Source organism: Scomber scombrus, chromosome 11 (assembly GCF_963691925.1).
Source record: "Scomber scombrus chromosome 11, fScoSco1.1, whole genome shotgun sequence".
NCBI classification, from domain to species: Eukaryota; Metazoa; Chordata; class Actinopteri; order Scombriformes; family Scombridae; genus Scomber; species Scomber scombrus.
In genome coordinates this window covers 18711504-18838775 of record NC_084980.1, presented here as the reverse complement: position 1 = coordinate 18838775, position 127272 = coordinate 18711504, and the positions used below count along the sequence as shown (strand labels likewise).

The window sequence follows — 127272 nt, the reverse complement described above, 5'->3', positions numbered from 1 at the left end:
CTATGCACTTCCTCATGTGACATCTTCTTAGGCCAGTAGATATTGCAAATGTTACATAAGCAGATATTGTGGAAAACATTGACCTTTCTCATGTTATTTTTTGTTACTCCCCAGCACTCAGAGCCATACAGAAGGAGGGCCTTGACATGAATGTTGCTGATCTTAGTTTTGAGGCTGTATTTCTTGTATTTCTTGGATTTCCAGATGTTGCAAAGTCAACTAAGAGCACCTCTGGCTTTGTTACAATGAGTGGGTGCTGTTCAAACCAATAAAATGGTCAAATATTATGTATGACAGCCAAAATGTAACTTTAAATTCACAAAAATGTTACATTTCACACATTTACAATACTCTTTAGCTAATATACTTGCTCTTTGCCACTTGTTTTTTAATTGAATAATGAGAGTAGTAGAGTGGTTAGTAAGCATTTCTTGATTTAACTAGGTTTATTGTTGACCATAAGGAATAATTTGACATTTTAGGAAATGTCCATGTGCACGTTCTTGCAGAGAGTTTGATGAAAAGATTAATATCACGCTCATATCAGTGTGTTTGGAGCTAAAGACAGATTAGCCTAGCTTAATTTAAAGGCTGGAAGCAGGGGTTAACAGCTAGCCTGGCTCTCTGTAAAGCGGAAACATTTGTTTACTCATCTAAATCTGCAATTTGTACAATTACAGTATATTGTTCGCTTAATCTGTTCACAAATAGAAAGGTAAACCCTCAAGGAAGTCACTGCTCCTGGCTTTTGTTCGCCTAGGTATGGTTAAAACACGCAACTCCCAGCAAAACAAAAATTAGTTTTTACTGTACATATTTATTTGTATATGGATTAAACAAATGAGATTTTAGGATTTTTTTTCTTTTGATCCCTGGCCAGGCTAGCCGTTTCCGTCTCATCTTTATGTTAAGCTAAGCTATAACCTCCTGGCTTTTGCTCTATACTTAAAGCAACATTAGTATTATTGTCTTTTCAAATATTGGCAAGAATGTTAATAAGCATATTTTTTATAAGTGTATACTTTGTCATTCGTAATCAATTGTAAAACATTTAATTCTGGCATTTCTATATTTTTTAATAAACACAGAAGTATGGGGGGAGAGGGGATGATGTGTACCACACTGTCATGTGTCCGAGGCTATTGGACCTACAATGCTCAAATTGTCCTTTAACTGGGGGGTATTTTGCTGCAGTACCAGTGAATATTTCTTAAAATACAGAGAACTACACTTCACACTACATTTCGCTTTGGTTGCATCTGTGTTTAAGAAGCTATTGATCTAGCAACTGTAGGTTCAGAGAGCTCTTTTGCTGTAGCCTCATGTGTCTCAAAGGTCCACAGCACCACTGTCAAGCTTTCAGTTAGACCTGTTGATGTGATGTAACATGGATTAATCAGAACACCTGAGATGCGTATGATGCTCCCATGTCAGTCTCCCCAAGCGGAGATTGATCAAGAGTAAGCTTCTTTTGATTTCCCATTCACTTTCAAATCCTTTGTAGCTTTTCAAGCACCCCTGTATTGTGCATGGCAAGTATTAAGCTTTGGCCATGTTTAATCCTTGAGAGCTATGTTGAAGAAACACTTCACATCAGGTTTACGTCACAGGTTTATTCTCGGGAGTGTAGTAGTAACAGACTTCCCTCTGACAGATGCACACCAGATAACAAGGTTTGCACACGCCTCACTCTCAAAAGGCTCCCTGTTTTGGGATCAGCCTATACAGTTTCTGTCCTCTGCAGCCTCAGAACGCTTATTACATTCCCCATTGAAACGCACTATGACACTGCACCCGACTCTTGACCACAGGTCAGGAGAGATGAGCTGAACTGGTGAGCTGTAAACAGAGGCTCAGCCTGGGAGGTCTGCAGGGTCAGAGTGCCACTTCTACATCAGCCCTGCTGTCCTCTCTCTGCTGCAGCACCATAGCATTGGCTTATTGAATGTGACGCTATCCTCCACAGCAGAATGTCCTCCATTGTGCGATTTAACAAAGGCTTGCTCTCTCCCATTGATGGACAGCTAATTTTTTTCTTGTGGAGGGGTGAGGGTGAGCTAGTCATGGCTTTTTTTTTTTTTTAAAGGAATACTATATATATTCTATGCTATGTATACTCATGCTTTCCTCTTAGGAACAGAAAGTGGAGGGTTATTTTTTTCCCTCTTTCATATTCTGACACTCTTAATGGGTAGCGTGGAGTAGTTCTGGTCTAATGTTTTATTAAAGAGAGAGCCATTGAATTTCTAAGCTCAGTTCATTTTGAATGGCTTTCACTAAAGGATGAGAGAATAAGCGTGGTAAATGTTTGTTCCAGCCACGCATTTATCATTGGTTGTTCAGCATAAAGCAGCGTCATTAGAATTAGATGAAAGGAAAAACTGAAAAATCCGATTTTCCAGGGACATATGGCGACATTATATGATTTATATTTTTTCTGCTGCAAATATATATAGGGAATTTGAAGGATGTGACTTTTCCAATTAAATTTCAAGTTATGTGACATGAACTAGACGGCAAGCTGTATTAGAGGGGAACTCCATATGTGAAAAAAGTTGTATGAAGCCTTTTGTAGTTTCAGAGGGAGCTGTGCAAAGAGATATCGGCAGCTTTGGTTGAAGACGACATGTTTGAACATTTAAAAAAATAACTGGAGGATGTAGAATTGGAAAGGAATGAGGTTACCAAACCCCTGCCCGCTACCTATTTCTGCTTGAGGTTAGCGGATTGAGGCTACATTATCCGCTAATAGCATAACACAACACATGAGAATTTCCGATCAAACTGTGGGTGGTTGAGTTGGATTGTGGGTAATGTAGGCGGCAGGCTTTGAAAAGGAAGAAGACTGCATGGAATAAACAACACAGTATCTGGTTCTGCTAAATTGATCTTTTATACTTTTTTTTTAAACCATCCATGGGTCCAACAATCTGTTCGCAATAAATTGGTCAAGTACTCTTTTAATGTACAATGTATGCACTTTAAATGACCACAGTACACACCCCTTTTATGTAAATAGAGCTAAAATGATTCATTGATTAATCTTGTAGTTGACTTACAGAAAAGTAATTGGCAGATATGTTGATAATCAAATTTTTCAACAGTTTTTAAGCAAAAACATTCCCCTTTTCACAGCATTTCAATTGTGAAAATGTGCTTATCTCCTTTGTCTTGAATGATTATAAACTGAATATCTTTAGGTTCTGTAGCATTTGTCATGATTAACAAGCAATTTGAAGATGTCACTTTTGGCTTGAGGAAATATTAATGGGCATTTTTTCTATTTTTTAACATCCTATTGAGTAAAAAAAAAAGAAAGTTAATCCAGAAAATAATTAGATTTTTAGATAAGTAGATTAATCAATAATGAAAGTGATAATTAATCGCATCTGTATATCAGCTTGTATTGTTTTGTGATATTTCTAATTCCCTTTTTAACATCTTGTTTTGTTTTAAGGCTGAGATAGTCAATTTAATTTTCCTTTATTTCAATGTGTGCATCAACCATATCCTATGGTGGAAGTGCTCATGTTTCCTGCCAGTGGGGTAGGGCTGGAAGCAGATGGCTGCTGACAGAGGAAGGGGTTTGGAAAGCAGTGAGTGTGCAACAGATGGAAAGGCGCATATGCCTCCAAGTCCCCTCAGCCTGCCAGCAGTCCCGTGACTAACTGTGGGAAGATTCTGGCCTCATCCAGGTTTGGGATGGATAGAGGATCATGGTGAAGAATGAAGTGTCCTTAGAATAGAAATGGTTATCTGAGACCAGTTTGTCTCTGGAAATTTTAACTGGGAAGATTCAGATTTCATTTAATTGGGGATGAATACCGAATTGTGGCAAAGAATCAACCTGGACCGCAGAGGCATTTTTATGTAGCACCATTTTAAAAGTGCTGATCTGTTAAGCAGTGATCTTGTTCTTTAGGGAAGAACGCTGTGTTGTCATTTTCTTTTTGAATACAAATATCATACTTTTTAGCCCTCAGGGAGCACATTTTCTTTACTGTAGAGAAAAATGACGGATAAAAGAAGTGGCCTATGTAAGGCCGCAATGCTGTAGAGTATAACACCATACAATATGTGAGTTATAGCTTTGGGGTTAGAAGTCAGATACTCCTGCTTCTGGAGAGCTTTGTAATTGAGAACACGCAGACTATTTAAAGGATGCATGGCTGTGGAAATTCATTGTAATTCCCTTAATAGTGCAGGGGCATGTCAGTGTTTCTGTGTCAGTCAATCTTCAAGGACATGCCTTGAGTTTGTTTATTTCCAAAAGCTTGACAATGGCTGGTGGCGTTATTCATGTAAGTCACTGCTCTGTTGTTTGAATGGATTCTGTTGAGCAAAGGGTTGAGGAGCTTTGTTGTTCCTAAGCTGGCAGTATTACTACCACCACAGCCTGACTGAGTGTACATTCCCCTCATAAAGGTCTCATCTTCTTAAACTTGTCAAATAAACTTGTTTTAGTGAGGATAAAATCAGTTCTCCAGTGCTTTTCTTATTGATTTAGCCACCTCAAAGGGTAGAATCATCTGGTGCATTTGTAGTAGTTAAGACTAGATGTGTAAGGCTAGATGCAGCAGTATGGCATTTGCATTCACACTTGGCTAAAATTACAATATCCTTCCTGTATGCATAATGTTACTTCTCAGTTTTTTTTCTTCAATGAACTGAAAATAGTTTTAATTGTGTCACCATAGCTTTTATGAGGTTAGCCCTCATGTCAGTACAGCTTGTTTAACATGTGTCAGCTGAGTGTTATCACCCAGGTCCGACATTCCTTTTGTAGATGTCACTGTTTTGATGGTGTTTCGACGTGTTCTCTGGCCTTGTGTTCGCTGCCTTCAAAGGATTAAACTCGGGCAACATGCCAGGTGTTGTTTTTTAGTTTATTTTTTAAGCTGATTGTGGAAATAAATGCCTTATTGTGTAAAATGCTTGATTACACAGTTGGTTTCAATAGAGTATAAGTTTGAATCTGAATTGTAGCATCTGTTACTCAGCTTAAGTCTGGATCAAACTGTGACATTTTAGTCACTAGTTTTGTGAATCATAACAAAACTCTGAGAAGGATTTGTTGTGAGGAGATGTTTTATTCTCTGGGAATCACTAGAGAGGAAGTGTAATGTGACCCCCATTACTGTTTATACCCCCGTTTCCTGCTTTCCCTGACTGGAATAACCTAAAGTTGTTCCACTGCTGAATCCCCCTGGCCATGACCCAGGACTCATGTCATGTGGTGGGGTATGTGAACTGCATGTACTACAACCCCTCCAGGAATACAATCATAGTCCCATTTTGGATGCAACAACTGAGCAGCTTTCACAATGTCCCCTATTATCACAGCTCAGAGATGTAAAGATTTACTTCCGGTGGCACTTTGTGGCTGAACTTCCACTCTTTATGTCTGCATTTGTATTTGTTTCCCTGCTGTGATTTTTCAACCATGGCTTTAACATTAAAGATTTAATGGACCCTATTGTTAGTGGTGCAGAGACTAGATGCTCCCCACAACTGATAACTGCAAGATTAAAGAGATTCCACTATACAACTGTGGAATATTAAAAGGATGAAAACATTTTTCTCTACTTTTCAAGAAAATAATGGCTTGTAGTGAGCAAAATAATAATATTAGTGCATTATACCCATGTGCTTTTTAGGGTGTAAGTTTGTCATTGCATGTTAAGCATTCATTTTCTAACTGTTCGAGAGGAAAAAATAGTTAATATCTCTCTGTTTGTCTGTTTTTTGAGTCTGAGAGAGAGCTTAATGACTTTGGTGCTGCAGTATTTTATATATATGCATAAATCACGAAAAAGAGTGTTGGGAGCGGTGCCCTTTGTTTAAAAGAAAGTAGAGCCTCTGGCACAAAAATGGAACAATTATCTCAGGGTTCAGCCAAAATTACAGTAGGCCGCAAAACATCACATCACAATAGGCCAACACCAAACATCAGAAGGCAAATGTGAATAAAATCTGAAAAAGTAATTTACAAGTGTCATATTCATAATGGCCTGCCACTGAGGAGCTATGTTACTATGGAGATTTGGAAGAGAAAGGTTACTAGAATGCTACAGTGTTTGACGAGAACTATTTGACCCTTTAAAAAAAAAAAAACTGCAGTGTTTCTGATTCGAGGCAGTGCTGTAAACGGAGTGACTGTGTTGTCCTCTGTGTGAACGGACACTCTGCAGTGCCCATTTGATATCAGCCATTGAGAGAGTCTTGCTCAGGGCTGTGTTAGTGCAGCTTCTCAACTGCGTTGGCTTGGATGATGAGATTTTCCTCATTGAGGAGTCTGGCGTGAAAAGTGCACTGTTCAGCAGCCTGACACTGCTCTCAGAAAATGAGCTCTCCCTTGGTTTTGTGTTTGCACACTGGATGGAACTACTGGCTAAGGACTACAAAAAAAATGTTTAGACCGAGAGATAACTCACATTACTAATGGTTGTGTAGGGCTTCTGTGAAGATATTCACACTACTAAATAGTGACTTTTCACATATTTGGCGTCAAGAGACCTTCAGCTTAAAAAAAAGGTATCTTTTGTTGTGTCAGAATGTGGTATGAAATCTGGCTTTGGCCTAAATAAAAATTGGCCGCTAATGTAGGCCCAAACTAATTCAAAGCTACATTTTGTCTGTTTACACTATAAAACAAATCTTCCTGTGGTCTCTTCATGCCAACAGGGCTTTTAGTAAATAGGACCCTACCTTTTAGTGTGCTGGCGAGTGAGAGCTTGGGCATGATTAGTGGTCCACTTTGAAAACAAATCCTTTGGCCACACTTACCCTCATGGATTGTCAGATGTCACGTTGGGAAAGGGCCATTTGACTGAAATCTCCGTTTTTCACCGTCAGGAGAGACACAGGTCGTTTAGCATCAGCCCCTTGTGTCAGCAGCCCTGAGGACCTGTCCTCTTTCAGTCAGGGAGATGGGGAAGTGAATTGTTATACTTTTGCAGTGTGAGAGCTCTGGTGATACATCTCAGTCGGTGGCTGAGTACAGTGCAAATCTGCTGGTGGATGGGTAGGCAGTGGCATGCGTTATGTAACACAAGTAGGTGGCTGGAGTAGCTCTGTCTGTGTGTGTGTGTGTGTGTGTGTGTGTGTGTGTGTGTGTGTGTGTGTGTGTGTGTGTGTGTGTGTGTGTGTGTGTGTGTGTGTGTGTGTGTGTGTGTGTGTGTGTGTGTGTGTGTGTGTGTGTGTGTGTGTGTGTGTGTGTGTGTGTGTGGTATTCTCTGAATGCGTGAATTTCCCCACACGCAGGCCTCTGCCCCTGAAGGGTGGGGGCATGCTGAAGGTATTGGAGCCGTTTCTTGTGGTGACGAAGGGTCAGGAATTGGGGTTGTGGGGGCAAGTGTGCTGTCTAGGAAACCTCTCAACACTGCTTGTCTGGCAGAATCAATCTATACCATTTATAACCACCTTTTTTTCCAGTCAGTATCTGTATTGCCTCAGTGCAGATAATTGCCCCCGTATTGCACTCACTGCTGGCTCAGATCCTTTTTTTTTTTGCAGCTGGTCCAGGGCTTGACATCTTTATTTCTGGCAAAGAAGGGATCAGATCTCATCAGATAGAGTGGCCTGAGGGTGGGTCAGCCTGAGGTTGTCTGAGCCTGAACTACTGGTTAGAGTGGATAATTCAGCACGCTATTATTCTCTAAAAACATCTAGTGGTTTGTTTGCAGCATTGAACTTTGTGCAGTCATACATGGGGAATGTTTTAACCTTTCAGTCACTTTCTATATCCATTTGGTCATGTGTAGTGTTACAGGGGGATAAACATATCCTAGCATGCACTGGGTGGGAAGCAGAGAAAGTAGATTGTAATGCATTATCTCACACTGACTACAGGGAATTTATGCATGTACATCTGCAGTTTTAACGACTGCTTAATTGGCTAATTATAAATTTGACTGAAAATTAATCAGCAACTATTTTGATAATCAGTTGTGCTTAACAACATTTTCTGATTTCAGTGTCTCTAATATGAGGATTTGCTGCATATCTTTTTCATATATAAAAGTAAAATATGTTTAACTTTGGAGCTGTGGGTCAGATCAAACAAGGAAACTAAGGATTCTACCTTTTGCTCTGGGATGTAATAATGGGAATTTTTTTGACATGTTATAGATAAAACGATCAATTCCAATACCTCATTTGTTTTTACTATTATTTCTATGTTTTGTTGCTTTTAATTTCACAGTACATGCTTTTTGTTGGACAAAGTGTTTTTAAAAATGCATTTACACGACTGGTGGAAGAACTGAGCAAGCTATTATATGATGCACTTTGTGAGATAGCTGGTATGCTGGTGACTCATTGAAAATTCTTCTGGTTGCATATGACCTTGCTGAGCAATGCAACACCTCAGCCCGCACTGACTTAAGAACAGGGATAGCAACTGTCCAAACTAAGCCAAACATGGAGTGGTTTTGGATGCCTATGAGTTATTGGACATACAGTGGAACCAAGAGGAACCTTTGCACACATTTATTTTCCCTCGAAATGGAAGCAGTTTGTTTGGTTGTTCCTACGGAGGGGCCTTACTTGAACACCCTGGATAGTTTTGTCCTCTTGTGTCCGTCTTGAGAAAAAAACACCCACTCTAACCAACATTTTTGCTGGATCTCTTGCTTATGAAGGCTTTTATGGAGGAGATTTCAAATGCTCTGTGTTCAGAATGTTATAAAATGCTAAAAACCTATTTATATGCTGACCAATATCTATCATATTCTGCATATGCATGCAGTAGAGAGGCATAGGTTCCTTTCTACGTGGGAAACTGAGCTGGTGCAACTGTTTAAATGAAGGTTGCAATGGATGTAATATTTACTCTGTCAGACATGGATGGCTCTGGATAGACAGACAATTACTATAAATACTGGGCAGTGACATAACGTCTCTTCTGAGTGGCATTTTTTTCTATCAGGTTTTTTTTTCTGTCAGATAAAATAGAGGCAGAAGAGAAGAAGGGCTAGGATAGATGGAATAGATGGAGAATCAGTTAACTTCATCAGCATCTGGGCGTCAGTAGACTTTTTGGACTGGAGATGGAACAGCACAACCAAAGATTATCTGAACTCCGTAAAGAATATCTTTGATGTCTGTGATTATTTTGATGTGATGTCACTGAACAGTAATGTCATTTGATATTAGATTTTGTCAAAAACATTAAGTTCTGGGTTTTAATGCAGTGCTGCTATTCAAAATTGACCCTGTGCCTCATAATGCCTATGCTGCTGCATTGAAAAAGGTTGCTGAAACACAGTATATCACTAAGCTTTGATGTCTGAAGTCGTAGTTATTTTTGACATATTACAAAAGTGTGGAAATGCCGACCATATGGGGTCTTGTCCTGGATATCTCTTTGTGGTGATTTCATTAATTATTCTATTAATATTTTGAAATACATTATTCACCTCAATTATTGAGTTACCTATGACAGATTGCAGTGTCATAGGTAGGGATGGAAAATACATCGTTACTATATCAACATTGTGATGTAAGACTAAATATCATCTTAAATTTTTGTAATTAGGGTGTGACCGATACTTGATTTTTGGGACAGATGCTGATAGTAGGGAGTAAAAAAATTCAGATAACAATATATTGACCAGTAATATTATATACAGTAAAGATACACAAACAACTATTTTTTGCAAAGATCTTTAAAATGTAGTTATCAAACACTGAACACAGAAACACAGAAAGATATTTAATGGAGGCCAGTTTCACAATAAACCTTATTGTATAAAATAACATCAGTGCTCTGATTGGTTAACTTTACTGGGAATTTAATCATAGGCAGAACAAAGAACATATGTATTGTGTATATATTACATTTGAATTAATCATATCGTTAATCATGAGTAACCCACTGCTAAACTGATTGAATTTCAATTTAACATTTATTGAATTAATTATTGATTTTCTTTTATTTCCTCTCCCCCATACTCTCCCTGCTATTGGCCCATCTTGATGAATTCCCACCATCATGCAACTCTGCAGGTAAGCCTTGCAAACCAGACCATTATGAACACACTCTCAAAAGCATATTGTTAGATGTCAGGATGTATAGTTAAAGCATAATGTTTGTTACATGATAAACCAGTGCAGGGTTAGCTAGCTTGCCATACTGGGCTGACCACAGTTTCACCTTCCTTCTGCTCTGTGGATCCTCAAGCAGACAAGGCCATGACTTCCTGCCCTCCCACCATCAGTACCTCTAACAGCCAGCTGTTAAATTGTACCTGCATATCAGTAAGGCGTTGCTTTGTGGTCACAGCCAACTGTGTGTGTCAGCAGGTACCCTGAGGGTCACAGGACTCAATAAGGGGAATATAAGAAATACCAAAATATTTGCTTTTCATGAGCACAAGAGCTCTACTTTCCGACTTCTGACCTTTTTTGTATCAACATGCAAGTAGCCCGTCTACCAATGAACCTTTTAATATGTTGACTTGGCTGATTTGGCTTTCAATTCTGTTGAAGAATCAAGTGCAAATAAGTGGGGCATGTTACTGAAGCTGCTGTTGTGAGTCCACAACAGCCTCCTCTTGGTTTCTCTACTGAATAGATTTTCAGCGTTATTATTTCTGACATATGCTCTGTGAGAGGATAGGAGCATACAGCCCAAGGCTGGGTATGAACAGGGCAATACTGATGATGTATTAAAAGGTCTTAAGAACAAGAGAATTTCTGGATCTTGTAGATTCTTCTGGAGCACAGGGATTGCTCATAGTCACAACCCCCAGAGAGGATCACAGATGGGGACGCCATCCTCTCAGCTGGCCTACTTCGCTGTCATTTGTAATGCATAGGAATTTGTCCAATCCGCCTGCTCCTCTTCTCTTGCTAAGCCAGCCATGTAATTATTGTGTATATTCTGGCCTTGCTGCAGTGGAAGACACTCTTCCCATGCAGAATTTCCATTCAGTTAGGACACTCATGCTGTACTGTCGGCACCTGTGGTCAGAGCCTGGCATGGCATGAGTGACGGGAATGTCACGGTAAAAGGTGTTGCTGACAGCGATGATGTTATCTGGCAGATGAAAGAAAAGAACACAGCAGTGGAAGAAAACTCCAAACCACAAGACTGATTTACCCAAGAGCACCAAAACTGAGCACTGTGAGCCTTTAAAAAAACATCAATTTCTCTCCAGTCACCTGCATGACAACAATGTTAAGCAAATCAATTTTCTCGATAGCGCAGCTTTGTTGATAACAGAGGCTGTCAAAAGCAAGACCTCAATATTGCAGGTCAGCTTGGGTATCTACTGCTGTGAGGATGCAGTTGAAATGATCACAGGTTGTCATGCTGTACTGAGGCAATGGAAATGGGGCAGTATTCAGTAGGAGTCATTTCACATGTGAAAAAGGAAGCCTCTGTGTGTTGCATTGACTGCAAGCTCATTATTTGAGTTTACTTATGAATAATTCAGCCACATGTCATACCTGATAACTGAAAACTCACCAGTACAAAGCCCACTCATATTTTACAGGGCTTCCCACAAGGATGTGGAATAGCTAGTCAGTGGGGAGAAAGTAGCCAGCTAAGGAGGGTCCGGGGGAAAGAAGTGCCCAAACTTGGTGGCCTCTGGCACATTCTGACTGATCACTTTTGTAATTATTATTTTTTTTACTACAAATATAAATGCACTGTTATTCAATAAATAATATTTAATTATGTTATTTTTAGGGGAGGAACATTGTTATAATCCCACGTTTTCTTTTGTCTAGCCTTTTTTTTCTGTAAACTTGAATTATTAAAACGTAAACCTATGCCCAAGATAACAAAAATAAAAAAAACAAGTGAATCACTTGGTTGAAATCATGTGACTTTACTGAATAAGCTCAACGTTTAGTCATCTTTGTCTTTATTTTCATCTTCATTATCATCCTGAGTGTGAGGCTCAAGCATAGCCTACATTTTCCTCACATGACACAGGCCTGTTACTTTGACAACATTGCCTGATTTAATGTGTGTTTGCAAGGCGTACATGGAAAGTGCAGAGCTTTCACAGGACCACTTACTTACTTCACATTAGCCAAGTTGCTGCCACCAGTGTTTTCTGAAGTAGCCTGTCTAATGAGGATGTCCCAATCAGTGCAATGTGTTTTGTCATCAGTTATTTTGCCGGTGTATGTCAAACACTGAAGATGCATATCAAATTGCAACTTAATTTAAAATTATTTTATTTAAATCAAAAATGAATATAAGAAAGTATCTGGCTGGACTTAAAAGCTTTTGATTAGATTGGTTGTTAGATCTTGTTTATAGCTCTGTTGTTTGGTATAGATAGTATAAAATATCTTATTATTATTTATTTATTTTTATATAGTTAGACCAGTGTGTAGGTTTTAGTTGGCATATAGTGGTGAGTTTGCAAATTGCAAGCCGGTGTTTGATTTGTCTGTTCTGGGGTACTGTGGAAACATGGCGGTCTCCGTATATTGCTCCCTATGTTGATATGAATTGCTCGTCCTAAGCTAACGAAAACACAACAGTTCTTATTTTCAGGTGTTAATACACCAATGAAAACATTTATGAATATTATATACAATTTCTGCCATTAGATCTCTCTAAGTTCTTCCACACTGCTCGTTTAATGGCTGAGTTTAAAATAGGCCAGGAGCTCAAGAATCCACTAGAGAGTTTAAAGTTTGGAACTAATTTTAGTTTCATGGCATAGATGTATGCTAACAGCAGGTTTTCTATGTGAAGTTTCTTATGTTTATTTATGAATATGAATGATTTAATTTACTGATAAATCGCCATTCATCACTACTCTTTTGCACTGGTCTCAGTATTTCATATGACGTATCAGTCAAACACAACACCTACATCCGTTTAGCTTACAGTACTGATTGATAAAGCCCCCCAGGCGCGTGTTGTAATAGGTGGTAAGAGTCTGTGGTTTTTGAAGCTGTCTGAAGCTCTGTTTGGCTCCTGATGTGGACTTTCTGTTTACTTCCCTCAATTACTTGCTTTTGACATATTGACATTGACAGTGTAGCAATAGGTGGCCACATAAACAACATCTAAAATTATGTGTGTAATAAAAAGAAAACTATTTACTGGGGCATGACTGACAAATTGGATAGTGCACGTGTTAGGCAATAAATGCTCATTCTGGTGCATAGCAGTAGATTTTTGAGGAATAACCAAACAAGCCAGTATTTTATGAAAAGTGGTCCCTTATTGAATCATGTTTGTTTTAATCACATATTCCATGTCTTACTCAAATCAAATCACAATGAAAGAGAAGATTTTACAACCTGGTTATACTTAACATTTCATTTTATGATTTCATTTTTGTGAATTCTGTGAGCACATCACAACACTGCCACCCTCAATTATTTTTTGTGAATCCTGCCACTTATAACTCATTTTGCTCCTGCTCTTTATAAAACTTGACAGTTTGTAATTGTGAAGGACAAAAGAAAAAAGCAACCAGAAGTAGAACTTGAGGCACTTTTCTTATGAGTGCGACTCATTGTCCTCTTCAGTTCCTTTGTTCTCTGAGCTTTGGTTACTCCACAGCCCTGGAAACATATGTAGCGCTAGTGGCTTTGCCCTTAGTTTTTAGATTAGGTTGCTGTTTCCCCAACCTACTCAGCCTCCCATTATTCAGTCCAAACACACACAGAGGAACCCACGCTTTTTGCTAACACACTTGCTGTGTAAGCAAGTTTTATTTTATGTACTCTTTGGTTCCCACTAACTCTGAGCAAGAATATGTATGCTTTTAGTTTCCTAGATGCTCAACTAGCCAGTGGCTAACTTGCTGTTTGGTGCTGGGAAAGTTATGTGCAGTTGGTTTATTGGAGCCTTTTGCTGGAAACAGCTGCTCACTGGAGTTGTTTTGAGTGACTGACAATGACCTCTACAGTACATGTGCAGCACAGTTAATGCAAAACAGTGAGCTTAAAGGGCAGAAGCTGCATACAGCCATAGAGTTGGTTGCTAATTCAAAGCCAGAGCTGCTTTTTTTTCTACATGCTAACATGCTGATGTGTAGCAGGTACAATTTTGAACAGGTCTACCATCCTGGTCAGCTAAAGGATGCTAACTTTTTATTATTAGAACTACACACAAAGTATAGTATGTGATCTAAAACTAAAGTACTGAACGAAGTGAAATTCTGATCTGATGACAGCACTAGACGGACAGTGAAAACAGAGGATTGACTAAGCTGATGGTTTTTGATTATTGCTTTGTGAGAAATCTTGTTTATGTTTACAACTCCACACCACCCTGCCTATAATCACATGACACATAATTCTGTTTTAGCCCTGAAAATGGCCTCATTTACTTAAATATACCCCACAATACTATGCTGTGTCAGATCAAAGGAGAAAATGTAAAAGTATGCTTTTAGGTGATTTTTGGATGCCTCTTGTAATATCAGATAGTGTATGTGTTGTAGTTGGCATGAAGAACTGATGCTTGACAACAAGCATCTGGTGATGGGAGGCTTTTGTGATCCAGGCAGCTCCAGTCTTTCTTTGCTTTCCAGTACTGTTTTCTGTAATGGCTGTAAAATCAAGAGATGTGACAAAGCAGCATGGGCGCAGGCGGCACAGGACTCATTCATTGCCACCCTGGTGGAGTGGCTCGTGGCTTCTCCGGTTGAATTGAGTTACATAAGATCTGGAGGCTCATACTTAAAGAGGAGAGTCATAAATCAACCTGCGCAGTCACAACAACACAGCAACTTTTGTCTGAGTTGTTCAGAGTGCTCCTCATCTCTTCCTTCTTGTTTTATTCTTCTTTTTCTTTCACTTCAATCTCTTTTTACACTCTCTTTATATAATCTGGAGGAGATGGAGATGACTGTGAAGGAGATGATGGCCACATTTTTATATGACTAGGTTTCGGTTATTCATAGCAGTTCTGTCTCAGAGTATGCATACTGTATGGATAATGATAGAAATTTGGCAAAAAATTAGTAAATTCATTCCACCAGTTTCCTCCACATTTCTTCACTGCAGTGTGCCTTGAGCCCATAATTTGTAGACACACAATCTTCTTTGAAAGACTTGCCACTTTTCCTTGTCTCATCAACTTTTCCGAACAAAGGGGGGAAGTCTCCGATTTGCTATTTCCCACTGTTTTCAAGCATTCTTTCAGCATCACATAGCGGGATTTTGGCGGGAGCATCTCTTGAAAGTCCTCCAAAACTTGGAGAAAATAGAAGCTGACGCAACTCTTTTCACGCTAGTTGAATTTAGCATTTTGGGCCAGGTGATTCGCTCTGCCAGTCTTGGAGTGTGAAATTTGCTGTGACGAGCTCTCGCGCTCTCTCTCTGTCTTTCTTTCACTCTCTCTCTCTCTAACGATCTCTTTATCTTTTTCCCCCATCTCTCATTCATTCTGCTTCTCAGCCTGCATCACATTTTCTCTTTCTCCCTATGTTTTCCTCTCACACACAGTTGCACACATTTTACTCAAGGTCCATAATCATTATTATGTTATTAGTTATTATTGTTAGTTTTTGCTTTGACAGTAATTATCTACAATGAGGCTTAAGTCCATTTTTTTTTAACTTTGATGTTGCAAAGAGGGAAATGTTTTTGTTAAGAAATAATTAGCATTCTATAAGATAGAACTGTTGCTCTTATATACTTTTGCTTTAATTGCAATTGTACAAGCTTAATGTCTGCTTTTACTTTTCTTATTTATCGAACAGAACATTGGCTGTGTAGAAGTAAACAAGCTATGACATGTCCTGTGCATTATATTACAGCACTGCAGTTTTTCCACTTTGGTCTGTTACTTAATGACTTTATTTGGTCTTTGTTAGTTGTTGTTTGTCTTGTGTATACATTACAATCTTACTATAGTATCGTGTCATGATCACTAATAAACAGCTTAACACCTCACCGAAGTACAAAGACAGGGGAGCATCCGGTCTCCGTGGCCTTGCCTGGCATATGACGGAAGGAGGAGAATGGGACTCAGCCACCGGATGTGTAGTCAGGAACCAGTCATCGCTCTCTTCCTAATCTCCCTGTTCACCCCCCTGTTCACCACCATCTGGAGAGGATGCCAGGGACTGGCCTGGTGGCAGAATTAGACTTGCAGGCTCGGAGCGTTGCCAGGCTGGAGAGGAAAATCCTGGAGGGAAAAGGCCTTTTTGCAGTTCACACTTGTCTGCCCTGCGTCCCTGCTCCGTGGAGTTGGACATCCGCCGGTAGTGCTGACGTTGGCTGACCTGCCTCTCAACAAGACAACATCTAGCTCATCTGGCATCCAAAACATGCCCATAAGAACAAATCCCCTGATCGGGGATTAGTTACAGGCTGCAGTGAAGCATCAGTGTACGGCGTATTGCAATCAAGCTGCACCCCAGATCAATGCAGTCATCCTGTTTTTCTTTTGTGTTCTTTGCTGTGCAGGGTTTCTTCAGCTGTATGAAAAGGCTTTTCTTTCTCCCTCTCCCCTCACCGGTAACCACCTAATTTAAAGCAGTTAAGGTCAAATTCAAGATAGAGGTGCCTGGTCTCTTCCTAAGCTATATTCCCCTAGAGAACACTGAACTGCAGAGTGCTGTATTTCTCTAAGTAATGAGAATGCGAGCCACCTAAAACCTGGCTGCAAAAATAATGAGCCCAAAAATGCACAGACCCGGTGTGCATGTGTCCATACTGTGCACTGTACTTTGCGTTGCCTGACATGTGCACACTCTTTATTAATAATTCTATTCTTGCTATGGATAATGGAGAGTGTGTAAGATGCTATTAGCTTTGACCCTCATGTCATTTTGTCATTCTTGTCATTAAATACAGTTTGGCTAATTGGTGTTGTGAAGAGAGATGGAGAGTGAAGTTATCCCCTCTCCATGGTTACCCAGGTTTTACACTTATTGCAAACTACAGTAAGGAACATTTTGTCTCAAACAGTGTGGTTGGTAAGCCAGATGGAATTCAGGCTGCATGGAGAAATCATTTTTGTACACTCAGTGGATCGCTGGTGCCAAAACATCTGATTATCTCTTTTCCGCATCTTTTCGCCTTCATAACTACCAGTCAAACTAGCTACAATAAACCAGTGGCCGCTGCTGTGCCTTCACCTTTCATATCCTGTCAGTTCAGTGGTCTGCAGGGAGAGGAGACGAGTACAGGAAGTTATAATAGGACGTTCGGGGGGGGGGATTCTCACCTTCATAATATGGGTCACGGTCAGAAGGGATCTACAGATAGTAACACAGATTAGTCAAGTCCGGTGTGATTCTCAGACTGGTGTATTTTTGCTATAACAGGCCTCCGCAATCACCATCTTAACATCTTAAGTTTTAAACAGCACAGGTTTTTAGGATGGAACATTGTTGGTGTTACGTAACACGGCTGCTGTTTTCTTTCCTCCGCTGCTTAATTATGAAAGCTGTGTGTCAGAAACAGTTTTCATTATTCTGCTGCAATATTCAGGACCTGAATTTGAATCTTGTCTAGACAGCAAAGTGGGAGTATATTTTTAAGGTAGGACTCCGTGTGTTGAGGTTTGTTCCTCCATAAAAATCAATGTCTGTCCTGAGGGATAAACAGTACCTGACTCGTCCAAATTGACTCCTCAAGTAAAACGAGTTATTTCATTAAAATTAAATTACCAGGAAAATTACTGATGTTCCCATTATATGAAGAACATAAACATAGCCTATCAGAGTACAGATTTAGAGTGCACATACTTCCTTTTGGCTCTATTCAGCCGTGCAGCTAGGACTATAGTAATCAAGGCCTGGCATGCTGCCTTCGATTTGTGCAATATGTGCGCGCATTGTTCGGTCGTGTAGTGGTTTGTAAGAAAAACAGCATGGAGCAATATGGTTTGTCCTCCCATAATGTATCGTTGGTCCCTCACTGTGAAAGCAAGGTTTTCTCTTCTACCTCCCTCCCACTCTCCCTCTCTTCCTCTCTCTTTCCTTTCTCTCGCACTCCGCAAGGGTGAACGTGGGCGGCTGTACCGAGCATGACAGCAGTGCTCTGTTGAATTTAGACTAGAAATCTGGAATAAAGAAAATACAACACCCATGGAAACACTGATGTAGTCAGGACAAAGGTGCTTGTTTGTCTTTAAAGTCGTGGACGTACAATGGTTGAGCTTATAGTTTCGTTGCACCACCATTTTGTGGTGGGTGTGTTTGTTTTTGTATTGTAGAAAAGGATGAGTTCGTGCTTTTTTTTTTGAAAAAGTGAAAGTCTTGTATTGGTGTTGATTTGTGTATACCAATCTTAAGTTTGATGGTCTTTCAGAAATGATTTTTTTATGACTTTTCTCTCTCATGCTGTATATTTTGCCTGTGTTCGTGCCAGGGGATGTTTGCATCCCAATAAAGCTTTTGTTTCTATGTTCGCCTTTATGTAAGCATCCTTTTCCTTCCATCGTCTGCATTCCTGCTGTGATTTGTGCAGTGAGGGGCTCGGCAGTAGTGACACTGATGAGCACAGCATCAGCCTCCAGCTGTGTGTGTGTGTGTGTGTGTGTGTATGTGTGTATGTATTTGTGGCTGTGTGTGCATGTGCTTCATAGTGAGTTTGCCTGTACGTGTCACGCCTCTCTTGTCAGAGCGCTGGCATTGATGAATGCAGCAGCAGCTGGGCTGAACTGAATGTTACTTGTGATTCTGTCTCTCTATTTCTGTTTTTTCCCCTTCTCTGACACAAAACCAAGCAGTAGACATTTTTCCAATTTCCAAACCCATGTTATTTTCTGATAGAAAGAGGAAATGGTGTTGGTTAGTTGGATGTCTGTGCAGCAGTCACACTGGCTGTGGATGTGAAGGCTGACATGACTTGCTGGGTGACAGTGCAAAAATCACAGTTGAGTGGATTAATATGTGAATGGTCCCTGAAAATAATTCAAAAAAGAATTGTGGGTACATTATCTTGATCTTTGAATTGATCTTGTCTTATCAAATTCAAGCAAATGTGTTACTTTGAATAATGCTGGGTTCATTGACAGATTGTATAGGTTTATGAAAAAGCGTTTCAATTTACTATGGACACTTGATTTTAGTGTATTTATCACTATTACCTAACAGGTAAGTTGCACAAGGAGACAGTCTCCCCCCAAAAAGCCTGCTCTTGTTACATAACTGGAATGATCCCATTTACTGATATCATGCTTAGTTGTTTTTGTTTGATAATTGTTTTTGATCTTGACCTTGCACACAGACACATCTAGATGTCACTTTGGTGGAGACGGCACACAGTAATTGGAATCCTCGATCAGGGCTATTTGAAGATGATCTCAATAATTTTTCCAGTGTTCGTGGCCTACTTTGTAGAGATAAAAGAAAAGAAGATTTTTATTAGTTTGACATAATCTAGAAGACTGATAAAAAGCACAGTCTGGAGTGTGTTTCTTCCCCAGTCTTATCTGGAAACTGTAGACTTAATACTTGAGCGTCAGGTCTGCTCACAGAAAGAGACAGGCAGATGTGGAAGTAAATTCATGAATGAATGGATGAATGAAAGACTAACTGTTGTGCAAGTAAAATGTAAAATGGAATTTGTCTTGACAATTAAACAGGCACAAGGGCTTTGAGGTTGCCTAGGCAACTGGTTGCCTGTGCAATGGATGGGCAAGTGGGTGTGGAGTCAACAGGGGTTTGTGGGCCGGTGAGAGCGGAGGCAGGCGATTGGCACAAAGCACATGCGCACGGGGGCTAACGCTGATGATCTGACAGCGATGTTGACCCTTCTCCATCTGCTGGGAAATGAGGAGGGTCACAACAATGTGACATGTGGGGAGTACACACACCCCTGCCTTTGTGCCATGCTGCCGCTGGAACCTGACAGCAGTTTGTGAAAACATCACAATGAGGGAACACCTGGTGGTGAAGGGTTTGTCTTTTGTTCAGATGCTGTCAATGTCCGGTGATGTGTCTACGGTCACATGTCACATGGTTTTTCATATCAGGCTCAGGCTTCACATCAATGTTTTCTATAACCCAAAATAACTAATAATAGTTTTTTTCGAACAGCAGTGCAAAACTCAGATATTCGGTTTATTGTTGTGTAATGATAATACAAAGCAAAATTAACTAAATTTTGGGCTGTTGGTTGACAAAGCAAGTCATTTGAAGATGTCACAGGGCTGTAGCATATGGTTGCTTTTTCACTATCTTCTGACATTCATAGACCAAAGGATTAACTGATCACTCGAAAAAATAATCTGCAGATTATTCAAAAATACCCCTTAAAATCTTCTACAAAATACTGTCTCTGTGCTTTAAAGGTTAAACTGTTTTGGCACACGGTGGCATTTACACATAAACAGCATACAGTTCTTTTTTAAGTCACTCTTAAACTCAGGCACACAAATAGATGGTAAGTGCTCTCAATACTATGAAATCTACTGTACAGGAAAAGTGCAGCCTCCCATTAAAGGTCAAGGATTTTGTGGTTTTTACATTAGTGGGCTCTCTAACCACAGTGAAGACCCCACTGACCACACTGCCATCTGTCTGTGTAAATGACACCCTTAACTATACAAGCCAGATAGCAGGTAAACATGGAAACAACAGAATTTTCCGCAGGTGTACGTTTATTATATGTGTTTTGCAGCAAGAGCCTAATTAGTATTGCTCCTCTATTGCATTTGATCTTGTGTGTATGGGGAACGTCAGCTGCAGTTTCTCCTGAATCTTACAGCAATCCAGTTCACTTGCACTGAGTAGCATCTCGTTAATGGCTAATTATTCACATACATTTGCAGCATCTCTGCTGCATTCCCCCTTCAGCAAGTCACCTCAGCCATTTTGTTCTTACTTTGAGTGAGAGGCCGAACAACAGTGAGAGATTCCACTGAGGATGCGGAGTGCGTGGGCCACTACCCCACTGATGAGCTTCTTATGTAATATCCGTCTTCCAACCTCTCAGTGCACACTGGTGGTGGATTGCCCACAGTGAGCACAAGCTGGTAGACCGTGCTCTTGTGTGGATTTAAAAAAAATAATAATAATACTGGTAGTTGAAATATCTGCATAAAAAAATAAACAGGATTTGTAAAAAGTCTGATATATTTTACATCTTTTGACAGGATTTTAGAGAAAATGAGCAAGTAGCATCTTGGGATGGTTACACTGAATGGTTGGCTTGGAAACACGCATGCAAAACAAAAATCCTGTTTTATCTGTCAGGGTTCATCTTTAGGATATATTTTGTTACATTTCCTTTCAGAGCAAGCAGCAAAAGAAGCATGTAGCTGCAAATATTTTTATGTTTGTCAGCCTAAATGTATTTAGCATTTTCATACAGCAACAGTGACCCCCTGTGGTGTTGTTCTGCCACAGCGTACACAAAAAGGAAGAGTTTTCTTTTTGATCTCAGATGTGAAACTTTGTTTGTCCATCAGTCAGCTGAAATGTATAAAGTAGGTAGAGAGATTACAACAGAGCCAGTGCAACAAATGGTATTATGCCGGATGCACAAATAGAGGGTGTTGTGTTGTGCCCGTCTCTACGCAGTACGTGGGCAGAGCTTATGTTGGGATTTAGACGAATCTCCTCCATTTATTGTGTCAAGGCGGTTCTCAGTTGTTGTCTAAAGTCAGATTAGCTATTTGTTTACTCTCTGCAGTTGTCCTTTCTCCATGGGCTGTGTGCCGGTGCTATTATGTTTCGGTTATTATCTGTGGATCTGGCAGCCTATCTGGAGTATCTGAGAAAGGCCAGCGTGTCAGAGTAATTGAGGGTGTCGTTTCTTTACATGGAGGATCCTGAGTTTTCCTCATTGGTGACGAAGTCTTGAAGGACAGGTTCACATCTTTTCAAGTCTGTCCTAAAACAACAGTCAGGTGCCCAAATGAACATTAATACATGTTTATCTTGCTGTAATCACTGCTGTTGTTCATACTGGCTACAAGAGATCACCTCATAATGTGCTTTCAATGTAAGTATTGGCAAACACAATCCACAGTCCCCTTCCTGTGCAAAAATATATGAAGCTTCAGCCATCCAAATTAGTCAAGTCAAGTTCCCTCTGTTTGTTACTATAGTTCTGCATCCACTGCAGCTGAACACACAAAGAGGGATATATCTCCCAAAAAGACTGTAAATGTGGAAGGTATCCACTGTGTTAACCTAATTCAGACAGCTGAAGCCTCATTATCTTCAGATTAACTTTTACATTTACTAAATGTATTTTACGTAATGTATTTTGTCCCCCATCTCTAACATTGTAAGCATACCTGGAGAAGATCTGTATGAAGATAAGAAGAATGATTACAGCGAGCAAAATCAATGTTCATATGGGACCTAGCTATTGTTTTGAGAAAGACTTTAAAATTGTGAACCTGTCCTTTAAATTTAAACAGCTGTGGTGTGACTTTGCCTACAGCTACATGTTTGATGACACAGATACTAGATGCTCATTGAGACACGATGAGAGGGCACGTAGCAAACAAATCGATTAAAACAACAGCCAGTGGAGCCAAATCTAAACATTCGCATTGTACCTCTGGTGGTTTTTTACATGAACCATATCAGCTTTGCAATATGTGATGATTTAATCTGTTAATAAGCCATAAAATAAGTAATAATTTCTAACTTTATAGTGCTAACATGCATAAAGACACCTGGTGACATTGCTCGCCTTATGAATACCTTGATAAATGGATTAATGTTTCTCTAGGCCTTAGATCTATTGCAGCATGAGTCATTGTTGGACCATTAGGATATACAGAGATATCAACAGCATTACAGAGGGCCGAGCAGCTATTTACACGTGAAGAGGATAATAAGCAATCCTTCTCCCACATATGTTTTGTCAGAATAGACATTAGGATAGTCATAAGTTTATTCACAGTCATTGACCAACAGGATCCTAGCTGTAGCTGCATGCATCTTTGGTGGTGTTTGTTTCATACCAAATGTGCATACGTGTCATGACTTTCGGTGTGTGTGCATGGTGCTTTCGGAGTCTACTTAGCACTGAGAACGTGAAAGCCAGCGCAAATCAGACTGAATCCCGAGAGCAGCTGCTTATCTGTCAAGTATTTCGCAAGCAAACATGTATTTACCTCCTTACACGGTTTACACGGGAAGTTAATTTGCCATTTGAGCAGCAGGAAATTACCATCGAGATCGTCGCTCTTTACAATCACTTGTTTCTTCTAAATATTTTTGATGCCATCGCTCGCCTCGCACACTTATCCTGCCAGGATTTCATTTATGATACACAGTGTCATCACAATAAAGTAATATTATACCTGTCCAAGTGAGTTGACTATACAATTATTGAATTGAATCACATTTATGAGGTGGAGATGATGATCCTTAAGATATTCACTCATCGTGACAGAAAGTTTGATGTGCTTTGTCTCTCAGCGCACATTAGGTGAGAGCTTATCACTTGACGTCAGTACAAGATTAAAGTGATGATGTCACCTGAATATTTGTACGAAGATGTTCAGCCGATGGTTAGTTGATAATGAACTATGCTGCAGCAGTCAGAGTGATTCGGAAGTAATCTGAATAAAATAACCATCTAATAGAGAGACGTTATCATTCTTCTCCTTTACACACAGTATAATTGATACGAAATACACAGTTTCAGCTGGTTTTCAATTCAAACTTCAGTGATTTTATTAGCTTTCAGAGACTTTAATCATCAGTTTGATCCTCTTTAATAGTACCTGATGCATTGGGTAGTCCACAGTGCTTCTAAATGCATTTCAATACAGAGGAGTAACATCAAAGGACATTTACTTGTTTGTTACACAGTCCTTGGGAAAACCTGTTTTGTTTTTTTAGTTTTTTTTTTTACTGCTGCTTATAATAATTTCAGTGGAGCCCATTCAGTTTTCATTATGTTTGTTTCCTGTTGCATCATTTCCCAAAATGTCCCAAAAGCCAGGATTGAATGCTTTTTATTTTGGCTGTGCATGTGTGGCAGACAGGGGTTTGCCACAAATATGCAAGAAGTCTTTTGTTATTTTTATTTCTACACTTATATTATCCTTATTTGTCACAGATTCTTTTTTGGGAGCTTGACCTTTATGCATTTGGTTGCATAAAGATTAAGTAACTGAAGCATTTATGCCTGTTAACACATGAAGGATCAGCTTAATGCTTAAAACAGTGTTCTGTGTATCAAATTTATTTTCCTGCTTGACATGACACACTTCTTGTGTTCAGGACTAAGTTGACATTCAGACAGCGTTAGGCTGAGATATTGGATTACTTTTGTGTTAATTGAAATACCCAAAAAGATTGTTGATGTCCAATATTAATAAAGACGATTCAGTTAACTACTACCTGGCCTTTTCTTTCGTCATTCATAATGTTCTTTTTCACTCCTCTGAATGTAGCAGACCTGTGTTTCATGAGGCTGGGATTGTGAAAAAAAGAAAACTGATGTCGACATAATGACGACCATCCTGCAGCTGTCACTACGCTGAGGCGCAAAACTGACACTGCTGCTGTGCTGATCTCATTAGCATGCAGCAGCAGTGGCCAGGCAGCCGGTTCAGGCTCAATACAGACAAAGGGCCCATCATTCAAATATAACAGTGAGCTGCACTAGCCTTTACCTTTTTGCTCCCCAAACGCTGACCTTGACTCCCAACTGTTTAAACTGAAACTGCCTCTGTAACACAAAGAGGTGAAACATCAGTGGGAGGGTTGGGATCCCAGTTATTTTTTTGCACCATGCTGTATCTTTCCACCATCAGCCCTGAGTGCAATAGCACCTTTAGGCAGGTTTTTCCCTTCACAAGAGCTCACACCTGTCTCTTCCTGCCAGAAGCCCATAAATAGTGCACTGCAGCAGTGTGGTTCTCCGAGGGGCGGGCAGCCATGTGACCTCAGAAACTATACCTATGGAGATGCCTGGGTAAAAATAGCAGAGCCGTCATCTTCTCCTAGTACTGTAGATCAGGCAGTGTGGGGGGGCTTCCCCTGAATTGCATTATTCTTGGATTGTCTGTGGTTATTTATCACCCAGGATTGCATAACAGAGCATCACATAATAGAATCACATCTTCCCTAAAGGTGGGGGTGCCGATGAAGCTGGTGCACCTTTGCGGTTTTTGAGTTGGCACTTATTTGTAATGGTGTAGTTAAAGAACAGGTCTCCCTTATCCTGGGGATGCTGCTGATGCAGTGCTCCGTAAGCATGGGGGGGCGGTGGAGGTTTGTGGGTGGATAGGATCGAGTTTAGGATGAAGAGATGCAGAAGGAGGGAGGAGGAGGAGGAGGAGGAGGAGAAGGAAAACCAGGAGATCACATTTTGTGTGTCATTTCTGCTGCTAGGGATTGTTTTCCAGTAGCCCATAGTTAAGTCTCAGCTCATTAGACTGCTTATTTCTCTTTGAATTACACAAGGGAAGATATGGTGTGTGTGTGTGTGTGTGTGTGTGTGTGTGTGTGTGTGTGTGTGTGTGTGTGTGTGTGTGTGTGTGTGTGTGTGTGTGTGTGTGTGTGTGTGTGTGTGTGTGTGTGTGTGTGTGTGTGTGTGTGTGTGTGTGTGTGAAATATAATCAACCTCAGTGGCTGGGGGAAAAAATCAATTGCTGAAAACTTGGCATGGACAGGAGGTGTAGGAGGTTATGACACTTCAAATCTCAATAAGGCAGTAATGTTGAATAATAATGTAGCCTGCACATGTTCAGCATACAAGATACTTGCCAGTAAGTGCATACAAGAGGCCTCTGCTAAATGAAATATATAAACTGGGGCACATCAGCATCTAAAGTGCAGCATATTTTGCTCTTACTCATTAAATGGCCATTTGTTGCAATTTAGATGCAATTTTCTTTGCTGACTGATTTGTTTCAGGTGGAAAGGCACTGGGGTTGTAGACATATTCCTCAGTTATTGAAATTGGTGCAGCCTAAGCCTACAATCAGCAGTGCTCTAGCTCTGTGATGCACAGAAATATGACATTTCATCTCTAAAAGTGTGCAGATGATGGCTGCATCATTCCCATGGATGTTTGCTCCAAGGTCTTAACTGTGCTTGTGTGGCAGCTGCCTGCTTGGACACTCTCCACAGAGCTGCAGAAGTTATTAAATAAATCTCCTTGGTACAGCTGATATGTGCCTCCATTAAATTGACTAGATTCTGACACTTCCCGAAGGGAGAACTCCCCCTTGTCTAATAAAGATGGCTTGTCAGCATTTGGAAGAATTCAATCATCCAGGCTGGATGTAAGTCTGAACAAGCTGAATTGATCTTCTGTGGCGATTCTCTGGAAAAAGAGTCGTGTTTAGATGAATATCAGTTAATATAAACTCCAAGTGCGTTTTATGTTTTCCCTTCAAGTTGAGTACAAACACTCATCTCCTCATATGATACCCGTATCTTGCTCTGGCTTTTTTCCTCATGTTTAAAGATTTGCATTTGCTGATTTGGTGTGATTATAAAAGGTGCTGTTTTGTGCCAGTTGGTCTGTGTAATGTTTTTACATCTTTCAGTTGTTCATGTCAAAACCTGACTCTGCGGCAAAAAAATCAGATGGAGAAACAGAAACTGTGTAATCAGCACACTGTGGTGCCCTGCGGAGAATTGGATCGTCTGATCAGCAGTTTAAAGTCGTGGAATGGAAAAATGACAATGATGAGCTTATGTTTCTGAGTTTGTGAGTATGTCTAGCTGTTTTGGGTCAATTTGTGTGTTTGTTTCTCGACATCGTAGCTCATTCATCTTGCAGGTACCATTTACACACTTAATTGACATTAGAATAAAAGCCCTCCAGCAGGCCTCGTTTCTCGAAAGGCAAATTGCACAAAATACTAGTTGGGCACCATCACTCATCATCTCCACCTCAGGTTTAATCATATTCAGGTTTTCTGGTTTACCTCGACCTGCTCATGCCCACACCGCACTGAACTGAAGGAATGAGCATGATGAAATGTTTCCTCCTCCAGTGTCCCCTGGCAGGGACAGGCTGATGTATAATTATGTTAAGGGCACCTAAAAATGCCATGAAGAGCATGTAATGTTACTGCTTCATACTGACTTTGACGTATTGAGCTGTCATAAAACTTCACCGATTAGGATACAGATGTTTGCTATGGCCTCTCCAGCCTCGATGTCTGTGTCATTCAGCCACTGTAGGTGCCGACTGAGCAACTGAGCTGGAACTAAGCCTCTGTGTCTGGCTGTCTGACTGAGGACGTGCTCTCATCCAGAATACTGATGGAAGTTCACAACATTTAGCATAAATTATTTAAAGTTATTCAATTTCATGCTAAACCCCCACTTTTTAAGCCTTGGGGCGATTTCAGGCCTCTGCATCCTGTAGTTGGAGAATCTGTATTAGTCAATGTGATGTTTTTAATATTGAGATATTTTAGTAAATTGTATATGGAGTGATTTTGAGATGTTTACTTAACTGTCTTCTCTTTTGTGCCAGTCAGTCGTAAACCATATTACCACGGTGCCCGTCCAACCGAGCACCGTTTAACTTGAACTGGTAGCGCGTAGCTTAATTGTCAGTCACCTGTGGAACTAAATCTCCCAAAGCTCTTTCACAGGCGGAGGATTTAAGATTTTCATCAGTCACAGATATGCTAGTTAAACAGACATAACAACAATTAATCCCACATTGAATACGGAATCGATGATGCGTCACTATCCTGGAGCCATTATCTGTTGATTGCATAACTGTTTCAGTAACTAAATGCCACGGTATCCTTTCACACTCCTTTCACACTAAGAGTTTTTTAAATGTTGTGTACAGGTTCATGAACTGTATGAGTTTGATATAAACAAATAAATATTCATAGATCAGTCAGCAGCTGCTCCATAAGTCTGCATGTTATTAGCTCTGGGGGGGGTACACGGGAAGGAATGATGGTATTCCTCCTGACTCCTTTGTAAAATGGTGTTGTCAGGTTTATAACGAAGCTCCCAGCTTATTGTCTCAGCATGCATGGGCGGCACAGGAAAGGAGACAAAAGGCGTGGGAAATTACATGGGAGCTTGTGCCCAAATGTTGTCGCTATATTTGGCCTTCTTTTGGAACAGCAAGGAAGGACAGACCTTGAAAGGCGTTAAAAGGAAAAGACTGAGCAGAATTAGACAATATACTGTAGATTTATCTCCTGTTTTATAGTTGGAAAACAACAGAAGACATGCACCTAAATCACAATATGAACCAATGATAAACCAGCAGCCTCAGATCATTATTATCACCTCATGAAATATGTAGAAATCAGAGCCAAAGTTAGGTCTACTTAATAGTTTACCATGTCATAGCGAGAGGGTGTCAGTTTGTGGTCGACTGATGTTATGATTGGCAGTTCCATTTATTTTAACAACTGCGGGATCGCTACAGCACGATGTTAGTGATATACATGAATGCAGCTGAAAGCCAGATGGTGCATGACAGAAGATATGTCGCTGTTAGTAGAATGAAAGATGGTGATCCAGGTGGCGTGATTGCTTAAAAGCTGCAGATATCGGTGAGCAAGTTAGTGAGATGAAGAAAACTAAGTGTGTGGAGCTGCAAATAGTTCTTTGAAAACTTAGAGCGCTTCTCATGAAATACATACATAAGCTTGATTGACCTTTCTCAGATAACGGTAGGCAGGCGCCTTGTAGAGATGTCACAAGTGCCCGATATATCTGTAAAAACTGTCAGTCATCTAGGTCATGGTTATCCAAGGAGAACTGAATTAAAGGCAACTGGACGTCTTGGTTGTACATACTTACAACCAAAAAATAAAGTTGCCCTCTATTCAACAAAAAAAACTAATTGATCGAATCGATAATGAACATAACCATTAGTCGCAGCCTTACAGGAAACTACACATCACTTCCTGTCTGTGACGAAATCATTTTGGACTTTCAGATCCAGAAAGTACTGCTCATGATTTTGGAGTAGATGAGACGTGACTCCAGTGTCTAACAGGGAGTAACAGCGGTCTATATTGCACAGGGGTTGGTGAAATCCTCAAACACGGCAGATTCTTCGACCCCTTGTGCAAACAGCTTGATCTATTCAACCCTTCATGGATTGCCCAATACTGTATATCGTTTAAGGGTTAAATCAAACATATCTCTTTGCTGCTTCCTGAAGATGATCTTTGAGGTTGCAAGAGGTGCAACTAACAGTTATTTAATTAATCTTCCAATTACTTTTTTGTTTAACTTATTGTTTTGGTCTATAAAACATAAGAAAACAATGGAAAATTTTACAATTTCCTGGAGTCAAAGGTCACGTCATTAAATACTTTGCTTTGTCGGACCAACAGTCCAAAACTCAAAGATATTCAAATGACTGTCATGTAAGACAAAGAAAAGTAGCATATTATCATATATGAGACAAGAACCATCAAGTGTTCAACCACTATGTTGTTCTGTAAAAATCCCAAAAATATTACTACTTTTGCTACTACTCCAACATTATCAAAAAACATTAAAGAATGCAAAACCAAATCAAAGCTGTTGCATAAAAGTGAGTTTGAAGGCAAGTTTTGAAAGATGACACCAGAAGCAAGCGGGGGTTTGCAAACTCATGTGTAGAGTAGGAGGAGTACTGGGAGCCACCAGCCCACACAAGCCTGCCTGTAAAAACAGTGCATCTCTTTGCAGCCTCCTCCTACATTCCCTCACTGGTCATTTTGTCATCTCCTGCAATCCAGTACATGCCTCCGTGTTTCCCTGCCCAGTTCTTTTTATTGAAATTCAGGCTGACCTTTTTCAGTTTGTGTTCAGTTTTTCACACAGTTAAATTTCTTCAGCCGACACAAATGAATGAACAAATGGTAACATATTGCCTGTCATGGTGGTTGTGATGAGTGCACTAATCAAAAGTCAAAAAGTCAAGACTCTTAGCTGTTCATTCGCCCCTTTTCAGTAAAACATGCAAATACTGATCCTTAGTACTTACTGTCTACTATTATTTTCTGTCAAAGGAAAATTAGCGGCGAGCATCTTGGATGTCAAACATATTAATAAGGAGGGCTTTATGTTGCTTACACAGCTTTGCGCAACAGATACACACTCTGTCACTGTCTCTCCCCCATTCAATTTCATGCATTCTCCGTCTCTGTCTTTCTCTCTCTCACACACACACACCATACAAACACACAAGCTCTCTCACAAAACCTGAATTTTAGATACAGAAGCGTCTGGAATTTTTTCACAGCCTCCCACAGACGTCCTCGAACCTATCATTTTCTCTGCAGTGGAGCAATGGTGACGTATGCTCGTTGCTAGTGCAGCTGAATTTTAAAAAGCTCTACACCCACGCTCAATACCACTACTGCAAGCATAATTATCATAAACTTTCCTTGCTGTCTGTAGCCCTTCTGTCTCTGTGTATGATTCTCCAGATTAATTCAGTGCTGGTGCAGAAAGGGGAGGGTGAAAGAGGGGTCTGGTAGATTTATGTCGTTTTGAAAATGGGCAGGTCATTGTGTAATCACCAGTGCTCTGTAATCACCTGGGTGTGGGGGAATCAAAAGCACATGTTTGCATATTTTCACTGTGTGTGTATTTGTGTATTCTGGTACAGTACATGAGTTGTTGCATGCACAGATGCACAGATTGGTTTCCCAAGCTGCAGTTTATTTATATTATGTCTGTGAGCAATTCTCATAGAGGTACCATTTGGGAATAAATACTGGTCAACATTAATTTTCTCTATCTACAGCATACTGTACAGCCTTCAGATGTTTCTTTGGGGATTTGCTGTTTGACAGACCTGTTTGTAATCTTTTTTGGAGGGAGCCACCGCAAGTGTTAATTGTGCCACAGAGAACAAAATAGTCACACCCAGAAAAACATCAAGGATCTTTAGAGAAACTCCCTCATGAGTGCCCAGATTTAAAATTAACAGTGGTAATTTATTCCACCTCTGTTTTTAAAAGATATTGTGACAAATTTTTAATTTGTTTTCTCTTTCCATAAAGTAGGGATGCCACAGTAGTGCCGTGATCAGTCAGATTAGACCCGGGGGTTATGAAACTTCATTATAATATAAATAAATTGCATAAACTTCAAAGTGAATCCATGCACCTAAGAAAACTTAATAATAACACTTGCAACATAATTACGCATTAGGAATGATTTTTCAGACAGCTACCATAATCCTCTTGTTGTATGCAAATTAATTCACACAACATGGCATGACTGAAAAGTACTGCTTCTATAATATTGCATTGATTGTTGCTTTTTAGATATGTTCAGTATTGATTACTGTTTTACTGTACATGCTGCGTATAATGCTAGAAGCCACTGAATTGATAATAAGTTGTAATCGCTGAAAGTGGTTTAATAATTGGGATGCTAAGGACCTTAAATATACAATTTAAGAAATAAAAATAACAATTCTAATGGTGTTACAGCAGAATAATGTACCAATACAGACATGCAAGGAGGTTAATGAGCTGTCCATACAACTACATATCAGCTTAAATGCTAATGCTCCCATTAATCATATTTACAACATGGTCTTTTGGCAGATTATTGAAATGCAAAATTGTAGTTATCAGGGACCAGTGATGATAGTTTAAAGGCAATAATTTTAACCTTTTTTATTGTAGTAATTGAGAAAAAGATGTTAAAGCAAAATGAGTTTAGGTCCTATAGACCACATCTTATGTCTACATATTTCTAGGACTGCTCTGTGAGACTTAATTTGTAATAAACATATTCTTTCCTTTGCCAAAAAAGGAGCACAGCTACATTTAGTGCTGGCATGTTGTGCTGGCAACCAGCTAAATTTAAAAGTCCGAAATATGGCATCAAGAGTCACTTAGTGTGATTGAAGGGTAGATTAGCAATACAGACCGTGTTTGTGTGTGTGTGTGACGCTAATCATGATTTCTGACTCTTTCTTTCTGAGACTTTTCAATCTCTTCAATCAAGGACATTTTCTGACAGCTCTGACTAATTTCCTCCACTTTGGAGGCTCCCCGTGCAAATACATTAATTTATATTCACATGAGATATATTTAAAGCATGACATCAATACCTATGAGAAGTCGTGAACATTTCTGTTCTCATTCCACTTTGTGAGTCACTGCCGCAAGCTTTGACACTGATTTGTCATGCAGAGCTTGCACTGAACGCTTCTGAATAATGCAGATGACATGATATTTGTACTTTCAGAAAGTAGATCACACCAAAGGTTTTGTCCTTCTACACAACGCTGAAGAATGATGGATGCCTGTCAGGTGTGAATATTGCTGTACCTTATTGACAAAAAATATCTTCGAATCTCAGCCTAATGTGGATTATCCTCCATCAGCTTTCGTCTACTCTTCCTGTTACCCTGATTGCCAGAGGAAACAAACTGTCTTCATGAAAGACTATACATATGTGAATAGCTGTCTTTCTCATGCTGACTCATGTTCTAATACTGACGAGGGGTTAGTAAGCTTTACTCATGAGGCTCAGATACATCATGCAATCTGCCAGACACCAGCGTTGGTCGCGCATAGTGTCTGTGTCCTCATATAAACACACCAGCACTGCCATGTCTTTCATGTCGGCTGTTCATAGCTTTCCTGTGGTTCCTGCTAATAGGTATTCAAAAGGTATCGCAACCCCTGAAATTGCTTAAGCCTTGAAAGTAATTGATGATGCTGTGAAAACCACTCCCAGCTTTTCAGCCACCTCCAGGCTTTCCAGTAGGTGACTGTAGCATGAGGACTTCCCTGTGGGGTTGTTTAATTTCAAAGGTTGCCCCAAACTTTGTCAGGAAGTTTCCTGAACAGGTGTTTTGCTTTAGGAAATGGTTTTCAGGATACAGTTTTGAGTGACGCGACTGACCCCCTCTGGAAGGGAGTATATTGTATCAGATTACCTCAACTGAAGATGCAAATAGTGTCATGTAACATTAGACGTAAATGAGTTCAATTAAAAATGTATGGACAAAATACAGACAATTTAATTAGGGACTGTGAAAGTATTTTCAAAAAAACCTTAAAATAATCTTATTCCCCATTGGTGACAAAAATACTACCCTATATTCTAATTTACTTCAGATATACTGTAGCAACAAAATGTAAATATACAATTCTGGAAAGGTAGTCCTTTGGGATAATGAACAAAGACAATTTTGGCAACTTTTTTAAAATCGCATTTCTAAAGAAATAGTACTGATATAGATGAGATCTGTTAATGGAAAAAGGACCAAGAAAATCTTTCCAATGGTAAGCACTTTTAATGTAGCCTAAGGAAAGTAAAGGACAATGTCAGGTCAGCGCCATGTTGACAAAATAAGAAAAACTGAAAAATGTTTGTCACAGTGATGCACAAAGATAAGATAAACGGTCAACACACAGAGTATGATATCTGCTCACAATCAGGCAGATGTGTACACACACAGACAGACACAAGCAGAGGAGGAGTGAACCTCAAAACATGCTAATCCAGTTTTTCTAGAAAACCCTCCCAGCTGCCATCAAGATACAGTTACAAGAGGGAGAAACATTTAGCTGTGGGACAGAGGAGGAGAGAGGGGCACACAAGTGAAGCTCTGTTTCCTGGTCAGCACGTTGAAATCCCAGGATTTACCACAGCGCAGGTTTCCTCTGGATCAAGCCACAACAAAGACAAGAGAACAGTGGATTAACTTCCTATCAGTGTTTCTTATGTAGGACCCTGCTAGAAAACACCTGCATTACAATTTACCAGGAGGAAATTACTCCTCAGTGAACTATGACACTTGGGCCAGTTCCTCAGACTGCCCAGCTGGAGGAAGGGTTTCCACTGGTAACCACATAACCAGGTCTGCATGGAAGGCACATCATGGCCACAGCACGATGCAACAGACCAAAGAGAGGTTTTTTTTGTTTGTTTTTGGAGCCATGCTGGAAAAAACTGTCATGCCGGAGCTGAGAATTGGACTGCAGGAATATTTTTACAGCAGTGCCTGGTAAAAAGACATGAAGACGAATGAAAAGATGACCAACAATTTGGACTGACCACCTGAAAGTTTTCTTTTTCCTTTTTTTTTCTGAACGGTTATATTATGAGTCATGGGATAATCCCATTGAAGTTATAGGTAGACTATGTTGCTGTGCTTCGGGGGACAAAGACGAAATCGAGACCACCAGATCCAATGGAGTGAAAAGGACTGTCTGCTTTATGATGAGCCTCAGATCATTACAAATCCCTGCTTCATAGACACAGGTAAAACCCAGAACAAGTTAGAGTTATACTCGTGAATTTCTCTGTCAAAGCATCTGGACATTTTATTGGTAAATTTAAAAACTTTCTACATTAAGACATCTCTGATTGTACATATGTACGTGTTATTACAGTACATGTTGGTTAGGGTTACATGTTGAAATGTAAAACTATGGGCTTCCTGGAGCAATACTTTAAATGTTTTCAATTGTTTTCATTCTTACACAACACAGCCTCCTGATAACAACACAAAGGAAAACATGTGTTAAGAAACACCTCCAATATCAGGAATTTACTCATACATAGATGGTATGAAAAGGCCATTGCCTTGATTTAGTCATTTTGGAGAATATTGTTCTTTTCAATATTGTGGTTTTATGAACTCTGTAAATCAACTCTTGGTGATAAATGAACTTTTGGCACAATGCTGCGGCTGTGTTTGGGGCTTCAACTTCTACCTAAATGGTTATACTGGATTTTCCTATTGTGATGCAGTCATGGTTGTTTTGGATTTCCCACAGTGACACACTCTGAGCACAGCCAGTCATTGTTGCTATATTGCTTTAGTTGTTCTGTGCCAAAACCTCTCATAAGCAGTAATACTAAATGCTAATCATTCACTTGCGTCAAAGGTTTATTTGTAATACGGGAAACATTGTGATGAAAGGTCTTTAATATAATATGACCCAATAGAGGGTTGTTTTGATCTTGTCATAAATTATTATTCTGGCAAATTATTACATTGTTGATGTTAAATAAATTAATATATTGTATACTCAGGAAGAATGTTCCTTTTTTTTGTTTCCTGTTTGCTACCAGCATTTTTCTCTTTTTGACCACAAAGGGGCAGTGTTCCAGCCCTAACCACACAGTAACTAGAGTGCATGCTGCAGAGATGAGCAGGTAAAATCTGGTTTGATTCAGATGTTGGTCTTTGTAGTACATGGCACTATGTATGATGGGCTCCATTTCAATTCACTAATGCATCATAAAGCACCACAGCAATGAACAAGAAGAAATGGAACAGGGTAACGTAAAAAGGCTCCTCTTCTCATGGCAGAGATCACATCAGGATTTTTCTCAGTGGCTGAATGCGCCAATTTTCTCAATGAAGTTAGTCTCCGCAGTAAATGTGTTATTGTGTCAAGATGCAGAAAATGCCATTTTATATAATGCCCATGTACCATTTTCTGCTAAAGTAAGTACCAGTGCTTTAAAGAGAATACAGTCTCCTCTACCATAAATAGTGTTCAGCCAATCTTGGAATTAAGCTTAAGCTCTCCCACGGTGTGTGGGCTCTGTAGTGGGAGCCACTGGGAGCGTGGTGTGTAGTTGTGTGGATACTCCATGTTACTAACACAGGTTACGTCTGCAATAGGTCATGTAGTGAGAGGCGAGTATCTTTATTATGTTAAAGTGTTTTACTATTAAAGATATCTGTACAACACAGGCAGTGTCTTTGTTAGATCCTTGAAATTAATATTTATGTGGTTACAAAAATGTGGGGAGAATAAGAACATGAGGTATATCAGACTATTCCCCATTAAACATGGGAAAGTATCCCCCCTTTTTTTGTTTCATAGTTAGAGGGGCAGTGAACACAAAGTGTCCATTCATGACTGTTTTTGTGGATTGTATTCTTTGTTGATTACAGTGTATATTCAGCCCAGTCTTCTCTCAATCTCATGTTCACTTCGGTCTGTTAATGTCTCTGGGGGCTACTAGCAACTCTAGAGAAATCAGGAGGGCGTGTTTAATGCCCGTGGGATCCACTCCTTGTTTTCCATGTGTCCCGGGGGTTGGAAGGCAGCTGAAAGTTCAAACAGAGACACACTCACCCATGCTCTGCATGGCAAGAGCTCAGAGATTAAGGGGTTTGTCTGCACTGCTAACAACAAGGATTGCTCATAGCTCGCAACTTGCCAAAGAGGAAGGATGATTACATTTTTTATTAGTTGCAACTTTTGCAGCTGTTACAGATATGACTTGGATAATTTGTACTTCTTTTGTCCATCTGCTTGTGCAAGACAGATAAAACAAAGTGTGGGGAAATGCCTGTGCGAGTCTGCTGAGTAAAGGAGCCAGAGGATGCAGGTGGCAGCGAGGCTTTGCTCTAACTTCTTTGAAGTTTTTTCCCATGTCAGAGGTGAAGGATTATGCCTGGCATAGGAATTTACTTTTCAAATGAAGGACTTTATGAGCAGAATCTCAACAGTTCCTGGGCAGAATGTGAGCATTGGCTTGTGCTATGCACTTGTTTTAGTGTGTTTGAATCAGGATGTGTGTGTGAATCAGTTTCAGTGAGTTGCCATGCTATTCCTCAGCAGTGGGACGGTGGATGCAACCCCAAGGAGTACAACTAGCCAACAGCAGCAGGGGAAAACTGTTTATCATATCTCTGTAATCCTGAAAGAAACACAGGGAGATGCACCAGAGTCAGAGCTAGGTATGGGCCGGGTCACCCACACCCTGGTGGACAATTACCAGCCAGGAGGAGAGACAATTAGTGTAATGCCAATGGAGAACAGCCCGAGGCTGGGCAGGGCACGACAGAACCTTGACAGGTGGCCCTCCCTGAGCTGCTCAAGCAGAGCTGGGAGGCAAAGAGATGAGGTAGTAGTGGAGGAAAATGAGGAGGAGTTGGAGGAGGTGGAAAAAATGAAGACTGACAGGTTTCTGAAACAACTTACTAACTCAGACAAATCCTCACAGCAACAAAGAGACGTGGCAGAGGTAGCTGCTCAGACAGGTACTCAAGAGAAACACATTCGGAGCACAACATTATGTTCTGTCAACGTCCATGCTAGAGGACTTGTCTTTGGGCATCATGGCACTGTTGCGGGACATAGTTCTCTCCCCCGGGCCGTGTTACGCAGGCCGCGTCTGGATGAAGCCTCATTCGGCAGGAGAACGGTGAGCATGTATGGGGACCCAATCAGGCAGCAAAAAGATTCTCAACCTGTACGGCTTCGGAGGCCCAGGAGTGTGTGCATGCTGGCAGGCCTTGGCCCAGTCCAGACAGAGACCCAGAACGAGCACCCCTCAAGACTGGAAGGCATTTCAGAGAGCAGCCAGCAGTACAGGAGCAGGAAGGCTGAATTGAGGGCTGTGGATGGCCTCAGTCATGTCGTTGCTCAGCGGCCTTCAGTCCTCACAGAGGTGACCCCAAGGATCCGCCAGAGAAGCTGGAAGCCCAGGCCTGTCAGTATGACAGTACTGGAGCTAAGGAAGAGGGGCTCTGATGATGAGATAGACAGCCAGAGGAGCTGCAACCACATAGGGAGCGATGGAGGAAGCTCTCTCAAAGGGAGTTTCCGTTGGAGGCTGTTTGGCAAAGCACCTCAAGATAAGAACAAGGAGAGGGAGGACACTAAATCTTCTCCGAAATTTTGTAAATCGGAGGCTCCAAAAGGCACACTGAGCTCATTGAGACGGAGCCTCAGTCTGCGCATCAGAAGGACTCGGCCACGGGACAAAGTTACCGTAGGGTCTGAGGGAGAGTCAAAGGCATGCTCTCAAACTAAAAACTCTGTTGAGGAGACAACAATGGCTCCACAGCCTTTTTCGTACCTCACAGGAAGAGCGCTTCCAACTTCCAGTGAGCAAATAGAGGATGGGGGCATGCAGTACATTCAGTACCACAGCAGAGGGAAGGTCAAGGTCATGGAGGTACCCCTGTGTCCAACAAAACTGTCTAAACCAGTTCAGGAAGAACCAAGCATATGGCAGCTCATAGCCAACCGTTTCAGAAGGAAAGAGCAGCCATGCAGTAGCAAATGTGAATCCCAGCAGTCCGAGTGCAAAGACACTGGCCAATATCCCCTGGACAGGAATAATAAGTCACAGCCAGTCTCCATAGAGACTCTTGCAGACACTGAGTCCCATAAAGGTCAAGGTAAGACCTACAAGATTGCTGAATTTATTTCTTTGCTCAGGTCTCCATTTGCAGCCCCTCATTCACTGCATAGACAGTTTCAGCTCCAGAGAGAGTCGGAAGTGCACTTTTTTTTTTTTTTTTTAGAAGGACAGGCAAATGAAAAACACATGGGGAATTGTGAGTTTGGATGGCATTCAAAAACGTCTGGTTCCAGAGAGTCCTTGTGGAATTTCTATTTTGGGGGATTTATTTCTCCAGTGTTTTTCATGTGTGAACTGCCTGTTTGTTTGTACTTACACAGCAATTACTTTGCCTTACATAAGATTTTTGAAGTTCAGTAAATGAATAGGTAAGTACAGTGAACTCAAATCAGCAGTCACTGATAAGACAACATCATAATGACTTGTTTTACAGTGGTGCAACTTTACTTCTGTCCCACTTCTGTTTCTGTGTTACCCAGACACAGGACATGGGGGTGTTGATAATGCTGTCTGTTGGCCTCACAGAGACACAGCTTAAAGCAGCAGCATTAGAGTAGTTAGTGGCTGTAATGGGGATGCTTTTGTCAGCCTAGCAGGGCTAAATTAAGAGGACTTACATGTTATAATGATGGGGAGAAGAGAAGACGACTTAAGCACTGTGTTTAAAGGTTAACTCTGACAGTGGAGTATGTTTGTCCAGTTTCCTGAAAGAGCAAGAGGAGAAAATATTTGTAACCATCCAAATTAATAGCCGTGATTTGCTATGTTTTTAGCGTCAAGCTCCAATCTTACACATTCACATGAGGAACTAATTAGTCACCTGTGACAACTCAATGACTTCTACTAATGTCTAGTTGCTCATATTCAGTATTCACCCTCATTAAGCCAACCTTTGAACCGGCAAAGGAGAGTCCTGAGGTTGGCTTTGTTGATATTCCAGTCTATTTGTATTCTCTGTGTTACCAAGGATACCTTTTACTTTGTTCTGAGGTGTCAAGTGGTAATAGTCCGTTTATTCCACTGTAGAGTCAAGTCAGTCAGGCATTAGGAATGTAGGTGTGCCGATCAGCCTCAGAAGTTAAGTGTTCAATGCCCTGGGCGGGACTGAATACCTGTTGCTACCTGCCTAAATCTTTGCTCCTAAATTAAATCCAGAAAGTTGAAGCCCAGTCCTCCTACAACTAAACACACACACACATATGTGCACGCTATTCTGTTAAAGTGCTTCCTGGTGATAATTTTTAAATCTTGTTTTAAATCAGCCACTGCCTTGTCAGAAAGGTTTGGGGGAACGGCGGTAAGAGGGTGAGGGGGTTGAGGTGTGCAGACTGTGTCCCCACCCCCACCCCCACCTGTGGGTGAACAAAGCCACTCTGTTGTACCCGTGGATGCATGAGTGATCAGTGAACCGTGTGCTGAGATGGGGGCTCTCTGTGGGGCTTTGGGTTAGAGGAGGGTGGCTGGTCATGAGGCCTAGGTGGCCAATAGTGCATTTATCTAGTGAAGGTTGAAATACTGGGAATTGGACTGTAGATAGAACATGTAATAAACCTCAGTATGAGGTGTCACTGGGATCCAGCAGATGGAAAAGTGCTCACTGATGCGTTTTTATTCTGACTAGACTTGACTTGCCCTTACCCATTGAGAATTTCAAGAGAGTCTCCTGTGTGTTTGATTCATTCTCTTTTATCTTGAATCTGATATGAAATGTATTCATGAAGATGGTATTGCCCCTTTCTGCCATGTCTCTTTTGATATCACTTCGGATGAATTCCTGTCAACAATATTTCGATAAACTGTACCTTGCTGTTGAAATCCGCTAGTCCACTTGAGAAATGTTCAAAGATTGAAAATTAATGCATTTGCTGTCTTGCAATCATACCAGCAAGTTTCGGTAAACCAATCTCCCAGCAGGTAATTACGTTCAAGACAAATAGAACCTTTCAAGGGAATTGGGACGAACAGCAACACTGTGATGATGCCCTCTCATCTCCTGCAGGAGAATTGAGGAGACTTAGAGATATTGAGAAATCATTGAGTGATACACAGTCTGTGCATGAGCAGAAAGAAATCTGTTAATAATGAATCAATTTAACTCATATTTGAGCATCTGCCACTGCAAATCTGAGCTAGGGTACATTTTGTTCCTCAGGATTGTGGTTCAATAGGTGAGCAGCGTCCTGCTGTTCTAGAAACACCAAGAAGTACTGTTGTTTGAGTGGGGGCCTGCATTTTGTATGTCTGTCATCACTTTGTATGCAGTTTTCTCTTTAATTCATCGTTCATTATTTCTATCAGTTTGCCTCATTCCAATGTTTTATGCCTACCGGAAAGACAAGTTAAATCTGACACTATTCTTCCCACAACTCTGCAAATTGAGCCAATCAACTTGGGCATTGTACTGCAAGACCTCTTGAAAAACCAATTTGCAAATCTCATGTCAAATGAGAATCCTGTTTTGAACCAGGATGTCCCATTTATTTTCACGGAAGTGATCAATGTCTGTTTGCAGACAACACGGCTTAAAGAGCTTTAAGTAGGCCAGGCCATCCAGACCGCATTAGACTGGCATCACATAAAGATTTTTACCTTGTTCTCCGCTGATTGTGTTTGTCACTTGCCTCCTTTGATAACAGTTTGGTGTTTGGGAGCCCAGCGGAACAGAGATAAGAGCTCTAACTGGGTTGCTCATTCTGTAAATGGCTTTTGAGAGCAGCATACAAAAGCAGTATGCTACAGGACCATTTTGTCAAGACGTGCACGATAAAAGTAGTTAGACAAGGAATGTGGGTTGGTCATGAGGTTTGCAAATGAAGGAAGCAGAAATACTAATTGCTAGCTAAATTCTCACCCTGTAATTTATGACAGTGGGAAAGCATGGTTGGAAAGTCAGTCAGAGAGCTATAGTGGAAATTTAGACCTCAAGGTTGTGCTCTCTCATTCCAAAAACCACTGCACATTCACTGCACGTAGAAAGGCGCGCATGCACATGCACTCAAACAACTCCATGCACAAGGTTTCTGCTCACATTGCATTTTCTTTTCTCGTGAAATGGAATAAGTGGGGGGCGATTGTGCTTCGCTACCCTCAGACAGAATGGTCATTTTTATCTGAGTAGACATGAGCAGTGAAGTGAAAAACCTGACAAACAAGCTGGCAACACAGTTTCCCTCTCTGAGACAAAGACACTGGTTTCCTCTCAAAGCATCACAAATGCTGGGGCTTTCTGTTTCCATAGGCATTCTAGGACACAGTAATATGGGGACGCTCATACTTAAAGAATGACGTAACATGGGGCACATGGATTCAATTAGGCTTTTTTCTTTTGTGGGCGACCAAAGTGGTTCTACTGGATTTGCTCCAAGGATGGCAAAAGTCGGACATCTTCCTCTATGTTAAGATTTGTTATGGGTGTGTTTGTGAGGGAAAATATAGCAGATCATTTTCTACAAAGACTTTAACGGGTGTTTGGTTCTGTCCAATTTTGTATAAAAGTTCCAGATTTCCTTTACCTCTCCTTTCCTGTGTCTTTATATCCTTGAAAGCATAAGTGGTGTTATTATGGTAGTAATAAGAGAATGGGCTTTTCTGGAGATGCAGGGACCAACAGCTCCATCTCTGTGTTAGCCTTTGATGACACTTAATTTCCCTGCATGGTTACCTATGGGTTGGCTTTGTTTGAATGTGTTACTCTTTGAAGATATGACAATGTGGACTGTGAGGGAAATGTTTCTGTGTCTGGCTGCTTTATTCAGTTTATTCTTAGATTTCTCTATTCAGTGACTCTGTGTAGGTATTATGGCAGTAGGTGTGACAGTAGGTGTTTTAAACTGGAATTACTAGTTGTGACCTTTTTATCAACCATCCCATTAGCTAGAAAAAACTTTAATATAAATAAAAATAATGTAATAGTAATATAAAGTACAGAGAATGCATGTGGAAATAATAGGACTGCACAAAATAACAGGAAATGCAATAAATTGAGGTAATGGCTTTATCTGATATTGACTCAGAGAGCTGTTAGCTGCATTCAGTTTCCTGCACTCAAAAAAAACCCAAAACAGAATCATATGGGTGTCTTCGTTCATGTTCTGACATGTCAAACCCACACTGAGAGGGCTTAACATGAGGCGTGCTGTTTAAACCTACTCTGCTCCACACAATGCACGGTGAAAAGCCTCTGTGTTAGGGACGTACTCTCCTCTCCCACAACAAGTGAGATATTCAGAGCAGCACGAGGCTGATTGTAAAAGGAGGTCAGAAATAAGTAATATTTTAGCTGAGGTTTTATTTTTATACCTTAATTGTAGTAAGTAAAGAGATTTTGGCAAAGGTCTTTTTTAAAAGAAAAAATAGAAATGTGTTCTTTAGTGACGGTGGTTGGTTGCCTCAGTGTTTATGCTGTCATTCTTTTCATAATAGCATTGCCCGGGGCACAGAGGGAAACCACTATTACTGCAACAAACAGGCTTACTGCAATGACGGCTCCCTGTTTTTTTATGTTAACGCTTTAATTGTTATGTTTTAGACGTGGGGAGGGAGTAGGGGGTTTCACCTGGTATTATGCATCTTGTTGCCCGGAGACATGGAGTCTACACTCCTGTACTGGTGATGATCTTCTTGGGGGGTTTAGATGGTGAGAAAGCCATGACTCAAAGTAAAGTAAATTTTATTTATGTAGCGCCAAATCACAACAGAAGTTATCTCAGGGTACTTTTCACATAGAGTGAGTCTAGACCATGCTCTTTAATTTACAGACCCAACATTTGCCCATGAGCAACCACTTGGTGGCAAGTAAAAGCAGGAAGGTGGTCTTTGTCCTAAATGTTGTTATGACACATAGTTTTGTACTCCATCTCTGTGGGAAACAGGCACAGCTTATGCCATTTCTGTTTAGCTCTCAGAGTTTTGTGTTGTTCCTTTTTAGTGCTCTTTCCCCCTCCCCCCTTTTTTCAAAGTGTGATTATCTAGTCAAAACTCTCCAAATGTCACTGGAAAACCAAATAAGCTGAATCAAGCCTGATAGGGTCTGTCTTTCAAAATGGATTAGCCTAATCCCCCTCACATATTGCACTGCATTGAAACCTTTATATCGAAATAGCCTGTGTAGAATGTACTCGCTGTAGGTGTTTCACAAGTTTAAAAACCACTGAGCTGTCTTTTGTTTACATAGATACAGATGCATAAACATAACTGGATATGACACAATTAGTCATGTAGATTGAGAAATCATTACTGTCTGGTTGTGTCGTCTTTGAATGTGTTTTACAGCTGCTTGTTATTGATTAATGTTCTTATTACATTTTTTTGATTTATCGTATATTCTCTAAAATGTCAGAAAATAATAAAAAATGCCCATCCCAATAGCCCAAGTTTACTTATATTCAGTTTACTTTCATAAAAAGCTAAGAATGACAGCCAATATTAACATTTCAAACTTAAACCAGTTCATTTTTGGCCCTTGTACCCCCCCCAAATTACCAAAAAATAATAATATTAAAAATATAATAAAAATATCTGAAAAAAATAGTTTGTCTTGGAGTATAGACTTACTCTATAATAATAACTGTAGAAGATATGGCACAAATAAAATGTCAAAGGTCACCAGTTTGAAAGGTCATATCATCCAGTTAGTATAGCTCTGAGACACAATCCCACTGGTTAATCCTAAAGTTTTGTGTTTAAGCAATAAGAGATGAGCATGTTTCTTACTATAACAGTAAGGATTACCGTTTGTTATTAGTGTATTTTTGAGAAGGAGTCTATCATATGATTTCCTAAAAAATGTTCCCAGAGTCCAAATGTAATAAATGCCTGACTTGACTGATAATACCCTTTGTCATATCTATATGACAGATGCAGCATTCATCATAAAACCTGTTGCACACACTATAAATAGCCTAGAGACTTTTTTTAACAGCTTCAAAATTGCTTTGCCATTATCCAGTGGAAAACACTGTTATTGCCATATGACCTGAAGCTGGGGTCAAAAGACCCATAAACAGATGGTTTACCTTTCAATGCCATTTGACTCATTTTTTTTTTGTCTTTTCAGACTCTTTCGTCAACAGCCAGGAATGGACATTGAGTCGGTCAGTGCCAGAGCTGAAAGTGGTGAGTAACTTCCTAAAATCCCTCACAGACCCTCTGTCGACTCACCCTCGGGTGAGTCCACCGGGTTTCATCATACTGATAGATTTAAATGTCTGTGGGAATGCATGTTCTGTTCATGTAACACTGGTTTTGCATTTTACATGAGAGGGAACAGTTGAGAAATTGGCTGGACTTTTCCCTGGCAAGTAGTGGGTGATTTTTAATGAGATGCGTTGGCATGGAGATGCAGGGTGGCTTGCAGCAGGACGCGAGATGAGTGACAGTTTTGGGCTAGACTAGTGACACATCCTGGGTCTGATCCCACCCGCCAGTGAAGCGCACACAGCCACTGCCAAATGCACAACTAACATCCTCACATGATTTAATGCCTTAAAGACTAGCAGCCTTGAAAACTGCACTCCGCCTTTCTGCCAGTTGATGTAATATTTCCGTGTTAGGTGCATTCATTGTTGCAGCACCTTGCAAAAGAGAAAACTTCAATGAAACAGAGAGAGGGGGGAATTCACAAGGAGCTCAAAGACAAACTTACTCAGTTTTTTTTTCTTCAAACACATTTAAATGCGTCTGTTTCTTTTTATGTTTCTAAGGTGTTAATTGGCAGCTTCCACACAGGGGTTTGTTAAATGGACCTGGACAGAATTAAGTATCGAAAAAGAGCCAACATTTCTTTCGAAACTCTCAAATAGATGCTGCTCAGAGGGAAGGACATACTGAAAAGAAGCTGGTCATATATCTCCAACTATTTTTAATATCTTAATATATTATCTTCTCATGTTATGATAACAAAATGTCGGAAGTGGGATCAAAACTGCAGATTAGTTAAAATGATGATCATAAAAGCGTGAGAGAAGCTCTAAAACATCTGCTACACTGAGCTTCACCATGGTATTGTAGTTTCGTGACAACGAAACGAGCAACTTATCTGTGGTCAAACCTTGTTTTATTACCATCTTTTGATCATCACATCCACGCTCTTTAAAATGCCGAGATCAGATCTAAACATCTATAATGAAAAGAAAAGCGCTGTACTGGAATAGTGCTGATACAGCATTTTGATTTCAGTGAAGGCTATATACCAGCAGGTCACAAAGTCTAATAGTTAAAACAGCGGGAACACTGGTGCTGTGGTGCACTCAAAGTCAGATTTTGTTGACTCATTGCTTTCAGGCCACACGGCCCACAGCTTTTGTTAACTTTAAGCTTATTCATAGTTTATGCTGTACCTCATTGTATATACTTCAATTACAGAGAGGATAGGCTTGAAAAGGCCTAAAACAGACCTTTGCTTTTGCGCCCAAAACTTCCATATAATTAGAACCATACCTGACTTTAACACCCACTAATGATCTGAAGAAGAGGAGGGCTATGGTGGGCAGAGTAGGAGGAGGAGAGGGAGGAGATGAGGCATGTTGCAAGCCTTTGTTCTTCCCAGACATGCTGGCATCATCAGCCCACCCTCCACCATGCATCACCCTGAAGGCGCTGTAGTTAGGTCTGGTCTAGACACCAGGGAGAGGAAGCGGGGGAAAGATAGCAACCAAACCGGTGTATGGTAACTGACTTTCTTCATAATGATTCAACATTACACGGCCTGCATAAAGAGCCAAACGGTGGCTTTCAGTGTACTTTCCATTACTGCACACTGTTCTCTGAGCTTACCATACAATTTAAGATAGATTTTTGGACCTTCCAGGCAGCCATTGGATTCACTTTGTGCCGGTACGGAATACAAATCTACTTGCAGATAGTTAAGCAATCCATCACAGTGAAAACTGAATCCAGTTTATATTTTTGTTAAAGTTTGCTTGGTAATTTAGAGCTCAACATTTTTATTAAGTTTGTTATTCAAAGAACTGTTACCAAGACATGTACTGAGAGGGACATTTTAGAGTTGAAAAATAAATTTCACTGATTTTATTAGGGACAACTTTTCCAAAATAACCCCAAAATATAAAAAAAAAACTTCTGCTTCTTTGTACAACAATTTCTTACTCAGACTCTTATATTTATATATGTGTGTGTGTATATATATGTGAATGCAGCTACATCTGTGAAAAGCTAATATCAGCTGATTTATCAGTTGGTATCAATGGTAATGCTGCTGTGAACTGGAACTGTTGTCACATGACACTTCTGTGGTTGTGCACTCAGAGAAACATGTTGATATGACCAAGATTTGAGAGTTGACAGACAAGGAGCACATACTGTTCATTTATTTTCCCCATAATATACTGTGGCTCTTAATGCATTTTCTTTTTATTGGCAGTGATGTAAATACAACTTATAGATTATAGGCTTAAATCTATACAAAACCACTATGATTTTAATTTGAAGTAAAATCCGCTTTAACAGTTTTTTGTAATCATGGTCCTTTAAATCAACATATGCTTATTGTTTGTCATGTTATGCTTATCATTATGTTTCTGGTCTTGCAGGGCATTGTGGGAAATCTGTCCAGTGGCAAGTCAGCCTTGGTCCACCGGTACTTGACAGGCACATATGTGCAGGAGGAGTCTCCTGAAGGTAAGAGCACTGCAGGTCTGCTGTTGGAGGTATGGGTCAGGAGTGGATTATGAACATCAAAGATGCTCAAACACGAAGGTTTAGACTCATGAAGCATGTTTCCTGTGGCTCTCGTGGCCTTAATGTCACACTGCTAATTCATCTCACAACTCAGCTTATAAAAAAGATTGTTGTTAATGGGTGAACACCTTGTACTTTCAAAATGCTTGTTGACAATACATTTCAAGGGTTTGGTGAGTCAAATTATGAAGGAACCTGCGGTGTGGTGCATCATTTTTCTTCTGTTTTACACAAGAACAATGTTTGGCTCTGAATGCTACTCTGTACAAAAGGATATTCATATTAGGATTGGTGTTTAAGGAGATTTTCATGAAGTATGGTGCTGGTTTGCCTCATGAGAGTATTTTTTTCTAATTAGTTCAAATTAGTTTAAAATACTGTGCGTTGGATTGTATCAGGCTTTCGGATGCGACGATCGATAATTGGCTTAGTTCAGTTTATAAACTCCTTTTTTAGTTCTTTGCCAAAGCAGCGAGATAATGATAGAGTGTAACGTTTCCAGTAAATTATGTCTGTAAAGATTACTCATTGTTAAAATGTATCCCATTAAACCCCATCATTTCCCTGGGACTGTAAATTAAAGTTGTTTTTTTATCATAAACCTGGATTTCCTGATGGTGAATGAGCTAGTTATAACATGTTTAGGAGGTCCTGCCATCCTGTTTGATTCACTGAGGTTTGAAAATGAGATTTTCTTGAATATATCAGCAAGATCATAATGAGAATGCCCCCTTCTGGCCTGAATAGTAAGTCCTCCTCTCAGAAATCCACAAAGATGTTGGCAAACCCAGAGTTTACTGATGATCTTTGAGGGGTTTGCAGTGTTTCATTTTAGTGTAATTATAGTGAGGATGAGACATGAAGCACATAATCAGTTTCTGGCATTTTGCTGCACTAAGGGAGAAAAATCCTCATAGCTTAATTAGTCCTTGAGAAATCAATGGTGGAAAATGCTAGAGAAAACGAACAAGCATTGCTTCCGTAATCAAGGAAACCTGTCTGCTTGGATGTGCATGCCTGTCTCTTTACATTTCTGCTAGTTGCTGTGACACAACATACCTGTCTCGTGATTAGCAGCTGCTTGAGCCCTTTGGGTTTTTTTTCATGTGGTTCTAACACTGGCATTGTTCCAGATTAGGAAAAAGTATTTACATTGCAGAAGCCCAGCAGAGGAAGGTCCAGCAGTGGCTGTGCCTGGGCTTTTGCTATGATATCAGAAGGAAAAAAAGGTACTGGGGTGTGTTGCCATGGCAACACCCGATGGAGCTCCGTTGGATTGTGGCTCTGTGTCAAGGTCTAAGCCTCCATGTAAGCAGAGTATGCTTACTGCATGTTAACCATGCCTACCAACTTAACCGTCTCTCTGTAGGCTGTCTGCAAGGTTATTAGTCACCTCTTTTTAATGTGTGGTTGAGCAACACATTTAAATAATTCATAATTTAAAGAGTTTTGTAGAGTATGATCTGCCTAATTTATTCACAGCACAGGTTTTTTTCTGTATTTGGATGCATTGTATTGGCTCAGCTCTAAATAAAGACATCAGCATCCTGGATGATTATGTAACTGAAATGTTGACTTCAAATTCCATCCATGTTTTCACCCGAGCCGTATGCATTCATTGCAGATACTCATTTCAGAGACTCTCTCCATAATCTGTTTTGGCATATGAAGGTGCAGCCAGGGTTCATAAAAACTCTGTATTCTGATAAATCTTTTGCTATCTGTGTTGTTTTGATCCAGTCTTCCTCACTTTGTAATGAGATCCTCCTCATCCTTTTCCCCCCTTTTTAAACAGGATTCGGAGACATAGAGACACATACTGTAGTTTCTGAGTCCTTTGTTTGAATCTCTAAAGCTCTGTGACTTCAGTAAGAAGAAAAAAAAGCTGGCTGGTGGTACGTGAATCTCTGTTACACAACCAGCATCCAGCAGGGCTTGAGAGCCTGTGCAAAAGGCTGGAGAATCCCCTATTTGCCAAGCGGGCTAAAGTGGACTTAACAGGGTGGAAGTGTGGCTCAAGTGGATATGTATTGCTTGCTGAGACAGGAATAATGTCCACCTATTAAAAATGACAGGCCCCGACCACTCTATGGCCCTTACAACTCCTCTGTGATGTGAGATCTATAGTTCTTTATGTGCTCCTTTTAACAGCATGATCTCCAACACTCTATCTTAAAACGTGACATAAGATGTTAGACCTTGGCTAACATAATGAAAAAAATCTGATGATTAGGGATGCTCGATATTGGTTTTTCTGCCGATATCCGATATTGTCCAAATTTTAATTTATGATACCGATATCACCCGATACCGATATATGCAGGCTTTTTACACCAAAACTGTTAGGTAACAACATAATATATCTCCTATTGTGGAATTAACACATTATGCCTAATTTTATTGTGATGCCCCACTGGATGCATACATAAATGCAACAAGGCTTTCCAAATTTAAACACTGTCTGTGCAAAATAAGAGAACAACTTCAACTTAAGTTATGGAAAAAAGTGCCAATATGGCACTGCCGTATTTATTATTTTTTAGAGTGCATTATTTTGAACATTTTGCCTCAAACAACACTACAGCTAGGGCAAGTTTGACTTCTTCACAAATAGTAGACAATATCAAAACAAGGATGATGCATATCTTCAGTCCAGAGTAGTTAACAATAAACATAGTCCTCTTTTAGTCCAAGTTCAATGAATGAGCCTGACAACTGACTGGCTGTAACTAGCCATAACTTGGCAAATAATACAATCATTAATCGGTATGACACACTTGGAAATAATTCCAAACCACAGACATAACGTCATGCACCGGGGGGGCTTGTTAGCCACGGTTAGCGACCCACGAGTCTAGCGTGGTGTTGTAATACATCATCAAGTGCGCAACGGGAAACGTCCCATGCTGCATTCAAGCAGGCTAGGAAATGCTGAAACCTACAGAACAAACATCGGTTATAAAAACCTGATACCGATACTTCCCGATATTACATTTTTAAGTAAATATCGGCCGATTATCGGACATGCCGACTGATAATGGTAAAAGGTGCACTTTTTTCTGCCTTAACATATGCTGTCTCCAGCATAATTTCCTGATCATTCTTAGACCTTTTTAAGAGTGTGCATTATTCAATTTAGTCAAAATTGCTTTCAGCATATTTCCGCATTCACAAGGCAGTGTTTTCATACTCAGGGACATCTCTAGCCTCACAACTTTCTCATTTGAATGTTTTTAATCTCCACAGGATCACAAACCATTCAAATGATATGCAAAATCTAATTTACTGTATCTTTCTCCTATTGGTCTTTTCTTTATCTGCAGCCAGCTTCGCTAGCGGCAAGGAATATGCATTTATATTCGAGAAGAAGTGAGGAAAAGGGAAAAAAAACCTCAAGGCTGCATGGAGGTTTTAGTGTTAGCTCTGCACTACTGTCCTGTGGACATGGTGTGACATGAAGCACTCCAGTTCAGACAGATTTTTTTTTTCTTTAGATGTTATCCCCCCTTCCTTCCTTCCTTCCTTCCTTCCTTCCTTCCTTCTCTTTTACTTTTGTTGGTTGGTTTTCTTATTCTCCTACCATTTCATTGAAAAGTGTTGAACACACTGTAGCTCATGCAGTGAAGTGATGGAGACTGAACATGCGGCCACATAATGTTGGTGAGGGGAAAGTTGAGCCTTTCCAGGACTTGTGGCAGTGACAGTGGGGCTGAACTTGTTGCCTTAGCAGCTGGGCATTAGACACGCTAAATGGCAATTTCTCGCCCACATAATTGGCTCCAGATAGACCTGGTTTCCTGTCGGCATATGATTGTAACAGCAACACATTCAGGAGATCTAAATTGAGAAAGTGCACTTAAAATCGTACACATCTCACCAAACTTTTATGAGCCTTGTCAAGCTGCGTTTTGATATTGAATTTGGTTTATCTGGTGCATCCACATCGTTTTTATGCTTAATGGGTGTGAAATGTGTCTGTCAGTGCCAGTGAATCCCCTGGCGGTTTCTAATTATGTCCTAAAAAAGATAGTTATACAGTATCATCTTGTACCAGCACTGGCCCAGACTGAACATTCTTTCAGAATTACCTTGAAATTAACTCTTGGAACAAATGTCTCCTCCTCAGGTGGACGGTTCAAGAAAGAAATAGTTGTGGATGGACAGAGCTACCTTCTTCTGATCAGAGATGAAGGAGGGCCTCCAGAATTGCAGGTAAGATTGTCTATCCTTAAAAACATAGTATCTTTTGTCTCTAAAATGTCTCTTAACTTTTCAAACTGCAGACAGGAACTGTTTAGAGACAGACCATTACTTGCAGCAGTGTGAGAGCACTCTGTGGTTGTTCTACCAAAAGCACTTAAAGGGGAGTGACAGATCAATGAGCGAGCCCGGCCAAAATCATTTTTGTGGTCAGAGGGACAACGCAGCACTTAATCGTCTTATTAGTGTATAAAATATAAAGAATAATGGAGCCACTGTTTCATCCAAAGTGGGCTTTGCCAAGTCTCCGTAAGAGAAAAAGCTATTGATATTCTGCTGACACTATCTTCTACTTTTTCACAGGGGGTATATTTAGGAAATGCTTCCTTAATCTAGCCTCGTGTAATGACAGAGCAGCCATCAGACTCTTTACCTCAGTTATACTTAAAGACATGTTTTCATGTTTTTCTTGAGGATGTTGTGTCTTGTCCCTCATTAACATTTTTTGACTTAAATAGGCTTCGCATTGGGTGTTTGTGTTTTTGGATACATCAGCCAGCCTAGGCTTTATGAAGTTGAAGAGTGAATCTTAACATTCACTTTTACAGTATTTCACAGAGTCTCAAACATCCTGCTTTTAAGTTGCTAGAAATAAGTCACTAGGTCTAAATACATGCATTGTCGAAACACCCAGTGGTGGAAGAAGTACACAAATCCATGCAGGACTGAAAAAGAAGAAATACAAGAAAAAACAAAATTTAAAAGTGCAGAAGCATTATCAGCAAAATGTGCCTGGAGTATAAGGTATAAGTATAAAGGTTCTCTTTGTGGTGTTTCTGTAATATTATGTATTATATTACTGGATTATAATCATTCATGCATTTACATGTCAGCAGCATTTTCATGTTGTACCTGGTTGAGGTGGAACCACTTACTTTATACTGGTGGTTTAATCTGCACCAATGAATCATGTTTTATTTGTTAATCATTTCAATTTTAATTTCTTATCATTCATTGGTTTGCATGATAAAAACATAATCTTAAAACATTTAATGATTTGACAAATACACAAAACCTTCACTGCATTGCAAACACTGAAAAGTATCAGTGATGTTCTGATACTTTAATCTGAAATGATGCGTCCAGAGGATGCAACCTGTTTTTTCCCTAATAATGCTACATTGTGAACAACACATTCATGTTGAAATCATAGAAATAAACAAAAGAAACCACACTGTCAACTAACCCTTTTCTCACTGACTGCACATATATCTCTCAGCACAAAACGGGTTAACAGTGTTATGAGTCTGTGTTTAATTTAGCGTGTATCTGATCTGCCAACCAACACTTATTTTAGTGAAATGGTTCACCTCTCATTCACACGGTTTTCTCCCACTAAAGTAGCGCAGCTAATAAACAGAGGCTGGTAATGAGTTGAGGCGATAAAATCCAAAATATACAGTTTGCACCGAAATATAGCTTAACATTAAGGATTACATTGATGCCGAATTGACGAAGAAGAGTGTCACTTATTGTGTCATATTTCTTAAAGGAAGTTTGGCGTAATATTTTCCCCACAAAGCAGAGGGAGCTTAATTTCAGTTTAATTCAAACTGCTAATATGTATATTACTTAACATTCATCACCAATACAGAAGCACCAGGTAACTGCTAAAGTATGATAAGGTTATCTGACATTGACTGCTGTTAGTTATAGGTTTGATTAATGTTTTAATAATGTGTATTTTTTATTGATTACTGATGGTGGCTGATCAGGCTAATCATCAGCTAATTATAATACATTTTTAAGGGCAGTATGCAGTAAAGGGTTTCCCTTTGTGTGCAAGTCGTTAAACTACTTTCCTAATTAAACATGATGTGCTTGATGGTGTTATTAATGACTCCTATTGAAACTTGAAAGCTCAGTGTTCTCGTTGCCCTTTAGCTTCCCTTTTTATAAGCCACATCAACAGGAAAAGCTTATATTTCTCTGTGTAATATGATCTCTTTCTTTCAGCTGCTGTGTGTCTGCAGTGTATTTATAGATTTGGGATTTTATTTGTTTAAATTTCAATTAAAGATTCATACATTTTCAACATATATATGAATATACAGTAACCATAATTTTAACCATCTACCATTAAACACAAGTTTAGCACTACAATTTGTCAAAAAAAACAAAAAAACAATTGTATTGGGGGCCCACCCAAATGGCCACCTGTGGATCCCAGGGACTCACTACATTAAACCCTGTCAACATCACTGAAAGTGGCCTATAGTTCTTAGGTTGCTTGCGAAATACCTGGATTTGATTTCACACAAAAAACGATGTCTTATCCAGTCTTTTGTCTTAGTAATTTAAGTACCCTTAAGTAATTTACAATACCCTTATTTACTTAGTAAAAAGGAAATATGTCAGATAAAATACATGGCAAGAATTGAGTGAATATAGAAATGCCAGTCTTTGAAAAGTTCTTAAATAGGAAGTTATGTGTAATTTCTTGCTTAAAGGTGTTGAAAGCTAAGTCTGAATATGTTCCATAAGGGATTCAAAAGGATTCAGATTTAATTAGCAGATTCTATCAAACGCTGGCTCCAGAGAGTGCATAGAGGCTTGCTTGTCATTCACAAGATTCATCGTTTCTGGTCACATACCGCATAAGCTCAGTGAGAATTTACCATGCAGTTTTATTAGCAGCTACTGATACCTGGCAAGGCAGAGCTCAGATTTACGCTTGCTTTACGCTCTGTGAGATCGGGGAATATAAATGAGTTCGGCTCAGCTGTATAATTAGTGGCATAATTAAAGGCCTGCATTATGTTCCCACTCACAGGAGGCTGAGCAGAGTTGTGGCTTGGAGGCTTGATTTGCCATTCATTCCCTATGGGGGTCTGGGTGAGATGTGAAAGCTGAATGAAGAAGAGGGCAATACGGTGGAATAGTTATCACTTCACTGTCACTGTTAGTGTTACTCTGGGTTCTGCTTAGCCTCTTTGATAGAATGGAGGATGATTAGGATTGATTTCCTCCACTCAAGGGAAACCTCTCTCTGCTGTTTGATTGTAAGCTACACAGAGATTATGACTGTGTATGACGCGTCAAATACAAAGATTCCTAGATTATGATAGCAGTGGGAATAACAAGGAGAAAATAGATAAAGCTTCAGTTGTGGAGTTTAATCTTTCAATGTCACTCCACCCAGTAGTGGTACCCTGCCATAGAGTGACATATTCAAAGTACTATAGCTCAGAGCCGTACTATAGCTGTTGCTACACTGCCCCCTTCTGTCTGTATGTATGAACTTCAGTCAAAACACAGCCTGCAACACTTAACAAATCATTAGTGATGTCTGCATGCCAATAACAACAATATTTGTTTGCTTGACGCATTACAAGAAAAAAAAAGGAATACAGTCTTTTAAGCACATATGGAAATACTCTGGAAAAATAATTTGTGTTAGGTATGTTTTCCATAAAAAAGTTCAAATACATGCACCTTGTTAAAAATTCTAAAATGTATATCTACTCCTTCTTTCTCATTTCAGTAAATCAGAATATAATAATATGTTATATAATAACATTTTTAATTTAAAAAGTTTTACTAGTTGATACAAGATGTCCCAGTGTATTTGAACTTACACACTTGTGGGAGCCAGCCTGCTTCAGCCTTGTTTTTATATCAAAAATCATGCATGTAGTTTCACAGGAATTTACTTTATTTCACTGGATAATCTCTGCATGATTTACAGTTCAGAAAGCTCCTTATATATCTGTTATTGGTCCTTTATGCTTCGTCTCAGTTCAGCCTCTGTATGAAACAGGCAGTTTTAGCTCCTGTCTCTTTAAGGCCTACTGATGACCCCACTCTGTTCTGATTAGAGGCCATGTAAACAACCTAAACAAGCAATAGTTGTAGGATTTACTTATTTTCTTGTTCTTTATTCAAAATGTCAACTTCTCAAATACATCTGTACATGCTCAAGCCTGAATCTGATCCAAAATATGCAAGTAACAAAGGCAACGGCAACAAAGGCTACACAACAGACATTTGGGCATGCACCGACAATCTGATGTCCTAAACATGCAAAACACATTTTTAGTAGAGGGGGACTTGAAGTTCCAGTGTTTAGCTGCAGTGGAAGCAGTGTCTCTGAAGCGAATAAAATCTGTTTTGTGAATGTTGTTCTTGCGTGATGATGAGGCAGCTTATGTTTCAATGTGCCACCTCTGCTTTGTCCTCAGTTTGCTGCCTGGGTGGATGCAGTGGTTTTCGTCTTTAGCCTGGAGGATGAGATCAGCTTCCAGACAGTCTACAATTATTTTCTGCGCCTATCCAGCTACAGGAACACAGCTGAGGTCCCAATGGTCCTCGTTGGAACACAAGGTGTTTGCCCTACATCTGATATAAAGTTTTGCCAAGAAATTGCTTCCTCCAGAGAGGAGCTACATAATCTTTACACAGGAAATACTGTCTGATTAAAGGATAACTCTGGTGATATTCAATATTGTTTTATTGCCTTTCATTACATTGAACATCGGCACTGTAGTTTATTTTGAGTTGATCTCATATTGTCCAACCTACCTCCATAAATACTCACTAGCACACCAAATCTTCAACAAATACGCTTTTTTTGGACAATTAATTTAATAATGTTTCTCAATGAAACCATGTATTCATTACCCATTTTTAAAGGATAATGTCTCCAGTAGGAACAAGTGAGCTTGGATCTCAGAGCCACAGATATGTTGGCTTTTTGTGAAATTTACTGACAATTAAGAAAACATGGAATATCACCAACCTTGTACTTCAACTGTAATGTTTGAGTAATATTTTTTTCTTACCCGGTTCTCTTAGATGCCATCAGTGCTGCCAACCCCAGAGTGATTGATGACTCGCGGGCCAGAAAGTTGTCAAATGACCTAAAGCGTTGCACATACTATGAGACCTGCTCTACCTATGGCCTGAACGTGGAGAGAGTCTTCCAGGACGGTGAGAAGGGTGTCAAAAATGAGCGGACATGGGTTAGACAGATGCACATTACATGTTACCTCCTTTGACACGTAATACACTTTTTCAGGGGTATTACAGTTTGAGAGGCAGTGCATGAGATAATTATTTTAAACTGTGTTCTTTCTTTCTGCGAGTCAGATCTGTTCAAATTAATCTGCCATACCAGTGTCTTAACTTGTCATATTTAGAGATAAGCAATTCCTTAATGACTATTAAGCTTGTTTTGGAAAGACTTCTACTAAGATACGTTGACAGTTTCCTGGATTAAACGTCAAAAGTTGCAGCTTTTAATGAGCAGTATCGTGTGACAACAGTGTAAGATGCAGGGTCTTTTCATCTGTTTTCCTATTTCGAGTAAAGTGATCAAATCAGATCTAACTGAGGTAAGTGCAGAGCTATTGAGCCAGTTATGCCCTCTGTAATCTTCTTTCATTATTTTTCTTCTCAACTTTTTTAAACATGAACAAATTTGTTTTAAAGTTTAATAACTATGATGCTAAGGAGTCTAATTGTAAAGTTCTTCATACAGTTCATGAGTTCCTGCTAGAAACAAGCAACTGCCTGTGCATGCTTGAGTCACATGGAGGGGTATATATATAGACATAGATATTAATCCTTATGCTGTGTTCTCAGTGGGTAAAATTAACAGGCACACTTTAATTGATAATAATACAGGCATTCTGTATTAAATTAAGTTTTAATTATGGAACGTAAAATCAGGATTATGACATAAAAATGTAGCGCTCTAAGCTAGGAACCAGCTGAAATGTAGTTGTATATCAATGGTGAAATACCCTTGCAATATCTCATAAATGCATGAAGTATCTGAAAACTTTTCTCTGAATCCATAATTGAAGTCAGGAAACTGTCATTTGGGAACTAGGCTGCTTCAACTCTGGCACATTATCCCCCTAAGGCTGCAGCTCCTTTGAAAGCCTGTCACCCTTTCACAAAACATCTGAATATGTAACACAACGTTCACTTTGCATTTCATTGACTGTTGATGCACAGGCACGTCGTCTTCCCTCCCTGCCTTAATTGCTTCCTGAAGCCCAATTTCAAATAATTAAAAGAGATGAAGGAGTGTTGGCTGTCTGGAGAACTTGCTCTGATATCACTCTTGCCTTCTTCCTGTATTTGCCATTCTGCAGCAGGCAGTCAGGCCTTCTGGTCCCAGCTGTCAGTGCAGCTTCAAATCATCTCTCTTCCCCCTCAGTGCTAATTCACGTCTCGCAGCCGTGAAGTCCCCTCCCTCTTGCTCCACCCAGTCTCTCACTCAAGTGTGCCCTGAATTAAATGAGTTACACCAAGTGCATGGCAAATCAGGTTGTTCAGATGTTGTAACTGCTCTCATTTGGCCAACATCACACTGTAGAGCTCAGAGAGTGACAGAAAAAATGTGCAAGTATCATTTTGTATGATTACTTTCTTTAGTAATGGAGGTAGCTTGTTCGTTTCCCCTGGAGATATTTATAAGCCACCTTACAGCATGTTACTTAATAACTGACTGTAAAACAAATATCCTGAGGTGGTTTAGATAGTGTGTTCATATGGTATTCTGTCTGGCTGGAATTAGCTTTGCTCTATTTGTTGGTAACCATAGTTGTGACAATGTTCTTTATTAAAAAACTGAAATCTTTTTTTCTTTGTTTGTAGCACATTTTGGAGACAGAAAATGTTATCAAAATAGTTGGCAGTTAATTTTCTGTTGATCAGCAGTTAATCGAATAATCGCTGCAGCTCTATTGGTTAACTTTGCAGCTGCTACAACTTCTTGCATTCTCACTTTCAAGGTTTTACAAGCTGCCCACATTCACTCAACAAAGTGATTTTAATATCAGAATGGAGCAACATAACACGTGTGAATGGATTAGCAAACAATCTGTTTATGTCTCTTTGCCACTTTGTCTTCCAGTTGCCCAGAAGGTTGTGGCCATGAGGAAAAAGCAGCAGCTCTCTATTGGTCCGTGCAAATCTCTCCCTAACTCTCCCAGCCACTCATCAGTCCCCGCTGCATCCATCCCCTCTGTTCACATTAACCAGGTAAGATCAAAACCTTCACACTCTGTCAGTGTTTTACTTACTGATTATGTAACTCTAATTAAGAGAAATACTGTGTGTAAAGAAGCCTAAACAGTCTCAACACACTCAGTTTACATAATAATTCCTACAAGTATCAGTGCAGAAAAATGAATACAAAGTCCATTATTATAAAGATTTTGTCCATGTCAAGTTATTCCTAAGTTGACGTGCTTGCTCATTGTTTTTATTTTCTCCTCCTTTCTGACTACTTTCTATCTCTCTTTTTCTATATTCCTCCCTCCCTTCTTCTGATTCTGTCGGTTCCTCTTAATCTCTCTCGCTCCCCAGGCGGCCAATGGTGGGGGTGCATTCAGCGACTACTCCTCCTCTGTTCCCTCCACCCCCAGCATAAGTCAGCGGGAGATGCGCATTGAGACCATTGCTGCCTCCAACACGCCCACGCCCATCCGCAAGCAGTCAAAGCGCCGCTCCAACATTTTCACAGTAAGTATGCGACAGCTGATGCAAAGCAACACCCACTCACACTACTAGAAGGCATGTTGCCAAGCTCACTTTATCCACCAGAGGGAGACAGGTAGCTCGAAATGCATCAAAGCCTCTCCTGCCTCCGATGCAGGCAAAGAATGCGTCTTGCTCACACAGCACAATGGGCAAAAGGTGAAAAAGATTAAAACAGAAATTATATTAGATCCCCAAAATGCTCCCAAAAACCTTCTGTGAAAGCAAATATCAAAGATAAGCACTGTGGAAAAAACGTGAACTCATTTCATGTCGTTTTTTTTCCTAATTGGATGTAGTAAGTGCACATGGATTAAGTTTCTCATCTCACCCATAACAAACTACGCCCTCTGCGCTGTCTAAATCTTTGAACTCCCTCCCCCCACCCCTCTTATTTTTACTAGATCCTTTCTTTGCAGTGACTTCCCTTATGGGAAGAGACGGCAGCAACACTAACGCCGCTTCTCCTGCCCGACCAAGCTAAACTAAGAGTCCCAGCCAGCCTATGGCGTGTTCACACGCTGCTATCAATGCATGCCCCAACACCTCAACTTTAGATAGCCTTGCTCCAACTGCCCTCCCAGCTACTAAACATCTAGCTAGATAACTCCCCTGTCCTCACCCACTTTATGTTCTGGCCCAAATTTGATCTCAACCACCAAGATCCCAACCCCTGCCTGCCTGCTCTTTACCCCATGTCCTGTCATATTTGCCCTTTGCTCTAACCAATAGCATATGTGTGCACTAACCACTCTAATTTCCTTAGCTGTCCTAAGCTTGTCTTTTTACTTGTAGCCTCTGCCCTTTTCTTCTACCCAGCCTGCACCTCCTTTTTCTCCGCTCTCTTCCCTCCTACACCAGCCCTCTTTGCTGCTAAGCCTTTCCTAATCTTGCGTAGCCAGACCTCTGTCTCTTCAGGCTCAGGGATGTCTGTCAAAATTCTGCCAAAAACAGTTTTCTCTACAGAGAACTTGTTTGTGCTCAAAAAGAAAAACCAACGGTGCGTTTCCACAATGTCAACTAACAGAATGGCTGAATCAGGATTTCCGAAGTTCCACTTCAATTTTTTCCAAGTTTTCATGTTTTTTTCTCCAAAACATTTTGAGCTTTATGGGATGGAGATCTGGCTACATGAGATTACTCCTTTCCTAACTCTTCCCTTGTACATCTAACCCTTCCATGCCTATGATATCCTTTCTCTTCCACCTGTCTTCACCTCTTTCCTCTTTTGCTCTCCTCCTATGATTCCCCCTGACCCCTGTCTCCAACCTCCTGCCTTTCTCTCTCCCTTTCTCTCTTTCTAACTAACTCCCTCTCTAACCTTCCCTAACCTCTCCCCCTCCTCTATTTCTCCCACCGCCTTCACCCTATTACCCCAGCTGCTGTGGGAGCCGCAGGATTGTGGCATCCGAGCAGTACAGGCTGTGTGCTAGCTCCCCTTGTTGTCTCCCTTCCACCCCTGCTAGGTAGTGACTAACCATGTCCACCAGAGAAATGAGCCTCTCCCCGTCCGCGTCATGGAGATGCCGAAGCACGCCACCTACCCAGTGTGGGTGCCGGAGTGGCAAGCCGAGCGGGAGTTTCAGCTCATGACCTTCTGAGGAGCAGCGAGCGGAGGGTGGGAGGAGGGAGGGTGAGGGAGTAAAGGAGGAGGAGGAGGAAGCAGAGGAGGAGATGGAGGAGGAGGGGACGGAAAGTTAACGGGGCGATGTCGACATTTCTTCAGTGACACTTGAAGAGTGCGATGGGCTATGGAGAGGAAGACTTGCAGTGCCATTTTACAAAACAACAGAAAGAGAAAATATTTCATCAACCCAACAAATCTCATGGATGTCCCTTTCCTAGCTTTGTCCGTTTTTAAAAATAAATTGGCTTCTGTGTTTTAAAAAGTACAGATTCTTTCAAAGCCCTGCTGGTCACTGATAGATAGCAGGCTGCCATTCATGTTTTCTAGCCACACTCTTGTAAGTAGTTCATTCTATGTTGATCTTGGGAGATGTACTCAATGGAAGAAAATATGCCTTAACGTCATCAGAAGAAAAGCTCTGACAGACTTCAAAAGATCAAACTCACTTCAGTCATTCCATACCAGGTATTTTGTACTGAAAGTACAGATGGGAAAATTGCTGCAAGAAATGTATCCCATCCAGTTGTAATCAGATATAGAATATATAATATTTGTCACATTCATGGCACTGGCATTGGGACTCTTGAAAGAAGCATCCTTTGCAATGTGCAGTTTAACAGTGTTGGAGAGTAAGAATCAAATAACTTTGTGGCCTAAAATTAATGTAACTGCAATCCAAGAAAGTATAATTTATCTAAAAAAAGTCCCTCGAATTAGTGAATGAACATGTGAATTCATTTTGATAATGCAGTGGATTAACTTTTTTTAAGTATGTGATTTAAAACTCAAAGCTTTACTGTAGAATATCGTATCACTCTGTCTTTTCACCGTGCTCACAAATCAATTTCACCAACCACAACCATTTCAAGCCAGTTTCTCCCATAACTCTCCTTGGCCACTAGGTGTCAGCACAGTACACATTATTCTTTCCTAGTGCTTCCATGGTCAATAACTCTAAAGATCTGTTTTGTAATGTGTCTGTGGTCCCCTGATGTCTTCAGGCTGTCTGTCCCTTTTGTGTTGAAAAGCACATTGTTTAGGAATGTAGATGAATATTAGAGCATTTTTTATACTTAAAAATTCAATCCAATCCTTCATCCGTATTCATTAAATCCATTTATTAATGTCTGCCATTTGATGTTTCCCATTTCATATTTTTTAATCCCTTGATTTGTTACTGGATCTCCACGTATTAAACAAAAAAAACACACAAAAAAAACCATTTGACACTGTTTTTCAATATTTGCAGATTTGTGCTTCTGTTTCCAACCTTTCTTCAACAAAAAGGGCTTTCCAACTCCTTCCGAATTAGAAGAGCATGATGGTTTTAAAAATAAAAGAGTCCCCCTGCTTTGCCAGCCCTGATAGAGAGGAGATTATTGATTGAGGACTTACAGCTTGTTGCTGCTTTACCCTCTGTGCTTTATTGCATATAGGGTAATGCATAGAACTTACACTATACTGAAACCATAAGACTTTGCGTCTAAAGCAAAAAGAAAAAAAACTTGATTCCATTTGAGTGTTTGTGCACACTCAAAGTAGACCATCAGATATCATGAAGTGAGACAGACTGTAGGGACTCTTCTGGAAATGCCCCGTCCACCCCCCACCCCCACCCCCCCTTCAAACCCCTGGCCCCCTAACCCCCCCATGCCCTCATTCAGACATCCCGGTATAAAAACACGCTGTACAGTCAAGTCACTCTTGGAACTGTTATCCAGCCACCCAAAGGACACAACCTTTCCTTACATGACATCACACTGCCTTTTGCCATAAATGAGGACTCAAGGACTAGAGGTGCCAAGTTGTTTTTTTGTTCTTCCTTATAGATTTTCCTACATTCTTTTGGTCCGTTTTTTATTTGGATTCCTTCTTATTTTACAGGGAGTATTGAAGTATTGAATGGAACTGAAAATGTGGTATATATGTACGATCTTAGAGGTATTTTAGATTAGAGTAACTTTGGGTAATTTTATGAAGGCCTTCATAAAAATCAGGTAGTGTGTCAGGGTGTTACCGAGCGATATTGAACTGAAAGTTGCCAACAAATGAAACTGGGTTGCACCGACTTGTATGAATGTAGTTAAACTTAACATTTGTTTTCCTTTTATTTATTTTAAGTTATTTATTTATTTTTTGCACATTCAATTATTCTTTTCTTTCATTCATTTATTTATTTAAATTTTTTTTCTCAGTTTAGGTTTGGTACAGAGATTATGAACTCTTGCATAATCGCTTTTCTATCATGAACGGATTGACGAAAATATAGACTGCTGTATATCTTGTATTGTATTTTATTTACAATGGTACTCTATAAAAAGTACATATATATAAGGAATATATGAAATAATGCCTTTATTGTCCATCCTATATTTTGTGGGAACTGCGATGTTTGGCTCAATCTGTTGAATATTTTGAAGTGAATTTGTGACTTGCTTTGTATGGTGTCTGTATAGAAGCTAAACAAGTCATCATTAAAAAAAATAAAATGTTGGAAAAAATATAAAGCAGAGTTGGTTTACTTGAACTCAGACTCTACCTCTCTCCATTGGTGACTGGACATTTCTCATGTTGAGAGTGAGACCATACACACTCATGTCTGTCCCTACCTGTACCTCATCTCTTTATTTGTGTTTGGGTGGGAAGGTTTTTTTCAAATGATTTATTACCATGTGAGGTTCTATTTACTGTTTAACCATCTTTACCTTCCACAGGCAAGACCAGAAACTTGAAATGTTTATGTATTTTGATTTTTTTTGGCATTTGAATTGTCTAACATGTTTGCAGGATGATTACATGTCCTCCTAGGTTTTGCAGGTCAAAGGTCGGAGGAAGCTACTTGTACTGAAGTCTGCTGTAAAATAACCATTTTCCCTTCTCTCCTTTAACCTGTTTTGAACTCTAACTTATTTAACGTGTTGCAAAAGCTTGTATCAGTGCAACAGTGCTAAAGGCACAGCTGATCCTACACTTGGTATAGCAGCAGTTGTTCTGCAGGTCCACTAAGGGCCCGCTCTGGGTCTCACACAGAGGGAAGGATCCCCCAAAGGGTTTCAGGGCTGAGTCATGACTCAATGTGTGGTCGTCCTTGGTCTCCTCTGTGTTGAGATGTGTCTATTGTGGTCTTGGTTTGGTCTCTTTTTTAATTTTCTTTTTGAACTTGCACGTCGGTGTTACTGCTGTTTGTTCCGCTGGTCTGCTTGTCTGTTAATTTCGAGCTTCTTTTTGAGACTTTTCTTTTGCAACGTCGAGTTTCTCCACAAATACTGCAAATGCTCAAACACAAACCCTCACCTTTCCCCCCCTCATCTCTGACCCCCAGTCTCTCTCTCTCCCTCCCTCACATGCACAAAAACCAACATACACACACCCAGCCTCACCTCCCCCCAACGACTTCCACTCTGCTCCTTCATCAGTGTGTCACTTCAGTTGTTGACTGACTTTCTTGTTTTCTTGCAGTCACGGAAAGCCAGTGAACAAGCAAAGAGCGTTGACAGTAAAACAGACAGCATAGGCAGTGGAAGGGCCATACCTATCAAACAGGTAAGCAGTTTTCCTAATCTTTTCCCTACACTTCCGATAGTTCCCTGGGTAAGTATGATCCTCTTTTTCTGACCTTGTCTGTTTGACGTTGATATTCTGTGTGTTACAGGTTTAATCACAGTGCTTCATCCATAGAGTTTGGGGGGAATTTTTGGGCAAAGTCATGTGTTACTGTAACCACTAGATGGCGACATAATACAACCTAACATAACTTCAATGCCAGCGCAAGCACAGACAACACAAGGCTGGTTTAAAGATAGCATCAGAAAGATATTAGTAAAATAAATACCCATTTTTATAAGTAACACACCTTTCCAATAAAGAAATATACATGTTTTGATATACAAAAGGCACAATTGTCCATTTGACCTTATAAATTACATATGTATAGTTTGTTTACACTGGGAATGTTTGTGAAGACAATTAAAACAGTCATGTTTTTTTAGTTTTTTTAATTAGGCTTGTTTTTATCGTATTCTACATTTTTCATTTCTACCATAGCATAATAAAACTATTATAATTTTATTATATTTAGTTCATGTGTAGTAGTTACCCATGTATTTAAAATCTTGTCAGTCAATTTTTTTGAGATGTTTCAAGTTTGGTAAACTCAAATTCAGTATAGTACTTGTTTATATTTTGATATTATTTTGTACTTTTCAATATAAGTCCAGTATGAATTGTCATTACTTATTAGTTATTATTGTTCATAATTGTGTGTGGATGTTATTTTTTTCATGAAGGTTTACTCATGCATATCCATATAATCAACTGTGACAGCCATCATTTGCTGAAACATTCATACTATATCTCACGAAATGTGAATTTTTTTACCCTGACATGGTGCTACATAATATACTACAAATTTAGTGACATCACAATGATTTCTATTTTAAAATAGTTACTATTTTATTTTCAAGTCAAAGAAACTGTTACAAATGTTTTAATAAGGATTTTCTGTACTATTTTATTTTATTTCTTGTGTATTTGTGTGTTGCTTTAAAGGAGCAGATAGGTAGCAGTGAGCACTGAATTAGACATCTGAGTAAGGATAATCTCCAAAGGTCCGACTGTAACCGTAGGAGAAGTAATTGACACATTGATTACTAATCACTCATGATTATATGAGGGCTTTTGAAAATGGGTCAGCGTCCTTATATTATCCTCTTTACCTGCAAATGATGGAAGATGATGTCCTTCTTTTATTATTTTTTTTTCTTGAAAACGTTGAGCCAGGCCTTCTCATTCTTTTTCAAAGAAAATTGCAGTGGCTATGGTCCAGCTGAAATAATGGCAGGGTGATGCTTCCAAGCCCTTAATCACAAAATAACGCTTTGGGGAAACGACCCTTCATCAGATGCAATATTTATCTGTCGATCTCGGTGTCAGTTATAGTAGATGCTTGTGTAATGGAGACAAGTATTTCACGATCATACTTAACACAAAATAATAACACAACAGAATTTTAAATCGCAGCTCCATTTGTGCATAGAATTGTTCAAAATAGTTCAAAATGCCCTCATCAAACAACATAGAAATTCAAAACTTGTTGTTGGCCATTCCACAAACATGATGTCTTATCTGCAGATCAGTGTAATTCCCTGAAGAAGCTGCTTATTCCAGGTGAACAGGAGTTTAACAGATTAGAAAGAATCCCCCTCTGAGCAATTCTTACTGTAAACTCCCATTCTTACCCAATTGATTATGTGGAACTCCACTTTAAAGTCCAGGGCCAAAATCCCTGAGTATCATGGCAACTTTTGACAAGATAAGCCATCTTCCTTTTTATCTACAAAGGTTTTGTTTGTACGGGGGAGTTTGGCTACAGTTGGGGAGGGATAAGGGAAGGGGGGGCAGTAGTGTGACTAGCTAGGCCAGTCAAATGCACAATCAAGGAGATCAAAGTGTCAATGTGAGCTTAATTACCACTCCCCTCACCCCATCGGGCCAAATTACACACCGCCTGCCCCCCACAGCCCCACCCCCACCTCTGCTCCCATCCCCCTCCCATCTATAAAAATAGTGAGTGAGGAAAACAATGCAGTCACTGCTGAGGAGGTGTTGACTGTGGCAGTGAGTGTGAGTGTATTCTTACACCCCACAGCCCCCCCACCACACAACACACACACACTTTATTTCCCCTTCTCCCTGGCCTGTCACAAAGAGGCAGCCTATCAGTCAGCCACAGTGGCGAGATGCAGCTTCTCTCCTGGTAGTCTGACAAAAGAAGGCAGCGTCACTATCTCCTCTGTGTAGATATGACAATTGTGTGGACACAGAGAGTGCGTCTGACAATCGGACTGTTTCCTCATGTCGCACAGGCTGAACACACTCATTTCTCTGTGCGTATGCGTGTGTATCAGTGTCGTAGGGAAGCACAGGACTCCACACATGTTGCCTTTTGAAGTGTCCACTGTCAAACTGTAATTTAGGGAGCACACTGCTCAATTCAGTGTGGCACACAACAGAACAATTTAATTGTCCCGAATCATTTGTCGAGGTTTCAATTACTGAAAGTGACGCAGTTTATAAAAGATACATCACAGCTATAATAGGCAGCTGTTTAGGTAAAACAAAAAATGTGTCAGCAGGTGTAAAGATTTTTACATTATTGTCTTTTGTATCTTTATTGATCTGGTTCATAGCACTGATTGCATGTATAGATTAATGTATGCTCCAGTAAGAGCACGAGATGAGCAACATATTTGCTTGTAAAACATACATTATAAAGTCGCCAGAGGCCCTGTGACTGGATCATTTACTTTGTATGATTAGAGAGCCATTTGAAAGTGTTTACACTTCTTTTATTGACTAAATTGAGGAGAGTGTGGGCAGTCAGCAACTATTGATTGAAGGACACAATGTTTCTTCCTGAAAAATCATCAGAAGTATCAATAAAAACAAGACTTGCATGAATATGAATACATTTAACTTCATTGCGTGTCTTTTTATTTTGTAATTATGAATCCGTTCTTCTGAGTTGTACTCATTCAGCATTTTAAAGTTAAATAAATCAAAAATTGTTACACTGCAGGAACATGGGTCAAAAATATTTTCTATTTTAGAATAAGATAACATTCAGTAAGCATTATTCTTAATGTCAACCTACATTCAAAATGTTGCTTAATGTTCCTCGACTTAGATGTTTGAGCTCCACTGTGCAGAATGATGTTTGTGCAGAGTTTGACACCTCATCTGCTGAAAGGGGAAAATGTCTCTATGTTCACCTTAAATCTGAGTTTAACGTGTGTACATACAAGCTACGAGTTTGGAAGCTAATCATCATCTCATGTGCAATTAAGTATGATGTAAAACGTGTAACCTCCAGTGCACAGAGAATACTTTGCATAGAATACAAACTGAGAATAGACTTTGCAGTAGGAAACATCTTGTGTGTTGTTGTTAAAAAACGTGCATTCATAGATCCTGGATTTATTCATATGGGTGAAGCAGTAGATGTGTTGTTAATAACATTTAGAATAAAAATGATTTTTCTTAATTTATATAGTCCCTTTCAACCAGGATTACAAAGTGCTTCACAAAGTGCAAACTAACTAGGTTATTGAACGTTTTATTAACTTTTTGTGGAAAAATACATCACAAAATTATTATTCAAAGCAAAGTATTTTTAATTTGGAGAGGATCTTTGAACATTTCCAAAGTTTTATTTTTGAGCCATATTTGAAACCCCCATCCAGTAAGAAGATATAAACCGACAGGCATATTGATAAGATATGAAAAAGCTCAAACTCTTCTGTCCCAGCATGCAGCCAAGATTCAGTACTTGCCCCCCCACCCCACTTCTCAGATGAATCAGGGTTCGGATTAGGATGATTGTCGGCAAACAGCCTGGTGCCCAGGTCACCGAGGGTCAGCTCTTCCTGATGTGTTAATCAGGATTAAAGCCTGCAGGATGGGCCTGGCTAGCAAAACACCAACCCTTCATCCCCCCCCCCCCCCCCCCCCCCTTTTCAGCTCATACACACACAGGCCCTGGCTGTAAAAGCACAAACATTGCCCTGTCTTAATCCCCTAATTAAGCGGGCCCCTCCTCACTATTTAACCCTAGAGAGCCTCCTGGCCCTTGCACTCAGCAGCGTTTGGTCACCCCCAGCAGAGGAACTGTATTGTTTACCAGTGGATTTACTCAGCAGATAAGGAAACCATCTGAGGCCTTAAAAGGCCCCAGAAGATAAAGTAGAATAGAATAAGAGCTGAGTGGGCTTTGAAGAGGGGAGATCACACTCCCTAATCCCCGGATTGAGAGGTCTTCCAGAGTTCAGCATGTTATGTGTATGAATGCAGGGAGGAGGTCTGGCAAATTGGATTGTCTCTCTTTCTGAATGGTTTCCCTGTGCCAAAGGAACCTGAGGGTTCAAATGGTCACCACAGAAAAACTAACATGTGATTAAACCTGTCGGCTAACAAACTATAATACATTTAAAAAACTGCGAAGATTTGATTATAAACTGTGATTGTATTTTCATATTTTTTAATATAATCATTTTCTATACAGTTTCATAATTGTCATTTAAAATAATGTTCATTTGCTTTGTTTGTAACCACCATGATGAATCTGTTATAAAAATAATAATACTGTTTTATGGTATTTAACATCCATAATGGCTCATATCATCCACCATGCTGCTTTGAGAAGAGCATATGCTCACCGTGATGCCTTGTCTCTTACAGGGAATCCTTCTGAAGCGAAGTGGCAAATCCCTCAACAAGGAGTGGAAAAAGAAATATGTCACACTGTGTGATAATGGCGTCCTCACTTACCACCCCAGTTTACATGTAAGTCTAACCCCCCCCCCCCTTCCATTTCTTTTCCAATTGACTTTATGTGTTTGTTACACTACTGTTTGTACTTGAGGGTGCTGCAGAAGGACTTTTTCAACTGCTGAGCTCGACTCTCTTCATGCAGTTACATTTACCAGCACTGCTGCATCAAACTGAAATACAACCACATACTGTAGGTTCATGATTTCCCTGAGCCTGATCGCTGTATATAATGGCTATTTAAACCAATCCTGTGACTTAAGCCTTAGTATTAAGAAAGACGGCGTCCTAGTGGTCATCTCTGCTCCCCCTGTAGCGCCCATCCTCCGTGCCAGCTAATGGAGACATGGCTGTGCTGCTGCCTGCCCGCCGCGCCCAGACTCCACGCTGGCTTGTATTTATAATGGTTCTCACCGCATGGCAGCAGAGCCTGACCAGCCTCCCACATCCATCTTTGTCAGAATCCCGCTGGGCCGCTAATACCTCTTAAACACTCGGCTGGCTGGCAGCAGACAGCTCAGGAGCCCGGTGCCACGCTCAGAAATGCCTGTCGTTCTCCCAAATCCCTCAGACTCCTTCCATCACTCTCACTCGTTCGTCCAGTACTGTGTTTGGGATGTTCAGTTAATTTTGCAAGGTAAAATGAAAGATGTTAGGGACTTCTTGTGTCTAATGAGACAGCTCAAACTTTGAACACAAGCCCAACAGTTAGAGACGTGAACCTTGTGTGTGGCCTCGCTGCACTGACAGTGTGTTAGCGGTTTAATTTACAAGCAGTTATTAGTAGAGCAGTGCTGTGCTACAGTGATGTATGTAATTGACTGAACAGGCTATCTCTTGATCATTACAGCTATTACAGGTCATCGGGGCAATCTGTGAATCTATGAATCTGTTGACTTACGGAGGGAGGTGAAATAAGGGAGACAGTTACATTAGCACGGTAACAGCTCGAGCTCATTTTGAGCAGCGAAGCAGAGACAGAGTGAGAAAGGCAAGGGGAAGAGAGAGATTGAGAAAAGGAGAGAGGAGAGAAGAAAGAGGGAGGGAGGCAGACTGAGAGTGGAAGAGGGGAACCTTTAATTTCGCAGTCAGCCAAGCCATCCACACAATCACCTTCTGTTAATTCTATCTGCTACATCAATTAAATTGTTTGTAGAAACTAATTGAATGTGGCTTAATCACACATCTTAATAGCTTTGCACGCTTCGATCTGGCTGTTAATTCCTGCAATAAAATGAAATGAGAGCGCTCACTGGGTAATTAGCGAGGAGGCTTGGGAAAGAAATGAGTGCTTTATGACACGGTAATAAAGCAGAGGAGCCGGTGGGGGGACGGCAAAGGCCGAGCTCGCCCCTATCTGGGTCTTTTTCTGCTGAGCCCAATGATTTTCACCTTGGCTTCCTACATTTGGGAGGTAGTCGCTTTAAACCAAATCAAATGGCAAAATTGAAACAGAATGAGACTGTTTGCATTCATTAAGCCTAACATCTCGCTATTTAGGGAGACAGCGTGGGCACAGGTGATGTTTAATGACCTTACAATCATTTCTCCACTATCACACACCCATAGTGAGAGGTCTAAGATGGGTTGTGACTAATGTAGATGGAAATTGAAGGGTCTTTAATTTGTTTTTCCTCCATAATTCCTTGATTGTTGTTGGTCCGCTGTGTCTAAAATCAATTCCCTAAATTGAGGGAAATATTTACTTGTGAAGAGTGCAGATTGCTCATTGTTGTCATCTTCTTTTGTTTTTCTACTTACAGGACTACATGCAGAATGTGCATGGAAAGGAGATTGATTTGCTGAGGACAACAGTGAAGGTTCCCGGGAAGCGACCACCCAGAGCGGTGGCCACCGTCGCCCCCACTGCAAGTCCAAAAACCAACGGACTGACCAAGGATCGCAGCACCTTGCAGCTGGGCATAGGAAACACAGGTAAAATTACACACTTGCCTCATTACAAGGCTATAGGTCAGATTAATGGATGAAATGATGGTTCTTTTGTAATTCTAATACCATTTTGTTCCAGCTTGTCAAATATGATATAATTATGCTTTTCTACTTTTTATATAATTAATATCTCTGTGTTTGTTAGACAAAACAAGACATTTGGAGACATAATATTTGGTTTAAGACATTTTTAAAGTCATTTTTCAGTATTTTTTTAATAGATCAAATTCTAAGTCAAGAAAAGAATTGGCAGTTTACTTGATAATTAAAGCAATCATTAGTTGCAGACCTGAGTCTGATAGTTTTATGAGTTATTTTTCCCTGAAGATGGTGCTTTTGCACACTTTTACAGTTTTAAGTCAAAATGTGTAATTGTGGTATTGAAATAACTACCACACAAAGGGGTATCTTCCATCTAGTGTTGTTGTATTACCTAAATGAGAGAACAAATCACAGGTATACTATGTAATGGTTACACAATGAGTCTTTTATTACTGTACTCATTTTCTGTGTCCTCAGTTTGTGATTAATCATAAAAATGGGTCCCAACAGGTTAATTACCCACTTTCTATATGTTTCATTCATGCAAATTAGCTGCCTCGTAGTATACACAATGATGACTTAATTAGCATCTATGAGAAATCTATTAATTCTCTAAATTACTAAACAGGGAATTAAAAATTGTGTTTAAACATTATGCCCATGTTTGAGGAAATTATACTGCAAAAATGAAGGTTTGTTTATCCTGGTCTGTTAGGCCACTGTAATGACGCTGACCTAGTTATTTTTCCTCCTCTGTGGTGGCCGGGGTCACAGCAACACAAAACAGTTTGGTCCTGAGCATCATGCCAGGGTTTTTCCACCTTTTGAAGTCTAAAAATAGAGCTCCTCTCCCAGCGAGCTGTGCCACCGAAGGCTGCAGAGAGTCTGGCAGACGTAAATAGGGGAAGCCAGTGATTGGATTTAGGGGTTAGGATTAAGAGTAATTAATACTAATTAGCAAAGTGATCCCCGGAGGGAGGAGGGGTCCTTCTTCGGCTGTGAAATGGACACAGTGTTTCCATTACTCACGCTAAAGCTAAGCAGCTGAGAGTGGGTACAGTGCCAAAGACGGGTCAGCAGGGACTGTTAGCACTGTCCAGGCGGGTTACTGTTAAACCTGGCCAAGGTGCTGCCACCACTGAATGGGTTAATCAGTCAAAAGCAGAGAAGATGTAGGAGTTTACAGAGTGGAGGACATTGGATCGAGGTTGTTCCATCCCACAAACTGTTAACCTTGAGTGCTGCATTGAGGGGAGTCATCAGGACAGACAAAGGGCCCTGAAAAACAGGCCAGACAGGGTTTTGGGAAAACATAACCAACTGGTTTCCTCTTTTAGTTTCAGTCTTCTTCAAACACAGCAATTTTGTTTGCTCCTGGTGTTTCATTTCATGGAAAAGATTCCTCGATGATAAATTCCCAAGATTATCAGTTGTCATCCATTTGTGCATCAGGGAACAATGTGAGGGCGATTTGCCTTAATCTCCACTTAGGAAAAGAAAGGTTACAAATCACATCAGGTCTCTCTCTGGGTGGAGGACCCTCTTCTGATTATGCGATCGGGATTTTGATTTCATTAGACATGCAATTGATGAAGGGAACAAAGGGGTAATTTTTCATTCATGGCGTCCAAATCACAAGCCTTGTCTTTGCCTTTGGTAATTCATTCATTCCTTAGATCTAAAGACCTTTATAATCACTGGGAGAAGAGGGATAGCGACGGAGAGAAGGAGGGGCGGAGTGGATGGGGGAGATGGGAAGATGAAGAGGAGAGGTTGAGAAGACAGAGAGTAAATGAGAGAACGCATGCGCCCACGAGTTTGCCAAGCGGCCAGGTTTAATTCCTTTGCTGGGTGCTGAGCGGAACCATTTTAAATATGATCCTCCCTGTTAACACGCATCCTGCCGTGTCACCGGCGACAGATACATTGTATCAAAGTATTAATGGGCCCAGTCACTTTTAATCAATCCTGTGGAGGAAAGAGATGCATGTGGAAGAGGTGGAGATCTCAGGAAAGTGTTTAGCTCATTCGCTCTTCACTCTGCACTACACTCTATCTCAGCTTTAATCTATTACATTGTAGAACCAGAAGCAAGATGCTTACTGGGCAGCAGGCCCTGCAAGTTCCCACATTAGGCTTTTTTCTTTCAGTATTGTTGCAGTCTGACATCTTGCAGATGACAGAGCAGTGGTTCCCACAGATGAGTTGAAGTCCTCCTTTATCAACACTTCTTATCATGGTCCAGATTTGTTAATATGAACTGTTTTTAAACAGAACACTATTAATATCATAAAAGTAGATATTGTTATAGTATTTTTTATTTTTACGTGAGGAAACTGTCCCCTTTTTTATTTTTTTTTCTCCTTTTGTTTTGATTTTTCTGCACACCTGCTAACTGTTTTTTAGGCACTCCCAATCACAGCACATTGTGTTTGAGATATTACACCTGACTGGTGTGGAGCTAATAATTTCAAGATATATTGGTTACTGTAACAAACGATATACCATAGATTAGCCTACCACTAATTCATAATCCTATTTGTATGTGTATTTTCCTCCTAGACACAAATACGTGTATATATATTATTTTTAACCAAAGTATAATTTCTATTTGCAGCAAATGTCCCCTTACAATCATACAAGTCCCCCCTGTACGTACACGTACCCCTGTTGGGGATCACTCAAGATCTTAATGCTTTGTCTGTAGACATATTTGTTCTGTCTTTAGTTGTTGTTGTTTTTTACATTACCTAACTTAATCTCTGAGGAAATCATATCAAAATGTCATCAAACTCATGATGACAATGTAGCATAAAAGCAGTTGTAAGATGGCAATGTAGGCAACATCCTCAGACTATTCAAAACCATATGATAAAGCCTAAATACAGAACATGATTGTATCCAAAAAAGTAAGTATCTAAATAAGAAAATATAAGATTGTTTTTGCTGTATAAAAGGGTTAATGTAAATAATAATACATTATTTTGTTGTGAAATTACAGCATAAAATGTCCAAGTATGACTATGAAAAAGTGAGGGACTTGTGTGGGGACTGGCAGCTGCAGTAGCAGGGGTGGAGGGGGACGTCTGGGCGTTGGTCGGGATGATGGTGGTGGATTACACAGCCCGCAGATGATGTGCTGCCCGGCCCACATTAGCATGAATGCTTCATTATCCCACTACTTGTACATAATGGCAACAACTCCACGGAGGGGTCAGGCCTCGTCACGGCTCATCAGCCCACTGACGGCCCGGTCTAAAGAGAAATGAGAAGCAAGGCAGCGCTGCTTCCCGCTAATCCATCGCCTCTACTTAACACCCCTGCCCTGGATAGCCTGCAGAACACACTATATGGCTTTTGTTATCTCTTTATACTCATGACGAGTCAGTCAGGAAGAAATATTCATAGTGGTGCTTTATACTTTTTGGTTTGTCTTCATTTTGATAAGAATTGTAAAGGAATTCAATTAAAATTATTCATATGGCAACATCATTTATAGGAAAATTACTTTTAGTCTAGAAGTATTCAGATCTTTTATTCAGGTATAAAAGTAAAATAAAAGTACTGCAGTAATACCACAAAGTAAAAGTCCAGAATTCAATTCTTTACCGAAGTAGCAGTGCACAATTATTATAAGCCCAATTTCCCTAAAGTATCAAAAGTAAAACTACTCACTATGGGACGGAATGGCAGTCAACAGTGTTATATTATTAATTATTAGATTATTGTTATAATTATTGATCCGTAAATGTGATTTTAGCATTTTTAATATTAACAGGTTGAGGTTGAACTAATTACAACCACTTTGTACTGTTGTGAAGTTTTTTGTCTTTTGTTTTAACCGGTCATCATTCCCTCTGAAATGTAACGGATGCACAGTTAATGCTGGATTGATGTTGAATTTTAATAACATAAATAACGTCAAAACCTTAATATACACGAACAAGAAAAAATGGAGTCTCAAATTAAGGTTTGGTGTATTCATCAAATACTAGGAAATACCATTAGTAGAGGGTCTTTCTGAAATGGCACATAATCTATGTGCACTATAAAGTTAATAGTAAAACTATTTGTATATACTATATATTTGCTATTCTAACCATTTATTGCATTCAAATGTAATGATACTTAAAGTATTTGTATTTGACCCTTGTTATCATTCTTACGGTCACTGAAGTTGGTGACATTCATTATTAAATCTGATCCTTTGGCCCTCGCTTTACATTTGTCAGCTTCTTCTATGTCCGCACTTCCACCACTGCTAAATCTATGTAACGTGCTGGAGTCAGGCCTGGCTGGAGCTGCTGGTACAGTGCTCTTTTAATGCCACAAGCTGATTATTTCTCCACTGTAATTACATTATCCTCCCCTTTATGCAGGAGTGGTCTCTGGGGACTAATGGATACAGCCATGTATAATTCATTAATCATTAGCATCCAATTTGACAATTAGGCATGATTGTTGAATTTTAAATATCAATCGAAGTTGCCTTGTAGTTATCTACAAGGTGTTTTTTTTCATCTCTTTTTTTGAGGCAAGAGTCAAACTTAACACTGAATGTCATATGTAGTAGTAGAAAATCAAGAATTAATTCTTAACAATGAGGTGATTAAACATTAATCTGTATAATATCAGATTTTTGCTCAAAACAAAGTGGCACTGTGCTGTTGTGCTTTATTAAAATCATACTTGTAAATCCACTCTGGGAACAATTTTTAATTCAGTAATGATAAAAGCAATCAGAAGCCTTTTTACAAAAGTCGCAGGCTTATTTTACGTATGATTCATCCATCACTTTTTCAAAAACAAAGTTTCACATTTTCTTTTCAATACCCCTACTCCTCGGCTCTACTCCCTCCTCCTCCTCCTCCTCCTCGGCTCTACTCCCCCCCCCCCCCCCCCCTCCTCCTCCTCCTTCTCCTCTGCACTGATTTCAGCATGCTAATTTAGTCAGTGCTCCTCAGCATGATTCCCTCGCTCTTTCTCCCATTCTTGCTGCGATTCTGCTCCCTCCCCTCTGGGACCTGAAGATTAATATTCCTGGGCCCAACAAGATAATTACTGATACTAATTAGACATGATTATGTGAATTTGATACACTTATTACTCTAGATAATGAGTAGGACATATTATCCTAACAAGCACCCGTGCCGCTTAGTTTACTTTACACACGACCCACACACTATATTTTCTGTTATTGTCACCTCAATCAGAAACTGATATTCTCTTGTAATTATTGAATAAAGGGCCTTGATGTGTGATACCTGTAAGATGGGTAAGCATTGTTGAGAAAATCCAACATCGGGCTTGTTATGCGAAACAAAAACTCCTGAAAATTTTAACCGTTTGGTGTCAAAGAAATATCAATTTAGCTGATTAAAATGTATTGTCTGTAAAAGAGGTATTGTTTGGAAATAAATACTGCAAAAATTAACTTCTGCGGTGGCTAATTGATTTTATAAACTGCCCATCTTTTAATAGCTTACTACTAGTTTTACTACTAACTTTTTATAGTTTTTGTTTGTGGAGCACTACATTAAATTCAAATAAATAAAATTACACAAGTTCAGAACAAATCCAACAGTTCCCTCAGCAGTTATTCTTATTCCCTTCCCATGACTGGAAATGAATCGATGAGTTTGTCAGAGTAGTTAGGATATGTTGTAGTGACTGCTTGCGAACAGGAGGGGAGGACCCCACATGGCGCAGCCTAGCCCATGAATTAGTAAAGAGAGCCAGGCGTCTGCGGCTCGCCTGATTGGAAGTTAGGGAGAGAACGCCTGCTGACACCAGTGGAGATCGATGTGGCAGTCAGAGGGATGAGGCGAGATAATTAGCGTTCAGAGTGTATCTTGTTAATTAAGGGCTAATTAGAGGCAGAGGCGGAGGGAGACGGGTTTTGTGTGCATGTATATTTGTGTATGTGTGTGTGTGTGTGTGGGAGTAAGGGGGGTTGTTTGACACAGAGATGTGCACAAATAAGGTGGCAGCAGCATTTCAGTGCTAAAAGAACTACCAAAAATGTGTTAACACAATTACATCGTTATCGCTTCTTCCCAGACTTTTTGCTGTTGTTGTTTATAGAAAACAATCCTACCAGTCCGTCCACTGCGTTTAGAAATCAAGGGGTCGCTTTTCATTTTCTTTTCTTGTTTGTTTGCTGTTTTTCAGGCGCTCCTCACTCCAACAGCAGTACATCCCTCCAGACGGGCGCATCGCAGTTTGGCGGCAGTAAAGACGGCATGCACCAACGCTCCTTCTCTGTGTCCAGCGCCGACCAATGGAATGAAGCCATCAACACCAGTACAAGCAGCGGAGCCCGTAAGACCTCCACCCTCACCTGCTACACTGTCATCCCCTTAATCTCTACGTTTTCCTCTCTTCGTAGCGTTTTCACTCCTCCCATGATTTCTACAAATACATTCATAAATTATTACCACAAAGAAAATTAACACAAACTGAGGGAATCTGATCTAGAGGTGTGGATTGGCGGAGTTGCCATTTACTCCCTTCGTAGACAGGTGGAACATGGCTCATTTTCATGATTAGGTGATCAGGGCTGTGATCGCTGTGACCTTTTTGGCTGCTGCTCTTTGATAGAAGCAGCGAGAAGCGTGTTCAGAGGAGAGGAACAGTGAAGGTTAACTTCCTGCCATCGATGCATCTCCACTTACCGCCTCCATGTCACATTGCGCCTTGTCACTGTACTTGAGTGAAATAAAATAATATATTCACCATGCATGTCTACCCCCCCCCATCCAGTCTTTACCTTCCATCCTACCCCCCCTCCCAACCCCCTTCTCTGTTTTCCCCTCTTTTCTTCCAAAGAGGAAAATGAATGCTTTTCGGGGGTACCATTCATCACCAGTTATTTCCCTCTCTTTGTGGTTGGCAGTAAAAAAGCACTTAAATGCACATCAACAGAATAACAGTCATTTCCATGCATGTTTGCACTCTGGTAGTTCTCATTAGCACGGCGGCGGCTCCCCCCCTCCCCATGGGCTCCCAGGGGCCCCGGCAGTTTAAAGAGCGCACTTTACGAGCGCTGCTGGAGTCCAACTGCACGGCCCTCGTGGTTCCACAGACAAGCCTGTCTCTCATTTGGAGCTGCCAAACGATCAATTCTGCCTGGACGCAGGCACTTCCATCACCCCCTACCCCTGTCTCCCATCAGCAGCATGCCCAAAGCAGAATTACTTAGATTCGTGGGGTCCTCAAATAAATGAGAGGGAGTGTGTGTTGTGTATGTGTTCTCTGAATTTTTGGTGTAGCTGTTTGTATGCGAGTTTTCCACAGAGCGTGTTTGCATCTGTATTACAATGTGTATGTGAGAGGAAAAAAGGCTTCGTACTAGATGTTTGTGAATGTGCATTCAGAGGCTGGTCTGCAGAGGACAAATAGTAATTCCTAAACGTTGTGCGATGGAAATAAAGAGGCCTAGAATTTCCCATTTTCATGTTTGGTAAACTGAAAAGTCTTCAATATCAACATAGCTCATTAACCAGCATCCAGTCTTCAACTAAATCAGATCCACAATTTGCTCCATTATTCTATTTTCTTCAATTATTTTCATGCTACTGTTAAGGTAACCACAAATGAGCTTGAATGAGGCAAATGAGCTGAAAATAATAATAGAAACATTGTGTCAAATGATAGATATGCTGCTCGTCCTTGGAAAGAAGTGTCTCTGTAATCAGTGCATAGTCAGACAGTTTAAGAGGCTTGTAATGTACACACAAAGCAAATACTTGGTAGTTCAGAAACTTTCTTTGAAATCTCTGTTTTTATGTCTCCTTACAGTAAAAGAATCTGGATGAAAGCAGGACAATATGTCTAGTGTAAAGTGTGACTGGACTATGAGACAACATAAACTTGATTGAAACGCAGCCTCTTATCTTTCATCCTAATGCACCTTCAATAATCAATAGAGGGTGTTCCACGGTGAAGGGTGCTCATGTTTTGCCATTTGAATTGACTTGAACCAAGCCCAATCACTCCATTATCCTTGGTGAAGGTTGCAGGTTAACATAAAATGTGATTCTGAGATGCAAAAACAGCAGATTGATGATTCACTGGAGAATGAATGCATCTTAGCCAGGTAACCATTTCCATATTATTTAAAGAATGTCCTCATTTGTAAACCTATTGAGCAAAGGCAGAAGCAGAGGTAGTAACGTCTCTTGAATATTGAGCACAGATTTTTGATTAAATCCCGACCCAATTTTTCTATTGCTTGCCTTCATAAAGATATTCATTCTTAATGCACCGGATGCTTGTTTAGATCCTGCTCTCCTTGGTACACCTCAATCTTTGAGCCTGAATTAAAAGCAAGAGGCTCAAACTGTCGTGACAATGGCATGACAAAGACTTAACTCATGGTGGCTCTTAATGCTGCATTCCCAAAGTCAAAAGATTACTGCAGATTAGTGCCCTCTTTTAATTCGATAATTAATTCAATATTACTCTGTTGAGATATCATGACTCACAATTTTCACAGCCAAAAAATTATACCAAGTGAAATAAGTCTGTCCCAGTGTGAGATTTTTTTTTTTTTTAATTTGACAATTTTGTTCAAGTAAAACATAGAAACATTGACAAAGCTGAAAAATTAGTCGATTAATAGATAAGTTGATCAACAGAAAATTAGTCTGCAACAATTTTGATGAAATATGTATCCTTTAATTAACTTTTTTTTAAACAAACATTTCCTGGCTTAATCTATGCTTTAGTTGACATACATGAAATTAAATTGATTATTAACTTTGTTTTAGATAATTGGTCAGAAAAAACAACTACATCTTGGCTATTGGCATTTTTCATTATTTGCTGACAATTTATGGAGAAAAAAAAATCGAGCTGATTAATTTATAATGAAAATAATCCTCAGTCGTATCTCTTATGGAAAGAGCATTATTTTAACTTTTTACCATTTGTAAGTTTAAAACTAAATACTATCACATATTGGAAATGCTGTGCTAATTGTCACAGTATTATTTTTGTCCATATTGTCCACCTGAAATCCGCTGTATACTGTAAACTTTGCATCACTTGCTTTTTTCTTGCCATCCTCCAAGTAATGACTACTTCAATTCTGTTCTGTGCTGTTCCACTTTATTTAAGTGTTTTTTCTCCTCTAAGTTTTCATATGAGGACACAGGTAGTTAATGCATAGATAGCCTTTTCCTGTGGCACTGTGTTTTATACCTTGGCCTCCCGATGGGAAGGTGATAGCGTGTGGGGCGTTTGATTTCTACACCAGGCCGTAATGAAGTTTGACATTTAGTTTGGAGAGAGCAGCAGAGCGCGATCAGGCCTTGATTAGCACACTCTAATTGAGGATAATAAGGGGGAGGCGGTGATTGTTTCTAATTTTTGCCATTAATTGCAGCCGTTGGCTTTGATTGAGGACAGGCAGGGCTGCCATGTCAAGGGGCCTGGCGGAATCATAGTGCTCCTCACCCGGAGCCTCTTGAATAACAATGAAATTACTCCCCCCTCCTCTTCATCCCCCCCTCTATCTCTCGCTCTCTCTCACCCTTTTTTTCATTCTCATTCATTCAGTGTAGAGTTGGTAAAGTCAGGAAGCTGTTAGCAGCCCCCTCTTTGTCTCACCCAGAGCCTTTATCCTGAAGCATGTTTAAACTCTCATCTCCATGGTGGGAGTGTAATACACTGTAATCACAGGTTAGGCTGATACCTATTCTGCTGCCCAGGTGATCTTGGCTGAGTGGAAAAGAGACTCCTGATCCACAGTGTGCTTCATTACCCAGCTTGGTCCTGATGGCCCTCATACACACTAACAGCTAACTAATAATGCCACAGTGATTTTTTCTGCTTGCAGCATCAGTCCAGGTCTAACTTCACAATTCCAACTTAAGAAATGTAATGTACTAGTCATGCATAGTTGAGAACCACTTCAAGGCTTGAGACCTTATATTATTTAAAACCATTAGGTCTCAGGTGCTTTGATATTGTTGTTCACTGGTATGGGTTGTATTTTTATCAATTTCTTGTTCCTATAACATCTTAAAGCCGTATTGGTTGAAACAAAGGGAAGTGTATCAGCCGTGTATGTTTCAGGTGCAGGATGAGCAGGGCCAGGGTCATTTTCCACAACATTAGGGGCAGAAATTGATAATTAGAGGTGTTTATGACACGGTTGGGGCCCCTGAGGGGCAGCCCTCCCCTTTAACCTCAAGCGACATTAAACAAATGCTGGCTGTCACGTTGAAGGCAGGTTGGAGCTCAAGTCTTCCACCCGCCATACGGAGCTGTGCTGGCGGGACAGACGCTGGGATAGAGAGGGAGGAGGAAGCAGGGGGTGGGGGTGGGGGGGCACAGGGAGGACCCCTGTGCCCCCAGCTGTCTGAGCCAGCTAATGACTCGTCTCAGGGGGGCTGTTGTAGGAGAGCAGGGAAATTGAAACAGACGCCTCGACTAGGAGCTGCTACATGTGTGGCTGTGTGCTGCCATTCAAAACACCACAGAGCTTAATGCATGTAGTCCAGCACAAGCACCAATGTTATGTTTATTAATGTGAGGCCATATAATAAATATTATTTATCAAGTAACACATTACAATTTATGCTTAATATTAATACAGCTTTTAATGATGACTGTTTATTGTATAACAAATTAAAGATAGTTTTAATGATTTTGTAGATTTTTTTTCCAGTAGCCTGATACTTTCTTGTTTGTATCAACTCTCATCTTGATGAGTCTTAAGTTGAGGACAGACGTAACAATGTGTGTCTCAGGTGTTGTCTTTGTTTTTGCCCACGCTCAAACAATCCAACCCCAGGCCCTCTGAGCTCCGCTCTCCCCCCACGTTAGGATCTTCAATCCCCTGCTGAGCCCATCTTACTCCTCCAAGACAGCCCCATCTCCCTAAAGGTAATGACCGAATTAGGCCTAATGTTGTACACTGGCTAATGGCACAGTGCCGCACATTATAGCATGTGCAACTGGCAACGACAACAGCAATAATCCCTGAGCCCCTTGTCCTCCTGCACTCCACCCCTGGGGCTGGGACGGTGCAAAGGGAAATGAATGGAGTTTGCCACACTACAATGAGCTTTTGATGGGAGACAATGGAGGAGGCTGCCAGCACCACACAGGGTGGTAAGAGTAGAGCAATATGGGGCCCATCTACCGTCCCTCCCTCCCTGCTTCCCCCAGGCCTCTGGCCCCCGCTCCCTGATTCATAATGGCATCCGGAGGGGGAAAAGAAGGGAAAGTGATGTCAAATGTCAGGAAATCAGAAAGATGGCAGGCTGACAACCCCCTCCTATCGTCCCATCCCTTCTATCCCTTTGCCCAACGGTAGCACAGGTTAATATCACATTTATAAAATCACTTACAAGAAACAAAGCCAGCTCTTAGCCCCCTGTCTCTCTCAGACAGTTATATAGAGAGCTTTGCCGGGGGCTAACTTAGGTAACCATTTGTTCACTGATGGCCCCACACCTGTCCTTCACTCTATCTAAAGCTGGAGCAACACAGTTACTTTTAAAGCATTCAAAGCCATCTCCAACTCTTTACTATTGCAGTCCAATTTTGAGGTTGTGACAAGTTTGCCTGTACTTTGCATGCATCTTTCAAAAATGTAATTCATTATTCATGCTTACTGTCATTTCACAATGATTCATACACTCATACATTGATACTTTATGCTAGACATATTTTCGCACTTTCTGAGTTGAATACATACTGAGAAAAATGTAAAATGCCTGCTTAGTTTATTTTTAAAGGAATAGTTCACACATTTTCTTATCTACCTCTATTTAATGCTTTGCTCATGTAACACAAGGGTGGATTTTGTGCAATTATGGGGGGACAAATCTATGGTCTTGACCAAGAGTCAACATATTACTATAGAACTCTGCCAGAGCAAAGTCATATTTACTGCTAAATTAGATACTTGCTCTCCTTGCTGTGTTTACCCATATTTTCTGGTTCAATTGGTATTTTATTAGTAATAGTTACAATTAGAAATAGTTAAAAGTTAAATCCAAGATGTAATCGTTATGACTGCACATAATATTCAACTCAACAATTTTCTGTATCATTTTCTACACGCTTCCCTGGTAAATCAGCATTTTGGGCATTTAAAGAGCTTAAATAGCTACTTGAATTCATGTGAGAATACTGTAGCATCATATTAGCTCTGATTTTCAGTTTAATTGTGGAGTTCTGCCTGGTTATATAGAACTATAGATACCAAGCTGAAGCTGTGACAGTGACACTTAAACCTCTATCTACGAGTTTAAAACATAGATAAAGCTGAAAATCCAAACTGTGCATTTGACATGAAAAATAATGACAGTCTCTGCCTCTCTGCTTCATCTTTTTCAGCCAATGGAATGAGCGATCCTGCGAATTCCAGTGTAGGCAGCGCCACGAGTCCTAAACTTGAGCCACCTCCCTCACCACATGCCAACCGCAAGAAACACAGGCGGAAAAAGAGCACAGGCATCACAAAGCCAGATGGTTTATCTGCAGGCAACGAAGGTAAAAGACAATCGTTTTGCTACACTTTTGAAATGATCAAAACTTCTGAAACTTTGAACACCCAAATCTATCAAGATTAATATTATTTATGTTTCTATAGTTAGCCCATTGGCATATAATCCAAATGGTGCTTTTTCAGTATGCAAAATTTGCTGTGCCCCCAGCCAACTCAATAAGCACTTTTTGCTGATGTGAAGCCAGTGAGGGATCATGCACTCAGGACTGCACAAGTAACTCTTATTGATTCATCTCTCTGCTTGCACAGACAGAGGTTGGTGGGATTTGGGGTTAGGGATAAACCTCCTGTGCACTAATCTCTTCTGGAGAAGCTCTTAACTCGTAGATGAAAGGAAGCAGTTGGTCACACACTGTACTGTATCAGAGGGGTCATGCTTTTGTCGTAGGGAAAGAGAGGCATTAGTAACATGGGCTGCAGTAGAGTGGAATTGTCCTTCCAAATTAGCTAAAACAACTGAAAAAGTACAGTACCAGTCAAAAGTTTGGACACACTTTCTCATTGATTTGAATGGGAAAGTGTGTCCAAACTTTTGACTGGTACTGTACATCAATATAGACAGGCACTTGTCATGTTTTTCCCTCTATGTATTGGCTAATTTATTATTTAATTGAAGATACTGCAGACACACAGTGGCTCCGCCATGCAAATATTGTTTCAACTTACTTATTACTTACGATTTCTTCACTTCAACTAAAAAAGAACATGATAATCTTTTGTTTATAAAGTACATAAAGGTGTGTAGTTTTATATGTCCATGTGACCCCCTGCAAGCTGCACCCTCATAGCCCCCATTTCTTTTACCGACGTATGAATAGCCCGATCTCCAGAAGCCATGGTCCTCCTCAGCAGGGGAGTGGCAGTCGGCTCTCCACCCAATTAATAATGATTCTCCAGCCCAATGATGAATGGAGTGCCCTAATTGGATGGCATTGTGAAAACACTGAGGCGCATTTCAGAGGCCATAAAACTGATGTCACAAGAGCGGGATGATCAATCAACAAGATTGATACGCTGGATAACAACAACAATGGCATTGACGCCTCCTAAATGGGGCTTAGCATTTATAATCATTATACTTTTTTATCATGGTCTCTGACAGCTTCTCTTTAAAGTCTGAATGGGTCTGTTGACCACATAGTTTAGAGTGAACATCATCAGCATCTCGGAGATAAGTGGTCCTGTTTTTACTGTTAAAGTAAGTGGTTGGATCAGCATCAGTAGTGGTAATCATAGTGGTCAAAGTTCTTGTCAGATCTGAAGATTTTGTAGATTTTGCTTGATGTTTGACAGTTGCTATAAATGTGTAGAAGCAGATATCAGCTCACAGCCTCTTTTTAAGCTTTTTAAAGCACCATTGCTTCAGTTTTATTTGACTTTACTTTGCTCTTAATGGACCTCTCCTGGCACAATTACACAGTTGCATTAAAGCCTTTAAAGAGTAATGGCTGGCCCTATTAAACATCATCAAATTTCATTGATGAATGTCCTACACATGTTGGCATAACTGAAGTCAGATTTCTGAGGAGGGAGTCTACAGTAATCAGTCTGGACGATGCAAATTCCGAATGTTTCTCACGTCATCAAATACACATAGTTTTCTATCTCTCTTCCCTCTCTGCAAGATATTATATTAGCATCAGCTTGTCTGTTCTGCTGAATGCCCTGAAATACGAACGTATTGCTTAAATATTGGATTCACCCAAGTCTAGGACGTGAGTTGTGTCTCCTGTTGAAAGAAGAGGAGGGAGAGAGAGGAGAGGTGGGATCTTTGAATAAATTGCCATCAGTTTATCTCATTTACGGGGCAATCAGAAGCGTGCAATGCAGGCTGAAATTGAATTTTAGTAGTTGTGAAGCGTCATAAATCAAAACAGCGTGAGCATCTTAAGGTGAGAAAAACATTTTGGTCAACATGGGACGTGTAGGATGTACAAGGGAGTCTGGAGAAACTGTTGCTGCACCATCATTTCCAAATAAGGTGCTACAGTACTTAACACATATTTTACAACCTCATGTTCATTACTATTATGAAAGGCTAAATGGTAGACTGTCATTGCACAGAAATGATATCCTTACAATAAATCTTCAAATTGATCCACCCCTTGCAAAGTTAACCTTAAAGTTCCAAAATCAGATTGATTTCAAATCAATTTAAAGCTGTATTTGGATAATGCATCATTTTTCTGCCATGTCTACAGTGCTACATCTCCACCAAGGATATGCACAATGGACACAGTCCCTAATATCCTATGCACTGTCAGAGCTGTGTGGTTTAATGAACTTCTCATGTGCTTAAAGAATGATGCAGGATGCATGGCGAGACAACTGACAGCCCCGTAATGCGTTTCCCAGCAGCCGCCCGGCGACGAGCTCTCTCGTGTGTCGCTTGCCATAAACCCACTGGAAAATCGATGGCCGATAAAGAGTTGTGTTCAGGGGGAGCCCCCTCTGATTAATGCAGACTGTCAGGGAGCATCATTAATGTATTTCTCTTTTAAAGAAAGTGTATCAAATGCTCATTGTTTTGGGGGTTTGAGCTTGTCCAATGTGAGCAGAAAGGGAGGTGTAGGATTGGAGAGAAATTGGGATGAGAGGCACATTCCTTTTATGGATGAAGATATTTACTCTTACTAAGGTCAAAGAAATCAGGGAGGAAACAAGGACTGAGTGTGTGCCTGAATATATTCAATGGCAAGAAGGTGTTAAGGTATTCATTTACATCTACATCACACGTTTACAGACATACATGAAATCAAACCAAATGAAATCAACCAAGTAAAATAGTTCTATAACAAAATAAAAGACCAAAGGAAACATGTAACCTAAATTGAGCTCACATGCACAGAGAAGAACTTGGGTCAGCTCACTTTATTTTAACAAATTACATTTTTAAATTTAAAAAAAAAGAAAAGAAAAACAGAAAACAACTGTCTTGAATAGCCTGATAAATTTGAATCATGAAGTAGTTTTGTTTTACATTTTGTGATAGAGTTTAAAGTTATTTAGAGCACTCATCCAATGGGTAGTTTCAGGAAATACAGGAAGAAGGCCATGGAAGGGATGCTTATGTATAGAAGTTAAAATAAAAGACCTTCAAGGTGGGTGTTACTGTTAATTTTATCTCATATTGTGTTATAATATGTAATCTGTCCTTATGAAAACAGTGGAGATGACTTAGTAGAAATCTAGACAAATTTGCTCAACAGGAACAAAACATTGACATTAATGCACACTTGTAGTGATAGTAGGATCACTGGTGGAATGTGACCATAAAACTTCAATCACAGATACTAGACAAAAAATACTCAGTGTATATGCGTATATTTCCATTTTCTTACACGTGCATGTACCACTTGAACCAATTTCACATTCATTCACATTCCCAGTTGGGGTTTCAGAAGAAGGAGCCTGTAGGATATAATAATTTACCATTAGATGAGGCTGTGGAGCATCACACAGTTGGAAAGGGACACGTAACTGCACATTTACACAATTTTAAAGTAAAAAAAAAAAAAAGACATTTCTGACCAGTTTGTTAGGCTAACAGGTGGAGGAAATCATTTGAATGCCTTTACATCTGTGCTATTGCCCTTTTCTTTTACTAATGATCTCTACTGTGCACTCTTAAAATAAAGGGCAAATCTACTCTACACTATCAAAGTTCTCCACGTTAAGATAATAGGAAACACAAGCTGGTTCTTTCTGTGCCCAGAAATAATTTTCTTTCATACCACAAGGCAACTGGCACCAACTGTCGATGAAAACTATGCTAAGTTTTTATATGGAGAGGCCAACTTAATCTAGTATCCTATTGTCCTGCACCTTTAGTAAACTAAGGGTTAATATCCTCTGGAGTCCAGCTGAGGATTAGGAAATGGAGGTTTAACTGCCTGTGCTAATGGTGGGTGTTTATCTCAATACTTTGTTTTGTCACTCCCTGACTCGCTCTCATTTCCGAAAGCTGTCCCTGGAGCCTCCACTCTTGTAATGGCTTAGCTTTCTGAGCACCACAGTATGGAGGGAAAGGAATAACAAGATTCTCAATTGGGCTCTATACACACTGCCCACAGATACATGTATAATTGGCCCTGTTTTCATTCTGCTCTGTTGTTAAATGCACTAACTATTAGGGTAGTGGTATTGGTGCTGATTTCATGTGTTTGTTTATTGTTGGAAGGTGTGTTCCTTGTTTGTTTGTGCATGTGCATGTAAAAGCGCAGAAGTGTGTGTGTGTGTGTGTGTGTGTGTGTGTGTGTGTGTGTGTGTGTGTGTGTGTGTGTGTGTGCGTGCGTGCGTGTGTGCACGAGTGTGTGTATGCGTGTCAGATAGATAAAGAGTGTGCTCTATCTCTCTCTCCCTCCCTGCTCTCTTCTTTCTGAGTTTGGTCGTGGTTCCCCTGGGGCCCCTGTCGCAGTAATGGCCTGCTCCTGATTGCTCTGATACAGGTTAGGAATATTGGCTTTAATGATGTGTAAAATGAGCAAGCAGTGCCTGTGACATTTACAGATGGCACCGCCTTGGCCTGTTCTTCCCAACTGCTCGTTAATTCACAGGAACGGCAAGCACTTCTTTAAGTGACTGCCTGATGCATGTGTACGACACAACACAACACAACACATCCTGCACACCAAAACAATAGCTCACCTTGTGTTCCTCTCCACCTTGTCATCATTTCAGCCAAGTGTTCACACAAATGGATAAAAAAGAGGAAGTCCTCAAGGCTAAGAACTGTTTGCTAAGTCCTTTCTAAGGGTTTGTCACACCAGTCTCCAGAGGTCTTTGAGAGGCTTAGACAGAATAGATGCCGTGTTGCTGTCTGCCATATAAGACAGCACAGGTGGGCTCAGAACCCAACCCCTGAGGTGCTAATCTGGTCCACAGGTCCTCAGTGGTGCATCTGCTGCACATACAAAGCAATAGAGGGATCACTGTCCTCAGGTCACCCTCGTTTCTCTCAGTTTCCAGTTTGATTTTCAGCTCAAACATATACTGGAACCGGTATTAAGTTATTATGTGCAGCATCTTAAAAGTAGAAAAAAGGCGAGAGGCGAGAGTTTCTCGTAATGAAAGTCTGCAAATTTTCTTTTTTCCTTTGTAGTGGAGCAATTATTTATTAACATGAAACATTTAAAGTGCTGCTGGGTTACTTGCAAGGAGCCATCAAGTAACAGATTAACAACATTTGTGACGGAGTTGTTACCTAACAGTTTTATTCTGCATGTAAATATTGGACGATGTGTACCTGTATCTGCTCCTTCCCCTTTGTAGCTCAATGGCCATTACACTCTAATTTCCTTTTTATTATGCCATGTTAATTAAGGAGAATCATATTTCGCTCATTCTTCACAGTTGGCTCCTCCATTGCCTTTAAATTGTGTTCCTCCTCGTCCGCCCACTGGCAGAGCTGTGTTAATTTATTTCTAATTGGCAAGAACTTGTTGATCGTAGGCTCGCAGATAGATATGGTCAGGAGGTTAATGCTCATATTAATGTGACAAGGTGATTGTTCCTCTGCTAGCCAGGTGCTAACTGTGAGCACTGAGTAATAACAGAAAGCACTAATGGCCCTTTTAAAGGCTCATCATGGCAGGTGCCTGTATAGGAGTGATACCTTCGGCACATCGTTCACACTCATGTTCATGTTTTACTATCTCTGAGAGGAACACTTTGACCTCAGCATCATGCTTACATGGAACCGAATAATTTTGGCTTATGGAGTGGAACTTCCACACTGAGGACTACATTAAAAAGTAATATCAGTGTGCTTGTGCTGAATACCTGTGTCACAACGACATGCAAGATTCTTGCTGCATATGCTCCTCCGTCTCTTTAGTGGCTACAATATGTCTCGCCTGTGCATTACTATGCATGGAGAATTAGATTTGTTTTGCCTTGTATACTCATCAGTTTAAGAAATCAGCCATCCGTTGCTTTTTTAATCTCCATAATGAAAGTGTTTTAATGCCTCCAATTTATTGCCTGGGCAGCCAACAGAATAATTAGCTTTGTTCAGGTTTTTAAAAAGATGAAAACACAAGTAAAACAACATTTGAGTCTGGGAACCACAAATTATAATCAAATGCATTAGTTATTGTACCTGAAGGTATATTGGACAAGAAAAAAATTGATTTTTGTTGCTTGTATTATAATTAATCTTCTTTTTTTTTCAAATTTAATTTTCTAACCATATTTTTTAGCTTTTATTATCTTTCAGTTGTAGGTTCATTTAAATTAAATTGACCGTTTTGATTCCACTAAATAGATACTTTACTTTTATTTTCATCCCCAACAGTGCTTTAAAATGTCCCAAGACTTTCTCAGTGTAAGACAAAATAAAGAGGTTCCCAAGTCTTCTATTGATTCTCTGTGACCTGTAGTCAATTCTACAAACTAAATCAGATAATTGAAGTCGGTGTCGAGCTAATTGGATTATTGCTTTCCCCCTGAAGAGATGGCTCTCCCCCCACAGCACAGGGATTGCTACATTAGTAGTGTCCGTCAGACATCTGTCATTTAACAGCACCGTCACAACACAGGGTTATGTCTTGCACCAAGGAGGGTGAATTGATTATAAATACAAGCTGCAGTCATTTCTTTGATAAAAGGATCAAATCCTCATATTGTCATCATGAGATTACCATCATTTAAAAATAATACAGACATAACTTAATATTGAACATCCCTTCATAAATCAGATGTCACAATGAACTACAGTAGATTTCTAAATATATTTATGCAATGAAAAACCTTTTTTAATGATTAGTGGTAAATTATATCTGAAAAAGCTCACTGATATATTAAGAACTATTTCCAGGACAAAGTGGATCATAGCTACACAGGAGAAAAAAAACATCCCTCTTGTGTCTACTTGCCTCCAGTCCTCCAAACATGGTTTATGCAAATGAGATCACTATTTGCATAGACATAATTAGGTAATTACAAATCATTTGGCTATGAGCTCAAGCATGTGCACAAACCAGAGATGTTACACGAGTCACATTGTACAGTACGGAGTTAATGAATTGCTTCTGAACAGCAGAGGCAATACGGCATGTGTTACAGCATATGTTGTGTCAGACCTCTTGTTGGAAAATGACAGGTGACATTTTCATAAATCTTACTTAAACGTGGAGAGTGAATGTTAAAACCCGTTGCCTGCTCAAACAATTTGCAAAGACAGTTTGAAGCTAAATTAGTTTTCATTATATCAAAAACTATAAATGCATTTAATAAAGAAAAAAATATTTTTTCATATTTACCGTTTAGTGATGGAAACAATTTACCACGCCAAGAAAAATTAGTCAATGTACTTAAAAGGGGTTACAAGGAAATACATTTAAGGCATAATTAGTATTAATAAACTGACAGAGGATTTATTTTAAAGCAATGATATTGAAACAGAATGCTCAAATATAAAATGGTAAAAATGCCATGATTAGTATTAGTTAATGCTGAAATACCATTGATGTGAAAAGGAGTTCTGGCCAAATAATCTAATAATTTCCTCCAAATTTACAAACAATGAAAAAAAAATTCATATTTTTCTCCATAAGTACAAATGAATTTGCTCAGTGCTGTAAGTTCACCTACATTGTCCTAGTGTCATTAAAAGCCATTCAGGGAACTGCAGGGAATCATAAAACCTAGACTATATATTATTCCACTATCAGAGCTTGGACGTCCCGATTGATCGCTCTGCTGATGTCAACACAGAAATCACAGTCAGGCATCATTAGATAATCTTTGATGAGGCATCATATAGTGTGCAACTAACATAGCTGAAGCAGGCTGAGGGGAAATTGACACACCAATATCAACACAGATTATATAACCAATGATGAGAATAAGACCCAAGACTCAAAAGTACAGAAAATCTTGAATCTTGTTTATTCATGCAGAATACAACACAAATCATGTGATTTAAAAGAAACAAAAAAACAACTAAGGATTTGTTGAACAAATACACTAACTAAATGCACCAGATATTAACTAAATCAACTCAAGAAAGTACAGTTGAAACATATTTGTGTTGCTGGCAGGGTCTCTGCTGAGAGCACAAATGTTATAAATGGTAACATACAAGTGAATGTGATAATTTGATAATTTGTCTTGATAGCACACCTGACACAAGATATGTTCAGACTGACCGCAGCTCTAGTTTTACTTTAGGCTATTTGTGAAAATTTGACCACTGGAGTGTTTTTTGTAGTCAATGTTTGTTTTTACAAAAGCCAGTTCATCAATGGTACAGATGTTAACTGTACCTAGCTAACAGCTAACCACCAGAGTGTTTTTGTAGTCCATATTTGATTTTTTATAAAAGTCTAGCTGTAGCTAGGTATTAGCCTACATCGTACACACTGGCTGTGTGTTTGCAAAGTGTGAAAGGTGATATTGATTGTTGCTGTTTGTCTTGAAGTTGTTGCCATCCGAATTAAATTAAAATGTATCCAGGAATTTATGAGTTGGAGATTTTGAGGCATCACCACACAAAACCAGCAGTGCTAGGGAGCACAGAGGGTGCCGAGAAATCATTTGAATGTGCTGAGTTTAACAGAAGCCTATTCCATCATGCATTCATGCATCGATGGGCCTCAATCACTGAGCTGTGCTGCTTACTTGCAGAGTCAGATTGCACAACCGACATGCGCGTTGCTCCAGCTAACGTGCGCTGCTTCAATGTGGTGACAGGTGCTGAATCTCCACCAGAAACAAACAGATGTGAAGCACAATGTACTCATTTTATTGGTCATTTGTGTTTTTCAGAGCAAGAGGATTCCTTTGAGTTCATCATTGTGTCGCTGACGGGTCAGACGTGGAACTTTGAAGCATCTACATATGAAGAGAGGGAGCTGTGGGTCCAAGCAATTGAGAGCCAAATCTTTGCCAGCCTGCAGTCTTGTGAGAGCATAAAGAACAAGGTACAGCAGGTCAAGAGATATCAGAGCTGGACAGGATTGGTGATTACCATCTAATTGCAGCAACGTCATCATCTCACATTGTCTGCTGCTTCATTTACATTCCTCTTTTTCCCTTCTCTCCAACCTTTATTGCGCTCTTGCCCTCCCCCCGCCCCTCCTCACCCACTTCAAGCTGTCACATGTGGGAGGTTGTCAGACAGGTGCACCGCAGTGTGGGGGATCTCTTATTAGAACTGACAGACATCAGAGATAGAACACGGCTTGTGTCAGCATACTGGGGAGACACAGCCTCATTTTCATATTCATATTTTCTCTGCCTCAGTCTTTTCCTAAGACTTTGAAAAACCTCTTCCTTCACTCTGTTCATTGGTTTTCTTGTGATTTGAGTCCAGCTGTAATTGTTTGCCTTCTCTTACTCTTGCAATGATTAGTTCCCGTTGACTTATTCTCTCCCTCATCTCTTACAGTCTCGGCTAGGCAGCCAAAGTGATGCAATGGCCATTCAGTCCATACGAAACGTGAGGGGTAACAGCTTCTGTGTGGACTGCGATGCAGCCAGTGAGTATAATTCTCTACATGGAGAGAAGATTGGGTTGAAAAAAAGGTCTTGTATAATAAAAAATCAAGGTTTTCTCCTTATCTTTTTAATCAAAGATGTCCAATTACAACATGGACATTTCTTTTTTTGTGGTTAAAAAAGTTATTATATTAAAGATCACAGTATTCTGGCTGTCACCAAGGAGTCATTCAAATCTTTCCAGTAAGGCTGGTTTTCAGTGGAGCTTTTTGGAAAACTCCACTCAGAGGGTTGAGCTGTCTTTTAAGATATTCAGTAAATTGTTCTATATAACTTTTTTTTATTTTATTTGAAAGTACACTGATTTGCAAAATATTATGAAAAATTAATTAGGCTTGGGTTTGTTGTTTAATCACTGTCATTGTTGTTAGTTATTGAAGTCAGGAAATCCAAATTTGTGCACTTGTAACATCTGTAAGTCACGGTAAACTTGACCCTCAACATGCCCCTATTTAATTATTGTTTTCTTAGAACAACACATTCTAAATCATTAACAACAAACCTACTAGAAGAAGCGACATTGGCTATTGAGACACCTATGTCTTAAAATAAAATATGAATTCAACTTTATCTTCATCCTTCAAATCTGATATTTGCCTTTAGTACTTTATGTTTCACTTGATAGCCTGCTCCTGTTCTATTTTGGTATCATGTTATAATGCAACTGTCTGCGGTGTATCTTATCTGTATTTTTGATAAAATGGTAACAGTATAATGGGCCTGTTTAATTTTTAAATTCTATCCCTCTGACTAATAATTCTGTGTTTCATTTTGCCATGTCTGTGCATCCTGCCACAGAGAAAATAGACTTAATATATTATCATATATTATATTTGTCAGTTCAGGTAAGATATGGTTGTCGCAAGCAGTAACAAATCAGTCAGTTTTGTACATTGACAGCATAACATTAAGTGTGGCAAAAGTATTTACATTTGGGGTCTCTGCATTGACTGGAGTAACAGCAGTTTATCATCATTTAGCATCCTAAGGGACTTCCTTGTGGGCTTTGAGACTGATTGTGGTTGATGTTTGTAGTAATCCTCAGCCATTGTTGTATCTACAAACTAAATTATAAAAGGTGAAATCATATTTGACCATTACAGATGCAACATCACAGTGAAACTCCTGTAAATATATTTTTGTGTGTTGTTAGTTAGATTCTTGCTTTTCTAGTCCTTCCTGGAAAAGTCTGAATGAAGTGTAACCGTCACATTTCTTTTTCCTGAAGGGGTTCCCCCAAAAAAGGAAATCATCACAAATGTCCTGCTCATAGTAACTGATGGAGCTTCTCTTGTTAGTTTTCATTCCACATTGTCATCATCTTTTTTTATTCCCTGTCTTGCAGACCCAGATTGGGCCAGTTTAAACCTGGGTGCCCTGATGTGCATCGAGTGCTCGGGAATCCACAGGAACCTCGGCACCCACTTGTCTCGTGTCCGCTCCTTAGACCTGGATGATTGGCCAGTGGAGCTCAGCATGGTGATGACCGCCATTGGCAACTCGATGGCCAACAGCGTGTGGGAAGGAGCCTTGGAGGGGTACACTAAACCGGGAAGCGACAGCACCAGGTTAGCGTTCCTCTACAAAGAAAAGGTGCAGCTTAATGAAGCATACAGAGATTACAGAATGAGAAGACAGCACTATCTTCTCTCCAGTAGCCATTTATTAGCCACCCACATTTCAGCAGAGGCAGTTCACACCACAAAATACTCCACAAGAAGCACCAGGGGTCCATAAATGTTGAGCTACTGAGCCAAGAACCCAGTATTTCATGTCCACCTTGTACACACTGATCTCAATGCCTCTGTATTATCTGAGTCAGGACTTTTTTTGTCACCCGCATCCCTTCTTCTATTAATTATAAGATATAATATTTAAAATTTCCTCTGCAGTGTCTGTTGTCTTGTCCTTCCACTGACTTGACTTGAAAACAATAATTCATGAAGGGAGTGTTGTGTGTGACATCATTTTGCACCTGCCTGATAAATGCCCTGACTAGCTCCAAATCCATCAAGTCTGTCACTTGACATGTAAGTGCTAATCCAGAAAAGATGCTAATATCTAAACCACATCTTAAACCAAGCCCTGCAGGATTTCGGGGTGCACAGATGTACAGATCAGTCTTGAGTTTGGTAGTAATGGTTTTTTTTTAAAAACTTGTTCAGCATACTAAACAAATCCAATGTGAAACAGCCATCATGTAATTTACTCTTTTTTAACTTTTGCAACATAGCAAGTACCTTTGCATCTTTTTAAAATGTTCCCCCTAAATTATACTTTTCCAGTTACCCCTACTGCCCTGTCCTAACTTACCCCATGATTAGCTGTTCCCTTTCCTCTGAGGTACCCAAGAGGATTGTTTATCTCTTGGTGACAGGTGAGACCTAACGTCCCAGTCTGACTAATGACCTGCTATGTGGCTGTGCAGGTAATTAAGCACACCATTATTGCTGAACCCCACCCCAAGAGCCAGGCCCTCAGGCCTCAAGCTGCCCTGTCACATATCCATCACACAGGCCTATATCATCACTCTGTCTGTCAAAGGAAAGACTGTCTGCAGGGTCTCGCTGGTAGCATTAGACTGTTTTAACATCATAGTTTTGTAACTTTGTTAAGAAAAGTGGGAAAGCAACATAGCAACAATTTTTCTTTATTTACTACTACTCCTACAGTTGCTTGTGTTGTTGCTGCAGCAGCTATTCTTACAAAAAATATACACACTTTTTTCTGCCCTGCATCTTGTCCTGTTTGTTTAGTTGTTAGCAGGATATTTTAAAACCTGCTTACAGATTTTGAGGAGATTTGATGGGAAGTAGGCCATTAGCAATAAAACAAGTGATAAGTTTCTAATAATTTAGCGGATTGTGGACATATCCGCTCTTTGAGAGCTGGCTTGTTGTTATTAGGTTAATTTCAGTTTGCTAATAAACAATACAGCACACTTTTTCTGCTATAAAGACAACTTGTCTTTCATTACACATTCACAAAATATAGAATTAGGACATCAAACATTAGAAGCAACATCTTAAACAGAAGTATTACTGAGATGTATACCATAACCCTAACCCTATTCTCAAAGAAGGTACACAATGTGTAAATGTCACTCTGGGAACCTGCAATGGTTGTATTGGCTATTTTGTGACATTTTATAGTTATTAATGAATTCATAAAAGTAATCAATAGATTGAGTTTTTAAATGGAAACAGTAATTGGTTGCGGGGCCAATTTGGGCTTTGAAATTACACAATGGTGGAATCAGTATGGGTTAATTTCTTTTTTTGACTTTAAGTTGCTGATCAAAAAATACTTCATCTTGTTTGTAGTTTTTCCATTTTGAGGCCAAGAATTACAAGTATATAGTGAATCTTCCACGATTTTATTTTTGACAGGGTGATGTGAAAGAAAACAGCTTTTTATATTCTATTATAATAAGACTAAAGATTAGTTAAAGTTTTAAAGCTCTTGAAGCTAATGCCTGCACCAGTTTCTAAGGGTAACATGATAGCAGGAACTAAAGAATTAACATAAAAACACGATTAAGCAATTTAACTGATAAATGATGTGTGCTAAGAATATTAAATCTTTGCTTTTATGCAGCACAGAACATAACAGCATTTGTCAAGTTAGCTGACTGCAGGTGAATATTGGGCAAATCTGACTTTAATGACAACCTTAATTCATATTCCATGAATTGTTTTGTTGACTTCTAGTCACATCTTTCATAACCATGAACAAGAGGAGGTTAGGTTTGGTCTTCCAAATTTGTCAGATCATTTTAAAAAGGCAGCAATGACGTATTCATTTTCTTTGGAGCGGAGTACATTTTTGTAGCTTTGACAACAGTAAGTAATATAAGGTTCAATTAACTGTGAAAAAGTTTAAGCAGTGTAAGTGATTCTGAATTTTTGTAAGGATGTTTTAATAAGCACATGCTTAGAAGATGTATTTTTCCCCAGTTTTGTAGAACAATTTAATTTCTCTTAGTCTCAGCAGGCTATTTCCGCTTGAATCCATTCTCAGCTCTCTGGCCAGTTCAGAACTGAATGATGGCCTACAGTTATTTATTGAATGGTATCTGTGCTAAAGTGCTCCGCTGTAGTCTTGATGAAAGATTATTGATGTTGATTCCTCACCCTACCACTGTCAGTCCCATGTCGCCTCGGGAAGGAAGGTTCGTCATTGTCTAAAAAATCCGATCTTATCCCAGTGGCATCTCCATTAGTTTTCACTGTCAAACAATAAATCTCATTTGCAGCTTAACTAATCTGCAGACAAAAACAGCAGTTGTAAATATCATATATGGCCAATGGTTACTGAGATGCTGATGGGTTTTGTTGCTGATAGAATAATGTACCCTTGTGGGGTAAACGGTAGCATCAAATTATTTTGCCTGATCATGAATGATGAATTATAACCAACTTAATGGGATGTAGTTCCCTTCTTTCTTTCATTTTTGCTACACCATAAATCCTCACCTGACTTTTCTGTGTATGTTACTCTTAACTTGAGCGGTGCATATATGAGAGGATTTTAATTGTGTCACATTGGTGACATGTAGCGGCTTTGTGATGGCACCTAGGCAGGCAGTATATGGCTCCCGACTCCCACTAAACATTAGTGACACCTAATCTAAACGATTCAGTAACTACCTGAATATCAACTCGATGTCTGATTGAATGTCTCCTGCAAGACTAGTTTTACCCCATTGCATTTTGGAAATTTAACTTAAAAGCATTCATCCACAAGATTGGTTTAGTTTATGATATTCTGGATCGAAAGAACACAATATATAGATTTGTCATACGCAGATCCGTGCTGAAGACACAGATTACAGGCATCATGATGGGAAGCGTGTTTATTTCCTTGCATATGTACTTTCATGTCAACTGATCACTTGTTTTTGCACCTTGTAAAAAAATGCAAAAGTCAGAACTGGACAGGCTACAGTTAAATATGTGATAATAAATTTGTGAGTGTCCTGCATTGTGGCTTATCTCTGCAGTCAGCATATTGGAGGGGAGTTGTTCTTTTAATTAGCACCTGGGAGTCGTTGTGTTTTGCACGTCACCTCTAATTACTTGGCATGTTCGTGATAGAAAACACCACACACTATTTTGACTGATACTGTGGGGGGAGGTCCAGCGACTAACTTTGCCCTTATCTCCTACTGGCACGCACACACAAACACAAAAAAACCACACACATACACGCAGACACCAGTTCTCATTTGGGGGAGATGTCCTGGAGCGTGGACGGATGTGGACGGCTATCCCTCACTGACGCGGGCCTCTCACTGTCACCCTCTGTAGGCTCCGCGCTGCCCTCGGCCACAGGCAGGTAATAGCTCTGATGAGAGCCCTCCACTTTGTTTCAGAAATAATTTGCCACTCCTGCCGCCTGCAGGGGCTGCGTGGTAATAAAAATGAATCACACCGCTAACCTCTCCAAACCTGGCCCCCACTGCCTGTTTTAACCCCTTCTGGTCCGGCGTCTCAAGTCTCTGTTTACAACATTGGCGCTGATTGCCACTAGAATCCAGTAAAAACCTGTTCCAGGGTTTGTCCACAGTGGCCTCTGTCCTCCACATTAAGCCCCCTAAACAGTGAGCAAAGCTTCCGGGCTACTCACAGGTTAGAAGTGCTGGAACGTCAACTCTCAGAAGAGCTTTTAGAATAGCCGGCCTTGCCAGGAGCCCTGTTGGAGGAAGAGTAATTAATTAAGACAAATGAATGACTGGGTCTTCCCATGTCCTCTCTCTCTCTCTCTCTCTCTCTCTCTCTCTCTCTCTCTCTCTCTCTCTCTCTCTCTCTCTCTCTCTCTCTCTCTCTCTCTCTCGCGCTTTCTCTCTGTCTAAATGAAACCCACAGGTCAGTAATTAGCCCTGTGTGGGAGATGTGGTACCACAGTCACTAATTGCCCACATGCCACCGTGTTTCAGAGCCAGGTAAAGAGGAAGGACTCAATCATTTTGGTGCAGTCCACTTAACTGTGCAATTTAGCTTCAATATTGTTAGCATAACAAAATCATTACAAAAAGTTCTTGTGACCCGAAAAAAAGCTGTCCTTTTATGTGAATTTTGAAATGTGTACGTACGTGAAGCAGGCTGCATACATAAGAGGGGCATGTGTTACCGTCCCCTCAGCTTTGTATGTGAGGCGAGGGTTCAGCAGGGGTTAACAGCATGAGCATTTAAGGGTGTTAGTCTTGCTGGCACAAAAACACAGCCACTCCATCATGAGGAGTCTGACAACCTCATTAATGTCACAATATATTCAACTCATCCCTCTGCCTGCCTACGGCACCCAGATGCTCGCCTGTTGGCCTCTCTATAGAGCTCGACACAACAACCTTTTGAATTCTGGTCCGAGCTGTTACATCTGTTCAGACAGCACTCTGGAAGCGAGAAAATATCCACTAGAGAAAATATTTGTCTTGATTCTTTTGCAGCTGTTATTCTCAGAAAGGAGCATACCATGTCTACACTGTACCCGCTGGACCGTAGGGGGCGGCGTTTACTGTGTTGCTCCTTCATTTCTCGCCCTTAGCAACCTTTGATGCTTTGGGGCCCAGCTTTCTTTCCCTGTTGTGTGTCCTTTTTTTCATCTCTGTCGTTTCCCTCTCGGCCCCCTCTCTGTCTTTCTGCTGCTGTCCCTCTTCCTCACTCTCTGTCTTTTCCCTCCCCTCGGTGTGTGTGGAAGTGAAGCTGCTGGCTGCATGGGAATCGGCCCTATACAAGTTGCCCACCCCCACTGTGAGGTCTGTTCAGTCTGGTCAAACCCCAAGACACCCTCTCCAACCCCCCCCCTCTCAGCCCCAACCTTCCAACACTGCCACCATCACCATTTCTCCCCTTCAGTGCGTCTATTTGATGTGTACACAGTGAATTTGGAGGCGCGGGGTAGAGGAGGAGGAGCCAGTGAAGCTTTGATTGTTTAGGAGGACTCAGTATGTGTTTGAAAGATGGGCAAGTGGTGGGACGGACATCCTCCTCTTCCTATGGACCAATGCACCTTAATTGCAGGCAGTCAGATTGGTCATTCTGTGGCTACTCCACCACTGGCTCCACCTCCTCCGTCTCAGTTTCCCTTCCTATAAATTCCTGTTCGCCTTTGTCTTTCAGGCTTGACTAATTATCCTTGTTTGTCCCTCTTTATTTGGATTCAGTCATGTGTTCTTGACTCCGTGGGCTGGGTTTGGGAGAATCATTCCGCCATTTGCCACTTAATTAAGTCAGGGTCAGGATCCATTGCTCAACGGAGAGCTGAAGGGACGGAACTCTAATAGAATTATAAAAGAGGCCTTTCTCTAAGGCTTTCTACTGTTAAAGCTGCCTTTATCTAGATGGGCTCCGCATAGACAAATGAAAGGGGACACCAGCTCGTGACAGGGAACCCTTTTCCACTTTTAGACTCAGTAAGGTTTTAGGGGTTTTGATGTTTGCCCAGAATTTCTTTCAAATCAGATCCAATGAAAGAAAGCAAGAAACGATGATTATCAGCTGGGAGATAACTAAGATGTTGGGGGAAGCTTGTAGCGAAGCAAACACCTCTTGTTTTTTTTAGTTGAAAGAGACACAGGCATTTTTATTGGGAACTTTGAGCTCCCCTCTGTCCCCTGAGCAACAGAGAAATTTAGAACAAGTATGTGCTCAAGGGTGGGGAAATCGGTGTCTATTGGTGCCTATGTGCCCGGGTGTGTGTGTGTGTGTGTGTGTGTGTGTGTGTGTGTGTGTGTGTGTGTGTGTGTGTGTGTGTGTGTGTGTGTGTGTGTGTGTGTGTGTGTGTGTGTGTGTGTAAGAGTAACCACCAGTTCAATTTCCTAAATATCCCCTCATGCTGAGAAAATTCACTCTCTTTTACCTCTCTACCTCCCCTCCTACTCTGTCCTGGCGCTTTGACATGCTAAATCTGCTGATTTTATTTTTCTTCCTCCTGTGGTGAGGAAGTGTCCTTTTCAAGGGTCTCAGTTTCCCCCCTGACTGTCTAAACCCTACCTCTGTTTGGATTGTTTTTCTATTTCAAACAAAAGACAGAGGCGGGATTACCATTTCACTTCCTTTCACACTCTATCTTTCAAGTGGCAGCAGCTGAGGTTTTTTTTTAACCACTGCCTGGCTTCTTTTCTGTGTTTTTCTTTTCTTCTTTTTTTTTACGTGAATCGTCTGGAAAAACTGTGGTTGAATTTAGAGCTCAGCATCAGCAGTGAGCGAGGCCTTTCCAGCAGGTCTTCAGGGCTTTTGAAGCGGAGGCTAACAAAGTGTCCTCAGGGCTCCTTTTTGAGATGTTGACGTCCTCTTAATGGCTCTCCCCAGCCTTTTTGTTTCACATCTTGGTGCTAACTTTCTGCCTCATTTAGCTCATATCAATTCACTGGGCTCTACAGATTCAGCATCTCATTCATGGTGTAGCTTTCTGAAAAAAACTTTGTACAATAGCTCTTACTGGCTGTTTTTTAACCATGCTTACATTTTTAACTAATCCTCACAAGCTAATAGGTTTTACTTTATCCAGTAGCTTATAGAGTTTTTAGACATACTTAATCGTCTTTGACAGGAAAAAAGACACTTGTTTTCAAAGAGTCCACCGGAAATAAGAGGGGAGGGCAGGACAGCCCCTTCCTGTTCTGAGCAGTCTACTGGTTCTAAGGCCAATTGATTTGCTAACAGGCTTGTCCACACATAATGACTGAGTGGGAATTGATGGAGGTCTTACACCATAAAACTCAGCCACTGCAATTGCCTGCCATTAGGGCTCTATTGTTGATCACACAATACCCTCATCTTTAAGAAAAGATTTGCTTATGGCTTAGCGGAGTAAAGCACATTCTCTTCCACATTTTCTTCCAGGTCATAACAAAAATGTAACCATATGCTTGTAGATGCAATAGCGCCAGGACTATATTAAGATGTGGGTTAAGTTGCTTTATGAGCTTCCAGTGGTGTTTTTGTAGTCAATCAATCCATGCTTGTGCGCTGATAAAGGCTTGTCCCTCTTCCATCACATACTTACTCAAGTACGGCCAGTGCCAAGCTCCTCTGTTCAAGACAGACTGCTCTGCGAAGTGAGCCTGGCAGCTGACATATGAGTCTGAAAATGGTTGCTGTCTGTGGTACGTTGGCAGGCTTGACACCTAACTGCGAAGGTCATAATAAAAGAGAGTGACTAATGTTGAATTGGTTACTATTGTTAAAAATGCTGCTGTAACTGAATTTAAGTTATTTTGGTGGTGGGCTGGGGGGGTGGGGGTGGGGGGTTGTACAAAAGGAACTACAAAATACATTTTCTTACTTACCTCTGTGTATTTCCAAATTTTGAGATATTACTTAAAGATTTCCGCCTCCATCCCAATAATACTACTCTTTCTAGAGTAGGCAGGACATGTTTCTGGCACAAAAATGTTTTTAATTACTAACAAGTATTGTACTATATGTGTACTCAAAATGTGATGTGGTTATTTCTCTGTGCTATAAGTCTCCACTGTTGTCTAAAGACGGTTCAAACACACAAATGAGCCAGTTAGTTGCCCTGGGTGACATGTTCTTTCATTACAAGGAACATGGCCACTCTAGTTTAGTCAATCTGTTTAGTCAGTCTGGGTTCTGCCAAAACTCAGTAGCATACCAAATGTGTATTAATCCACATGTTAAAATAGTCCCCAATACACACCCTATTTCATCTTGTTTTTAACATTTGGTATAAACTACAGTGCCCAGCTGTTGTAGGAAATGTCTTGGCCTTTTGTATTAAGCCTAAGTATTAAGAGACAAATTAGTGCAATATTGTTTGGGTCTTCTCCTGGGATTTGTTGACAATAAGAAGAATATAGAATTATTTAGGTAGTTTTTCAAAACTGTGAGCGTCACAAACTAAAATTCATTAACCTTAATTTAATTGGTGTGGAGGCAGAAAGATCTAGCTCAAAACCTTGGCAAAAAACCCAAGTGGCTCCACAGCTAAATATCATATTCCCCATTAATATAATGAGAACATCTACTTTTTTTTATAATTTGGATGGAACAACCCTTTGATATATAATGTTGATACATTGTTCTGCTGTTCATCATGAAGATAGATACAAATTTAGCTCTACTGATTTAACCTCTATGATTTTGTTTTTACTGTGATTATGATGACATAGAATAGAAGTCAATGAGACAGTTTGAACATGCTAATAACCCTTGGCCCGTTGATGGAGATTCCCATGAGAGCCTTGTCACTCTAGCCAGCGTCGCTGCTTCAACTTATCCGTACAAACCTTCTCCTTTCTGTCACTCACCCACAAATCCAAACAACAGCCTCTTTCTGTTCCCCTTATCACACCAACTGACAGGGTCACAGGGTTAGTGCCACACTGGGCATGCTCAGTCATTCACATATTGATATTGATTTTTTTTTTCTTTCTTATTTGGACAGTTTGTGTGTGGGCAGAGAATGAAACGGGGGGGTCAAGATGGAGAGCAATAGATAGAATTCTGCCTGGCGATAGAGGATGAAGCCTTCCCTCAGTCTCTATTCTCTGCTGCAGGCTGGAGTGAAGGAGCCCCACATCCCACCGTCTCTCTGGCTGCCATTCAGCCCCATCGATCTGACTCAGGGCCCAGCCACCCCAAGGGACACTGGGGCTCTGAGACACACTGCCTCTTTTGTGGGGGGATCCACCAGTTCAGACTGACAGCCGACAGCGCTGATAAAAATATGTCCCCCTCCTTCCTGTATTGTCCGCAGTAGACATGCTGTTCAAGATGTGTAACCTTTAGAAAGCTGGCCAGGCTCTAACCGTCTTGCTGTCGACCGTAATCGCTAGAAGTGGAATACTGCCCAAAGCATCACACCCTTTGGCATTCTCTCATCTCTCCAGCCTATCTCACTGTATTATTTCCCACTGCGATAGTAGAGGCCATTGGCTTTCCCGTGCTATAATAATTTAGAAATGTCACTTTATACCAGTGAGTCTCTTAGGCCAATTACTGTAATATTTCCCTCATGTGTCTACATTCTTACCATTATATGTCTTTGCCTTAAAATACTGCCTCTGAATAATGAGATATACAAATTTATTTAACTGAGATGCTAAATTGCTCATAATATGTTGCCCATGTTTCACCCTGCCTGACCTGTAGTGTCCCTGTCATTTCCTTCTCTCCAGGGAGGAGAAGGAGCGCTGGATCCGTGCCAAGTATGAGCAGAAGCTGTTCCTGGTGGGACTGCCCCAGTCGGACGTGCCCCTGGGGCAGCAGCTGCTTCGGGCGGTGGTGGAGGATGACCTGAGGTTGGTGGTGCTGCTGCTGGCCCACGGCACCAAGGAGGAGGTTAACGAGACCTACGGGGATGGAGACGGACGCACTGCACTGCACCTCTCCTGCGCCATGGCCAATGTGGTCATCACACAGCTGCTCATCTGGGTGAGTGGGCTCCTCTGGCTTTTAGGTCAGAGATAGATGAATATTGTTGTTATTGACATTTGTTTGGGCAAGTGGATTCAGAAGTGTTGCCCAACAGCCAGTTAACCTTTTTGCCCTTGCTGAATGCACTAATTTGTCATTACAACCATGCAGGGCTTTAGCCATGAAACCTGAGGACATGAATCAAAGCCCCTGTCCACAAACACCAAAAACAAAGTGTCTTTGGATACTTAGATTTTTCATAGTAAGCTGTACAGTTTTAATTTTTTTAATGAAGCAATTTTTTTTAAGGAAATTGCTAGGGAAATCACTAACTGCCTATAAACTCAACACGTACATAAACGTAATTTAACTAAAATACCTGTCCCAGTTAATTTTCCTTTATACCTAGCGCTAGATTACATTGTTCCTGGAAGGAATAATTAGGAATCCTTTAACCCATAAAATAAAGCATTACCATTTTATTTCCCAAAACACAGGTCTAAATGTAGTGTACTCCATACTGAAAGGATTGAATTCTGGTAAAGAAGTACTGAATCCTTTATGGAGAAAATAGTTCAGTTTTTTTAGCTGTCAATGTTAACTTTACCAAATTCAAAATTTATAGGGTGTTTTTCTACAATGATCCCGTAGTTATGTATTTTGAATTTTGTTCAATATATTTAGATTTATAGAAATACCAAATATGTCAGGCTGACTTTAATGTGTGTAAAATGATGGACAGCACTTAGACATAAAAACATTAGGCATCATGAGTTTGTATATATCACCAAATACAGACCCTTTCCAAAAAATTAGAATATCATGGAAAAGTTGTTTAATTTCCATAATTCCATTCAAAAAGTTAAACTTTCATAGATTATAGATTCCGGGCCCACAATTTAAACGATTTCAAGTATTTGTTTATTTATTTTTTACATAATTTGGGCATCCAGCTCATAAAACCCACGAAAACAGGAATTCAAAAAATTAGAATACTGTGAAGAAATCAGCCCAAATTTTGCAGGGCATGAATGTTTTAAACTGAGTGTCACACACTAATCATCTACTAAGCTCAAAACACCTGCACAGGTTTCCCCAGGTGTCATTAAATTGCTTCAGTTTGGGTCAATTGTCTCAGTTCGGTACAATATGGGGAAGACTGCAGACATGACAACTGGCCAGAAGACCATCATTGATACCCTCCATAGGATGGGTAAGCCACAAAAGTTCATAGCTAAGGAGGCTGGCTGTTCACAGAGTGCTGTGTCCAAGCATATCAATGGAAAATCTAGTGGAAGGGCAAAATGTGGCAGGAGAAGATGCACCAGCAAAAGAGATGACCGTGGGCTTCAGCGGATTATCAAACAGAGAAGATTCAAGAATCTGGTAGAGATCCAGAAAGAGTGGAATGAGGCGGGAGTCACAGCTTCAAAAACCACCACATTCAGACGCATCCGGGAGATGGGCTACAACTGTCGGGTTCCTCGGGTCAAGCCACGTCTGAACCTGAGGCAATGTAGGAAGCGTCTCAACTGGGCCAAGTGATGAAAGTAAAGTGTGCCTTTCATTCAGGAATCAAGGTCCAAGGGTTTGGAGGAAGACGGGTGAGGAACAGAACCCAAGCTGCTTGAGGTGCAGTGTGAAATATCCACAGTCAGTCATGATTTGGGGTGCAATGTCCGGTGCAGGTGTTGGTAAAGCCAGAAGCACCAAAACCTGGTCTGATGCCCATGCCATCACAGTGCTTGACTGGCCAGCCAACTCGCCGGACCTAAACCCCATTGAGAATCTATGGGGTATTCTCAAGAGGAAAATGAGGGGCACCAGACCCAACAACAAAGAAAAGCTGACAGCAAGCATCAAGGAAATCTGGGCTTCCATAACTCCCAGGCAATGCCACAGGCTGATTGCCTCAATGCCACGTCGCATCGAGGCAGTGATTAAGGCAAAGGGATTCCCAACCAAGTATTGAAGATTGACATATCGTTTTGAAAGTACCATATTTTGATTGATTTGATGTGATCCTAATTTTTTTCTTTTTTTCCCTGCAAAAACTGAGAAGTAAATAGTGATTTCTTCACAGTATTCTAATTTTTTGAATTCCTGTTTTCGTGGGTTTTATGAGCTGGAAGCCCAAATTATGTAAAAATAAACAAATAAATACTTGAAACCGTTTAAATTGTGGGCCCTGAATCTATAATCTATGAAAGTTTAACTTTTTGAATGGAATTGTGGAACTTAAACAACTTTTCCATGATATTCTAATTTTTTGGAAAGGGTCTGTATGATCATCGTATTGTAATTTAAAAGTGTTGGCAGGAGCAGATGAAAAATCTAAAAAAGCAGTACTTTGTGTAAGTATTGTTCTAACTTCAATGCCACTTAAAGCAGTATAGGGTTCAATAAATTCAAGTATGGATATTGTTCAATATTTCAGGTTTTACAGATGAAAGTCTGAGAGATTTCTATATAGGGTGAAAATTTGTTTAAATGTTTCCAGTCACTCAAAAGTCCAAGATCAAGCACAAAATGCTACTTATTGTAGAAAGTGATGATACAAATGGGGAGAGTAAAACTAATTATATGCTGATTATAAACCAGAGTTAGTCAGATTTTTAGGGTTTCATTAGTTTTTAATGTTCAAAATATAAAATGTTCCTAAATAATTTCCCTCCAGTATGTAAAATCTAATATTTATCTGCCTTTTGTACTCTACATTTTTTCCCACAGTACGGCGTTGACGTGAAGAGCAGGGATGCTCGTGGACAGACACCTCTCTCTTACGCCCGGCGAGCCGGCAGCCAGGAGTGTGCTGACATTTTGCTTCAGCATGGTTGCCCCAACGATACAAGCTCCCTGTCCTCCATGCCCACGCCCAACATGAGCCGCCGCAACCCCAATCCCAACATCAACAACAACAACGCCCAGTGTGAGCTCAACCGCAGTATCAGCATCATGTAGGAGCCAGGGAGCAGCTGCAAACAAACAAACCCTGAACCCACCCATGTCTCTTCCCAGTACTTCCTCCTCTGTTTCACACTGTGTATCCCGGAATCACTAACAATGGAGAGATATCAGGAGTGATGGACTCTTTTTTGATATTCCATTACACTGACAGAAGAGGGTGTTTGGGGTTCGGACATTGTACATTGTTTATTTTATTTTATTTTTTTAATCTGTTTTGTTTGTTAAATTCATTCAATCTTGGTCTGAGATGATCATGATGATCAGCTTTAAGCTTTTTTTGTTTTTTAAGCATCAACCAAACAAATGACTTACTTTGGCATTCATACCAACCCTACGAAAAGCATTTCCTTAATGCTTGAACATTTCCTTTTATGTCTTCCCCTTCTGCAGCGCGAACTGATTTTATAATGAGTGTGAGTGAAAAACTTCCTTCAGATTCCAAGTCTAAGCGTAATAACATGAAACAGTGAGGAATAGTTTCACAAGTGACAAAGCCCTGATGCGGGAGAACAAACTAAATCTTCCATGATAGCAGTGGCTGTTTAGTAATGATGCATGCCTTCAACACAGCTATCAAACTTTTGACATACTATTCATATACAAAGGCAAAGCAATTAGAGTTGAAGACTCCAAATGATTTAGATACTTAATTCAGATCATCATAAAGGAGTTGATTGCAGAATCCCGATCGGATGAAAGTGAGTCAGTTCCTTTGCCACCCTTATCGTGATCCACCAGTAAAATGTCCATGACTATAAAGGAATTAAGGGGCATAATGTTTTATCACCATTGAGTCACCATTGGCTTTGTAAGCATGCCTCTTCAATCAGAATTCATTCAATTCAAAGGTTTGATTGAAACAGTGATATTGTATCATTATGATGTCTTTGTTGAGGTAATTTCTGATTGACTAGATTGTTTTGATAATTATTTGACATAGATTCATACAATTTCAAACCCTTAGCATACTGGAATATCCATTCACCTCCTGTGGCCGAAGGCTGTAATATTGGTACTCTCAAGAGTATCTCCTCTATTGTTGCTGTGAAATACATATATGGTACTGTGTGTGTCTGTGCGTCTGTACATACTGTACGATACGTGTGTGCTTATGTCTTCGTCTGTGACCATGTGCAGCACAGAGTGACTGGGCATTTCTGTTTTTAAACTGGGGAGAAGACATAACACCTGCAGTGAAGATTTGGGAACATAACTGTGTTTTAATGTACAGATCACTGTAAAAAAGTAGTTCTTGTTCTTCACCTTATTCCTTATATGAACAGTTTGAATTTATTCTGACTTATAGAGTCGATAAAAAACAACTTTCCCTTTTCCTTGAACCTATGTGCCCTTTCCCCGTCCTGAGAACCTGTCAGCCTAAAAGCAGGGATATAAAATGTATGTGACTGAGATGAAACTAACATTTAGAAATCAAATGAGCAAGAAGGTTTATAGAAGGAAGTGTAATTACTTTGAAACTCTTTGCATTAATACAAATGTACAGTATTCCTGTGAATCAGCTCAGACACAATAAGCCAATTCAAGTAGTAAGTCAGACTTGGACAGAATTGATGAGAGCTGGCAAAATGACTGTAGTGTATTTTCCCTTTTATTTGACTGCCATTTTTAAGGTTTTAAACTATCTTTGTTTTGTGGGTTTACATTGGCAGAATGTGTGTTTACAGAGCAAATTATTAACATGGTACTTTATGTACTTGACTTTGTTGTTTTTTTACAGTGTTTTTTTTTTTTTTTTGTTTGTTTTGTTTTTTTCAGAGCCTGCAAATAATGAATATGTGGCCAGTGGAGGGTGTTTATGAATCCAGGACACAGCTAAAAGAATTGTTTGATATTTTCAAAAATGTAGTTATTCTCTGTGTTTCTGAGACTTTTATGTTTGAAGATTGATACCACTCCCATGTCTGCGTGATAAGTAGGACACTGGAGCCAGTAAGCGATTTGCTTAGCTTAGCATAAAGACTGGAAACATGGGTTGACAGCTAGCTTGGCTGTCTCCAAAGTTTAAAAGTTTTCCCACTAGCACCTTTAAAGCTCACACATTTTCACATATCTCATTTATTTAATCTGTACACAACAAATGTGAAATGTGAAGATGACAAATTATTGTTTTAGGGATGGTTATGTGATGTAACTATTTTTTGACATAGAACTTCCAGTCATCTCAAGACCTTCAAACTGAAATAGTAACACTACCTAACTTACTCTGAAACTGCAACTTGCTTTTTCATTTTTGTTTATGCAGAGTAAACAAGTGAGAATTATGTTAAATCGTGAGCTTTAAAGGTGCTGGAAGGTTTTTTTCCTTTGGACAAAGCTATGACAGCTGTTTCCCCCTGCTCCCAGTAGTTATGCTAACCTAAAGTTACCAGTATGCTTCATCAGAAGTGCCTGGCGGATGGTCGAACAGCTTTGGAAAGCCTCACCCCCTACACATTAGAAATTGGGTGGTTTAATCCAACAATTGATGTAACTTTCCGAAATCGACAATCCGACAAACACACTCACTTCACACACCAATTAGCCATTTGTGGCTCCTGTTCTTCCAGGGCAGGAGAGACTGCCTAGAAATGTGCGTGTTATCCCTTAAACTCCGGCATCTTGGAACGCCTATAAACACTTTTGCCTTTTCACGTCATCACACAACGCATACGTAGTAGTTCTTTGTAAGCATAACCAAGCCCTTAGCCTACTGCCTCCTGGCTCTGGCTTAATACTTTACCAACCACATGAGAGTGCTATCCATGTTCTCATCCAACTCTCAGAAAGGAAACAAATAAGCGCATTTCCCAAAATGTCAAACTATTCCTTTAAGATGTCCCAGAAACCAACCATACAACCAGATTACATTTAACTCATTACACTCGTATTGTACAGTGGTACTGGCCCTTTTTTAATTTTTACTTGATAAACTTATATTAATGAGTACATTTCAGTGTCAGGGGGTTACTGAGAGGAGCTAAATGTGTACAGTGATTACCTGGACCCTTATTTACATACCGTAGATGCTGAAAAAAACACTAGAAACCTGCCTGTTATGCCCCCAACTACAACATGAAGTGTACATATTAGCTTAATGCTTTTATCTGAAGACAAGCTCCTCCTAGAGGAATTTGAACTGGTTTTAGGTCAACAGTCCTCTTGACCCACGAACCATATTCGTGGGTCTGTTTGGTCTCAACATTAATTGGCCATCTTTGGTACTTGTGTATAATGATGTACATTTGACATATTTATAATGCAGTATGTAAATATCTTTTTTGTTTTGGTTTGTTTTTGTTCAAGTTAATTTTTCCTATTGTAATTCCTTTATGTTCAGAACGTGAAACAAAGCAAAAGCTAAAGAGTAACTTGTTGTATGCTTGGATGCTTGGCTGACTGTTGACCTATTAATAAACATTCAAATAAAACAATGTAGCCTTCCCTGGATTTAGGGAAATCGACACATTTGTCTTGTGTATATGTTGTTTATTCATCATACATCTCCTGAAGCCCAACTGACAAAGTGAGACCCTTTCATATTAAAATGCGTGCCATTTCATGTTTTCCCCTTTTGCATGTTCCTCCATGGAGAAATTAAGGCTCACTGGAACAGATTCAGATCTGTTATTGTAATCAAGACAACTTAACCAGGCCTGTCTCAAAGGTAAGTAAATCAACCTCCACTTCCTGCTCATGGGACCCCCAACAGTTGCTGAAAGAGGATTAAGATAAAGACCCAGGCTTAGTGTCAGGCAGCACAACGCTGTGGGGAAAAGTGAAAGGTCTTAGTGTTGAGAGGAGTCAAGCCCTCACTAATCCACTTCTTATTTCCTGCTAATCTTGTCACAGCATATCTTCATCTCCTTCCTCTCTCTGTTGGCTTGCATTGTTTGCACTTTATCACCTGGTTTCTCTTTAGTTTTTCTTCTTCCTCCCTCGGCTCTGACTTTATTGAGCCACAATGCACCAAGTCACGCTTAAAGGCCCTTGAAAACATATTTTCTCAATCAGCTTTTCACTGTGAGTAACGGAGTCCTTCGGGAATACAAAGTTATAACAGGGTTGTTTATTTTTACAGGAGATTTTTGTATTCCTTTCTTTCTTAGAGTTCTTTTCAATGGTTTGAAGTGGGCAGGATGCATTGAGAAAAAGGTGATATCACATAGCCTTCTTCAGTCAAATTTTATTGAACCAGCATGACATTTATATTTTTGAGTGGAGTATCTCAACTATTGGATGGATTGTCATGACATTTGGTCTCCTCAGGATTAATTGTAATAACTTTTGTGAGCCTCTGACTTTTCCTCTAGCTCACAATTTAAATTTGTCAAACACTTTGGTTTATGACCAAATACTTGCTGAAAATTTACAAAACTAATTACATTTCCATGTACTTTGTGTTTAGTGCTAATCAGCAAATGTTAGCAATGCTAACACATTAAGCTAAGATGAAGAGTCACCCATACTAACATTATCACTGTGGGCAAAGCAGCTCAAAGCACCATTGAGACTAAGTACACCCTCTTAATGCTTGATTAAAACATTAGATCTTTTATTTTTACTGAGTGTTTCATCTTTTAAATACTTAAACTTACTATAACTGATGATATTGATATTTTGGCAGCAGATGTTGACCTGGAATCTTGTGTGTCTTCGAGATAAATTTAAGTATAATATTCACTCTCCTTTCAGCTCTATTTTGCTCCTCTCTCTCCCAATCCCTGAGGCAAATATCTGACTCTTTAGTTGCTAAATGCTCCATTATGTTCACCTGCTAGTGGCTAACTTCGTCTGTTTGGTGTTTTGTGCTGCTAGGTAACGTATGGTGTTTTTAATCAGAATTCTCACTAAATACTTCTGCTGCTGGAAACAACACAAATGAGAGTGAACCAAAGCTGTTGCAGGTCCAAAAACTGAAACATTGAGATGAAATGTGTTAAATACACTGTACACTCACTGGCCACTGTATTATGTAGGCTACACCTGTTCAACCACTGTGTTCTTTGTCACTAGTTTTGACAGAGAATGGACTGAAAAAGAGAAAGTACCCGCCATCGGCAAATTCTCTGCACAAAAATGCTTTGTTGATGGCAGAGGTCAGGGCAGAATTGCTTCGAGCTGATAGAAAGGTAACAACTCATAACCACTCATTACAACCAAGGTATACAGAGCAGCATCTCTGAACACACAACACGTTGAAACTTGAAGCAGATGGGATACGGCAGCAGGGGACCACACCTGGTGCCGCTCCTGTCAGCTAAAACAGGAAACTGAGGCTACAATTTGCATGGGCTCACCAAAATTAAACAATAGAAGATTGCTAAAACATTGCCTGGTCTGATGAGTCTCAATGGTGGTAGGGTCAGAATTTGGTGTAAACAACATGAAAGCATGGATGCATCCTGTCTTATATCAGTGATGTAGTTGGTGGTGTTGTGGTCATGGTAGTGGATATTTTCTTGGCACTCTTTGGGCTCCTTAGTACCAACTGAGCTTGATTTAAACACTGCAGCCTATCTGAGTATTGCTGCTGACCATGTTCATCCCTTTATGACAACAGTGTGCCCATCTTTTAATGGCTACTTCCAGCAGGATAACTAACCATGTTGCAAAGTTCAGATCATCTCAAATTGGTTTCTTGAACATGACAATGGGTTCACTGTACTCAGATGGCCTCCAGTTACCAGATTTCAATCCAATAGAGCACCTTTGAGCATCGTGGATGTGGAGCCGACAAATCTGCAGCAACTGCATGATGTTATCATGTTGGTTGGACCAAAATCTTGGAGGAATGTTTCCAGCACCTTGTTGAATCTCTGCCATGAAGACCTAAAGCAGCTCAGAGGGGAAAAGAGTCCAACATGGAACTAGCAAGGTATACCTAATAAGATGACTGGTTAGTGTATATCTGATGAAAACAGGTTGGTGATTGTCACAATTAGAGATCCTTTTCACATACACACAGTCATTTGATCTATTGTTAAAATATAGATTATAGCAGCGTTAAGTTTTCTTAGGGCTTTAAATGTCAACATTTGAAGGCCTTCCATACACTAACTGGTGTACACACCCAAAAAAATATCTGTCCTGTAATTTATTACCATGCCTCATGCCTTGGCAGAGCCTGCCACTTGTGTTTGTTGTGGTGAGGCTAGAGCGTTTGCTTGCACTGCTGTGTGTTTTGATATTTCATCAGGTCCTGCTAAACAGTGAGGAGGGCTCTCTGCCGCCCACCTCTTCTCAGACAAATTGCCTCCAAGATTGCAGAGGTGGGTCTGAGGCTGATGGATGGGTACACAAAGACCTGACGAGACCATATTTGCAAACATTAAATCCATATTTCCATAACATGTAGGAGCTCCTTGGCCACAGGCCACTATAACAGCCTGTTTAGCAAGCAGTCAGTGATGTGCCTGGTCGTAACATAATTGTTGAATCAAGGTGGCGTTGAGCAGAGGTTTGTCTAATGTGTTTTTTCCTGGCTGTCTTGATTTGGATAGGTTACTGTTGCTTCCTGTTTTTTTTTTCTCCTCCCGTCACCCTTTTAACCTCCTCAACCAGTAATTATATCCACTCTACTCTGTCCATCTTACCATCTACCCTCTCCTGAATCCCCCCCAGACTTGAACATCCATTTATCAATTTCAGCTTCATCATGTCTGACCAGCACATCCATGTTGTGCCGTGGCCTTTCTGACTGCCCCAAACCCATGTCTTCATACTCATTTCCATATCCTTGAACCTCTCACTAATCAGCGGATTTCATCACATCTCTTTCTCCTCTGCTGCCAACCTGCCTGTTTCATAGCCACCATGCTGCCTTCCCCTTCATCCTCCGCTCTCTCCTTTGTCTTACATAAACGCACTGTTCCCATCACTCTTCTCCATTCTCCCCTTCTCTCTCCTCTCTCTTTCTCTCCCCTTCCCCATTGGCTTTTGCCTGCATTTCTCTGTTAATTTGCCTGAGAATGCATTAGCTGTAATGAAGGCTGAGGGCCGAGGGAATCCTCCAGGGTTCCATTAATCATCCCCCCTCAGACAGGCAACCTTGATTACAAGTGGCAAGAAATTCATTAGAGCCGGGCCTCTGACAACTCTTATCTCCGCCACTAGATCTGACTCATTAGGCAGCCAAATTAAAGCTATGATGGCCCTGATGAAACTCATCGCTTGTTTATCTTGTGCGATTTGATGCATCTGCCCATACATCACTGTAGCCACGACCGTCCGGAGCCTCCCAAGAAGTCAGGCCTGCAGTCAGCGCTGAGCAGCCTGCACTCACACAACCAGCAAGTAATGAGGTCCCTCGCTTTCCTCTCTCGCCAGGTGGGAACGTGGAGATGGTTTAATGTCTTTGCTGGAAAGAACTTATGATATTTCAATTTGAGATTCAAGTGGCAAAATTGAAAAATGATACACATGCTATCATGAGGCTGAGATGTTCACTTAAAGTTGCAGTGTGTCGAATTTAATGGCATCTAGCGGAATAGATAAGTATGTTTTCATTAGTGTATAATCACCTTAAAAGATTTTTTGTGTTTTTGTTACTCTAGAAGTCGTAGATATAGTTTTTATATGTACATAGGGAGCCGGTAGTCTTCCACGTAGCTTGTCATGTTGCACCACCATGTTTCTACAGTACCCCAGAATGGACTAACCAAACACTGGCTCTAGATAGGGCATTTAGAGCTTTTTGTGAGTTTAATGGCCATTATAGGTTCTCCTACATGTTTTGGGGTTGCCGGGGTTCAGTTTGTTGCTATCTGCGTGATGCCACGAAATCCTACACACTGCACCTTTAAGATGAAGCTTTATTGGAAGAGAGATTATTACAACTCATAAAGCATTTCAGAAATTTGGAAGAATTCTTATACAGATGTGTTTTTCCTAAAAATACAAAAAAATAATTATTGCTAAATAAGGTGTTCTGAAGAAGCAGATCCATTTTTTAGTTAATAATTTCACAAATAATAATAATATTTTCCTGCCACTCTAGCCTTGAAACTGACTTTCCAATAAAACTAGAATGACCAGTCCCACTCACAGGATCTTGATAATAACAACCAGCATGAAGACAGCGGCTGAGCTGTGTCATGGCTCCTCCATCGTCACCTCCACCATGCAGCTCATGGGGACTGAAATAGCAGCTGCGCTCTGGCACAATGTTGTGGAATTGACTGTCTATATTAGTCAGCTCTTTGGACCATAATAAAACTTCCACTGCTCGTTCGCAGGATCATCACTCCTTGAATCCCCATCCAAGTGTCACAGTCTTGATGTATGAGGTGGACTGTGGAATAAACTTTACTACTCATGGGTGCCCAGGTCATGAAATGTCTGTTTATGCTCTGGGGTCAAACACAGAGAAAATTGTTGTCAGTGTGTGCATCCATGAGTGGCTTGAGGGAAATGAAATGTAAGAAAATAATGCACTCTGACTTAAGCTTTCATGCTGTGTTCAAGATTTTTTTTAATATAACATTAACATCCAGATCAATTTTTTGACTCAACGCTGATTCAGGAGAGAGTTGGCTAATCTGATAAAATATTAATAAAATATATGAGGAATCTGCCTCATCACCATACTTCAACAGGTGCTGCTGCAGTAGCTCAAACGTGGCTGGAGGCCTGAGTCTATTTTGGAAACAGGGAAACCAATCAGTCTCTTCCTTCTGTGGTGAGGTGAAAATTATTCCAACATGAACCCTTATCTGGAAGCAGTTCAGAGAAACCATGGTAAACCCAGAACCAGGGGTTTGAAAGTTTGCATAAAACATCAAACCATATTTCCCCCTTTCCGGTAAGTGGATAGCAATGTGGTCAGACATTATTTTAGTTGGGTTATTTTTTTTAATATAATTTAGCATTTTAATATTGCTGGTCTATAATTTTACATGCCTGACCAAATAAGGGATTATTTGGTCTAACTGAGCAGGCTGTCGCACATATTTGCTTGTATCACATAGTGGCTTCAGTCATCCTTGTATAATAGAAAGAGTATCTTTTATTCAAAACTGCAATTTCCATAAGCCATCGATTGCCTTGTCCACAGCTGTAAAGATCTAATTTTTCTTCAAATGCATTAATCATTCTTCAAATGTAGTTTCACGTGTTAAAATGTGTTTACAGGTGTCGATATTTCAGTATAAAAAAACATTTTCTATCAAGTAAATTACACGTCATTTTTGAAAGTTCTTATACAGTTTGATGTCACAGATAAAAAAAATCTTCAAATTGTGTTTTTTTAAAATACAAATTTAAGCTTCGACCTCTTGTTAGATTACTCTTTAATTCTATTATTATAATTTACCATATAGAAATCAGTATCAGATTAGGATGTCGGTTTGCTTCTCTGTAGTGACTGATAGAGAAGTTCATTACAGTGTGTTGAATGTGCCCAATCTAATGAGGATCCATCAGTCCACTTGAGACAACATGGCCTCCGCAGGAGAAATCAATCACTGCTGCTATTTAAAAATAAAAAAAGACCCATCTACCTTTCAGGTCTTGAGGTTTCTGAAAATAAATAATTTATAACAAATGTGTAAACGAAGGTGTGCATCAGAGAAAAACATGTTGACATCACTGAACTTTTAAGTCTATGCAGAAGCTCTTTAAATATTAGGGTATTAAAGCCCCCCACTGTTCAGTGATTTTCATATTTTTCAGAAATATTCTAATTATCAAATTGCAAACAAGGCTTTTAGGATTTAAAAAGCCGTCATAGGCCAACATTTATTTTAAATGTGTTCAGTAATACCAAAAATGATCAGCTGTTTTTACTCCTGTAGGTCTAAATTAATCGCTATATTTAAACACTGTAGGCCTTCTTTTTTCATTTTAGCTGGGTAAAATAATTCCTACACAATTCTCACAAACAACAAAAATCACTGTTTTTCTCCCCTCTGAATAATAAAGATTCAACCTGGATTCCAACTTTCGTATAAAGCGATTTATTAGGTCAATATACTTTACAATTATCCCTTGTTTGGTCTTTATTTCCTTCACATTTTGTTTTTTAATTTTTTTCTCCACAAATAGTTGTCAAAGGTGGTTCCTACAGTTGCCAAACAAAATGTAAAAACCTCTTCAGTTACATGCAAATGTGATCAACAAATTGTACGAAACACAAAACAAAAAATTCACCAAATGAGTAAAGGACATGCACGTAACCAACAAAACATTTTGGCCCTACATATAAATACTTAAAAAAATCTTTACAGTCTTATCTCATAGTGCCCATTTGTACCAGATTTTACCCATTTATATTTACATATTCACAAAACAATAAATAAAAATGACAGCATATTGCCAAATAATTGATCTGTCTGCGAAACAATCCTCTTCTCTGGAGGTTTGGGTCTCTGCTCAGCCTCACCTCTCAGACAAAATAATTGAATCCTCCTGTTTGTGCTTCATGCTTTCAACAAATCAGTGGAACATAGAGTCAATGTAAGTGTTTTTTTAATCGTTAATATTTTAGATTTTCATCTCAGTTCATGGCCTGGTCCCTTGTTCGATTTGTTGATGCTGACTTCTCACAGCAAACCTGTTGACGTGCACTGGGATGGGAACCACAATTTTGGGATTTCTCACCGGTTCTCCTGACCGGTTGTTGACGTTACCGGCTTTGATTCGTTTCCATTTGGCCCTGCGATTCTGAAACCAAATTTTCACCTGCACCTCGCTCAGTTTAAGTGCATGTGCGATTTGGGAGCGTTCAGTCAGAGAAAGGTACTTTTTACAGTGAAACTCCTTTTCAAGTTCGAGCAGCTGCTCGCTGGTAAAAGCTGTTCGTCTCCTCCTGCTCTTCCCCGCAGAGCCGCCGGTCGGTAGCGCCTCCTGCGAGCCGGTTTTCAGTTTGCTCTTCTGGGACAGGGAGCCACAGTTGTTCCCGTCTGAGAAACTTTCGTTCTCACTGTCTGCAGAGCTGTCCTCTCGGTCACTGCACACGGTGTCTGCTGATTTTAGGTCCAGCTTCTCGTCGTCTGAACTATACAGTTTGGTCTCACCTAAAATGTGGAGAATAACAGAGCAAACACTCACGTTTAACCACTCATTCATTAGTCTGGAGGTCACCGTTACGCAATGCTACACAACGTCTGACATGAATTACTGCGCTTATGGGTTGGCTGGTAGAGATAAACACCAACAAAAATAGCTGAAGATTTCTTAAAATGTTAGTTGTAAGTAGCAACATTAGCTGAACTCATATTGGAGCTGTCCTGTGTATTTTTTCTACAAGTTTTTACAGTTATAGAGTACAACTTAGTTGATTTGACCTCCCAGCAAATCCACCATTCATGAGTTTTCTTTAAATGTGATTAAACATGCTCTACAATTCATTTTGGGTTTAATAATATGAACAACACATTTGGAATATTTTAAATCATATTGTTAAACAACTGAAACTGAAACATTTGGCTTTTCATTTAATAACTTCCACCAGGTTGCAGCCCCAAGATGTGGGCCAAAATGAATGTGGTGCCATTAATATTTCTGTCACCCTACAAAGCTGACAAAACACGGCTAAAATGGATGAACATTGTTACTATTTATAGAGTACCTCGGAGACCAAGGTCTCTAGCCATCAACCAGCAATCTCTGCCTTAAATAATTTTACGCGCAGTGGTCACTTTTTACGCAACAGCCCTGGGGTCTATATGTGATCTAAGTAGTGAGACCGAGCTTACCTGATATTGTCTGAAAAGTTTCCGAGAAGTTTAGCAGCTCAGAGCCCTTTTCCCGGCTGTGCAGCTCCTCGGAGTGCGGACTTTCCTGCCTTCTCGCTCCTGGATCGGCGGCGCTCAATCGGGGACCGGGCAGCTCTTGCGGCGGATAGAAACTGTCCGGCGGATCCGAGAAACTTGGCATCGTTGTGGTGAGCGCAACCATGGATGGCACCCCTTGTCCCAAACTGGCACAGAAAGTGTTGGTGAGTCGTCCCGCAAAAGAAGCCAAAGGAGCAAGTGGTGGTATACCAGACGATAAAGGCGAGTGGGATAAAGCTTGTGGAATAACCAAAGGTCTGTAAGGCATGAACATAGGATAGCCCGTGTAGAGCAGGTGTCCCGGTCTGGGCTGAGGGGTCCCTATCAGGGAATCGATTGAAAAAGCCGTCCCTTGGCCGCCTGGTCTCTGCATTTTGCAGGCAAACACTTTTATTTGGTGGAAACTTGAAAGCAGGTGTCCTTTCCTCGATGAGCTGCAAAACTTTCAGTGCAAAGACAGAGTGAACTGAAAGTGGATCCTCTGCCGTGTTGTCATCCCTGGGAGTGGACTGCTTCTCCGGATCTCTGCACTCTATATGCGTCAGTCAGTCGGGAGCTTTGTTGTGTGCCCCACCGTTACCTTTTCCCTCTTATTTGTCACACACTGAGACATAAACACACGCTCTCTCTATCTATCTACCTCTCCCCGTCTCTGCAACTCCTCCCCCCGCCCCTCTCCAATCCACCGTGTGTGTGCGCGCAGAGAGAGAGAGAGAGAGAGAGAGAGAGAGAGAGAGAGAGAGAGAGAGAGAGAGAGAGAGAGAGAGAGAGAGAGCGCATTGGTTATCATCTGCAATACAAGAGGAATGAAAAGGGGGTGTTTCCCTGGGGGCTCATCCATCTTCCTCAAATTACGCTTCATTTCCTTATTCAGCCTCTGACTTTTTGGCCGTCTTGAGAGGCGGTAGTTTCCCAGTGGAGACCAAATAGACGGGTCGCCCCCCCCCCCCCCCCCTCCCTTTTTTTCCAGGTTCACCATTGACTGCAAAACGGTGTGAGAGACTGTTCCAGCCCTTCCCCTTCTATAATCGTTGACCACACCAACCCAATCAGCTATTATTAATTTTGATTGATGATAAGTAATTACTCTGAATTCAAGGGACAGCGTAAAACAACGGCCGCTTTTGTTGAAATATTGGGGCCGATGGGCATCAGAGGCAGGAGGTTGGAGAGGCAGATGTTTCTCCGCTCTCTGTCCCATTCTCCGGGGCTTAAAAACAATACGTTTGGCTCCAGAAAAAGAAGTGCTGCAACAATTGTTCCCTGGAGAGAGATACTCTGTGCGAAATTAGATTCAGATAAAAGGCATTTATGCGAGGTCAACTGCAGTGTGGACACGGACACATAGTGACCAAAGTCAAATTTGAGTGGATTTCCACTTTGTTTGAGACTGGGGGATTTATTTTAAATGGTGTGTGAATTTAAAACTTTAAACAGCCTGACTGTCCTCTGTCAAAACACCATCTAAAGTTTTAAATTTAAAGAATGCACAGATATTGATTTACACTTTTGGGATTACTCCCAGATGAAAAATAGATGTAAGGGGGGGGGGGGGGGGGGGGGGGGAATCTCTTTTCTTTGAACACGGGTTTAATCGCAGATCATTTCACCTTTTAAATGGCAACGGGAGCTGATGATGATTAGCCCTATTGAGTCCTGGCTCTCCAACTGGTCGTCTGATTGCAAGAGGACATAAACATATCACCACCGACTCTGATTAGCAGTGGAGGGCCAGACCAGGCTAATTCCTATAATTGCAAGTGACTTCAGCAGCACCTCTCTGTGATCTATTGAAACCATTTGCCGAGCTCCTCTCAACCTCTTTTTTGTGAGGAATTCTGGTGCTCGTCTGCTCCTCTAAGTTTTATATTAACGTATTTTTAGTCTCCCCCCAACCACCCCAAATCACATTTACATTAAACGAGCTTTTTATATTTCGGATACATTTCTTTTTGTTTTTCATAAAAGCATTTTTTTTTTGTGTGTAACAGGTTTCCTCCTACAACATTTTTTAAATGATCACAAGAAGGGATGAAAATCTTGTTATTTATTATTGCTTGTTAATTTAGGGCCTCCAGAGAGATGATATCATTTTTTCATGCCAGATTTCACACACATGGCCCCTCCAACTTTGTTGGCAGAAGAATAGAAGTGCAAATTATTGAACATTTTCTTTGTCATTTTGCAAATCAAATGAACACTTAAAAAAATCTCCTGATACAAGCAGAAATGATAATTTACTTGAAACCTAAATTATTCAGCTCAATTGAATGTGGTTGCACGTCGTTTTTAATTTAAAACGTTTAATTCGCATTTAAAAATGTAAGTGCTGCTCAATCTAATTTTTTAAATATTTTGTGTCATATTTTGTGAATAGTCTTTGCAGAAAAACGCACAGCACTGAACAACAACCAATAAACACAAAACATCTGTATGGACAAACAGAAGCGAAGAGAAAAAAAAATTATGACAACAGAAAATAAATAAAAATCACTGAGAGCATTGCTGTATGTTCAGAGTAGTAAAGTTTATTTGATATTAACCCTATTGTGAGTACAAAAGGTTACAATAATATGGGCGGGAATAATAATTTATGCAAATAGTCTTTATAGCAATTCTCAATGTAAAACATCACTATGAGCATTCACAGCAAACTGTGAGAAGTATGTATAAAAATACAAAGCAACTAAGCTTCTTTATTTACTATCAAGTGCAGAAGTAAAAAACAAAACAAAAAAAACCCTATCATAAATAAAATATAAAACTTACAAGTTCATACCCACTATAGACTTGATCAACTCTGGTGTATAGCTCCCTCTTGTGTTGCAAAATCAAACATGTCCTGGGCTGAAGGATTGATCTGAAATAAAAGTGACAGGACAACAAAAGGTGGCATTTTTCCTCCTGAAAGGCAACAAAAGGCTTTAAGCATATTCAGTCTGTTACATTTCTATTGTGATCTTCAGTGTTATTATTTGCCACTACCAATCCCTCCTCACATGTAGCAGCACTCAATCATCATCAGGTCTAACTAACTACTGCATAAAGTGCTTTCAGTGGACGTAGCCTCTGCATTCCAGCAGCAGGTAGTTTTTGATGAATGTGGGCAGATCAAGCTTTGGGACCACCTTGTGTACCCGACCCTCCAGGAAAGTCCTGAGATTACAGCGTGCCAAGTGCTGCAGGGAGCGAGGAGTCCGTGCCAAGGAGAAGAGTGACTCGTAGAATTCCTTGTTTTCCTGGAGGAAACAAAGATTGACTTAAGCTCATTTCACTCATATTATTTGTCTTAATCTACGGCAAGTTTTTGAATTGACCAATTAAATAAACACACAATAAGTAATTTAAACACTCCCATTACTTATGTCCTAAATATTAACCCTTTGTGAGTATTACAAACCATTTTCATTCATTTTTGTGTGCTACACTGCCCCACTCAGTCCAGCTATAAGCAGTCTGCATAACCTGCCCATCAGTCAAAATCAAAGAAAAATGTAATCAGTGTTGGTTTTAGTAGAGTTTTCCTAGTCTTAGTGATGTTCAGATTGTTAAATTCCGGGGTCTGAATTCACCAGCATTTAAAGAAATTAACTGTTGGTGCAATATAAAAACATAAAGTCCACACAGGGTTAACCCTTGTCATGTATTTAATTATCTAACAAGCTTGCCTTAAACACCTCCTCGGACACGGACTCAACCCAGGTGTCATTGACTTTCAGGTGACTGTAGACGTTCAGAAGGACCTCAATGGTGTCTGGAGATACGCAGCAATGCGCCAGAACCTAAAAGAAACCCCACAAAACACAGAGCAAAATTATAGGATTAATATAATTGTCATCGAAGTTCATGAGCGAGCTTGTGACTCCACAGAACTGAAGAAATAAAGTAATTAAACACTTGTGAAATGAACAGATTGGTCTTCCCTCCAGGGGTTTAACTGGAAATTATACAATTAGTGCTAATTAATCTCCTATTAACACTTGCCTAATTAGGAACCAGGCATTTTGTCTTGGTGCACGTGGGTTCACTGATAGTTGTAGTCTGTTTCCCACTGAGAGTGCAACACTTCATGTTGTGTCATGAAATGGGAATGATTTGAATGTGAAGTTGTGAAATCTGGAATATTGCAAGGAACAGTTTGTGTTTCAAGACTCTTACTCAAGGTGTTACATGCTAATTATGCTAAATGAGCCACCTTGATGAATAACTGGTTCATTATTCACTGTAAATACAATATACTACGATAAACCAATTCAGGAATGCATCAACCCATATGAAATGCTTATGTGCACTTTTTATCATTTGATATTCTGTGATTCAGCTTTTGATGCCACATTTTCCTACCTTGGGCAAAGCCCCAGGCCACACCCGAATGGAACCATAGTTGAGCAGACTGCGGACAATCCTCTCAGGGTGATGGGAAACCTTGAAGCACACCTCCTTCAGGATGTTGTGCATGGGGGCTTCACCTCCATAGTCCATGTCGTTAACATAGGCTCCATTAGCCAGCAGCATATCTACTATGTCTGGATTTGCATTCTTGCAGGCCATGTGCAAAGGAGTGTGTCTGTCCTGGTCCATAGTGTGGATGTCAGAACCTGCCCCCAGCAGCATCTGGCACAACTTGAAGTAACGTTCGAGGTCCTGCACCTCCTGGCGCTGAGAACAAGCAGTGTTCAGGGGTGTAAGGCCTATCTGATTCTTTCTGTTCACAGCAGCTCCGTAGCTCAGGTAGAGCTCGATGTGTTCTAGGAGGCCACACCTGGCTGCTGTATGTAAGGGGGTGTCTTCTTCATCTACAGTGCAACCATTGATTGCTGCACCATACTGCAGTAGATACTTGGCACATCTGCAGACAGAATTACACAGCCTTGTTTTTAGAAAAAAACAAAAACAAACACACACAAATTCACATGCATACATTTGGGTAGAGCACTACACATGTTCTGGTTGTGATCTACTTTACTCACTCCAGGGATTCAGGACTTGAACACACATGCAAAGGCATTAGACCTTCTTCTGAGACAGCACTGGGGTTGGCACCGTGCATTAGCAGTAGTTTGGTACACTCTGGGTGGCAGTTTTCACAGGACTCATGCAGGGCAGTGGTGCCACCAGGTGCCAGCTTTACATCGGCCCCACGTTGCAGCAGGAGTCTCAGGCAGTCTGTGAAGCCTCGGCTAGCTGTGATGTGAAGTGGTGTGGTCAGCTCCTGCTCATAAGTTAGTGACCATAGTCCTGCCAGCAGGGAGTATAATTGGCATAAAGTCAACTCTGAGCTCAAGACTAAGGACCACTGCAAAAAAACAGACATGTCAGTTATAAGTACTGTAATATAACAGTAGTGTTTCTGTTAATGAATGCATACAACACAGTATTTCATTGTCCACATGAGACCATGAGGTTTTAAAAAGCAAGTTTTATATGTATATATATAAAAAAAAGCATCAGAAAACCTACTTAAGCCCCTGTAATTAAATCTGAAGTTCTTCCACTCATCTATGTTGCTGGTGTCAAAAATGGCATCAACAAGGTAGACATATTCGTTGTCGTCCACAATGCTGAGTACTGTCAGCTCATCACCCACAAGCAGAGAGTTCCAGTACTGCAAAATACAACCTGTGGCCTTGGCTGTGGCGATCACATCGTTGCGGTACGCCTTTGGTTTGTGCCACTTCACCTTTGGTGCTACATAAGCCATTCTGTAGCTAACTATTTTTCTTATTTAAAAAATGTTTAAATGTTTTAGCGGTGTCGTTTCTCCTGAAGGAAATAAGCTCGTATGTAGGTTGTTTGTGCAGGGGAGGCTATTTCAAGGTGGTGTTATGTGATATTTTGGTTGACCTGGTAAACTTTGCCAATGCAGATGAGAGCCAATGGCTGGTGTGTTACAGCCCACTGACTCAGTAAATCCACTGCAATCAATGATGAATTATTGCATTGAAAGAAATTAAGAGTAACACAATCTTTTGATATAGTATTGGTGTCACCCCGTGAGGTCCATTATTGGTGTTATGTATCCAATCAGAATTAGAATTTGTAGCCTACCTCATTTTAAAATGACTCATTTTATTTTAAAATGAAAGAATAACAAATGTTATTCTTTCATAAAATAAATGAGTAAATTACTTATTTTGTCTTCAGAGAAAGGCCAAAGTTCAATCCAGTGGAGATTCACAAAACAAACAGATGACGGTCTGATGTGAGGTAGACATATGATGGTTTCTATAAATATTGCCTCGTGCTGAGTTTCTATAAATATTACTGTACTGTGTCTTTAAACACTGCCTCATGGTAAGGTACAGGAGTTGCATATTGCATATGCAGTTAATAATCATTTTAAAGCAGTGATTTCTTTTTCTTTATTTTCCATAACACTGTCAGTGTCTGTCATTGCCATTAAAATAAGAAGCACTTTTTGAATTCAGGATTCTACTGTGCTCCTCTCCAGGAAATACATTGAAGCTACTAGCTATGCTGTGCCAAATCACATGAATTCCTAAATTAATTCCTAATGAAGACAGATGTTGTCTCTTACCTTCCCCTCTGGCGACCCAGCGCATTTCCCCTCCCCGTGGCTCAATGATGAGGCTTGCTGTGGATCCTTTAGGAAAGAGGTGTTGCATCGCCTCCAGGTCTCCTGTATACACAGCGTTGTGGACCACCACGTCGTGGCATAAGGCTGGTGTCCGGGCAGTGCTGGACCTCAGAGATGCCCTGTCCCCAGCCTCCCTCTTCACCATATAGCTATTGAGGTGATGGGAGGCCAACTGCTTCTTGTACTTATATCTCTCCAGCATGTCCTCATCATGTTTAAGAGAGCGTAAGGCCAAAGGTGTAAAGACAAAGCTGCCTCGCGACATGCTGTATGGCTTGCCTCTCACAGAGCAAAGTGGAAGTATAAAATGTGTATGATGAAGTGAGGGAGACTGCTCTAAAGAGGCCCGTCTCTCTCTGTTTCTGTTGTTGTTTCACTCTCACTGGCTAATGTCCACTATATGCCTGCCGGCTGTTCACAGGGTTGGTTCACAGAGTTGTTTTGATATTCGGTATGAGACCCTCCCTGCAGTGTGACAAGTAATTCTATTTTTATGTCTCACATGCAGCCACTCGAGCCTCTCCTGTTTGCCTCCAGCAAAGTTACAGCCATGAAGTCTCTCTGTCAGACTGCAAGTATGAACTGAGTTGAATGAACTCTTACTTTCTAACTACAGCACACGCTGTTTTTGGGGTGACAGAACATGTTTTCTGATTACACAGTTTAATGAGCAGCATATGGGATGTTCGCTAACTTGAATTACAAACCACATTTGAAAGTTCATCATATAAAAATACAGTCTATTCTAAATAGTATTCAGTGTGTTTATAGTAAATGTGAACATTTACATGAACATAATGGTTTAATGGGCAAGTCATTGGATTTTAAACCTTTCCAAGTCCCAGCAAGGTTTGCACTGTCTCACTACAAAACACAAGTCTAAGAAGCAAAGAGCTAAGTTAAGCATTTGGTCAACTTTTAAGGTAAAATTTTGTTTTTCATTCATTTTTCTTGCAGGAAGTGCAAACAAAAATGCCCTATTTGCAAGCCCCTCTGTGTACAGTACGTGTTTGCAAAATGTCTCGTTCTGCTCACTATTTTTTTTTGTTCTTTCATGAGCCTTAATGGATTTTGTGTATCCACACGGCTCCCTGCATTAGAACATTAGGCTGAATGACTGGCAACCGCTGTGTCACTCTGCCCCACGTGTAGTGTTCTGATGGCAGAGGGACGGTACATAATTAAGCCTTTTAAGCCTACTCGCTAGGCATCTGACAAACATCTCTTTTGACGGATGGACCACCATTTTCCAGTGCTTGTAGAAAAAGGGATATTATCAAATATTTTAACCGTCTAGAGTCTAGACACTGTGGATTGGCTTATGACTCAAAATTACCTTAGCTTTTGAGAGACTGATTAACTCACTTTGATATTCCCATCTATTGAAATGAGTTGTGCTGGATGCAGAATGCATTAAAATACACATATTTCAATGTATATTTATCTACCTCTGCATTGGAGTCCATCAAGATAGCTGTAAACTCTGTGGCAACAAGGTCTGCACCACAGGTGGAGAAATACACAATATTTGTGGAGAGGCTTTACCTTCTTTCCCATTTGAAAACACAGAAGCATAGCTGCATCTCATCTATACCTTAACGACTGTTCTGCTATGGAAATCAAGGTCATTTATTTTATGTTACAGTTTGGTAATAGATGCCACATTAAACTGAAGGCGAGTAAGAGTTTCAACTTTGAAAACACACATTACCAGAGAGAGACTAGGAATATTGTTTTTGCGGCTGTAGTACATCCTTTTAAATGATATACATAATGAGTTTATAATATGCATCTGGGCTACCTCCTCTCTACTTTGATGCCTTCCAAATGGCCCGGGTGTCATCAGCAAAACATGTAGGCACTTTCCCGCCTCATTGACTCCCAAATGTATTTTAAATATCATTCCTGGTAACGCAATTATTTAAAACGCTGAACTAAACACTTACTAATGGGGAAAAAGACAGCGACTTCAATAAATTCATTTCTCAAATGGTGGGCATTCACGTTTTTTTTCCCCTCTGTGAAGCGGAGGCAACTCTGATGACAACAAAAAACATCAGCAGTGGTAACACACCCTGCCCTCACAGCCCCCTGTGGACATATTAAATCTTTGGTTTCCTCACATTACCCACCAGTAGCTGTTTCTCTGAGGTTTTCTGCATTGTGGTCAACCGCCTTCCACTC

The 127272-nt window shown here is 40.2% G+C and overlaps 3 protein-coding genes across 3 annotated transcripts; 1 reads left to right on the top strand and 2 right to left on the bottom strand.

Moving 5' to 3' along the window:
- The first annotated feature begins 36749 nt into the window (after window positions 1-36749).
- On the top strand, window positions 36750-107507 carry agap3 (ArfGAP with GTPase domain, ankyrin repeat and PH domain 3). The gene is made up of 18 exons (XM_062428216.1): window positions 36750-37986; window positions 44005-44063; window positions 46499-46586; window positions 50773-50858; window positions 55088-55229; window positions 55701-55835; window positions 57772-57899; window positions 58227-58382; window positions 63484-63567; window positions 68260-68364; window positions 70113-70284; window positions 76513-76662; window positions 82696-82851; window positions 91637-91791; window positions 92259-92349; window positions 93714-93936; window positions 103515-103770; window positions 106483-107507. Exons 1-18 carry the CDS (start codon window positions 36750-36752, stop codon window positions 106711-106713), a joined length of 3654 nt encoding a protein of 1217 aa, XP_062284200.1. The 3' UTR covers window positions 106714-107507.
- A 9573-nt stretch (window positions 107508-117080) lies between these two features.
- Window positions 117081-118863, bottom strand: gbx1 (gastrulation brain homeobox 1). Its single transcript, XM_062429426.1, has 2 exons — window positions 118413-118863; window positions 117081-117731 (listed from the first exon to the last, which is right to left on the bottom strand). The coding sequence occupies exons 1-2, from the start codon at window positions 118861-118863 to the stop codon at window positions 117217-117219; spliced, it is 966 nt and encodes a 321-aa protein (XP_062285410.1). The 3' UTR covers window positions 117081-117216.
- Window positions 118864-120998: 2135 nt separating this feature from the next.
- On the bottom strand, window positions 120999-124191 carry asb10 (ankyrin repeat and SOCS box containing 10). Its single transcript, XM_062428215.1, has 5 exons — window positions 123951-124191; window positions 123461-123776; window positions 122835-123339; window positions 122159-122272; window positions 120999-121729 (listed from the first exon to the last, which is right to left on the bottom strand). The coding sequence occupies exons 1-5, from the start codon at window positions 124189-124191 to the stop codon at window positions 121544-121546; spliced, it is 1362 nt and encodes a 453-aa protein (XP_062284199.1). The 3' UTR covers window positions 120999-121543.
- Window positions 124192-127272: the final 3081 nt, after the last annotated feature.

Coding starts and splice junctions, on each gene's coding strand:
- asb10 (XM_062428215.1), bottom strand. CDS start 124,191: ATGGCTTATGTAGCACCAAAGGTGAAGTGGCACAAACCAAAGGCGTAC. Junction 123,340..123,460: donor TCAAGTCCTGAATCCCTGGA/GTGAGTAAAGTA, acceptor TTCTGTCTGCAG/ATGTGCCAAGTATCTACTGC. Junction 122,273..122,834: donor GGCCTGGGGCTTTGCCCAAG/GTAGGAAAATGT, acceptor GGTTTCTTTTAG/GTTCTGGCGCATTGCTGCGT.
- gbx1 (XM_062429426.1), bottom strand. CDS start 118,863: ATGCAGAGACCAGGCGGCCAAGGGACGGCTTTTTCAATCGATTCCCTG. Junction 117,732..118,412: donor AACTTTTCAGACAATATCAG/GTAAGCTCGGTC, acceptor TCCACATTTTAG/GTGAGACCAAACTGTATAGT.
- agap3 (XM_062428216.1), top strand. CDS start 36,750: ATGAAGACTGACAGGTTTCTGAAACAACTTACTAACTCAGACAAATCC. Junction 68,365..70,112: donor CTTACCACCCCAGTTTACAT/GTAAGTCTAACC, acceptor TTCTACTTACAG/GACTACATGCAGAATGTGCA. Junction 76,663..82,695: donor CAGTACAAGCAGCGGAGCCC/GTAAGACCTCCA, acceptor CATCTTTTTCAG/CCAATGGAATGAGCGATCCT.